The sequence below is a fragment of the Myripristis murdjan genome, chromosome 13 (assembly GCF_902150065.1).
Source record: "Myripristis murdjan chromosome 13, fMyrMur1.1, whole genome shotgun sequence".
In the NCBI taxonomy this organism is placed as follows: Eukaryota; Metazoa; Chordata; class Actinopteri; order Holocentriformes; family Holocentridae; genus Myripristis; species Myripristis murdjan.
This window is the reverse complement of record NC_043992.1, coordinates 7,213,025-7,357,203: the sequence shown is the minus strand read 5'-3', so window position 1 is coordinate 7,357,203 and position 144,179 is coordinate 7,213,025. Positions and strand designations below refer to the sequence as shown.

At 41.6% G+C, this 144,179-nt stretch overlaps 7 protein-coding genes across 10 annotated transcripts; 4 read left to right on the top strand and 3 right to left on the bottom strand.

The window, feature by feature from the left end:
* Positions 1-5,194: 5,194 nt before the first annotated feature.
* clip3 (CAP-GLY domain containing linker protein 3) lies at positions 5,195-35,984 on the bottom strand. Its single transcript, XM_030067365.1, has 14 exons — positions 35,887-35,984; positions 26,167-26,570; positions 24,007-24,146; positions 20,712-20,805; positions 19,426-19,587; positions 18,804-18,922; positions 15,711-15,947; positions 14,695-14,830; positions 13,953-14,120; positions 12,770-12,898; positions 12,524-12,647; positions 12,342-12,409; positions 11,691-11,763; positions 5,195-10,577 (listed from the first exon to the last, which is right to left on the bottom strand). Exons 2-14 carry the CDS (start codon positions 26,546-26,548, stop codon positions 10,523-10,525), a joined length of 1,887 nt encoding a protein of 628 aa, XP_029923225.1. The 5' UTR covers positions 26,549-26,570; positions 35,887-35,984; the 3' UTR covers positions 5,195-10,522.
* A 2,251-nt stretch (positions 35,985-38,235) lies between these two features.
* On the top strand, positions 38,236-40,109 carry LOC115370375 (E3 ubiquitin-protein ligase TRIM39-like). The gene has a single exon (XM_030067366.1). The coding sequence runs from the start codon at positions 38,236-38,238 to the stop codon at positions 39,997-39,999; it is 1,764 nt and encodes a 587-aa protein (XP_029923226.1). The 3' UTR covers positions 40,000-40,109.
* Positions 40,110-41,538: 1,429 nt separating this feature from the next.
* On the top strand, positions 41,539-50,319 carry LOC115370383 (ras-related protein Rab-1B-like). The gene is made up of 9 exons (XM_030067384.1): positions 41,539-41,661; positions 42,510-42,602; positions 43,502-43,606; positions 44,626-44,727; positions 45,775-45,850; positions 45,974-46,066; positions 47,815-47,910; positions 48,317-48,448; positions 49,744-50,319. The coding sequence occupies exons 1-9, from the start codon at positions 41,624-41,626 to the stop codon at positions 49,921-49,923; spliced, it is 915 nt and encodes a 304-aa protein (XP_029923244.1). The 5' UTR covers positions 41,539-41,623; the 3' UTR covers positions 49,924-50,319.
* Positions 50,320-51,680: 1,361 nt separating this feature from the next.
* LOC115370381 (ras-related protein Rab-1B-like) lies at positions 51,681-74,825 on the bottom strand. 3 transcript variants are annotated; one of them, XM_030067379.1, is made up of 11 exons: positions 74,744-74,825; positions 69,761-69,859; positions 66,915-67,019; positions 66,335-66,430; positions 63,602-63,706; positions 62,324-62,419; positions 59,980-60,049; positions 59,455-59,547; positions 58,744-58,839; positions 54,834-54,965; positions 51,681-53,430 (listed from the first exon to the last, which is right to left on the bottom strand). In XM_030067379.1, the coding sequence occupies exons 1-11, from the start codon at positions 74,788-74,790 to the stop codon at positions 53,251-53,253; spliced, it is 1,119 nt and encodes a 372-aa protein (XP_029923239.1). In that variant the 5' UTR covers positions 74,791-74,825; the 3' UTR covers positions 51,681-53,250. The 3 variants fall into 3 exon arrangements, with proteins under 3 accessions (XP_029923239.1, XP_029923241.1, XP_029923240.1); XM_030067381.1 differs by lacking the exons at positions 63,602-63,706; positions 66,335-66,430; XM_030067380.1 differs by lacking the exons at positions 66,335-66,430; positions 66,915-67,019; positions 69,761-69,859 and adding an exon at positions 65,549-65,647.
* Positions 74,826-80,171: 5,346 nt separating this feature from the next.
* LOC115370475 (E3 ubiquitin-protein ligase TRIM39-like) lies at positions 80,172-98,118 on the bottom strand. The gene is made up of 2 exons (XM_030067503.1): positions 98,088-98,118; positions 80,172-81,943 (listed from the first exon to the last, which is right to left on the bottom strand). Exon 2 carries the CDS (start codon positions 81,939-81,941, stop codon positions 80,172-80,174), a length of 1,770 nt encoding a protein of 589 aa, XP_029923363.1. The 5' UTR covers positions 81,942-81,943; positions 98,088-98,118.
* On the top strand, positions 84,704-94,961 carry LOC115370376 (uncharacterized). Of its 2 annotated transcripts, XM_030067367.1 has the most exons (6): positions 84,704-84,787; positions 86,778-86,813; positions 91,848-92,883; positions 93,174-93,329; positions 93,414-93,506; positions 93,639-94,961. In XM_030067367.1, the coding sequence occupies exons 3-6, from the start codon at positions 91,855-91,857 to the stop codon at positions 93,960-93,962; spliced, it is 1,602 nt and encodes a 533-aa protein (XP_029923227.1). In that variant the 5' UTR covers positions 84,704-84,787; positions 86,778-86,813; positions 91,848-91,854; the 3' UTR covers positions 93,963-94,961. The 2 variants fall into 2 exon arrangements, with proteins under 2 accessions (XP_029923227.1, XP_029923228.1); XM_030067368.1 differs by lacking the exons at positions 84,704-84,787; positions 86,778-86,813 and adding an exon at positions 90,419-90,735.
* A 2,333-nt stretch (positions 98,119-100,451) lies between the features above and the next one.
* Positions 100,452-142,899, top strand: timm50 (translocase of inner mitochondrial membrane 50 homolog (S. cerevisiae)). Its single transcript, XM_030067377.1, has 11 exons — positions 100,452-100,727; positions 103,330-103,486; positions 106,009-106,040; positions 114,498-114,519; positions 130,651-130,709; positions 131,557-131,676; positions 133,467-133,571; positions 136,987-137,085; positions 141,116-141,272; positions 141,545-141,651; positions 141,843-142,899. The coding sequence occupies exons 1-11, from the start codon at positions 100,509-100,511 to the stop codon at positions 141,939-141,941; spliced, it is 1,176 nt and encodes a 391-aa protein (XP_029923237.1). The 5' UTR covers positions 100,452-100,508; the 3' UTR covers positions 141,942-142,899.
* Positions 142,900-144,179: the final 1,280 nt, after the last annotated feature.

Genomic DNA, 144,179 nt, shown 5'->3' with positions numbered 1-144,179 from the left:
AAATACCATTTCTATTTTAAACCTGAAATATCTCAGATTCAAAATGTCCCTCCATGGCTTTTATTACAAAGTGGTGCAAGATTTTCTTTCTTTAGCTATTATTTCTATAACTAGGCCTACTATTCTCTTAAAACTACTGCTCCTCCCACTGTAAAATAAATAAATCTCAAACTTTTTAATTTTTTAAAATAACATTTTACTTGATAAAAATATACATGTAAACAATTTAAATGTAGCCTACTGCATGGTTCCTTATGTAGGCTATACAACAGAGTGTTAGTACTTTATAATAACTGATGTACAAGTATAGGCTACAAGTACATAAGTTAAACTATACGGCAGATCAGCGCACCAGGATCAAAAAAATAACACCTAAGTCAAGAAAGTTGGAAACAAGTTGATTAGTTGAGCTGGGGGAGGGGGTAAAATTTACGAGGGAAAAAAACAGAGATTGATAAGAGAAAAAACTACAATTCTGAGATTGTAAAGTCACAAATTTATCAGAAAGAAACGGTGCAAACTAGTTATTCTTCTCCCGTGGGATCCAGTCAGAAGGAAATCCTTCTGGTTTGAGCCCAGAATCACAATCTTCTCCTCAGCATTTGGACTCTGAAGAGATGTTGCTGTGACATGGGCCGATTCAGAAGAAAAAAATCTTGTGATTCTGGGCTAAAATCAGCATGATCTCCTTGTTCCTAAATCCACTGAACATGAATCACATGTCAAAATGGCTGCTGTGAAAAAAAAAAAAAAAAAGCCTACAGAGGAGCTCACCTGCTGCCAATCAGCGGAGCTCACCCAAGAGGCCGAGCGCCCCTGTGTGTTCCTGCTCTGACCTCTGCACATAGACATTCTTACTGTACACACATACAGAACAAATATCATAAAATATATTCATTATCATTATTCATTTAAAAAAGGGTTGTAGTGTCCCCACTTATTTGTACTTGTAAACGTCTGTTTCCCATGCCGATGAAGCCCCTTTGAATTGAATTGAACTGCACTGAGATCCAGGCACAAGGAAGATTACAGCACACAGAAAATGCTCAAAGCTCAGGCTCCCACAGAGAAGTGACGGGGCAGAAACCAAAGGGAGAAAATAAATAAAAGCTCAATAAATCATGTAAAATGCCCATAAATCCCCCAAAGCGATTTTGCACACATTTATTTGCAAAAAAAAAAAAAAAAGGATTAACCGAGTTCAGTACGGAGTATTAAATCCTTATTTTTGTAAAAACAAGCGAAAAAATCTGCCTGTCAGGTGTGATAATTTGACTTCCGTCCATGTTTCTTTTTCAGAATTTTTCTGAAACCAAGAGACATTTTATACGAAACTATGCTTGATCTGCCTTATCTCATGATATTGATGTTTTTTTCTGTAAGGAAAATAAATAAAACGTGAAAGTGTAGTGGAAGCAAATATGTCATGCCGTCGGTAGACTTGTATGGCTTTTAAGAAGAGCAAGAAGAATGAGGAAAAAAATAATAACCCCAAATAGCCCATATAATTATTATTATTATTATTATTATTATTACTATTATGATTTATTTATTTTTTTTTGTTCATGTTTTCCTGTTCTATTTTATGTTGGCTATTTTAATTCATGGCTTCTGTACTTGCAGATCTAATTTCAGTGTTAATCTAAATGTTCAAGTATTTCCCCTGGAATGTGTGTGTTTAGAAAAATCTCTAAACGACCTGATCTGTCACAGGGATTCACGTTAAGTTTAAAAGAATAATTAGGCTAAGACCTAAAAAGCGACGGACTGGACAAAACCCTCCAACACAGAGCTACAAACACTGAGCCACTCACTTCAGTCATCCGGCTCCATCAGATGTTCAGTTTCAGGTCAAATCAAAGCGGCTATCATGTGTGTCTGAAGTGTGTGGGACACTGATGGACTCCATTTGGACAGAAAGAAATGCTAATTAACATTAAAGAGCTGCCAATGTGAGATCTTCACCTCGTCTTATTTTTGATGTGAAGATGCTGCCTGAGTATAAGACTGCACACCTGGAGAGTTTCAGAGGTCAGACACACACACACTCAGTGCAGAGTTTGCACACTTTTCTCTACTTTATTCATTTTTGGAAACTTGTCTATTTCCTGACATGGAGGGCACAAGGGTGTCAGACTTCAGCATTGACCGCATCCTGGGCCCTGAGCTCGGACACTCCTGCCACAAGGCTCCGGGTCCCCTCCTGGATGTTGTTGGATGTTTACCGGACGGTTATTTCCAGCGGATCCCCAGACTCAGCCCGGAGGCCGCTCACCTGAGGCCCGCAGCGCCGTTTCCCGTGCCGGGCTACCTTCCGTACCAGCGGGTGGACTTTGGAAACGGACTCCTGCCGTGCGGCGCCGGATTTCCGCAGGCAGACTTCACTTTCAGCGCACACTGCGGAGTTTACAGGCGCTTCGGCCAGGACGCAGGTAAGAGAAGAAAAAAGGCCTCACGGTTTCAGAGGAGATTTATTTGTAAATAGCCAACCTGTGAAACACGTCTAACCATTTAAGTCGTGTAAAACAGAGAGAGTGTTTCAATTAAACTTTCAATTAAACGACTATCCAAATTTTTTATTTATATATTTATTTAGTCAGTTAGTTAGTTAGTCAGTTAATTAGTTGGTTAGTTATTTTTGGTATGTTTTGAACCATTCAGGGTTATGTGCATCTCAACCTTACAGTTAACTTGGACCTGAAGGGCAATTCTGTAGAAAGCAGCGACCAAGATGTGTTTCGTGTTAATTTTACAGAGTCTCGTCGGTTTAAATGCATATTTTTAAAAAACCTCTTTGACGCCATTTAGAATGAACTTTTAAACTAGGCTGATCGTGCTTGAGGTGTCATTTTCAGACTTCCAGACGACAGAAAGGTCTTATTTGACCTCATCAAAACCATTAAACAGTTTCAGTTTAAACAATAAGAATATGAATGTAACTTAGCAGTGTACAGTGTAATCCGTTACCATTTCACTCAGCTTCTGTTTCTTGTTCCCTCAGTTCCTCAGCCCATGGTCGGTTACCATGGCTACCAGCAAGCCGAGGTATGTGCGCAGGCGCAGCAGCGTCAGAGGGCCCGGATGAGGACCGTGTTCACCGACAGCCAGGTCAAGCAGCTCGAGGCTCTGTTTGAGCTGACCGACTACCCCGCGGTGGAGGCGCGCGCCGAGGTGGCGAGGAGCACCGGGCTCAGCGAGGAAACCGTCAGGGTGAGCGCGCAAAACCTCTCCAAACCTAAATTTTTACGCATGTAAAATTACGCACCCAGGATGCTTAAGTTTTTCTCCTCTAAGAGGCATATTCTCTTGTCTTTTCTGGAGGGAGAAAATTTTGAAATATTACATCATATATACATGACACAAGGACAAAAATGCTCCCCAAATTGCACTTTTACGCATGACTCACATATACTGTAGAAACGTTTGGTTACTTTTTGCTCCTAAAAACAAATGCCAACGTGCCTTTTTTCCTAATAACGCGTGCGTAAAACCTCTCCAAATGGCCCTTCTCTGTGCCCACAGCATCACTTTGTGCTTTAAACGCATCGAGGCTGTAGCACCACTTCTGGCGACACTTCTGTTCACGTCTGTTCACTATCAGAATGGTGCATAATTTATTGTAGTTTTAAATTTACTGGGTAAACCATCAAGAATCAGACTCAGAAATCTTTTCTTGTAGTTGAACAACTGAAGCAAAAATGTCTTGCAGGTCATTTAGTTTCTTATTCACTCTGAAAATAATCTTTTTGGTTAAACAGGCAGCACAACTGGTCCACATTCACTGAGAAAACCAGTAAATCGGAATCTGCAATTGAAAAAAAAAAACTGTATATTACATTGGTATAATATTATATATTTTAAATCTCACAAGTTTATCAACTGTTGACGCTAAACTCAATTTCCTCTTTCGCTAGTCTCCTAATACTTTTCATGTCTTTTTTTATTGCATTTACTGTAACTGTCCCTGATCAAAGGATATGAAATGACACCGCTCTCCTCTCCGCTGTTTTTCCAGGTTTGGTTCAAGAACCGCAGGGCCAGGAGGAAGCGACAGGGCAGCGGGTCAAAGGTCAAATCCCCCTCCCCTCTCTCCAAGAAGGAAAGCAGCAGCGGATCAAACCTGCTCACCTGCATCCTCTGAGCTCAGGGGACTGTCCCACTTCAGGGTCCACTGCTTAGGTCAGAGGTCAGCTGATGGACAGGAGCTGGAGAGGGTCAGCATCTTGCTTGAGGACACTTCAACAGGATCTGAACCTAGTTTGATTAGCTGGACATGTCCAGCTGAATTCTGGGTCGATTTACCTGCTGCTAATGAGATTTTTTTTCTTTAATTTATGTTTAATTGTTTAATTTATTGACAACCAGTGTACTTTCAGTAGTTCTTGTACAGATGCTGAGTGGAGAAATAAATGCACGTTCATCATGATGAGTTTCTGTTGTGTTATTGCTGATAAGCTAAGAGACATGGAAACAGTAAACTCGGTAAACTCTACTACAAAATTACTTCACTATCTTATATGTGAAATTTACACGGTAGAAACCAGAACACATTAGTGTGATAAAATAACCTAAACAATTTAAATGTACTGATTGTGAATGCTTATTTATGTTGGCAATGTAGTTTTTAGTGCTTTAATAAGCACATGAGTTTGCCTGAAACACGATCCCAGAATACTGCGGTGAACTTTGCAGCACAAAATCTCCATCCTGACAAGTTTGTGTCTAAATTTTGCTTTTCTTCAAGCAAAGTTAAAAAAAAAAAAATCTGCCACTGGGATGAGATAATCCCACTTGTTTCCAGTGCAGTTTCACTTGTTTCAGGATTTTGTTTTTCTGGGAACAGGTATAAATCTGTTGAAACACGGCAGAATACGGCAGATCAGCTGCACTAGGATCAAGACAATGACACTTGATTCAAGAAAATCCTGCAGACATGTTGGTTATCGTAAATAAGTGGGATTATTTCATCCTGCTGGCAGATTTTTGACCTTGATTGAGTGAAAAAGAGACTTGATTTCTGCAGCAGCTGAATACTGAATACACTTCATTTACATCAGTAGTTTTAGTTCAACACAGCTCAGCGCACTGGTCAAAGTGTATTCTCCCTTCACACGGTTTTCAGAGGAAGTGACTCAGCACCACTTCACGCTTTATCTCAGGAATATAAAAAGTAAATGACAATAGACAGTGGAGGTAAAAAACAACATCAAATTCTTTATTATATTCATAGAGTTGTCACTGTTATTATTAGAAGCATTTCCATGCTGATGAGAAGATACATTGTCGTTGAATTAAAAACAAATCAGAAAATACTGAGAGAGAAAGATCCAGAGAGAGAGAGAGAGAGCATGCAGTGAGTGTGTGTGATGATGAAGTCCAACACTTGTTCTCCCTGTTTCCCCCTGTACGTCCATCAGCTTCACACACTTCATGTTCGACACGCATGGACTAGAACCGAGCACACGGTAATAACACGGTAGTACGCACTACAAAAACCCGAAAACAAAAAGTACACTTAGTGAAGTTACCAAAATATAGGCTATATTTTTAAGACTTGAGAGAGAGTTAATGTTAAAACGACTAGTGTGTAAACTGGTGCTGAGTTAGTTTTCTATGAGCTCGCAATATTATATTCTCAGACGTGTACACTGTTTGATGATAAATGCTTTCAGATGAAAAACAATTTAAAGGAGAATCTGGAAGCACTGCAACAAATTTCCATCTTAAAATTTACTCTCATATTCAGAGTTAAAATCTTGTTTTTCTTAAAACAAGGTCCCACTGGCAGGTTTTTCACCTTTCTCAGGTAAAACAAGTTCTCAACCCTGAATCTGAGATTAAATGACTCGTCACGATGGGACATTTTTGCAGCAATGGAGGAGAGGGGGAGTTTATGAAGCGTCTTGTTCATCGTGAGATGAGCAGGTGACTCACTAGTGACACTTAGCGGCCAAACCGGAGATTGCTCCACACTACACAGAATACTATGCTCAAATCAACATAGGCTCCACTGGGACATTTTGACTGTACTGTACGTTTACTGTACAAACACATACTTCCACCATCACTGTGGTCCACGAGCTTCAAATTGATTAAAAAAGACCGAGCGTGGCTCTGAGCAGATATACCAGCTTTGTGGTGCTTTTAGCAATGAGCAGCGTGCTAAAACAACGCCTTTGTATAGCTACATGTTTCCTGTGCCAGTTATCATGGACGGACATACAGCACAATGTGTTTCTTTTGTTCGCCAGGCTCTTCAGGTCGAGTGAGGAGGGAGCAGCAGGGTGAATACAGCTAGCTACTGATGCTAAGCATTAAATCAACACACACACACTGTTGAGTTGAACTGGCTGAGCGATCTGGACATTGAGGATGTGTCTCAAACCGCATCCTGGTTCGGGAGGTAGTGGATGGAACTGAAATGGCTGGTTAGGCTGCCAACGCAATGAGCATCAGGAGGAACACTGATGAGTTGAGCTATATTCATCACCAGGAGTCGCCAGGCTCTGAAACTTTGGCAACTTGTGTGTCAACAACACGGGACGCCCCGGTACGCCAAATAATTAACTTCTTGGTCCACTGTTGGTTGTGCCTTCTCTGTGTCCTGGCAGTTTCCCTATTTACTCCCTAGATTTTAACCCGGAAACCACTTGGCAGCCAGTAGCTTTCTCACGTCTCCAAAATAAACCATCACAACTGGTTTCTGAACTGATTTCATGTGAGGCATAAGCCTTGTAGTCGCTGAATCATGTTTCATTTCATGCCCACACCGCTCAAACTAGACGTGTTGTTCAAACGTTTTGAGAGGCGGTCGGCCCCCTACGATCTGCACATTTTGGGAACCCGTCCATTTCACGCCAATGCGCAGAACGCCGATACCCACGCTGCCTCTGGATTCATTTGTCATTACTTTCCCACTGAGCGTTTGCTACCGTTTCTCTGGCACAATTAAAGTTACAAAGTGTTGCCAGTGGTGCTGCTAAATTTATAAAAATCGTTAGCTTGGAAACTGATGAACTTGTGAATGTGGCGGTGAAGGATGAAGAGCGGCTGATCCAAATATAAAAAGAGCTGTGGGTAAAAACAGCAAATGTTTTAGATTTAACCATCTATGATGGGTAAGTAATGGTGCCTGCCACAGATAGTTGATAATTTATTTTTGTCATTAGGAGAGTAAGAAAACTCCCACACTCTGTAAGACGACACGTTCCTGTGTTTGTTATTTACTTTCCATTGAACTGCAATGAATTTGGCGTCGGACCACCCAACAAAATGTTGGCTTCTCTGGACTGTCCACCCTGCCTTCTGATTTAGAGTGCGGGTTGAGACACATTTCAGCGTCACTGTACTTTCTACATAAGCTCTGTGTGTGTGTGTGTGTGTGTGTGTGTGCGTGTGTGTGTGTGTGAGTGATTGTGGTATGAAACAGAACAGTACCCAGAGCGGTGTGTTGGCTAAAACAGTGCAGGAGCAGCCACAGAGCTGAGGCTGCAGAGTCTCGACCTGGAGATGAGGCAGAAATGCTAATCGCCGACAAAAGTTCGATTCGCTAGTCCTTCACTTCGCCAGACCTCGTTTTGCATCCAGAGACACGAAGACTAGGGCTGGGAGGTGAATTTTAGCATCGAGCGGCCACAGTGGATTCAAAAATTTCACAGGCTCTGATGTCTGATGAGTCTGATGATTGGTTTGTTGTTGGGGCATCTGCACCTCGTCGGCAGGAGGCTCCGGCAGCTCAGAGCGAGTGGGCTCGTCTCTCTGTATCGGTGTGCTGACAGCGTGGAGAGTCGACGTTAACACAGGAACCACTTCCACACAGAGATAGGTACACTGTTTACATATTGCTGTTTTCTATTACGCACGTACTCAAGAGAGATCTGAACATTAAGCACACACGTAAGATAAGATTAATTCAGTTTTTGTTCATTTTTTTCTTTTTTTTTTCTATTTCTTTTTTTTTTGTTTGCTTTTGTTTTTGTTTGTCGTGGATGCTCACATTCACAAAATGTACCAAAGTCTTACTTATCTAATGAGGAGGAGAGAGGGACAGAGGAAGAGAGGAGGTACAGGGAAGGCAGAGGAGAGAGGGAAATCGTTATAAATAGCATGTACAGTAATGTAACAATAAAGCTGGTCTGAATTTTCGATTTCAACGCCAACAAATAATAAGAAGAAGGAGGGCCGTGTTTGGCTGTGTGATTATCTTTAACACATACCTCTAAAGTACTCATTTCCATGTTGATTTAAAGCTGACGGCGGGCGTAAAAGAAGCTTCTCTTCTGACGTAAGCGTGACGATGACAACACAAGGCATCATGCTACAAAACATAATATCACTTAACAATCTGATTTTACGTTGCATTGTAGTAAGAGGTCGTTTTGGGGCTGTTAGCAGTTTTGGTTAACGTTGCATTATACGACTGGAGGCCACAAGGATCTCAAAATTTACCTTCCTAAATATTCTTTTAGGAATACACTGGTTTATACTTAAAGATCTATAGACACTAATGTCTTGTTAGTTTCTGCAATAAAGACTAAATCTAACGAAGAATATGATCAGGTTTAGGTGCTTCCTATGTATTCACATATTATGGAACAACTTTAATTAGTGTAATTCATTACCATCTGCAATAAAGATTCCAGATGTGCAGCTGCATCAAATTAGACTTATTCTACAGAAAAGCTGGCATGAATATTGTCGACCATAGAGCAATGTTTTTTTTTTTTTTTTTTTTTTTTTTTGTAAAGTGAGAGGAGATATTTCATGGAGACCAAGAACCATTCTGTCATCTCACATCACAATGGTGAAATCAAGCCTATTACATAAAGTTGTCAGGCAAAAGTAGAATAAAAAATATAGCTACTGTAACAAGAATAATAAAATGTAAAGAGTTTAACCCTGTTTTCTGTTTGATATCTGAGAGTAGAGCATGCAGGTTAAATGTTCCCCACACTGTATTATCACTGAGGAAGTTATTTCTTCAAGTTGCTCACACACAAAAAAGACTTTTCAGGATCAGACTACATCGCTGCTGCACACGTTATATGATGCTCTCGTTAAAATGTGTCAGCTGAAAGTCTAAAACAGGTAAAATGTAAATGTACACAACAGAGAGCAGGTGTTACACCAGGTTCTTGGTCTCAGAGGCAAAATGAAGACGAAGCAGCCACATGTGAGTGAAGCGCCACTATCTAGTAACTATGAATGCTTGGTTTTATCCCCATGGAAAGCCAGAGGGGTGGAGTTTACCACATCAGAGCGACAGAGCCCTTTCAGGTGACGTCACACTTCACCTGCCGGCCATGTTGGAGGTCTTCATCTCTGTGAGCAGCTGGTTGTGTTTCTAAACGTCTCAACAGAGGTGAACACACCTGGTTAACATCTGAACGGATCGCAACAAGCTGCCTCAGATAGCTCCACCTTTCGCATTTACACTTCAGACTACAAGACATGAGAAACCCCTACACAGTCTGTCCTGCATTTTACATCTGTTCATCGTTGTGGTGTGCACGCTACACGACCGAGCGCAGGCGAGGTGCACTGGTTACGGGGATCTGAAACGTGAGAAGTGATGACCGTTGTTGCTGTTGGACCCGAGCAACGATGGGCAACCTTCCCTTTCCATGTCGTGTGCACGACTTTGTGCTGAAAAAACAAAGACAAAAATCTGGAAAGCCAGAATATGGTGGAGCGAATGGCTGGGAAGACGCAGAAAAGCAGGGACAGCCTATTTTGTAGAGAGAATGCCAGGTAAATAAAGTCCTTTACCTTTGCGTCAGCCTCCTCTCACACTCTGATTGGCTGATGCTCAGTGCCTTTCCAGGGGCCCGACGTCGACCGCTCTGTCTCACAGCTTCAGACGACCCCCAGCCTGGAGCCTCGGTGACGGACACGAGCAGAGATTTGTCTCTGATGTGTTCCCTTGTCTAAAAAGTTTGTATCAAATCATGGCTAAAATCTTGTAGTCTGAGCCTGGCATAAACAGCCAATCACAGAAAAGTCTGCCATTAAACTGTGAATTCATTCCTTTGGGATGTTATACCTGCCTGGCTCTCTCTGTGGTAAACCTCACCCAAATGACAGCAAAGTACGACTTAACACATCAATATCTAGTAGCAGCAAAAATAAAACGTGTAGCAGCAAAAATTAAACGTTTTTTTTTTTTTTCTGGACAAATATCAAGCAGGGACGAAGAGATGAGAGGATGACGCATATTGCAGGAGGATATTTAGGGGAATTGCTTTAGCAGGGGTGGAGTCCCAGATTTTGGATTACAATTATACTAGTCTGATTCTCAGTTTCATTAAAGGAATGCAGGACGTTTAGTTCAGATACAAGGCACTATATATAAATTTTGCTATAGAACGATAAAATAACAGGAAGTTGGGCTGTGAGAGGGGGGAGGCAACAGCAAGACAGAGAGAGAGACGGGGCAAAACTCAAAGATGAAGATAAAGAGGAGTGGAGAGACCGATCTGGGGGAAGAGCGGAGTGGAGGAGGAAGAGGAGGACGGAGGCGTGGTTAGGACTGCATCTCCGCACGCAGCATCCACGGAAACCAGCAGCAGAACAGCAACCTGGAGAGGAGGAAGAGGAGATAACTAGAATTAGCACCTCGCGGCTCTCTGTCTCCACGAACCTGGCAAGCTGCAGTTTACAGCCATGTCTGTCCCGACTCGTATTTGTATACATCTTCACTTAGTGACAGAGCAGTACAGAGGACTGATGGAGGCCTTCATCACATGGTGCAACGATAATCACCTGAAGCTCAATATCAGCAAAACCAATGAGGAACAGGAGGTCCTCTGTCCTGGCTGTCATCCAGGGAGAGGAAGTGAAATGAAATGCTGAAGTTATGGGGTGAAATAATAGCCTGAAATGTGTTTTTTTTTTGTTGTTGTTTTTTTTCCGGAAAATTATGAGGTGACTCTGACCTTCGACCTTTTGGGTATAGCATGTTATCACCTCATCATTTTATCCTATTAGACATTTGTGTGAAACTTTGTCGTAATTAGCATATGAATCGTTGAGTAATGTCCAGAAATGTGTTTGTGAGGTCCAAAATGTCATCAGTCCATCCTTGAGTCCAAGTGGACATTTGTGCCAAAGCTGAAGAAATTGCCCCTAGATATTCCTGAGATATCGCACGCACACGAATGGGACGGACGGACAGGCAACTCAGAAACACTAAGCCTCCGGACGGCAGACATCCCAGTGAGACTGACCCACAGAGGAGCCATGGGACAGGGAAGGAGACTCACCGTGGTCCCCTCTCAGAAGACTGGACTCTCGTTAGCGTGTTAGAGGCGTGAGGTGTGGATCGGACTATTATATGTCGCAAATATTCTCCCAAACATCAGAAAAAGTTGGTGGATTTATTGTGAGTTGCTGTTGAGGGATAAAGTTTCCAAGGTGGTCTGAACACCAGAGGAAGATTTGAACAGGGGTAGCTCTGCAATCCTGCTTACCTTGTCAGTGGGACTGACTCAGTGAGTAAACACACCTACATTAAAATATGCTTTAGAGCTAAATTCAAACTAAATAATCTTTCATTTTCAATGCATCTTTAACGCAGTCCCCCTGGAGAAACTTCTTATTGTAAGCCACAAAAAATGAGTTTTCCATCTATCAAACTATCATTTACATATGACTTTACACCTGTGTGTGTGTGTGTGTGTGTGTGTGTGTACCTGGATATGGAGCTCTCGGACGTCAGGTCTTTAGGAGAACGCATGGTGTTGAAGTTGCGCTTCGGCTGTGACACTGCAGAGTGCAAACACACAAGCAGATGTTAGACAAGAGAGAGCATCAGTGGTGCCGAGGAAAATGAATACATAAATGAATAAATAGATAAAGGTCATCATAACACAAACCACCGCCACATGTCTTTAGGAATACGTTAATATGTTATCCTGATACAGCAATTATTACATCCTTACATGAATTCATGAAGTTATGAATGGGTATAAATGAAGACATTGTCCATTTTAATTAATTAGACGCAAGTAAATAAACGTCTTAGCCAATGCCTTGACCAAAATAGAGATGAGTGGTTAAATAATTAGTTTGAACAGGAAATTAATTGATTATATTTTTGATAGTAAATGAATTGTTGAAGTCATTTATCGAGTAAAAACACCAACCACTGCATCACTCCAGCTTCACTGAGATGCTTTTCTCTGCTCATGCCATTATAAAATCAATAATCTGATCACTTTTTCACTTTAAATAATCAAAAAATTAACATACAGAGAAAATAATCAATAGACACACACACACACACACACACACACACACACACACACACACACACAGAGCAGTGTGTGCTGTCAGGTACTTACTGGTGACCTGGTGGACCTTCTTCACCATGGAGCCGTCGTTCTGCGAGCCGTCCTTAGGTCCTCCGATTCTGACGAAGCAACAACAATAACAAGGAAGTCAGGTTACTGGACATAAATAAATCTTTTTTATTTATTTATTTATTTTAATCTGTGGCTCTGAGTTGCCCTGAGCGCCTCCTGACCTCTGCACGCGGGAGGGCGGAGCAAACACTCCATATTTGGGCAGGCAGGTGAAGTAGCGCACTCCAAACACCGAGCCGTCGTGTTTCCCTGTCGGCTGCTCCAGCTCGATGCCGAACCAATAACCTGCAGAGACACACACTGTGTTAAAGGGATGGTTCACTAAAATAACATTTCACGTTTCTGCAAACCAAGGATACGTTCAAATGTCACGTCTTCAAGGGTCACAGGAATCATAAACCTCAGACCTGGAGCGAAGTCTGTCTTGCCGTAGAAGCGAACGGTGCCTTGCTTTTGTCCGGCCACCAGAACCTGATCGCCGACCTCCACCTTCACGTCCGGGTCCAGGCTTGCGGCCGACGCCTTCTTCCTCTGGGCTGGAAAAAACAAAACAAAACAGGAAACAGTCACAAACACGACTGCAGCTCCGTTCCCGCCACAGCTCTGCAGGCCTCAGGGGTCATGGCGTCATCTGCCTCTGATTTGCTGGCATTTTCAAAACTTTGAGATCAATTAACTATTAATGACTGTAAATATGTGATTAATGATTGTAAATGTGGGTACGTGGGTGTATTTATAAGGTAGAAATATATATTGTACACAACATGATATCATACATTTATAGAAAAGAGTAATTACTTAGTATGGCTATGATATGGTTATGTATGATATTGTCAATTACTTTTTATTTAAACAAAATTAAGGCTGTGTCAATAACAGGAAGCCGATCAATGATCAGTCATTAACTGATGGAGAAGGGGTGGGGTGGAGTTTATTGATGAGATGGTCATTGTTGGAAATTATTTCATTTTCTTACTCTTGTTTTTTTCCCATGTTTCCCAAAAATGAATGAATGAATGAATAAAAAAGATTGTCTGTGGTAGAAGAGAATGGGAATTGCGAGCTGCAAGGTGATTTCAATTTCAGTGGCAATATCAGAGCATGTTAACATGGAGTAATAACTAAATCTCATGTGATTTCATCAAACAATTGCCCTTGCAAAACAAAACAAAATAATAAAAAAAAAAAAAAATCTGCCACTGGGATGAGATAATCCCACTTGTTTCCAATGCACTTTAACGTGTTTGAGTATTTTTTTTCTGGAAACAAGTATAAATCTGTTGAAACAAGAAGTTGATCAGCGTTGGAAATAAGTGGGATTATCACACCCCAGCAGCAGTTTTTTTTTTTTTTTATTTTGTTTGAAGAAAAACGTTCCGCTTCAGAAATGTAGTTTGAACTCTGAGCTCTTGTCTTTTTCAAATGACAGGGAAAATATCAAATGGAGCATTATTCTCTTTTGTAAAAAACAAACTCTGACTTAGCACTTTGACTGCTACTTAAAAAATGTCAGCAACATGACTTGCCAGGGCTCTTTCCACCACCCTGCCCTGCTCTGCCACCAGAGGGCAGCACAGATAAAGCACTTACCTCGCTCCTTCTCCTTCTCCTTCTCCTTCTCCTTCTCCTTCTTCTCCTTGCGGGTCTTGCCGGCGAGGCGGGAGGCCAGGTCCATGCGGGGGGTCCGGGGGGTGGAGGTGACCGAGGAGGGCGTCTGCTCCACCGCCTTGGAGATCTTCGACACCGGCGCAAAAATACCTGCAGGGCAGAAGAAGATCCAGGTATGAACCTCCAGGCTTAATTAAAATTAGACAACGAGGAGGTGAGGAGCAGTGGAGCTGAACGAGCAGAGCGAGGCACCACCAGGGTCAGGGGTTCAATTCCTCACAGTATACAGGAGTGGAGGAAAAATTGTATTTTATGAAAATACATACCATCATAAGACAAAAAAAAAAAAAAAAAAAATCAAACAGATGTAGACAGAAAAAATTAAGTCAGAGGATTCATTATACCAATGTAGAACCAACAACAGGGTTGGCTCTGTATTAATGGGATGAAAGAAAATATATTCATGTGTGTGTATAAATTTGTGTGTGTGTGTGTGTGTGTGTGTGTGTGTGTGGATACATCTATCTATCTATGTATCTATGAGTATCTATGTCTATGTATATCGTGTGTTGGAGCTCTGACTGCTCTATCTCCTGCTGGCCAGTTTCTTACACAGGAACTAGTAACTCCAGGCCTAAGGTATGTACAGAGCAGGAAAAAGTGCTGTAGTGCAGGGAGAGCAGAGGGACCCGAGGTTCAAAGGCACCTCGGCAGCAGCTGTTACCTAGTTTAGGAGGGCAGATGAAGTAGCGGACACCGCCGACGCTGCCGTCGTTCTTCCCCTCTGGCTCGTCGAGTTCCACGCCGACCCACTGACCGCTGGCAAACTCTGTGGTGCCACAGAACCGCAGTGTGCCAGGCTGAGAGAGAGAGGGAGAGAGAGAGAGGGAGGGAGAGAGAGGGAGGGAGAGAGAGAGTAAGAGAGAGAGAGAGCATGTACAGCATGAACATGATGTGAATTGTGATATTAACTACATTTTATTTTACTGGAGTAATCATAAATGAGACACCTCGCCAATCAATATTTTGCAAGCTCTTCATCAAAATTAGATTATTTGCACTTTTTGACAGCAAACATTGACATGTCATGACATTCCACGTGTTAAAGGAGGGAAATAATTGGAGTGGAGGCTAAACGTGATGTAGAAAAACCAGCAGCAACATTAACAAAGGCTATGATCACAGATAAAACTTGGAAAAAAGTTTAATGTCTGAAAGTAAAATATAAAGTGGTACACAAACAAGCAGTGCTAAATATAGTATGGCTGAATATGCATGTTGAGTGGTTTTGTGTTATTTATGACTACATAAATGCCTTGGGATTTAAATAAATAAGGGATTTGAGACACCTGGGGAATGCCACCTGGTGAGCCGGGGGAGCGGAACAGTTTATCGACCGCCAATTAGAGTCTAGGAAGTGCACCGCTGGATTATAGATTAACTGTTTTGTTATTTTGAAAGTAATCTGGAGAATATTTCCGGTAAGATCTTTTGTTAATAGATTTATCTTTGTTGACGTCAGATCGGCGCTTGATGATTCTTTACATTGTGTGTAGTCAACCCCGCTCACTAAATCAATAAATAACCCTGCTTAATAAATTCATCAGATGAAACTATGTTATATGCTATTTGAACTATATTATTCAAAGTGGAGTGAAAACCCTGTTCATTTTCACCATAACCGATAAACAAAAGGATCTGGAAGGACCTGTGCCCTGACCACGGGTCTCTGTGCGGTACCTTCATGTCGTCCAGCACCACACGCTCCCCCAGCTTCAGGCCCAGCGACGACAGCATCAGGTTCCCCGGGATGTTGTCGTAGTTGGGCAGCGTGGCTCTGGGCAGGTTGCAGCTCAGGGGCACGGCGTCCAGCAGCAGCTGCTTCAGCTCTTTAGCCACCATGGCGGCCTCGGCCTTATCCAGACTCATGTCCATGGGGTCGGGCACAACCTCAGCCGGAACCTGGCCCTTATCGTTCTGCAGAGAGAGAGGGAGGAAGAGACGGGCATGATTTGATTTTTAGTCAAGTCAGCGGATCGTGATGTCAAGTGCTGATGAGCTACGATAAAGTGATTCTCACACATCACACCAACCTCGGCTTCACTGCGCTGACTTCACGTCTCTTTTAGAATCCATTTTAAAGTGCTTTTAATCACGTACAAGGCTCTGAATGATAGTGCATGAATATATAACTGAGCTGGTAACACCTTAAAGTCTGAACAGGCCCCTCAGGTCGGCCGGTCTGGGTCTTCCATCAGTCCAGGAGTCCTGGTTAAAAAACAAAAGGTGGTCGAGCTGTTGCAGTAGCAGCTCTGAACAGCCTCAGGTCAGCTCACTCTGCTGCTGCTTTTAAATCTCCTCTTAAATGCCACTTCTGCAAAATGGCTTTTCCTAACAACTGATAGTCTTTACTTCCCTGGTTCATGAGCCACTGGTTTTGCTTAGCTTTTCTTGCCTCTTGCAATTAACATCATGCATATATGCATATGTTTCTCTCTTGCAACTGTTCTTTAATTATGCTATTGTCTTGAAATTTCCCACCTTATCAAGCACTTTGTACTAATTACTGGAAAAGTGCTCTGTAAACAAAATTTATTATTACTGTTGTTTTTACTAAACCCATGCTACTTCTCATTACCAGTGTTTTCCTCTCATCCTTTTGCCATCTTTCACTAAATAATCTTATTTTCTTACATGTTTCTACCTAGTCCTCATTGTCTGCAGTCTTTGTGGCTTCAGTGGGCCTTTTTCAAGCCAGATCTGTGTAACTGCAGGTTTTATTTAACCTGCCACCTAAAAAAACATTTACCACCACTGCAGAAATGATACTGCAGGCTTGATTCTTGACTCTTGATTCTTGCTTAAAAATATGTCTTAGATAAGGACAAAGTATTGATGCAGGGTCAGCTTGACGATATAAAAACTATGACACTGACATTTGATTACTACCTGAATACAAACACCTGGTAAATATCATTTGGCTACCTGACATTTTTCCGATTTTACGGGTTGACAAGTACGAGGATGAGCACCGTAAATGTCTGAGTCGAGCTGGCTCACACAACAGGAAGAGGAGAGAAAGTCTGGAGTAACAAGAGCAAAATAAGATGCCAGGGAAACCAGAGCCTCCAGGTTACAAACACAGTGCAGGAGCAACCAAGCGAAAAAGACCCTGTCAGACCCAGTTTAACAAATAAATAAATAAATAAATAAATAAATAAAGGTTTTGAAAAGAGTTAAAACAAACTCAGCTGATCGGGGCTTTCAGTTCAGCATGAACACCCAATCCAGGACGGATAGAAGCTGTTTCTGCTCTTTTACCTCTGATTTATTCAAAAACAAAGTCTTATCACCTCGACTCTCCTCAAACCTCATCTTGATCTGTTTCCTTTACCCAACACTTCTCTCCCTCAGGATCTTTTTAGTTTGAGGCGATACTGTCAGGTTGATGCTGTTTTTATGCTGAAGCTTTTCCCTGCGCTGTGCTCAGTGCAGGTCAGTGCGGGTAAGAGCGTCAGCTCAACGCCTAAAGCAAAGGAAATGTTCTTCATTAAGATGCAAAGAGAGAAAAGGAAGAGAAGAGAGAGAGAGGAGAGATGTTGCTTCAGGCTTTCATATGACCACCCCTGCTGGTCCACTTTTCTCCCTGAAGGGAGGGTGGATGGAGCGAAAGACAAGGGGAACAAGAGAAATGGTGTGACAGTTATTCTTTTTTAGTATTTTTCTTGAAGCAAGTGTGAAATGATGTGAAATGCACTGACCTACTTTTTTTTAACAAACAAAAAACCCAAGAAGCCATGCTGCCCTGCTTTTACATCTACTCTTTTTCTTTTGAAAAAAGAAAAAAATATATATATACATACACAGATGACTCTGCTTGTCTACCAACAGACATTTTATTTGAAATATTTTAAATAGCTCTCTGAACAAAAATCCCTTTATTTATTTATAATAAAAATATTTTAAAAATTGCTACTTTGGCTGGTGAAGATGCATTTTGTTTTTTTGTTGGAAAGTGCAGATTCCTCTGTTAAAACATGCAATTAATGGAAAAAATACAACATTTAAAATCAGAGTAAACAAGCCTACATGAACAAGAGCTGGTGAAGCTGTCAGTCTGGAGCTTTAAATAAAGATAAAGGACAATGCAGAGCAAAGTGAAGTGGGAGGTCTTGATGTGTGTGTGTGTGAGAGAGATAAGAAACACTGAAGAAAATTTAAGGTGAAGAAAAAAAGATGTAGACGGGATGAACCGTGACTAAACTGTGATTACACTACGTGTCACATTAAGTCATTTTATCTCAGGACATATAGGCCACAATTTAGTCTCACTTTGAAGCGATATTTAGCCCCCTTGCCGACAACCTAGCATGGCACCAGCGGATTCTGTTGCTTGTCTAGTTTCACAGGATATCTGTGTCTTTCCTGTGGCTTCACGACTGAGCCTCTGAAAGACAGCGTGTGATGATGGCCAAACAGAGCAAGAGAGTTTATCTCACTGACAAAATGAAAAAAGTTTTAAGTTGCATGTCTCAGAAAATTTTGTTGACATAACTTTTGCGGTTTACGCTCCAGCACCAGTTTTACCGATGGAAGAATAAAAACTGAAAAAAACAAAACAAAACAAAACAAATAATGCAAATCCAATACGGTTCCCCAGCACTACTCCTCCTTTCATTTGGGGTCCAAGCCCAAAAATGTAAAGAAAACAAAAGAAAAGACAAGAAAAAAGGACATAAAAGAAAACAAAAAAGTAAAGAAACCAAAACCAAAAGACAGCAAAAGAAAAGAGAAGCCAGTAAAAGCTAGCAGCAGCAGAGGTGGGTGTGTTACCCGGACGGTGGGGTTGGCTCCGTGCTCCAGCAGACATTTGACTGATCCCAGGCAGAGGTTGGAGGCGGCGATGTGCAGAGCTGTGCCGTGGTGGAAGTCACTGCAGGTCGAGTTCAGCACTGCAACGCCACACAACAAGACAAGACGGAGACGTACCGTGAGTCATGAGGAAAACACTTTCTATCTTCAAAATACTGTAGTTGTTGTTCCATCTGTGGACACCCATGCTGAAAATGAACACACTCATTTGACCAGCAGGCACATTGAATAAAAGAGACCAACAAACAAGCAAACCTTTCCTCAGGACCTCTACCTGTGTGATAACCTCCTTTTCAACAGCATCCTCAAAAACCACTAAAGCATACCCAAAGAATAATGTTGATTAGCTCAGTAAATCAGGCCGTGGTTTATTTTCCTGATGAAGTCTTTATGGTGTCAATGGGGTCAATAAGCAGAGCCGTGTGGGGGGACTATAACACTGGAGGTCAGTGAAGAGGTTAATTAATCTGACACTGGATCAATACAGAGGCTAATGTTCAAACATATGGCTGCAAGCTATAGCTGTGATCTGTGTGTGTGTGTGTGTGTGTGTGTGTGTGTGTGTGTGTGTGTGTGTGTGCACCTCTGGGTTTTGCAGCTTTCAGCAGGACTCGGATCAGTTCAGGGACATCAAAGTATGCGGCGTAGTGCAGAGCGTTCATGTTGGTCCAGCGGCTCCGCAGACTCACATCGGCTCCCAGAGAGATGAGCTGTGTGGTGAGACGCAGCGCCGCCGCAGGGTCACCTGAACGCAGCACGCACCGCAACAACACAACAGTTAGACGGTCAAACAACTTAACAACTGACTAACTAATCAACTAACTGACTCACTAACTAACCAGATAACTGACTAAAGAGACTGAGTAACCACTTAACTAACTCGCTTGAATGACTGACCAACTAAGTGACAGACAACCAACTGACAACTAACATATTAACTGACTGATAGACTAACGAGGTGACTGACAAAGTGACTGAGTAAAGAACTACCAAACAACTGACTAATGACTAATGAGCTAACTGACCAACTAACTAACTGACTAACTAACTAACTGACTGACTAACTGAATAACTGACTGACTGACTAACTGATGAAGTGACTAACAGACTAATTAACTGACGGATTGACTGACTGATGCACAAGCTAACTTACCAATTGACTGACTGACTGACTGACTGACTGACTAACAAACTCTCTGACTAACCAACTATCTATCTGATCTAACAATCAATGACTTATTGAATTAACTGACTGACTGACTGACTGATGAAGTGACTGACTAAACAACTGACTAACTAACTGATTTACTGAATACTGACTAACTGATGAGGTACCAAACTGACTAACTAATTCACTGACTGACTAAGTGACAAACTGACTAACTGATGAAGTGACTAACAGACTAACTGACTGACGGATTGACTGACTAACTTACCAACTGACTGACTGACTGACTAACAAACTCTCTGACTAACCTATCTAACTATCTATCTGATCTAACAATCAATGACTTATTGAATTAACTGACTGACTGACTGACTGAATAGCTGTTCACCTATTGAAACCTAATTAAATTATCTCATCAAATCATTCCTAAAAAATTAACCTGGTTTAGTTTATTTCACAAACTTTAAGGTTCATGTATCTCAGCGTTGCAGCTGTGGTCAAGTAAAGTGAATGTCAGCCTAACTAACTAAATGTCTAATTACCTGAAAAAGAAACAAACTCGACCAGACGAGGTTATTGAACAAACTTAACCTCCATGTGCTGTTATGAGTCACCTGACTCGAACCCTGACTGGCTGGCTGACTTGCTTAACTAGTCCTGTCTAACTAAGCAGGTCAGTCACGATTATTTAACTAACTCACCGACTCCGTGTGCTCCGGCTTTGCAGCTGTAGTGAAGCAGCGTCATGTCGGTCAAACCATCTCGGTCGTTCACATGGCAACCACGCTTCAGGATCTGGAGGAGAGGGTTGGGGGGGGAGACACAATTAAAATAAACAGTAACATCTGAGCGCTCAAACCTTGAGAGTTCAAAACCACCAAAACCTTAAGGATTCGCTAGTTCCTCATTAGATTTTCACAGGTTTAAAATCCTCATTATCAACCTGTTTGGCACCAAAAGATGCTCACCTTCTTACGACTGGACCTGAGACGAGACATGAGATATTCTAGTGAATTTTTATCTTTCACTGGAGGATAAAACAACACCAGCAGTTAGCCTTTTAGCTACTGACAAATTTCCTAGACAACGCCAGTTCTAATCAATTCTATTTCTGTGGTCGACACACACAGTTGTCTTGCTGCTGAGTCATGACAGAGCCACACTTATTTCTTCTCCCTTTCTCTCTCCGTCACATTCTCTTTCTCTCTCAGTCGCTTTTCATAAGCAGGCAGCCATTTTAACTGGATCATTATCATGCTGCTTTTGTGTGTGTGTGTGTGTGTGTGTGTGTGTGTGTGTGTGTGTGTGGACTAACTGAACTCATTGTAATTCTCGCTCTGCTTCACTGTGTGGATTGATTCCAGCAGATACAGTTAATTATGATTTATGATTATGATTGTGCAAGTAAAAATAACGTGAGTGCCTGTGTAGCCTCTGTGTTTAATCCCAGCTCGGGTTGCAGGTCTTACAGTTGCGGGTCCAGGCAGGTCTGGATTTGACATGGAGATAACTGCAGGTTTGTAAAATCAGATCGATGCAGGACTTCAGCATGGAGTCACAATTTCTGTGTCACCGAATCAACTCCTGAGCCACGTGACTGTCAAGCAAACTGTATTTGAGCGCTCCAATCAGAATTTACTGACCTCAGCCAGCTGTCGGCTTTTAAATTAAAATTAAAATCAAGACAGTTGGCCCAGGGGCTGCTTCTGTCAGCATTTCTGGAAAAAACGAAGGAACACTTGTCTCCAGAAACTTAATTGAGATGTATGCATTTTTTCTTCTACAGATAAATCCACATGAGGCTGATTTGTTGGAGCAACATATCAGAAGTAATGTCTGATCTCAGCTGCATGTTGAACTTGACTAGACCGTCATTCAGTGGATCTTTTGAAAAAAGGATTTTTTTTAACGTCTCCTGGGTGATTTGATGTTGTAGGCCTGAGGTGTTTGAGTCAATAAAGGTTTTGGTGCAAAACTGTCTTCTGTGTCATGCATGAGACTCAGACTCGACACTGCTGACTCGGACTCAACTTGAACACTTGAACACCGAGGATTCCTGACTCAGCTTGGACTCCAGGTCTCGTGACTCAACCACAACACTGTATATATGTCACCATGAAGGTCTTTGAGACGTTCATGGTGACATTTCTCCAGCCAGTGTGCTTTGAGCTGTCGGGTTACATCCAGACGAGCAGCTCTGATCTCTGTTCCAGTTCAGCTGCAGAGCCTCGGCGGCCTGTTGTTAAGCCTACAGCCCCACTACGGAAAGTAAAATACCACTGACCAAACCCTCCCTAACTGTACTTTAGCACCTGGCCTCAGAGTAATTAAGTTACTCAGCAAAGGTAAGATTGTTTTGGGAACCATGAATGACTTTTCTCCAAACTGGCTGTGGTGTCCATTTTCTCATTTGGTTTACAAATCACAGTTTTAACACTTTGGTTGTCTTTACTTTTCTAAATTGAGGTGAAATTATTATTAGTCGTAGTAGTTCAAGTAATACTAATACAAATGGTAATGATGATTTTAAAAATGTACACTTTCACCATTCAACCTTGCCTCCAAAATAACTCATGCTGCTTAATAGGATTTCATTGTCTGGTGTGTGTGTGTGTGTGTGTGTGTGTGTGTGTGTGTGTGTGTGTGTATGTGTATGTCTCCCTGGACAGCTGAATCTGGGTCACCGTAAAAAGAACAATTGAGTCGGGGTTTGGGCACCATGCCAGTACACACACACACACACACACACACACACACACGCGCCCAACACAGCTGACCAATAGAAAAGGCCGACACAGATCACAAGCAGACAGAGGAGACTGGAACAGACAGACAGTCATGTAACACAGCTGAACTGGGTGAACTGGTTCAGCCCAGCCTGCAGAACTGGCCAGACTGGATCGACACCTGCGGGATCATACATGTGTAGTGTAGCGCTGCTCTATCAGGCTGCAGCAGGAAGCTTTATTAAAGGGACATTCTGTCACATTAACATCAGGGTCTGATTACAATTCAGCCTGATTCTGACAGTTTTGTTGCTGTTGCCAGCGTGGCGTTGGAAGGGCGGGTCAGACAAGGGTGGATCTAACTGGACATTTCTTTTATTCATTTAATCTTATATTAAGCAATGTGAGCTGTTCTTGTAGGTGTCTTTCCACCACAGTTTACAGCCAGCCTGTTATCATTTCCGGGTTTGAACTTTATAAATTTCTGTATTTTAGCCCAACGATAAGCCCCTCCTTCATCTTCATTCAAAGCTCAGAAACAAAGCAAACTAAGTAAATCAGACATGAGCCTTGAGATTAACGTCCAACACAAAAACACATTTTTTTCTTTTTATTTCTGCAAGCGATTCGCTGGGGGGAGTGGGGGCTTTATGTGCTTACAAATGCAATTCGTGCTCCTGACACCCTCTGGTGGTCAGAATTGCTCGCTGCAGCTTTAAAATTGAATCTGCAGTACACATATTAACCACATGGAGGAGCTCATATCACTATGAGGCAAACTGCATCTTTAAATGAAACGTGATCAGAAATTGACTCCACTGTCTCAGCTGTGGTGGAGGCACATTAAACCAATTTAATTTTGATCGCTTCTGTAATTGCTAGCTACAGAAAAACTCTGCCGTCAGTTTGTTCATTTGCTGGCCGTCCTCCACCATCAGTCGGGGTGATGAAAACATGTTATGAAGTATTAACCATGATCTGACACAGAGAGCATCAGGAACAAACATCCTGGCTTCCTGATCCTGGATCCCATTGGCTGTTCTAGTGTGTTATGTCACCACAGTCAGCCAAGCTCTCACAACGACGCCTCAGCTCGCAGAGAAGAAGCGAGAAGGAACACTTAGCATTGCTAGCGATACCACCAGAAACCAAAAACCTTCAGCCAAGTCACGAGCTAGAGAACGGTGGCAGTCAGCGCACAGTCATCTGCTTTTTTTGCCGTGTAGAGGTGTTATGGGTTTTTTTTTTTCTGTGTGTGTATGTGCGTCACCTCGTTGCCAATGAGGTCGATCCGGTGCTGGACCTGTGGAACCCACTGACGCACGATGGCGAACAGCTCGGGGATGGTGGTCCGGGGATCCATCAGGATCTCCAGACAGGCCGGGTCGTTCGGGTCAAAGAAGGTGAAGGCTGCAGAGAGAGAGGGCTGAGTTTTAGAGGCACTCGCCGCAGCACGGTCACATCAAAAGAATTATCCTTCACTAATTTCTGATTTGAAGTGCTACCTCTGAATATGTCCTATAGCCCGCAGAATGATAGTCTGTGCTAAAGGACAGCTGGGGAGGGAACCCTACCTTGTTGTGATGTGGTAAAACATGATGAATACCACAAAGTTCTCAAGAGAATATAACTCAGAAATGCCTCAGAACTTCAGGACAATTCATTAACTACATCATAACCCCCATAATCTAACAGTATTTTGCTGCATTGTTTGTGTTTTTGTGAATTGACACCAAACATCAGATTCAAGACAGACTATGAAAAGTGCTGCATTGATTCTGTGGATTATCAGTGTTGGTATGAACTGTAACTCTGCCTATAAAACTATTTTCCACAGCGCAATGTTTCACATGCTGGAATATTTATTTACCAGTGAGGGATTCATAAGCTCAGAGAGAAACAGTGATTTAACGCTGATTCACTTCAAATTAAAGCAGCTTCCAAGGTTTTTTTTTTCTTTAGTTTGCTGACTCAGTTTTAGTCTTATAGTCAGTCTGCCTCAAGCTGGAGAGCAGAACACTTTGTATTCACTGCTGGGCACACACACACACACACACACACACACACACACACACACACACACACACACAGAGTGTATAATGGAGTTGGCCTGCCCAGTTTGCCCAATGAATACCAATGAGACTGTCGTCAATAGCAGAGAACAGAGCACTTTGGAAAACCATTGAATAATTCCAGCAGTTTCTGTACTCTTTTACTTGTGTATGTGTGTGTGTGTGTGTGTGTGTGTGTGTGTATATGTATGTATGTATGTATGTATGTATGTATGTCTGTGCTACGGGGGCCTATATATTATGTATGAGCTGTAAGTCCGGTCTCAAGCAGGGCTCAATGCAGGATAGAGCTCCCACTAAGAAATAATGATTATTAAGGTGGTATTGCTGTCATTGCCCCTCATTAAACCACCATAAATAAGTATAAGAATGTCTAGTTGAGGTGGGTGAAGTTATTTAAGGTAGCACAGCTTATGAACATTCATGCCACATGAATCCACCATGACTCTTCCACTTGCGTTTTCCTTAAGGTGGTATGGTTGTATATATTTAAGGACATATAATACAAATTTAAGGCAGTACAGTGTGCCTTCATCTGAGCAGATGAATGACTAAAAACCATTTAAGGTGGTATAATGTTTACAGCAGTACATATTTAAGGTGGTATAACCTCATTTGTCTTTCAGCTCCAGTGGCCAGGCAGATGTATTGAGATTCTACTGAATAAAGTGTATTTAAGGTAGTATAACCTATTACAGTCTTTGGGCAGTGGAGTCTGGTTTGAGAAATGGACTTAGTCTGTTGTTGAGTAATAATACTTATTTAAGGTGGAATGAGCTACTATAGGGCTGTACCATAAACCTTACAGTGTAACATTTAAGGTGGTAAGGCAGACACTATATATTTAATACTATTTATACTTTACTACTTATAGAATAGTATACATTTAAGGTGGTATGAAATACTGTAGTTTTTGTGCAGTGGAGTCTGGGTGCAGGGATGCACCCTTTTTATTTAAGGTGGTATGCTAGTATATTTTAGGATGGTATGATATTCTACTTTATAAGTAAGCCGATATTTCAGTTTATATTTAAGGTAGTATAACAATATGTATTTTAATACGCATTATAGCATATAGTCAAGGCTGTATGGCAGTATAAATATAGATCTTTAAGGTGGTATGACAGTATTTAAGATGGTATGACTACATATTTAAGCTGGTGTATCAGCATATATTTGAGGTAGTGTATATGTATTAAAAGAAGTATTACAGTATATATAATTAAGGTGGTGTGTGCATATATTTAAGGTGGTATGGCAGCATAGCTATTTAAGGGGGTACGACTGAATGAATTTAAGGTAAGTGCATATATATTTACAGAGGTAATATAGTAAATATTTAAGGTGGTATGACATACAGTAGTCTTTTGGCAGTGGGGCCTGGGCGGAGGGGTGCACCATGGGTCTGCGGCGCGGCTCGTGAACTGGACTCTGGTACTCGGACACCGACTGCGGCTCCGGCTCGACCTCGACCTCCCGCTCGGGGTCCGCCGCCTCCTCTTCCTCCTCCTCCCTCCCCTCCTCCTCCTCCCGCTCCTCCTCCTCGTCCTCCACCTCCGTTCTCTCCTCCCCCTCCCTCTCCTCCTCTAGCTCATACTCCTCTTCTTCCTCCTCCTCGTCCTCTTCCTCCTCCTCCTCTGTCAGCGCCTCCTCCTCCTCCCGCTGCACCCGGCCCTCCTCCTGCTCCTCCCGCTCGTGCCTCTCTTTCTCCTGCGCCTCCACGTTCTCCTCTTTAGTCATGGTGAAGGAAGCTGCTGCCGGCCTGCGGAGAGAGAGAGTTTGCTTTATAAATGAAGATCAATACTTTGATTGATTTATAGAAAAATAATTTCCATAAATAAATCCTCATTTAAACCAGTGCTAAAACACACACAATGCACAAATTTTGTTTGTGTTTCATTTGACTAATTTCATCTGTTTTCCACTTACATTGATTGTTTCTTATTGTATTTTTATTTATGTAATTGTTTACTCTAACACACACGTTTTGTTGCAATCCTGTGATGCCGTGATGAGTAATTTAATCAGATAAATAGCCTATGTACATTGTTTTAATCCCAGGGGAGCTCCTTCTTAAAAGCACATAGCTACTGATACTTATTAGCTACTGATAATAACTACTTTGCTTTATTCCCTAATTTTTGTTAGGCTACATGCAAAAGATTTTTTTAAAACATAAATCTGGTTATTTAAGCAGGTTAGTTGCACCGTGATTTAATGTTTCTTTTCAGGAGAGCACTCACCATAAAGGCAGCATTATGACAAAATTGCCATAAGCACAATGTTCAATTGAAATCACACAAATGCAAACATAAAAACTCCCTGTGTGAGCGCTCAAAAGGACAAAGTGAAGGCTGAACAGGTCGCGATGATTCAACTCTGACATGATTTATGAAGAGGGACAAGAGACAAGCATGGCTGTCACTTTCTCTGCTGCACTGATGGTGTCTTCCGTCGACTTTCCTATAGTACTGAGGTTAAAGATGCTAATTCTCACCTTGTCCATCATTTGACAGGCGTGACTGGAATAAATCTGCCCTCCACTCTGACTTCCTCCCTGCGTTTGCTCCATCATGTCTGTCTCACGCTTTCTATCCCTCCCTGTGATGAAACGTCAGGGCAGCAGAAACCTGCCTTCATTTAGATCACCTGTGGCAAGCAGGTGATTTGATCTATTTCATTAAAACCGTCCCTGCAGAGCTGCTCAGTTCCCCTGCTGATCAATATGTGCCATCATCACACAATCACCATTCAGGAGTGGATAATAAACAAAATCTGCTGGTCGAGTAGAAAAATCAAGTTTTGAGTCAGTCAGTGGTTAGGAAACACTTAAATACACATGCACTTTTGTCGACTACTCCAGCTTAGTTGCCTGGTTAAGGTTCAGTTTGTTCAGACACACAGCCCCTGTTTAGCAGCTGACTTCACACTCCCAGGTGTCACATTTTACATTTGGGAAACCTGTTTGGGTAAAACAGTGAGTGTGACCGATGAGGTTTTAGGATTTACCAGCTGTTGTGGTGCTGAGAAGGAAAAAAAAGTTGCTTCCAAAGCCTGTAGGATTGATGCGCACATTTATACATAATGCACACTTTTTTCATTTCTAATCCACATTTCTTTTTTCCTTTTTTTTTAATTTCTCATAATTTCACTTATGCTTACAATATCTTGTCTTGAAAATTTGTGCAAGTGCAACTGACCCAACTTCTCAGTCCAGGAGGCTACAGTCACTTCAAATGGATCAGTTCTGTGTGAGGGAGGCAGTAACGGTTCTCAACTTGGAGTCTGGGGGCCTCCAGGGGTCCTTGAAGGGGTTGTCAGCGGTCGGGGAAAAATGGAGGATATTTTAATTTCATTATTTCATTGACTAGAAGTTAGCCCAATGTAACTAAACCTTATCAGATCGGGATCCCTGAGACAACATCTGATCAAAGACAGATCCATGGCCTGATCATTTTGAGGTTCTTGACAACAGAAAGGTTGAGAGCCACTGCAGAAGAGGAAACAGAAATGGAGAACTTTCCGTTGCCTGCTGTGGTTTGGAAGCAGCCCGACCTCGCAGCCGCTCTGCAGCAGATCTGAGAGCAGCGTGTTGGTTTCACGATGCTTTGAACTGAGTGAGGCTCATCAGAGTCACTTCAGCTTGACCGGATCAGTCGAAGCTGTCAGACTCGTAACAGGCTGGGACTGCAGATCTGCTCAGACTGTCCAGATTTTAGCGAGCTAGCCTGCGGTGTTAATTTCATCAGACGAGACTAGACGAAATATATTCGTCAACGATGGGTTTTTTCATGATGAAAACGAGAGAAAGACGAAACAAAATCAATTCTCTTAAATACTTACTGTGATGAAATTAACATGCATTTTTTGTTGACGAAAAAAGACGAGACGAAATCTACTTCATTAAATAAAATCTTAATAAAATGTCTCTTTCCTTTTTCGTCATAGACTTTTAAATTACAATCCAAAAAGTGCATTCATTGGATGCGCGTTAGTTTTTCTCCTCCTGCGCTGCTGTGTGCTCATGCCGGGGTGTGTGTGTGTGTGTGTGTGTGTGTGTGTGTATGACTGAGGAGCACACACCCACCGGCGCTGTCTGAAGCGTAGCACGGCGAGAACAAAGTTAAAACCTGCTGCCACTCAATACACAGTCATTTCACGTGTTAACCTATGTTTCAATAAATGCATACTTGCCAACTCTCCCGATTCACGCGGGAGACTCCCGATTTTTAACCCTATCTCCTGCAATGCTCCCAGTCAGTAATTTCTCCTGCTAATATCCCGGTTTTACAGTGAAGGACACAAGTCAGATTGTGGCGGGTATTTGTCGCAGTATCATTCCTGCCTGAAACACACTGAACAATAGAAGATAAACTTATTATTCCTGATTTGAGATGTCGTAGCTGCATCTGGAGCAATATGCATAGCCGATATTTTTTTTCTATTTTATTAGAATATGTCAGGCTAATAATAGGTAATAATCACATAAACCTTAGAGATGAGTGAAAAAAGACTAAAATGAATCTATTGGTTAGACTAGATTTTTTAATTAACATTCGTGTCAATCTGCATTCAAAGACTAAAAAAAGACTATTGACTAAAACTAGACTAAAATACTTTGGAATTTAGTCGACTAAAACTAGACTAAAATACTTTGGATTTCCTTCAACTAAAACTAGACTAAAATGCTAAGACTGTTCGTCGACTAAAATGTGACTTAACAAAAAAGAAAGCAAGTTGACTAAATATGACTAAAACTAATAAGGGCGTTTGACACAAGACTAAGACTACTAAGATACAGTGACGTCCAGTTTGACAAAATGCTCTGCCTGCAGTGAACTGGCTGCTATGGGGTCAAACATCATCACACATGAATCAAATGTGGTTCATTGAATCCACAAGAGTCTCAGCTTTCCAGTCAAAGCCAATTGATGCAGCTCCAAGACTGTTCAGGCCCCAGTCTGCACACACACACCATTTTACAACAGGCCACAAGAACACGTGGACTACAGGGGTTTGTGGCCCAAACTGCATGGGATTAGCAGAAGGTGGACGTGTCTGCAAAGGAGAGAGATGTGGCTGCCCAGAGAACCCATTTTCATTCACAGATCTGGAGGTCAGAGGTCAAGGGACCCTGCTGGAAATGACAGTTCTTCCCTCCACAAAATTCAGCCTAAATTTGGAGCTATATTTAGCCTACAAGCTGACAATCTAGAATTACGTGCTTGGTACCAGCAGATTCCTTGGGTCATATAGATTCATATAATTCCTATATCTTTACTTTAAAAATTATATTAAAAAAAGAACCACAATACTCAGGTGAATCAGTCCCCCCCCCCACACCTGCTATCAGATATCAGCGGGGCCTGGACTGGCAGCTCATGTCCAAGCTCATGAGCCAGGTGCCAGGTGTTACCATGGTAACCAGACGGAGCGACCTGCAGCGTGTGCTGAAACCGGCTGGCCGAGCTCAGGTCAGCAGTCTGCGGACATCAGCCAATCAGAGAAGCCTCAGCTCTTGTTGTTTAATTCCCTTATTTCTTCCTCTCCACTGCAGGAAGTGCTATAAACAACGCTGTGTGTGTGTGTGTGTGTGTGTGTGTGTATGAGAGAGAAAGAAAGAGAGAGAGAGAGAGAGAGAGAGAGAGAGAGAGAGCAGCAGGCCACCTGACTGACTGTACGGGCTAAAAGTGCTAACGCCAACCTTCCCTCATCATTAGCTGTCGACAGGGTTGACTGGATTAAATCCATATTCCACTTTAGCAAATGGATGAGACGCTGAAATCCATCCGCCGCTCCCTCCGGCAGCCATCGACCCACCCATCCATCATCCATCCATCATCCACCCATCCCTTCTTAGTGGGAGTTGAACCCCTCACTCTGCCAGTGTTAGTGCCATGGATTTCCCAGTGAACAAGCAGCTTGATAATGATCTTTAAAGCCGCATCTGGTGAACACAGCAGCCTGCGTGTCTGCTACAACCTGACGTGAGTGAACATGAGGATGACTGGCCTGCTGGTTTGTCAGCTGCAGGCCAGGCGTTTTCAAACTTCGTTCATGATCTGGACCAACAAGTTAACAAACCCCCATTTGAAGTGATTTTGCTTTATGGACCCTCATATGGAAAGATATTTTGGTTTGTGCTAAGTACTAAATTGCTCCGATGTTGCGCATGAAAAGACTGACAAAACAGATTCAAAGTGGTCAGATTAGGGTGAAATGTTAAAATAATCACTCGCACAGTTTCTTGTATTGTAACAGCATCTCACGCATTTACGTTTGAAGCAAATTCCCTTGATTTCTTTCAGAAATCAGAAAAAATGAACATTAAGGAAAATGTTTAACCAAAAAAATTACAAGAACATTGCCGAAAATGCAGCCAAAAAAAGAGAAAAATTTGCAAAACAACAATAATAATAATATTAAAGTAATAATAATAATGATGATGATGCTGGAATATTTTAAAAAGTGATGGTGGATTGCCTTCAGATTTCTTGTGTTTGAAAGCTTGAAGCCTCTGAAGCAAATTCACTTGCTTTCTTTCAAAAAAATGAGGGAAAAAATGGAACAATTAGGAAAATTTCACCAAAAAAAATCATCCCAAAAGTAGAGGGAAAAAATCTCAAAATTTGCAGAAAATAATTGAAAAAAAAATGATGGTGAAATCTTTTAAAAAGTGAATCTGACATCAGATTTCTTGCAGTTAAACGCTTATGAGCAGCACCTCATGTTGCTGGGGCCCACAGGCCTGTTCATGCTGCAGGTGAACCAGATTCGTTCCTCAAATCAGATCAACAAGACAGACTGTCCACACTGTTTATTGGCAAATGATCAGATCAAATCTGTGTCCAGACATGACCAACATATCAGCACGGGTTGCCAACATAGTTGTCAGTTTCTACTCGCTGGTTTATCAACATGGAGGCATGAGAAATGAAGTCAAGTCACACTCTGTCAAGTCCCGGTGCAGAACATCTCCGCTGTAGTCGACAAATTCAGCGATGGAGGAGGCTGATATTAATTAACGTATCCATGGTAACAGCAGCACGATCATGCACTCCCCTACCTCAGGATCTGACGTCGTCGTTGTGTGTGGCATTGCCAGTGACGGAACAGACACTTTGAAATCCTATTTGAGCGTCCAGACTGACACACATCTGTAGAAATCTGATGGGAATTGCATTTCAAACCTTCTCCAAATCTGGATCTGATTTGCAAAAATTGCATTCCATGTGGTTTTTTGGTGTCCAGACTTTCTCAAATCAGTCTGGATAAGATCTGGATAGGACAAAGGCAGATTTGGGCTGGCAGTCTGGATGAGGCCCTGGAGGCCTGTCAAGGAGCCGTGGATCCCCTGTGACCTTCACAGGAGGACAGACTCTGATGATGTGGTCGGCGCTGTGGGGCTGAGCAGAGCTGGCACGACCTGCCTGGCATGCTAAACATTCGCCTGGTCTCATTTCCCCAGCTGAGTCCAGCGTCATCGAGTACACAGAGCAACTCGGACCTTTGGCATTTCACCACAACACTCGTCACAAACCAGAGTCTGGCCTGCTGGGTTCACGCGGTTTGGAGGAGAGGCGGGTAGGCATGCGATTGGACCAACCACCTGTCTGTCATTAGCTAAGCTGAGTGTCCGTCGTAACACAGAGTTTCTGCGTTTCCAGGTTTTTCACCATCTGCCTTTTTCATTTTGCAGGTGATGATTCTCAAGTCTGTATTTAGTGAAATGCTTCATTTAAACAGTTTCATTAACACTCAGCATTTTCATTTAACAGACTGCATAACTGCACACTACCTGTTTATTTAACTAATTCACTGTGAAATAATTTATATCTGTACGACTTAAGAATTTAACTGTGCAATATCCCTGCGTATAGATGGTGTGTATGTAGGTATACTTATTGTGTATATGCTCAGTTTCTTCTTTCTGTATTTATTGTTGTAATATTTGTAGATTTAATGCACATATTTATACATAATGCACATACTTTTTCAACTATGATTAATGTACAAGTAGTATTAATGCACATATTTAGACATAATGCACAGACTTTTTCTATTTTTACAAATGTATAAGGCAAATATTTTTCTAATTATTATTTCTTTTTCTATTTCGTATTATTTAATTCTTCTCTTGAGCCAACTGACCCATTTTCGCCATCAATTATGTATTTCTGATTCAGATTAAGTGGCTGCATGATGGCAAAATCCTCCGCTGCACAGGAGGTGAATGTGTTTTACATTTTATGGTTGGTCCAAAGACATGCAGGTCACGTTTGCCCCCAGGTGTGTGTCTGAGCGTCAGGATAGGCTGCAGCACCCCGAAACCCTTGTTAGGATGAACGGCTTGCAAAATGAAAGGATGGTTGGTTTGAAATAAACAGAAGAAGAACTGGGTGGTGAGCATAAGCAGGGATTTGATTGACAGGTGAAGTGCAGAGCAGGAACACAGAAGTGGCAAAGATGGAGACCCGATGAGAACAAATGAAGAACCTCAAGATTACTTTAATGTCAGATAGCATCTCTTTCCCTCCCTCCCTCTCTCTCTCTCTCTCTCTCTGTCTCTCTACCTTCACATTTTTCTCCTCTTGTTATTCGTGGTTTATGTAATCTCATCTGGTTCATTCCAACCGTGCAGGACAGAAATCACATCCAAACAGGAAGTTCAAACGCTCCACTGATGTGACGATAAAGGTTACGCAATACGACCATATGAGTCACCATGGGTTCATGAGGACCCAGGGCACCCAGACACACACACACACAAACACACACACACGTGCACAGAAGCATGAACACACACTGAGCAGGTGTGTTTATCATGCAAACACACTCACATTTTAAAACAACTTTACTGTCAAAGGCCAAATTCTCTTTCACGTTCTATTTTATTCTGTTCTGTTCTATTCTATTCTATTCTATTCTATTCTATTCATTGTGTGCATGTGTAACAGTATCAGGAATATTGTTGACATTTAACATGACCACAAGAAACTGCAGGCTGCAGGTTTCAGAACTACAACGAAGGATGAGGAGACAAATCATCGCTTTTCTCGCAGCTCTGCTCTGCTAAATCTGCTAAATACTTTTAAAACAAGCAATTCATCACTCCAGAAGTACACACACACACAAACACACACACATGCACGCACGCACACACACACACACACACACACACACACACCCCATCAACCCTGACAATAATATTCCCTAACAACTTATACATGAATGTGCAGAGGACTGTTACATAATGGTAGAACTCACTGAAAAAAATGTGAGCGTGGCTTTGAAAATGACTAACAGAAACAAAAATAACAAATTTAAAGTGTTTTCAAAATGTTCGTGGGCAGGCAGGAGTCTGCAAGCTGGTGTGTTTAGAGTTTAGAGATATTACAGGGAACACCTTTGGTGGATCATCAACAAATAATTAAATTTCATTTAATTGTGGTTTATGTGATCTCTCTCTACATATGTATATATCTATGTTTACGTATACTGATTATACTTACAGATAGATACTGAATCTATCTGTATGTATATCTAATCTATATCTATATACAAATCTATATCTATCTATATTTATGTGTTTACACACACACACACACACACACACACACACAAGTACATATAGATGCATATATGCTAAATCCACATGTTATATACAAAAATATAGTAAACCTACATATATATATATATACATATATATACACACATACACATACATACATACACACATATATATGTATGTATGTTATGTATGTTATGTTAACATTATGGAGCATCAACTACACTCTTTTTGTTTCTCTAGTAATGTTATAGAGATTACAGGGATACCACAGCGGATTATACACACTACAAACTGCTTAGAATGGTTGAATGTCAAAACTGTCCAGTCCCAACAGGAATATTACAACGATGACACGCAGGTGATTAATAAAATATATACCTTATGATCTCTGGGAATTCCCCATTGAGCACCACAGAGGTATTATAAGAGGTATTAAAGTCTATAATGGAATATGATAGTGATATAACGGGGGCAATTAAATAATCATTAATGTTTTGTTTTTATCTAATAAAGCCAATATTTTTCCAATAGGAACATAAAATGCGTCTTTATGCTTGACAGTGAGTTTATAGTAATCTGCAGTGCATTATGGTGCTGTGGTATTGTTATAATATGCTTGTAATATTAAATTAAAAGCATGATATGCTCGCGTTTTTGGAGTGGAGTACCACAGACATGGATCCCTCCAGAGATAGGCTACGTCTCGTGGTAGCCTATAGCAGATTAATATCCCTATTCGTACAATAAAGAGATTATAATCTCAATGTTGGGTGCCACAGCTGCACGACGCCTTTATAGGAATATTAGCAGGATATCACAGGTGTGGTTTGTGGTTATGGTGATAATAGCAGTGGTGTATAAATAACAGATCACGAGTATCAGCAGGTTATCGGAGGAGGAGGAGGAGGAGGAGGAGGCCTGCGAGGCAGCAGCATCCTCCATCCTCCATCTTACCCAAACAAAAACAGTCCTAGCCACAGAAGACGCTGAGAATAAAACCTCATAAGGGAACTGCAATCACAAGGAAAGCAGCATTAAAACACGCATCGTTGTTATTGCACTGTCGAAGCTTTTTGTCGCGGTTTTCGGCCGAAACGTCGCCGCCGCGCCTGGTTTGTGCCAATGTGCGTAGTAGGAAAAACGCCCCGTTGACAAACAATGAGAGAGATGCGCGGACATCAGCGAGGCGAAAAACGCGTTATAGTGGAAATACTGAATCCCTATCATCATAAACGGAGACGGGAAATGAGTTAATGGAAGTGCCGCTTGTGTCATGTTTGAATTAATGCAAGAAAACGAGATTTGCGTGAGGTTTTGATGGAACAGCGCCCCTCTCCTCCCTCAGCATCTCCATCTTAGCAGCAGGAGGAGGCAGGAGAACAACACGACTTCAAAAATAATAATAATAAATCACATCAGTAATAAACAGATGGATGCAGCAACATAAACCGTGACACGTCGGAGTCCAAAGTGAAGAATATAAGATAATCATCATTATTATTATTACCTGAAAACAAGCCTGTGTTCGGACGGGACGGAGCCGCTCTGGTCTGGTCACGGAGCTGTGGGACAGACGGCAGCGCGGAGACTGAGGACGAAGCTCTCTCTCCCCCGCTGAGTGTCTACCTTGCTCGACCACTCTCTCTCTCTCTCTCTCTCTCCACACTCCCACCCCCCTCTCTTTCTCTGTCAGTCACAGATCTGTAGCCATCAGCAGGCAAATAAAACCCTCTGGAAAGCTCCTGGCGACATCATTTTCCAATTTTGTATGATGCATAAAATGATAAGAAATACAACCCCAAAAAGTTCTTAATACTTGCACAATACTCCTGAATCTGTTTTTATGGTCCAGTTAAAAATATTGCACAGCGGTAAAACTGAAAAATAAATAGGCTACATAAATAAAGGCAGATGCAGTTTCAAAGAGGGGGGAGCCCACCACGAGGAACGCCATTCAATTCTCAAAAGAATAGAACTTGTAAATTGAATATATACGCCACTTCAGTAGGTCCACCTGTTCAGCTATTCGTTAACACAAATAGGCTACCTAATTAACCAATCACATGGCAGCAGCTCAGCGCATTTAGGCCTGTAGACACGGTCAAGAAGCTCTGCTGAGGTTCAAACCGAGCATGTATCTGAACTGCTGATCTGCTGGGATAACCCAATCGCGGCAGGGGTGCAACATATAGGCAAAAATAGCATTTAAGGCAGTTAAAAAAATGATCAGAATTCAGGATTGTAAATCAGTGAAAGAGGATTTCATTTCATGATTCATTCTCATTTCACCCCCACCTCACGCCACCCATTCTGTTTTTTTTTTTTTTTTTTTTTTTTTCAGTTCATGAATTACCTTGAAAATGACTGAACAGCGCCATCGAGATGTGATATGCCATTTTTAAGGCGGACCAGTATTTTCCAGTTGCAAACTGCAAATCAGATGCCAGTTTCAGTCTCTTCCTGCATGCCTCCTCTGTCTGAGTCATGCTGGGGAGAGGCTGAAGGGGGAGGGCATGTCCTCTTACAGGAAATCAAACTAACTTAGGACTTCGGTTTGTTGCCTGGTTTTTCTGCAGAGAGAGAGAGAGAGAGAGAGAGAGAGAGAGAGAGCAGTATACCGATCAGGTGAACTTAAACTTCTTTGCATGCTCTGAGATTTTTAAATTCCATTTCAGTGCTCTTTGTCACCGTTTGCAAGTTAGAGTACCACTTTTGTGAATGTGAATTGGTCTTGTGTGTGAACGCTTGTCCTGGGTTATAGCACAACATTAAACCCTTTGTATCCTCAACTGCAGTTTTCAAATGTTAAAAAATTGGTGGGGAACCAACGACATGGCATACTAGGAAAACTACACCACTGTCTCTTGCTTCTGATTTTTTTTTTTCTTTTTACATCGGTCTGCAAAACACTTCTACAGTGGCTTCCTCAAGCAGGTATACACAAACACTTGGGAGGAGAATTAAGGGAATCATCTTAAATTTGAAGGATGCTTCAAAGTGCAGAGAATTCATCAGTCAGTAAGAAAAGTGTGTCAGTTACGGGGCAAAATACACGTCCATGTATATATGTCTGCATTCTTACGCATTCTGCCCTTTAAGTAGACCACATATCAATGTGCAATATCAGTCATGTGACTTAAGTTTCAAAACACCAGTTGAACTTGTTCTGAAACAGGAGGTGATGTCACGTGTCCAAACAGTTTGATGATCTGGTTCAAACTTAAGCAGCAGTGAGGAAAATTGATTGGGGAGATTCAGATGTGGCCGAGGTGTTACTCATTCAGCTAAGCTCTTACGCTGAAGATTTCACTGCAAGGTTTTAGATGCTGGCTGTACATTTGTATTATAAACTGCGTTATGACTCAGAAGAACTCCTCAAACTTGTGAATTTTGTTTATTATAGGCAAAATAAAACCAAACAAAAATTTAAAAACACTCATAAAAATTCCAAAGTCCTGTGGAGATAATGTTTACTATTTGATTGTCATACTCCATTGGTGTTATGTACCAAAATGACTCACTCCCCCCTAAAAAAAAAAAAAAAAATCCGTCCAACAAAATAACATGAATCATGTCATCTTTATTTTTTGATGATCTGTAAATGGAAATGTAAACTATAAATTAAGTAAGGCAGTGTATCTACACACCTTGTAACAAGGATGTGTACTAATTAGAAAAGAAAAAACAGCTATGTAAAGTGCTGGGTATGCCAGTGTTTGTATGGAATTTTTCTTCTTTGCACAATGTAATAATACAAGAACATCTAAATTGTGTGCATTCTGTTATTCTGGCATGCAAAATGAGAGTCAGTTTACATTTCTTCGTGACTACATGACTCCTGTCCTCTCCTGCAGACATGGCCTCAGCCGGCTCCTCCCTGTCCAACAGTGAGTTTACCTGCTCCATCTGTCTGGACTTCTTCAGAGAACCTGTCTCCACTCCCTGTGGACACAACTTCTGCCAGTCCTGCATCACAAACTGCTGGGATAGCAGGGACATCAGCCAGTGTCCGCTGTGCATGACCGAATTCCACAGGAGACCCGAGCTTCAAGTCAACACAGGATTCCGAGAGGTGGTGGAGCATTTCAAGAGGATGAGAGCCCAGGGAAGTGATGACAGTTTGGCCAAAGCAGATGAGGTGGCCTGTGATGTCTGTGAGGAGACGAAGTGCAAGGCCGTGAAGTCCTGCCTCGTCTGTCTGGTTTCTCTCTGCCAAATTCATCTGGAGCCACATCAGAGAGTGTCGGCATTAAAAAGGCACAAACTGATCAGTCCGGTGGGAAACCTGGAGGATTGGATGTGCAAGGAACATGACAAAGTGGTGGAGTTTTTCTGCAGGAGAGACCAAAAGTTCGTTTGCACCTCATGCATGAAAGATGTCCATGCAACACATGAAACTGTCGCTCTGGAGGAGGAATGTGCATTGAGGAAGGATCGGTTGCACATGATGGACACCGAAATGAAACGGAAGTTGAACGTGAAATGCTTAAAGGTTCAGCAGGTCAAAAACTCCAAAGTGCAAGGTCAGGGAGACACAGAGAAAGCGAAAGTGGACATCACTAAGGCCTTCTCTGCTTTGGTGGCCTCCGTCGAGAGCTACAAGACCATGCTGGTCGAACTGCTGGAGGAGAAGCAGAGAGCGGCAGAGCAGCAGGCTGACGACGTCATCAAACATCTCAACTTGCAGATCGCCGAGCTCCAGAAGAGGAGCGCCGAGCTGGAGGAAGTTTCAAAAACTGAGGATCCCCTCCAGCTCCTCCAGAGCCCTCCACCTGTCTTCCCTCTGTTACACACCGAAGGCTGGCCCCCCCTCAGGCACCACAGCCTCCAGCATGTGGAGACAGTGAGGAGCACTGTGGCAAAGCTGGAGGAGGCGTTCAGGCTGGAGATGGACAGGGTCATCTGTGACATCAGCCAGGCTGATGATGGGAAGGAAACAGCCAAGAACGCTGATAGCAGTGAGATGGAGGGTCTGTTTGATGACGAGCTGGAGAAGATTCAACATCAATACGCTGTCGATGTAACTCTGGACCCCGATACGGCACACCCCTGCCTTATCTTGTCACAGGACGGGAAACAAGTGAGGGATGGTGGCGCAAAGAGGAATCTCCCCGACAACCTGAAGAGGTTTGACTTTTTCCACTTCGTCCTCGGAAAGGAGGGGCTTTCCTCCGGCAGGTTCTACTATGAAGTTAAGGTTACGGGGCAAGTGGGCTGGGAAATCGGCCTGGTGAGAGAATCCATCTGCAGGAAAGGCGACAATGTCTCACTCAGACCCGAAAATGGCTGCTGGACAATTGGACTGTACTGGGGATGCTACCAGGCAAACACAAACCCGCCCATCGCCCTCACCCTGGAGCACGAGCCGCAGATGGTTGGTGTGTTTGTGGATTATGAAGAAAGGAAGGTTTCATTTTATGACGTGGAGACCAGAGCGGTGATCTACTCCTTCACCCACTGTGTCTTCTCTTTGAATGCACCGTATCTGAGAAGTTTTTTGTGGCCGTACTCCAGCACAACCACAAAGTGTATCATATACCCGTTTTTCCGACCCGGAAGCGAGGGGAGTTACGCTTCTCTGCAGATCACTCCTGTCAGCCGCACAGCACCGGCACAGTGACCCTGATGCTCAGTTTACGCCAAACTCCACAGGTCAATGGTTTTTTGTTTTTTGAAAATGCAACTTTTTCTTGATGGCACCGCGTTGTTGGCAGCGGGACGTTGACCTCACACAGGTGCCACTTTGGTCATGCAGTTACTTTCAACTTTGGATTCATTTGTGGCTTTTAGGAGGAGCTCAACCTCCTCCTCTGTCCAAATAAAGCACTGAACCTTGTTTTTATCGTTCCACTTCCTTTTCCCTACAGTTTTGGACTCCGTTGAGACGTTTTGAAGCGGATTTGGTCTTCCATTTGTGTTAACTCCGGGATATCAACAAACCGCTGCAGTCATTGCTCAGCTCATGAAAACAGCTGAGTCTTTGCATTCCTGTCTGGACAGATCTTAAAAAAGTCTGTGTCTGTGTGGACATGTCTTAGAAGTAAACCACACCTCAGGAATCTCTGGGGTAAATGTCCTTTTAAGAATTGTCCATTTCACTGGATTTTGGCCCAAAATAATTTAAAATGTTCCCTTTTCCACCATCTTGGAAAGGCAACCTTATTTCTAGGTTCATTACCTGTAGTGATGTAGGGCCACATATCGCCACTGATTTGCCAAATCAACTCCATTCAGCGTTGATTTATTTTTGGATATTTCAGTTATCCAAAATTTCTCAGTTCTACCTGTGTAGAACTGAGAAATGTTGGCCTTATTTCGCAGCAGATTGCTATCAACAAAGTAATGTTGATTTACAGAGGTGTAAAGTGTGTATTTTTTCTTAATATGACGATGTGTTTGGTGTGTGTGTTGATATAGTACGTAGATGAACTCATGAAACTGAATCTCTTGCAAATATAAACTGTTGTAAACTGAACCTGTTTTATACTGTAAGGCAGAAACTTTTTCAGCCAAGTTCTTCCTGTCCAGTGCAAAAAAAAAAAAAAAAAAAAAAAACATATACAAAAATCATCTGTTCAGGAGTTCAAACCAGCTCCAGTCTCTTGTTTCTGTTCCTGCTTCTTCTTCTCCTCCTCCTTGTTTCCAGCTGTATCGCTGCTACGCTTCAACCACTGATCCACTTTCTGGATTTGTTTTGTCTCGTCTTCCCGGTCAGAGTGAACAAACGTCCTCGCTCCAGAGTTAGGGTTAGGCAACACATTTAAACCACAAACACACACATCTGACACCTTTCGGAAAGCCAGAGGGAAAACTGAATATAAAATGTGCTTCATCAAACTAAAACTAATTATTTTAGGAATTATGACTGAGTGATATTTTTTAAATTAAAATTTAGCCCCATAACATAGCCCCATTTGAGAACCACTGGTATAAGAAATCTATCTTCGGTATCTATATGTCTGTCTGTCTGTCTGTCTGTCTGTCTGTCTGTCTGTCTCTCTGTGTATCTAAAATATAGGCTACTCTCATGCATATCAAATGATGTAATGATGATAACGATAATTTTTTCTTGCAGAATTAAAAAACGGCAGGGAAGAAAACGTTTTAGGCTGCATTTTGTTCTTTACCAGCAAAAGTGACTTGAATGCGGCGCAGCTGACTGGTTGAGTTGTGAGAAGTCGGGGCTGAGCAGGGAGCCGAGAAGGCAACAGCGCTAGAGTCTGAAAGCAGGAAGAAGCGGCAGAATGGACGGAGCCGAGCCGGAGCCCCCTGCTGAGGACAGGTACCCTACAACAACAACAACAACAACAACAACAACAACAACAACAACAACAACAACAACAACAACCGGCCTGCCGAAGTCGCGGTTTGTTGTGTTTGCTGGCAAATATTTATCTCAGCTTTGCAAACGGGCTACAGGCACAACAAGAAGTCAGATAAGTTTTTTTTGTAAAGCATGGCATGTAAACGAAAGGAAGCACTGCACAACGCCAGATAAAACTTTAGACAAAATAAATAAATAAAACAAGACAAATTAAGACACGTTAAGATATTGAAATGAAAGCGGATTGCATAATAACATCCAAGAGTGAAGACACTGGACCAAAATGAACAAACAAATTTAGCCATAAAAACTGAGTTTAAAAACAAAATCAGTAGCCTACTAAAATCGAATTCGATCAGGGCATTGGAGCAGAATTATTAAAAGCGAATAGGCCTACAGATATAAAATGGGAAGTGAATCTAAGCCAGAAAAGCCAGCGAGAAAAGATCCGGGTTTAACTGGGACTTAAAAACTGGAAGTGACTTTGCTGACCTGATATTATTTTCGTAAATTTGAGACTATAATCTCAGAATTTTAAAGATTTGATTTCTCTTAAATGTACAAGTTTATTTGTTTACTTATTTCTGAAGAGTGGCGAATAGTGACAACTTCACCTTCCCCCACCCAACTTCGAAAACTAATCGTGTCTGTCAGCAGGAAAAAAAAAAAAATAAAATAACCCACTTGAGCCTCAGGACAGGGCCGTGAAGCAGCCGCTGAGTGTCCCAGTCAAACAGCAGCGACCAAGAAGCGCCGAATGTCGGACTCTCTCGTGCTCACCTGAACACACCATGTCTGCTTTTCAGGATGAGGAGCAGCGAGCCTGAACCCCCAGACAGTGTGTCGGTGAGAGGTGACAGCTCAGTAGCGCCCCCTGGTGGGTTCAAAGAGGACGACAGGTGAGCAGGACGAACACAGAATAGAATAGAATAGAGCTGGTGATGTAAAGCTTTTTGGATTTTGGATGTGTTAAATTATCCTGATCTCAGACTCCTCTTTTTTTGTATTCTCACAGTCTGTATAACCTGTATGTTGTTTTATTTATTTTTGTTTAATCTCATCTCATGAGTCTCTCTTTTTCTTTCTTTCTTTTTTTTTTTTTCATTATTTCCACTTTGTTTATGTGATCGCCTCCCATTGGTTGTTGCAGCCATAGAAACTGAATGGGTTTGTTCAGTTTTTTTAAAAAATTTCCTTCTTCACTGTTACATTTTCTCATATTTGGAGTGCCTGTCTCTTGTTTCATAAAAAAAAGAATAAATATTAGCTTGAATTTTTTTCCCAGTTGAAGCTCAGAAAAAAACAGACCTGAATTTTCTCAGTTACCGAATGCTAACGCATTTGTCAAATACACATTGATCTGTGAATCAGTCCTGGAGTTCTTAGAAAAAGTTCACGGCTTCATTCATTCATTCATTCATCCATTAATTCATTTTCAAAACGTTTATTGTCCTTATTAGGTTTGTGGTTGAGGTTTTCTATACAAATGATTTCAGAATAACAGAGAGGAGGCAAAAGTAATTGACACAAAGCTGCAGACACACACATACACACACACACACACACACATGCACGCACAATCAGAGAAGCTTGTTCAACCATGCTCATTCATCTTGGAGCGGTAAGGCTGCTGAGACAAAAACTCCTTGCTATGGTGAGGCATGATGGGGAACGAGTGATGGGGAACGAGTGTGATGGGAAATGAGTGTGATGGGGAACGAGTGATGAGGAATGAGTGTGATGGGGAACGAGTGTGATGGAGAACGAGTGTGAGTAAACGTGTGTTTCTGTGTTCCAGGCTCAAAGCGGAGAGACGAGACTCGGCGTCCTCCGGCTTCCTGTCCATGAAAACAGATCGCTCCATGGAGCCTCCTCTGGGATTCACAAGGGACACGATTCACACGTGAGCCAGCAATCAATCAATCAATCAATCAGTCAGTCAGACTTTATTTATATAGCACAACACTCATACAAATACATGTAACTCAAAGTGCCGCACACAGTGAAACAATAAAACAATACAACAACACCCCAGCGCCTCCAACAAAACACAAAGACAGTAAAAACAGGAAAGAGCAGCCGCAGGACAAAGCCCAATAAGATACAGATAAAACTCAAAGTAGCAAAATAAAAGTCATAGTAAAATGAGTAAGATATGAAAAGCAGAAAATAAACACATAAAAAATAAATCAAAATTCCAAACAGTCCTGAAAAGTAAATTAGCGGTTAAGAGTTCAAGATAAAATAATAAAGTAGTGAAAAAGATGACATGTACAGAAGTGAGTGTATAAATATATGTAGCAATAAATAACTAAAATTTAAGTAAAAACCAGGCTAATAAGAAGAATAAGATTTTATTTGGCATTTGCATTTATATACTGATTGTATTTTTAATTTCTTGGTACCCATGAGTTATAAAAAAATGCTCAAAGGCACAAAAACCTGCAGGTTCTCCACAATCTGAGACAGACGTACACTTTTACAAACTCTGATCTCTTTGATATGATTGGCTAAACCCTGTCACCAAGACAGATCTCTATCGTGTTGAAAAAAAATGAAGGGATGAGGGAAGTTGTCCCATGTAGGCTCTATAAAATAATACTTTTCGAATTCTTATAGATAGGATGTGTTGCACCAACATGATTCAAATCAAATTAGGTGATACCAAATGTGACATAACTTTACCCAACTCAAAGATACTATAATAATCTGTGTAGTATTCAGTTATACATGTTTACCAATTTCATTCAAACACAACGCAAGTAAACTGAGCATGTGGAACTGACTGAAGCTGATAGTATAATCTAATTATAATGTAATTCATATGTGATTACAAACAAGTAGGACTGGGTGATATGGACATATTCCAGTATTATAATCATTACAAACATTTTTCCAAAGGATTTGTGTGTTTCCTTGCAGGCTGCAAACAGAGACGAGCGAGTCGGCGTCTGACTGTCTGTCAGTGGAAACAGAGAAACCCAAGAAAGAGCTTGCTGACTTGCCGTGGGGCTGTCCTAAGAGGTTTGACATACAAACACTTTGTCTGATCGACCAACACTCTGACCCTGTTTCCACCTGGTGTTAACCTCGGTCCTGCGTGATCCGATCAGCAGCTGGCAGCTCTCAGTTCAGGTGTGAACAGCAGCAGTGTGTCCTCAATGTGTCTTGAGATCTGATCACTCAGGATGCTTTCGGAAGCCTGGGACACTTTTGTCCACATGGCATCAGAGGTGTAATACAGACATGTGTCCCAGGATGGGTTGAAGCCCCGCCCACTCACCTGCCGTCCCCTGTCTACAGCTCTGGTCCAGCCCAACACCCCGACACCGGCCACACCGTCACTTTTCCAGCAGAAAGCCTCTCCTGTGTGACTCTGGCCAGCAGCTGAACTGTCAGCTGATGGATCAAATCAAAGTGAAGTGCAGCTCGGCTATAAAGCAGCTGCTTCATGAAGAAAAACACAAACTGTTTACCTACAGGGGGCGCTACAGGGGAGCAGGAGGAGCTCAGCTGCCCTTAATAAGACAGGAGCTCCCTTAAAGACATGATGTGAGAAATTTTGGGAGGTCTCTGAAATATGAATTAACAACATGCAGGTGGTTTTTCCTCCTTATAAATTCAGAGGCGGCCTTTTCTTAAATTTCGTGCCTCAGTGGAATTGAACACATTTTTTCTAACCCTAGATGCGACAGAGAATATTCCAGTTTTACTTATTCACCTCAGCGGAGAACCCGACCCTCTCAGAGCCGCTGGGATAATTCAATAATCTGAGGTGAACGTGATTGGGTCGAGCTGCAACAGATGTGAGATGCGTCGTCAGTGATTGAAATTAAAAAGAGGCTGGAGTGAGCGAGAATGTCTGCTTTTGTTAAATAACTGCTGCCAGTTAAATGTAATTTTATTTTTATTTTTCATGTGGAAGGAGGACTAGCAAAGTAGGAATTTCATTTTACCATCTCTCTCTCTCTCTCTCGCTCTAAACAATGAACACAATATTATTTTATTTTTTATTTTATTAGAATAAAATATTAAAGGTTAATGATTTGAGCCTGTTTTCTGCTTTCTCAGCCAGAGTAACGTCATCAAGCTCCTTCTGGCTGGAGACTCCTTTGTTGGGAAGACCTGCCTGCTCGTGCGATTTGTGGTGCGTTTGGGACATTGCCATTGTGTAGTTTTGTTGCCCATCGTGTGATCGTAGTGTTACACTCCAAACAATCGTAGTGTTAAACTCCAACATTACATTTCTGTGGTGTGTTTTCTTCCACAGGGTGGCAGATTTATAACACCTAACGCCACTATAGGACTCAGTATTACTAAAAAATCAGTTGTGCTGAAAGGGAAGAAAGTCGTTCTAGAGATGGTAAGTATAAACATATTTTGACTGGATGAAGGGGCAGGAAATAACATTTGGCAGTAACAGATAAAAAATACTACCACTGGCATAACCAGAAAATTTTTGTCCAAACCCGACCACCAGATTTCACTTGTCAAAATCAAAATTTACTTTGGGCTTTATCAATGAAATCCATTCAAAATGAAGCTTAGATGTCACACTCATGAATTTTTCATCAGCCAATATATATTGTGCTATTTTATTGTATTTCCATATCTGTAGTGTATTGTGTGTTTTATGATAATGAACACTATATTTTAGTTACACCGTACATGTAAAAGCCCAGTCAGGGACAGGAGCTGAACATTAGCAGCAACTACAAACTCTGTGTGCAGCACACCAGCTTCGCGCTCTATTGGAACTGCGTTAAACTGCATCTTCCCGATCAAATAAAATACTTGACTTCTATTTAACTCTGCCTCCCGTTCGTTGTTTCGGCTTAGTTTCAGTTGTTTTCTTAGCAGCATGAAATGATTTTTTTTTTACAGTAAATATCAATATCCAGTAAACATTAAAACAAGTGAGAAAAATGTCAAACCTGGAACCAGAGGCTATAAATCTATTGATATACTAGAAATTTCTTTCCTGTTTATATCTGACCCGACAGAACAGTTTTTATTTTTTATTTTGTTTTTAATTTTTGTTTTCAATTGAGTTTAGCTTCACTTAGTTTCCAGAGTGGGTTTGCAGGTTTCAGTTTAGTTTTTATTGTTTCAGAATATTTAGTTTTAGTTTAGTTTTTTTTTTTTTTTTTTGCCAACACTTAGTGAAGGCAGTTGACTCCCAGTCATGTCAACCCCCACTTGGGTTTAGGAGCTCTGTTCCATCGCCTGGATGAGGCCTTTCCTGCCCTTCCTCAGTTGCCTGACGGTATGCCAGAACTTCTTTGAGGCCCTGAACTTCTCCCACCCATGAGTTTTTGCTTCCATGACCACTGTCACCGCAGCCGTTGTGAGCCGAGTTTCCATGCCAGCCAAACCCAGAGGGCCTCCTTCAACCTGACAGCCTCTTTCTCTCTGGTGGTGTCCACCACCCGCTCCTTGGATTGCACCACCACAGGCATTGATGACCATCTGACCACAGCTCAAAGCTGCCACTTCAACAATGGAGGTTTTGAACAGGGTCCATTTCAACTGCATGTCCCCAACTTCCCTCAGGATCAGAGAGAATCCCCTCTGGAGGTGTGAGTTGAAGACCTTCCAGACAGAGTTCTCCACCAGACGTTCCCAGTGCTCACTACAGACTTGGGTTTACCAGGTCTGTCTGGAAGCCTCCCCTGCCATCTGATCCAACTCACCACCAGGTGGCGATTGATGCCCAGAGCATCGGGCTGATGAAACAACTACAAAGTCAATCAGTGCTAATTTCAGTTATTATTTGTGATTATTGTTGTTTTTGCATGGAGCCCAGGAAGATTGGCAACCACTTTCTGGAAGCTAATGGGAATCCAGATAAAGATTAATGAATTATAAATAATCCATATCCCGTTGCGGCATTTTCAAGTGTGGGGGACAACAAACATGTCAGTTATTTTATTACATTCTGGATGTTAAGATATGTTAAGATAAGTAAAGTTGTAGCGTGTTGTATGCTGCATGGCAGACTCAGTTCACAGTTTCCATTGGTTATGTGTGCTTATGTTATCTCTCCTCCTGTGTGTGTGTGTGTGTGTGTGTGTGTGTGTGTGTGTGTGTGTGTGTGTTCTCTCTCTTTAGTGTGACATTTCTGGTAATAAAGGCTACACGAGTCTCAACTGCAGCTTGTATAGAGTAGCGCACGGAATCATCCTAGTCTATGACGTGACTAAACAGGTTTGTATCAGGGCTGCATACAGTAAGCCATACAAATAAACATAATTAACACAGACATTATTTAATATATGAATTCAGCCATACCTTATTTGACATTGTTTGTTTGTATCCCACTTTATATTTTACTTATACATACATTAAGCTCCTTTTTTCAATGACCGTAACTCAAGAACAGTTTGTGTGAGGTTAAAAACAAGGGAAGAAAATAATTTGGAGCAGCTTCTAGTTTGCTGCCAGTTCCCAGCAGTGCAACATTAGGGCTAGAGTGTGAGTTTGCTTAGCAGTATGCAAATGCATTATGTCATAGTTGATTGGAATGGTTGATTCATTGAACATTTTTTGTTATCAGTTGACCAGAAAAATAATAACGAAAAAATAATTATTATTCTTTCTTCTCGTCCTCCAGAGCTCCTTTGACAATTTAAAAACCTGGCTGAGGGACATCGAGACTCGCTCTGATAACGACGTCCTCAAAGTGCTGGTGGCAAACAAAACTGATCTGACCAGAGACAGAGAGGTGGACAATGCTGCTGCTCAGGTCAGACACGTACAGACCTGAGACAGGACTGACAGGAACTTTCAATCTCACAAATTTTAAGATTAAATTTGATTGAAAAAGCTGGAATTGATAACTGATTTGACCTGCACGTGTGATTTGAAAGAAGAATAAAAAAATCACACCATGATTCTTTACAGTAGGTTTCCAGTAGGATGCCATAGAACCAGAGTATAATGGGATATTGTCTGAAGACATTGGCGGGTGGTGAGAGAGATTAACTGCCTTAGTTTTATTTTCACTGAGGTAGAGAAATTTTTGCGAGAGCCATGTTTTAACATTGGCCAAACAACTGGATAAGGAATTGATTGATGAGTCATGCTAGGTGTCAGCGGTAGATACATCTGAGTATTGTCAGCATAAATGTGGCCATGTTATGTTTTTTAAATATACACCCCAGACGCAGCATATATAATGAAAACTGTATTGGCCCCAATATTGATCCTTGTGGTACACCACTGGTCAGAGGGGCTGATTGAGAGAAGTAATCTCCATTGCTGACAGAAAGGGACATATCCATCAGATATGATTTAAACCAATTTAGAGCGCTGCCACGGATACCAACACTTTGGTCAAGATGGGAAAACCAAATTTCATTGTCCACTGTGTCAAACACTCTTAAAAGGGCAGATTCAGTTCTGTGTTGTGATTTAAAACCAGACTGAAAAACCTCGCTGTTGCCGCTCTGACACAGGAAAGCCTGCAGCTGCTGAAGAACCTTTTTTTTTTCTTTTTTCTTCTATTTTTTTCTTTCTTCTTCTTTTTCTTTTAACCTTTTTTCAGGATGATTGAATTTGAGCAGAGAACAATAATTTATTGGTTTTGAATCACACAACCAGTATGAAGGGATAGGACTTGAAAAGCTTCTGGCTTCTTCCTACCCCTTTTGAACATGAACTATATTATTCAATTGACAATCAATCAATTTAGCTTTTAATTGCTCATATTGTTTACATATCACACTTCTGTTTATCTTTCCCTGTCTTTTCTAACATGTTCAATAAAGTGTAATAATAATAATAATAATAATAATAATAATAAAAACTTTCTCCATTACCTTAGACAAAAAGGCAGAGTATAGATTGGTTGAAAGTTTGATGGATCTGCGGGATCTGAATTAGCTTTTCAAATGCCACTATTTGAGCCCATTGGAGGCTTTTAGGCAATTCTCCCTCACATTTCCTCGCTAGTTTAATTTTGTAAGTTTGTTTTATATGTGTGAATAAAGAAACCAAACCAATGCATGGAGGCCTACATGAAATATTATCTCTCTACAGGAGCTGGCCTCTAAACATGAGATGCCCTTCATAGAGACAAGTGCTTACACAGGGGACGCCGTGGACAAGGCTTTTCTCATCCTGGCACGAGCCGTCATGAAACACAGAGGCCTCGACCAGCTCCCCCCAGAACCAGCTCCGGAAAACAGGAAAACAGGAAAAAAATGCCTGCTTTCATAAATAACATAAAATAAAATAACAGGCTTGGGTGTTTGGTATAATTTTGTTGGCTATATAAAATAATACATCCACTATTCAGTTTGTGGTCCATTACAGAAAATGTTCACATAAAAACCAGTTCACTTAAGTAGGGCGATTCTTTTTTTGTGTGTGTGTATGTGTGATTTTTTTTCAACAATTTATTTACTTATTTTTTTTAGATTACTGAATCAAGCTAAGGCATCTATTAACGCCAAGCATGTCATGTTAGGTTGTTGGACTAAATATTGCTCCAAATGTAGGCTGTTTTTTAAGTTTTGGCGAGGGAAACACTGGCATGTCTGTTTCCAGCGGGGTTCCGTGACATCTGACCTCCACATGTGTGAATGAAAATGGGTTCTCTGGGCAGCCACGGCTCTCCCCTTTGCAGACATGCCCACCTTCTGCTAATCCCATGCAGTTTGGGCCACAAACCCCTGCAGTCCACATGTGTTCTTGTGGCCTGTTGTAAAATGGTGTGTTTGTGCAGACTGGGGCCTAAACAGTCTTGGAGTTGCATCAGTTGGCTTTGACTGGAAAGCTGAGACTCTTGTGGATTCAATGAGCCACATTTGATTCATGTGTGATGATGTTCGCCCCCATAGCAGCCATTTCACTGCAGGCAGAGCATTTTGTCAAACTGGATGTCACTGTATAAAATGACCTCTAGTGACCTCTAGGAGAATCACAGCCTCATGAAACTTGTCTCAGTACATATCAAATCAGCACCCAGGTATCATGATAGTATCAGATCAGGAGATAAACATTGTCCCAGGCCTAGAAAATATTCACGGGATTTACAAGAAATGCCACAAACACAATGCCTTCCAGAGCCCTACTAGTTCCACTTCATTTTAAAATATGGATAAGTTAAGTTAAGTTGCTTCTTATATCGACTGTGGCTTGTTAAATGCTAGTGTGGAAAAGAAGGCTTCACCATTCAGCCACGGCTACCTAGCAGTTTGTCTGAACATTTATCAACGACAAGAGGGCACAATACTCTGTAGATGGCAGACAGAGGTTGCAGATGGAGAGCCCTGTTTGTGCTAAGCCCCGCCCACTGCCACGCCCTCTTGAAGTTGTTTGGCCCAGTGTGAGGGACCAAGCAAGCAGGCACAAGGAATCACAAGTTTATGTTAGAAAAGGGGGAATTTATTAACCCAAGATGCAAAAAAGTCGATAATAATGATCCAATAATACAAAACAAAGATACTTAACAAAGGTTCTGGGCCCAAATGGCATCATAAAATGATAACTAACAAATCATACTATGCAATGAAGACAAATGTAACATCAAGGCAGCAACTTAAAATCAAAACGGAGCAAAGGAGCGTCCCTCCACGTTGCTGTAGCCACAGTTGGTGCCTCAGGTTTACTCCAATCAGATGATTTAAGGCCACTGCACACACTGGCTCCTCTGCACACACCACAAACTAATGTAACTCAAAAGAGAACAGAGAATAACTAAACAGAACAAAAGCTTTAATATATTGACATCTACAAAGTAACTAAAATGTGTATGCTATAAAATAGATTCAATGCAGTGTTAAATACTAAAAAAAAGGTGTGATATGTGAACAAAATACTATGTATAGACTTGGCTTGTATCTTGTGAATGTACCACTAACATGAAGTTGATGCTTTTTGTCAGCATCACAAATTCTTTTTTCAATGGATATCATGTGGATGTCGTGTTTTGTCTTTTCTTTTTCCAGTTAAGGGAGTTGAGTCTTGAGTGACTAATTTGCTTGTAATAACTGACACCCCTCAAACGCAGCTGTGGCTTGTTATGAAATTATGGACTGTACCTCAGCACTGTGTCACTTGGGAGCTGGTATGTCTTAGGAAACATTCTTGTAACCGAAACGTAGACTAACTCCCTGAAATAAATTAATGCAGAATCAATGAAAAAGTGTGTGCTGGAACTGGCTACTTTTTTTACTTGGAGATGGATCCAACATCTGAAATAAGGACTGAACAAAATATAACTGTCTAGATATTAAGACACGCAATATTATTTCTCAAAAGGCAACTATATGGACGATACCAAACTGAGGGTTGGCCTAAAACACTGATTGGTCTGTTCTGGTCAATAAAACACATTAGGGTTAAAGTTAGCTACATGTGAAGTAGCTACATTTTCTACATACATTTGGTAGTATTTTGCTGTTTTTTGTTTTTGAAGAATGCTTCATTTTCACTGTTGCTCTACATAAAATTTCAAATAATTAGGAGAACGAGACAAAAATCTCTCACAGGATTGTCTGACTTAAAAAATAAAGTTTAAAAGATGGAAAACAAATGCATACAATCAAAACATTAAAAAACTGTGCACAAAACAGAACAGTATTTTGCCTTGTGTACACAATATAAACTCACTGGCCACTTCATCAGGTACACCTGTTTAACTACTCGGTAACACAAATGTCTACTCAGCCAACCACATGGCAGCAGCTCAGTTCATTTAGGCCTGTAGACATAGTCAAGAGGATCTGCTGAAGTTCAAACTAAGCATCCGAACGGGGAAGAGAGGGGATTTAAGTGACTCTGAATGTGGCATGGTTGTTGGTCTGAGTGTTTCAGAAGCTGCTGATCTGCTGGGATTTTCACACAACCATCTCTGGGGTTTACAGAGAACGGTCCAGAAAAGAGAAAATATCCAGTGAGCGGCAGTTCTCCATGACAAAACACCTTGTTGATACCAGAGGTCCCAGGAGAACGGCCAGACTGGTTGGAGCTGATAGAACGGCAACAGGAACTCAAAGAACCTCTTGTTCCAGCCGAGGTCTGCAGGAGAACATCTCTGAGGGCATGTCGACGGATATTCTCATTTATCCAGGTCATCGTTCTCTTTGGGCAAAATTGAATCGTAGGCAACTGGACTTGTATTTGTCTTAGGAAGACGTTTCACATCTTATCCAAGGGGTTTCCAAATGTTTATTTAAGTTCAGCAATTTTGTCTCATTTGTCATTATTATCTAACTGCTGTATTTGTATATGATGCAAAAGAAAGAAAAAAAAAACATAATAATAACATTAACATTGGTGGCCCTAATACAGCATCGTACATATGAATACTAGAGTTCATAATTGAAAAAAAAAAAAAAAAAAAAACATTGCATAGACTTTTATTAACATTTTCACACACACTCAGAGTGGCAGCTGCCCAGTACAACCAGTTGATGGTTTAACTGCGTCACCTGAGCACCATCACGTTGAGAGAGGAAAGAGCTTTAATCCCTCGTTATCCCCACCAGGTCACAAGCTTTGATCATTTCTTAGAAAATCTAAGAAAAGGCAAGATTTGTTTCATGAAACCAGGCATTTTGCTGTTTGCTTTCCACGGGCTTCAGCTGGTTCAGTGTGAAGCTGGTCGAGGCCTCTGTGTTTCATGATTGCTTGTGTTACGGTGAGAAAAGCCTCGTCCACCCCGTCACCCGTCAAAGCACTCGTCTCTATGAAAGGCATGTCATGTCCAGAGGCTAGCTTCTGTAGAGAGAGAGAGAGAGAGAGAGAGAGAGAGAGAGAGAGAGAGAGAGAGAGAGAGAGAGACAGAGAGATTGTGTGTTGCTGGAAACCGATCAAGAATTTATTTGCTTATCTTCTTTCTCTAGGATCATGTCCTTTTTCCTTAGCACGGGCCCACTAAAGAGACACCAGAGGCAGATCTACCAGGGTGGCCTGAGCTGACAGCTGCCACCCTAAAAGCAGGCCTTGCCACCCCAGTTTGGACAATCTCATTAAAAAAGAAAAAAAATGTAAATGTTGTCACTGGTCGAAAAAAGACTGAAAATCCACTGTCCAAGCGCAAGCGAATGTGGGATAAGACGACACAGCGGCAGGTCCTGTTCTTCTCATTTTTCTGTCTTGATTTCAGCAGCGACAGAAAGAGAACCACAGATCCAACCAGAATAAGATCAGTTTGACTTTTACATAGAAATTAGAAGAATCAGAGCTGAGTCCAGCTGGAGGCTCTGGATCCAAACAGTTTGTGGTGTTTATTCATTAGCAAAAGTGATGAGTTCTATTTCCATGCCACCGTTTCGCTGCTCCATGAATATTTCTCTAGATCCATTCCTGAGAAAAACATCATTTTAATACAACATACTATCACTTCTACCTTCCATCTCTCCCTGTCTTAAGTTACTCTGTATCCCAGTTGTACCATTCAGGGTTAGGGTTAGTAAAACTGAGTACCATTTAGGGCCAAATGACAGGAGATTGATGCCACTTGGGTTAAAGTGGCACTAATTCCTGCTGCCACATCACTGATTGGCTGTGGCCAGAAGTGCCTGAAAATGTCCACCCCTAGAGGTCAGTGCTGCAATAGTTTTCTGGCGTTTGTGATTTCGTGTTGGGTTACACTTTAAAAGGCCAGTCCACATTAAGTGAGCCTGGTCACATTAGTCTAGCCCACCGCCTCTAACTTCATGGCGAACCTTTGATAATTAACACACGTTGCAGTGCTTCATTCACAGCTAACGTTATATTGCCAACTTCATACTCACGGTCTGTCACACACACACACACACACACACACACACACATACACACACACTAACGCTCCAGTTAAGTTGGTTAAAATAACCTTAATATTGGCACAGGAATGACCAATCATTAATCATCACTTCAGTCGCTGACCTCAAAATGTTGATTTTTGCCACAAGATGAAAAGTTTGCATCCCTGGCATATATAAGTCCATAAACTGTGCAAAACACAGCAAGCCACCAAGACCACACCGACTCTCTGAACTCTGGATTGTAATGTGCCACCTGACTCGTCCAAGAATTTCAGAGTGCCGCCCCTCCCACATCGCACAGTGCAAGTCTGATGTCACATGACCAGGTGAAGTGTGTTTGCAGTTTATCAGAATACCAACTGGTCATCTGACCTGAGCAGCAGTGTTGTCCACCTCTCTGTTTACGGTCTGGTCAGTTTTGTTTGCCACCAGCACTTTGAAGATGTCGTTATCACAGCGAGTCTCAATGTCCCACAGCCAGGTTTTTAAATTGTCAAAGGAGCTCTGGAAGAGGAGAACAAACTATAATTATTATTCTTATTTTTTCTGCAACCAGAGGCCTGTATCACAAAGCCGCAAAGAGAAGGCAGAATGCTTGGCAACGAATTGTCGACTGCATAAATGTGCAAGTTACACATCAGTGGCTCAAGTCCACATCTGACGCTGAAACCTATGAACTCACTGCACTGCACAGATGTGCTGTGTGTATGACAGGTATAGTTGAATTCCTCCAGGTGTGACCCCTCAGGGGTTAAAAGAACATGGGAGCAAGTAAAAATTAAACACAAGAGCATCATTGCATTTGGTACGTTTATACAGGCTGACGCCATGGTTCAATCACGTCAGCACATCAGCTTGATAGCCTGAATAAAATCATATTCTGAGCTGTGTTAGAACTTAGCAGGAACAAAAGGTAACTATAAATGCTGACTCGCCCTCTTGAATGAAGGGTAAAAATGATCCTTTTTCACATTTGCATCAGCGAGTTGTCAATCAGGCCCATTCTCTCACCCAGGAATAATTTGCCCCCCAAAATATTTAGAGCTAATTAATTGTGCCATTTTAAACGTCCCTAAAATGTTGTGAAACGCCTCTAAAAATACTTGTAATTATCAAATTTCCTTTAATGATCTCTCATTTCTGTTTTCCTCTCATACAGAGTGTCAGCTCTGTATAGCAGGCAGCTGTTAGCCAGGCTGAAGTGCTGCTTCACATTACATTACATTACATCCTTTCTCTCATACAGAGAGCCGTCGCCAAAATCTAACGGATTTGATCAGTCAAGGAAAATCCTTTCACGTCGTAATGCTCTCTTCACTATTTGAGTTCCTTGCTCAATGGGATTCTCAATGATCGGGCAGGTCATGTTTTCGCAAACAGCTGATTGGCCAGGGGGCGGTGCTTCATGTAGGATCCAATCCTTTCCTGAAAGTTAGCCTGCCCCGGAGCAGGCTAGCGTTCAGGATAGGATTAGGACAGGTTTCCTACCCCGATCAGAGGTGAACCAGCTTTGTGATACAGGAAATCCCGAGTGGAGCCTGAAGTTATCTCACTGAAGCCTGAATCCTGCTTCGTGATACAGGCCTCTGCTAAGCCACTGATAACCCAGCCTTCTTCAACAAAAAGACATACTGTGTTGATTTCAGTGTTGTATGTTTCCCACACACACCAATATGCCATATTGTAAAAAGACAATGGGCTCTAGTTTTCCGGCACAGCGCAGGGTGGCGCAGTGAGGCGTACCCCCCACAGAGCTAGTTTTGAGCAGCACAACCCAAGGCAGGCTCAGTTTGGTAGTTTGGCAGACCGAGGTGCGCTGAGATGGGAGTGGCGTTGCAGCAGGTGACTGGTGCGCAGTGCGGACACGTCACCAAAACCTCACAGGCAGGTTTCCAGAATGTCAGGCACAATAAATACCCACAAAACCACTATTCAATGCTACTATCTCAATCAGCACATAAATGTATCTCCATATCGACTGTCCCGTCACATCTGACGTCAGATCAAAGGAGAATGGCACCGTTTGGCAGCGTAATGGAAACCCAACCTGATCACCTGTCAGTCAAACAATGTGTCCAGTACGGTGATGTCTTTTTTCCAGTCATGGTGTCTGGCGCTGCTCATGTTAACTACCCAGTTCTTCTTCCATATATATAAATATTCCACACAAATCGACAATGTAAAATGCATCGGTTCCTTGCCAGACACTGGGCGTTTAGAACAGCGAATGTAAAAGCTTTCATGAACCGGATTTTGTTTTAATCTCTAGTGTGTTGTTACATCAGTAAGTGATGAGTCGAAAGTTCCAAAACAAACATGTATTTATATGAATATGGCAAGGATTATCCTTTGAGGTAAAAACATTCATGAAAATGGGGGCTTCACAGTTAAATTTATATTTGCTCGTAAAAATCAATAACTTTAACAGACGGTGACAGAGCTGGAAAAAAAAGAGATGCGAGGCAGCTAGGTAATGGAAAGACGGGGGGATGAGGAAGACGAATGTAAGGATAGATGCATGGATGGATGGATGGATGGATGGGTGGTTAGATGGATGGATGGATGGATGGGTGGATAGATGGATGGCAGGTAGCTCCAGCAACATTCCAGCAGCCAAGACTGGCCTCATTGTCCTGAGTGTGTGTTGTGGCTGCTCTCCTCCTCCATGTCAATTGTGTAAACGTTCATTACGCCTTAACGCAGTGCATTTTAAAGGCAAGGACAGGGGCTCATTTGATTGGTTAAATGTGAATCGGCTGTGTCAAACCCACTCCACACCTTCTCTCCTCCCTTGCGCCGGTAGGAGGAACGGCAGAGTACTTGTGCCACCGAGCATGGCGTGCCAAACTTGCAAAATCCACCTGGCCACACCCAGTTGGCGAAGTGCAGGTGCGCTGTGCCCCCGCCTCGCCCGGTCTGCGAAACTAGAGCCTGATTTTTCCAGCTTGCTGTTTTATTGATTGATTCATTTTTATTGTATCACAATACAACGAAATTTTGTTTGGAGAAATCCACTCCAACAATAATAAATAAATAAAGTGCCATAAATATAAATATAAAAAGCAAAAACAGTAACAAAAAAAAAACAAAAAAACATAGCAGTTATTGCACTGCAGTTAGTCCAGTGTTGTGCTGAGACATGATAACTATGTGTGTGTGCTTGTATGCATGTGCATTTGCGTATGTTAAGATTTCTGCAGTGCGTCCACGACTTTGGGGAAAAAGCTGTTGCGGAGTCTATTTGTGCGTGTGCTGGGGGTTCTTAGTCTGCCCGAGGGGAGGGTGGTGAAAAGTGAATGTCCAGGGCGTGAGGTGTCCTGTAAGATGTTTTTGGCCCGTGTGAGAAGGAGGCTAGAGTGGATATCGCTTAGGTTTGGTAGGGGAGAGCCGATGATCCTCTCAGCTGTTTTAACCACTCGCTGCAAGTCTTTCTTTTCTGCTGCTGTGCAGCTAGAGTGCCTCACAGTACAGCAGTAAGTAAAGGTGATCTCGATTGTGCAGCGGTAGAAGCGTGTCAGCTGTTCCTTAGGGAGCCCGTTACGTCTGAGGGTCCTCAGAAAGAATAACCTTTGCTGGGCTTTCTTGATGGTGTGGGCAGTGTTCAGACTCCAGGTCAGGTCCTCAGATATGTGCATTCCCAGGAACTTGAAGCTGGAAACCCTCTCCACCTCTTCTCCACTGACGCACAGTCCATTGTACTGTGTTTTTTTTGTTGCACCTGAAGTCGATTACCTCTTTTGTTTTCTTTGTGTTAAGGTTGAGGTTGTTGTGCTCACACCAGTGGGACAGAGCCTGGACCTCTTCCCTGTAGGCTGTGTCGTTACTGTTTGAGATGAGTTTGAGATGGTCGTGTCATCTGCTAATTTGATTATAGTGTTGGAGTTATGGAGGGGGGTGCACCAGGTGTAAGATTGGGCCAAAGTGTTACAGGGACAGGCCTTCTCTATCGCTGCACCAAAACTATGCAACTGTCACCGTCCCACCAACTGATTCTCCCCCAAAACTGGGATTTTCAAGTGTCGCCTTAAAACACACGTCTACTGGCCTTTAACTGAGCCTAACTCAACCAGCACTGTAGACCTGTGTTGTCATTATGGGCCCTGTTTGATCATGTGCCTTTACTAGAATTTTTATTATTATTTTCTGATTACTGTTGTTGGCACTATTATAATTATTATTACTGTTATCGCTGAAATGCACTTTGAACTTTTATTTTTTCTTCATTCAAGTTTCAGAGGCGCTGTTGCCCAAATCCTGTTAAGTTGTGACTCTTCACACAAACCTTGTTAGTCACATCATAGATGATGATGAAGCCATGCGATAATCTGTAGTATGAGGTGTTGAGAGTGCGGAACCTCTCTTGGCCAGCAACATCAATCTAGGGGAGAGAACACACACACACACACACACACACACACACACAGAGACAACACAAGGGAACATTTAACATTGGATTTTAGCAAGTAAAAGAGAAAACACATTCAGTGGCACAGAGATTGGATTACAGTCAACTAAGTGCACACTGATGTTTAAGAGGGGCTCTTACATCCAAAATTAGAACTTGGGCGTCTGTTTTACACAAAATAAAAACAAAAAGCCACACACAAAAGTTTTTTTTAAAATTTGCTTTGCTGTTTTAGATTTACATGTCATGCTACACAAAATGATCCACATAGGAAACACACCACTGTATCTTTGGGCAAAATTGAATCATAGGCAACTCCGCACTAGTCAGACTAGTGCGGACTAGAAAGACCGATGCGCATGAACTGATGAAGCCCCTTGGATAATAGGCGAAACGTCTTCCTAAGACAAATACAAGTCCAGTTGCCTACGATTCAATTTTGCCCAAAGAGAACGATGACCTGGATAAATGAGAATATCCACAGACACACCACTGGATGTACAGAGGTGGTAATGAAAGAAACTAATTTTCTGTCAGCAAGTGCCAAATGCTTTCGCCTTCACACAATGAAAAGGAGTTCATACTCACAATCATCAGTTTGACTCTCTTCCCATAAAGCTCAACAGTTTTGTGACATCTATCACGTTCTGTGTTGGGCATAAATGATTCAAATGTGCCACTCTGTGGAAGAAAACACAGTTAAATAATCCAGGCAGCAAAAACAAAGGACAACGAGGAGGAAGAAAAAATGTGTGCAAGTGAGAATACTGTGTACAGACATAGAAAGCAAAAAATATATATATATATATTGTGTTAACATGTAAAATTCGTAATATTAATATTCCGAGGAAAAACAAAACAAATCAAAATTTCCAAGATAAAATTTGTAAATTTATGAAAAGAAAACCTGGATATTGTTTGAGATTAAAGTGGTCAGAGTGATGTTCATGGATACTGTGGTCTATGGAGCATTCAGGACACTTCTGGAGACTCAGAGAATCTATGAAACTGTCCGTCACCAAACCAACACGCTGCATGTTGGGTTTTCCTTGGATTTGTCATCTGTCTACATGTGTACACAAACAACAACATGAAAACAATAGTCACACCTACCAAAAATCGATGCATCAGGCAGGTCTTCCCAACAGCTGCATCTCCGGCCAGAAGCACCCTGAAACAGTGACTACAGCAAAGAAAGTGGGAGACACATTAGAATGATGTTTTTGTTTGTTTGTTTGTTTTGTAAGGTCTCCATCTTTGTTAGGGTTAGGGTTAGGGTTAGGCTTATGCAGCACCTTTCATACAAATATGCAGCCCAAGGTGCTTCACTTTGCAAGAATATAGGAACTCAAAAATAAAATTAAATATATATATATATACAGTACAGGCCAAAAGTTTGGACACACCTTCTCATTCAATGCGTTTTCTTTATTTTCATGACTATTTACATTGTAGATTCTCACTGAAGGCATCAAAACTACGAATGAACACATGTGGAGTTATGTACTTAACAAAAAAAGGTGAAATAACTGAAAACATGTTTTATATTCTAGTTTCTTCAAAATAGCCACCCTTTGCTCTGATTACTGCTTTGCACACTCTTGGCATTCTCTCGATGAGCTTCAAGAGGTAGTCACCTGAAATGGTTTTCACTTCACAGGTGTGCCTTATCAGGGTTAATTAGTGGAATTTCTTGCTTTATCAATGGGGTTGGGACCATCAGTTGTGTTGTGCAGAAGTCAGGTTACTACACAGCCGACAGCCCTATTGGACAACTGTTAAAATTCATATTATGGCAAGAACCAATCAGCTAACTAAAGAAAAACGAGTGGCCATCATTACTTGAAGAAATGAAGGTCAGTCAGTCCGGAAAATTGCAAAAACTTTAAATGTGTCCCCAAGTGGAGTCGCAAAAACCATCAAGCGCTACAACGAAACTGGCACACATGAGGACCGACCCAGGAAAGGAAGACCAAGAGTCACCTCTGCTTCTGAGGACAAGTTCATCCGAGTCACCAGCCTCAGAAATCGCAAGTTAACAGCAGCTCAGATCAGAGACCAGATAAATGCCACACAGAGTTCTAGCAACAGACCCATCTCTAGAACAACTGTTAAGAGGAGACTGTGCCAATCAGGCCTTCATGGTCAAATAGCTGCTAGGAAACCACTGCTAAGGAGAGGCAACAAGCAGAAGAGATTTGTTTGGGCCAAGAAACACAAGGAATGGACATTAGACCAGTGGAAATCTGTGCTTTGGTCTGATGAGTCCAAATTTGAGATCTTTGGTTCCAACCGCCGTGTCTTCCTGAACCCAATCGAGATGGTTTGGGGTGAGCTGGACCGCAGAGTGAAGGCAAAGGGGCCAACAAGTGCTAAACACCTCTGGGAACTCCTTCAAGACTGTTGGAAAACCATTTCAGGTGACTACCTCTTGAAGCTCATCGAGAGAATGCCAAAAGTGTGCAAAGCAGTAATCAGAGCAAAGGGTGGCAATTTTGAAGAAACTAGAATATAAAACATGTTTTCAGTTATTTCACCTTTTTTTGTTAAGTACAGAACTCCACATGTGTTCATTCATAGTTTTGATTCCTTCAGTTAGAATCTACAATGTAAACAGTCATGACAATAAAGAAAACGCATTGAATGAGAAGGTGTGTCCAAACTTTTGGCCTGTACTATATATATATATATATATATATATATTAAAAAAGACAAACAATAACAACTGAAACTTGAAAACTAATGCTATAACACTACTCCAAAATAAAAGCCAGATTGAAAAGTTAGGTCTTTAGTTTCCCCCAGAGGCAGTTTGTTCCACAGGTTAGCCTCACCGGTACTGTTACGGGACACATAAGAAGGTTTAAAAGAGAAGCTGCGGAGGACCTCGGTGATCTGGCTGGACATAAAATGAAAGAAGATCACCTGTCAAAAAGTATACAGCTCGTAACGGGTTTTTTAATGTCATGATATAAGTGTTTTCCTTTTTTTTTTTTTTTTTTTTTTTTTTTTTTTTTTTTTTAAAGCTGCATTACCCGTTCCATCTCAGGCCCACATCACTGACTGTTTATCAAAATCTCTTGTATCTAAATTTCTTATGAAAGCACCGACTGTGATCCCTTCAAAATCCATATTGAAGTATTTGGTCAAAAACATTGTGATTCTTGATATTGTTCAATATCAAGATTGGGGTCCAAGCACTTGGGCGTATATTGCCAAATATGAATCTGAGCAGTGATTTAATTTCATTAGATAAAATTGGAAAATTAATCTGCGGTGGTCGGCTGCAGCAGGGAGAAAACTGACTAAATTACCGATATGAAGGCCATCTCCCTGCTAAAAGTGAAACTGCCGAGCCGCCCCACATCACGACCTAACCGGTGAACAAACCAGGGCTGCACTATCACTGGTGGGTCCCAGTGCTGAGGAAGCACACTTAACAGTTTGGGTGTCAAACCTATAAGAAGAGTCTGTGCTGAGCTCAGGTTTCTGATGCTCCTTGGTTTTATGTGCCGGACAGTCCGCGGCCGACTCGCTCGCCTCCGCCTGCAGCCTGCATGGAAACAGACAGATATTTCGAGTTTGTTCATTTCTGCTCCAGTCGTATCCATGTCTTTTTAAACCATTTTCTTGACCTGATATCAATCCCACATCCTGCTGATGAACCGGCCAACATACTGTCTTTCAGAGGCTATAAGCTCGGGAATCCATTGATGTCAAGTCTCTCATGGTTGATCCAAAGTTTCGTCAGGGGAAAAACTGGCAAGATAATTTTAAAATGGATCCCTTGACCTCTGACCTCAAGATATCTGAAAAAAAATGGGTTCTCTGGGCAGCCACAGCTCTCCCCTTTGCAGACATGCCCACCTTCTGCTAATCCCATGCAGTTTGGGCCACAAAGCCTGCAGTCCACATGTGTTCTTGTGGCCTGTTGTAAAATGGGGTGTTTGTGCAGACTGGGGCCTAAACAGTCTTGGAGCTGCATCAGTTGGCTTTGACTGGAAAGCTGAGACTCTTGTGGATTCAATGAGCCACATTTGATTCATGTGTGATGATGTTTGCCCCCATAGCAGCCATTTCACTGCAGGCAGAGCATTTTGTCAAACTGGACGTCGCTGTATAAAATGACCTCTAGTGACCTCTAGAAGAATCACAGCCACATCAAACTTTACAGACACAAACTAGAGAGCGAGGCCCTTCAGAGGAGCTCTGCTTTTCCAGGTAAACTGAGAATAAGGGCCAGTTTCTGACACATTTCCAGGACAGAATGCCCCTCATCAAAAGCTCCTAATGTCACACGTTTTTGACACCAAATCACAGCGTGACTTTTTCTGTGGTGTTCGTCAAGGTCTTGGTGTCCTAATGTGGGGGTTTTGGAGGGATTTTTGACCATTTTTATTCATTCTTGACTAATCAGAAATTGCTAAATTTTGCATTAAATCTGTGTGACAAATTCTATCAACCCCCAAAATTTTTGCAACAACATATGACACATAATCAACCAAACCATAATGTTTATTACAAATTCATTACAATAATAACTTGACAGACAGAGCTGAGCTGCATCTCAAATCAATCTTTCAGATGATGTTTACAACTTCTTTTTGGAATCTACTGTTGATCTTTTATTTCCCCCTGAACATCAACCCTCCCCCATGACAAGTGCTTTGAATGAAATGTATTATCATATTCAGCATAACAATTACTGTTATTATAATTATTTTTCCTGACTCACGTTTTAGTCGTGTCCCTTGTGAATCCCAGAGGAGGCTCCATGGAGTGATCTGTTTTCATGGACAGGATGCCAGAAGACGCTGAGTCTCGTCTCCCCTCTTTGAGCCTGGAACACACCCAGCAGGGAAGGGAAGCAGAAACACACACTTTTATTCACACTCGTTCACAATCATGCTTCAGACAAATGAGTAAAGCACAGCCAAACATGCAGAAAAGTGAACTCAAAGTTTACAGAAAAATACAATCATCATACAATCTGCAAACTGCAATCCAGATTATTCCCATGAGATGTGCATTAATGAACAGATGAACTGCAGTAATGTGTATTCACCACCAGGTAGCACGAATCCACCAACAGGCAAACCAAACTCCTGTTTACAGTTTTTTTCAATTGCTTACACACAAAACCTTTATATATCACACTATTTCTAAACTCTTTCACTCAAACCTCACAACTTCACCTCGAATCAGCAAAACCATAAACTAATTCTCAGCCTTGACACAGTTTTCAATTTAGCTATTCACTTTTTGCAAATCAATACACACAATTCTCTAGCTAACACACAAAAATCTATCAGAAAGTAACTTGATTTCCCATTTCAAACACAACCAATCAAAATGCCACACTTATTCATCAGTGCCTCAGACTCTGTCCTCACGTGTAAACAATAATTGCTTTACTGAACACAAACCAATCACTCCTTGACATAGGCCTATAAAACTATCTGTCTTGAACAATGGATAACAATGCAGAGAGAGCCAGGGGAGTCAGAGAAAGATGCAGAGGACGAGGAGTCCAGGTTCGTGGAAGACACTTTGGAATAGTGATGGGTCGTTTGCGAACGGACCGGCTCCTGATTGGGAGCTGTGTTTTTTTTTTCTTTTTTCCAGGAGCTGATTTTTTTTTTCTGCGAAAACCGCACGTGATTGGTCAAGATGTGGGGTACCGTCTGTCTCTGCTGAGCGCTTCACCCCGAACCGGCAGTTACACACACACACACACATACACACACACACATACACACACACATACACACACACACACACATACACACACACACACACACACACACATACACACACGCACTCACACTCTCCTCCATATGTGATGGTTGGTGTACTTTGCTTTGATGCTGTACAATGCTGCATCCACAACAGCAACTGACTTATTCAGAAAATTAAATATTTTTGGTTCCATTATTGCTTGTGTTGATTTCTTTTTGCATGCTACTATATTTTCACTCTTATATGGCAAGAAAATCCATAGAAACAAAAGAGCTTTAGATTTAGAGCGACAGTGTGTAAATGATATACACAAGTATGTGATACAATGGGAAATGTGTTTGTGATGTGAGACAAATGCTTGCTTTTGAGATGTGTTTACAATATTTTGAATACTGTGTTTCATTTTGCAGTAGATAAGGCGCATTTTGCATTTTGCGTTAGCAGTAGTTGGATTTGTGTGTAAAGTTTTGAGAAAAAGACACAGAGCTTTGAAAATGTGTGTAAGCAATTGAAAAAAACTGCAATCAGCATATAGTGACAAATCACACTGTTGCACCATGGCAATATGGAACAGCCAATAGGATTCTACTGATATAATTAAGTGATCAAACAATTCATTTTCTAAAATGTTTCAGTCAGTGCAAGTTAACATTTTTTTGTATTTATTTATTTATTTATTTATTTTTATAATTCATTCCTTCATAAAAAATCTCCATACATGTACAGAACAACATACATTTGGGGCTGCATCAAGGTGTGTGTTAGTCCATTCTATGTGAGGTGGTTGCCATCTTCTCAGCAGCAGCCCAGCCGGCTAACATGGTACATTTTTGCATGTAAGTCAATGGTGAGGCTGACAAGTCATCGAGGGGCTTTTTCACAAACATGTTGAATCTGAAAGACGGTTCATCATCTTATCGATTCTACTGTTCAGGCTGCTCACCTGTCCTCCTGTTTGAATCCAATGGGAGGCTCCATTGACCCGTCAGTTCCCACTGACAGACAGTCAGAGGGTTCAGGCTCACTGCTCTTCATCTTCAACCTGCAAAACAACCAGGATGCACATGAGCTTTTCATTTTACAAACTTTTAAGCAGATGTTGTATGTACTGGTGAGTTTAGCTATCACCCAAACTTGTTGTAAATAATATGAATCAGGTTCGCTGACACAGCTAAGGGTTTGTGAATCCTGTCCATGCTGCAAAGTTTGTTTCTGCAACATCTCCTGAAGTTGTACATAGGGATGTTGGGTTTTTTTGCCGACATCAGATATGCCGATATTTTCCAACTCTTTTGGCCGATTCCAATATATGAAAGGCTGCATTACCGTAAAGGAATTTTCTGAACTTCTCAGGCTGTTGTACCCACTCCATCTCAAGCTCACATCACTAACGCTTGTTGTGATCCCTTTGAATTTGGTCAAAAACATTGTGATTCTTGATATTGTTCAATATCAAGATTGGGGTCCAAGCACTTGGGCGGATATTGCCAAATATGAATTTGAGCAGTGATTTGATTTCATTAGATAAAACTGGAAAATTAACCTGCAGTGGTGGGCTGCAGCAGGGAGAAAACTGACTAAATTACCGATATGAAGGCCATCTCCCTGCTAAAAGTGAAACTGCGCAGCTGCCCCACATCACGACCTAACCGGTGAACAAACCAGGCTTGCACTCTCACTGGTGGGTCCCAGTGCTGAGGAAGCACACTTAACAGTTTGGGTGTCAAACCTCTGAGAAGAGTCTGTGCTGAGCTCAGGTTTCTGATGCTCCTTTGTTTTATCTGCCGGACAGTCCGACGCCAACTCGCTCATCTCCGCCTGCAGCCTGCATGGAGACAGACAGATATTCAGAGTTTGTTCATTTCTGCTCCAGTCGTTTCCACTGAGAGTGAAGTATTTTTAAACCATTTTCTTGACCTGATATCAATCCCACATCCTGCTGACGGGCCGGCCAACATTCTGTCTTTCAGAGGCTCTCATTTCATCTCATCCTCTACCGCTTATCCGAAGTCGGGTCGCGAAGGAAGCAGTTTCAGCAGGGGACCCCAAACTTCCCTTTCCCTAGCAACATCAACCAGTTCTGACTGGGGGATACCAAGGTGCTCCCAGGCCAGTGTGGAGATATACTCTCTCCACCTGGTCCTAGGCCTGCCCCGTCGCCTCCTCCCAGCTGGACGTGCCAGGAAAACCTCCATTGGGAGGCGCCCTTTTTGGAATCTACTGTTGATCTTTTATTTCCCCCTGAACATCAACCCTTATCATATTCAGCATCACAATTACTGTTATTATAATTATTTTTCCTGACTCACGTGTTAGTCGTGTCCCTTGTGAATCCCAGAGGAGGCTCCATGGAGTGATCTGTTTTCATGGACAGGATGCCAGAGGACGCTGAGTCTCGTCTCCCCTCTTTGAGCCTGGAACACACCCAGCAGGGAAGGGAAGCAGAAACACACACTTTTATTCACACTCGTTCACAATCACACTTCAGACAAATGAGTACAGCACAGCCAAACATGCAGAAAAGTGAACTCAAAGTTTACAGAAAAATACAATCATCATACAATCTGCAAACTGTAATCCAGGTTATTCCCATGAGACGTGCATTACAGTTTTTTTCATTCGCTTTTTCCAGTATAATGAAACTGGGATCCACTTTGTCGTCATCTTCACCTCCAAACCACAGCAGAAGTTTTCTTTTGCAAATGTGTTCATACCTTTTCATTGGATTCACAAATTTTTCACGCTCTTTTGCACAACACTTCTCACATGTGTCATTTACATGGCCCTGACTCCATTGACTTCACTGTGGTAGTCAAAAGCAAAACGTCTGCTCACAGCTGATAGAAATGAGCTGCATCACTGTGAAATCACTAGTGCACCCGCATCACTGCCCTTTTCACAAATCACCATTCACCAATCAATCAGTATGCACCTACAAAAAAGGGCCTATAAATTGTATTTTGTTTTTTGTTTTTTTCTCAACTCCTTTGAGTTTTTCTGTGTAATACTGTATGTGAATTATAGTATTTCAGTTTTTGCCATCAATACAGTACAATTTCACTTCAAAGTCTTTCTGAGTTTGGATGCAATTCTTTACTGTAAGTTCACATTTGAATGTGCAGCACAGGAGAACCTTGTTCAAACTGAGAGCTGTATTTTGTATTCTGTTGTCAGCTGTGTTACAGTACAGTAGAGCTGACTGAAGGAATCTACTCATTTGGGCAGAAGTTGAGTTGTTTGAGGGAAATATTGGCTTTTGCTACTTGCTTTACAATATGTAACTATGTAAATTGTCAAAAATATGACTGCAATACACACAGGAAAAAAGTAAAGTGGAACCTGCTCAGACTAAAAAGGGTATATTGCATTTTGGTGTTGAGTATGAAGTGAGTGAGTGGCTGGATTAACTCGCTTGACTGCAAGTTGTATTGGGTGGTGACAAAATGTGCTTTTGCTGCATGTTTGAAATGTTTTGTCATGGTAAGAGCCTTTTGCAAACAAAATGTGTTATTTTGGGAGGTGCGCCTCTCATTAGGCCTATGTATTACAGTTTTTTTCAATCGCTTTCAATCGCTTTACCTCCTTTGTCAACTCATAAATGCTGGTATCAAAACAGTTAATCCATAGGCCTAATGAGAGGTGCACTTCCCAAAATAACACATTTTGTTTGCAAAAGGCTCTTACCATGACAAAACATTTCAAACATGCAGCAACTCGCAGTCAAGCGACATAATCCAGCCACTCACTCACTTCATACTCAACACCAAAATGCAACACACCCTTTTTAGTCTGAGCAGGTTCAACCTTACTTTTTTCCTGTGTGTATTGCAGTCATATTTTTGACAATTTACATAGTTACATATTGTAAAGCAAGTAGCAAAATCCAATATTTCCCTCAAACAACTCAACTTCTGCCCAAATGAGTAGATTCCTTCAATCAGCTCTACTGTGCTGTAACACAGCTGACAACAGAATAGAAAATACAGCTGTCAGTTTGAACAAGGTTCTCCTGTGAGCTACACATTCAAATGTGAACTTACAGTAAAGAACTGTAAGTTCCAAACTCAGAAAGACTTTGAAGTGAAATTGTACTGTATTGATGGGGAAAACTGAAATACGGTAAGTCACATACAGTATTACACAGAAAAACTCAAAGGAGTTGAGAAAATAAAACACAGAATACAATTTATAGGCCCCTTTTTTGTAGGTGCATACTGATTGTTTGGTGAATGGTGATTTGTGGAAAGGGTAGTGATGCAGGTGCACTAGTGATTTCACAGTGATGCAGCTCATTTCTATCAGCTGTGAGCAGATGTTTTGCTTTTGACTACCACAGTGAAGTCAATGGAGTCAGGGCCATGTAAATGACACATGTGAGAAGTGTTGTGCAAAAGAGCCTGAAAAATGTGTGAATCCAATGAAAAGGTATGAACACATTGGCAAAAGAAAACTTCTGCTGTGGTTTGGAGGTGAAGATGACGACAAAGTGGATCCCAGTTTCATTATACTGGAAAAAGCGAATGAAAAAAACTGTAACTGTTTTGATACCAGCGTTTCTGAGTTGACAGAGGAGGTAAAGCGATTGAAAAAAACTGTAATGAACAGATGAACTGCAGTAATGTGTATTCACCACCAGGTAGCATGAATCCCCCAACAGGCAAACCAAACTCCTGTTTAATCAGCATATAGTGACAAATGCTGACAAATGCATATAGTGTTTTGTTTTTTTTGTTTTTTTTGTTTTTTTAACTATACTTGGACAATAAAATGACTCACACTGTTGCACCATGGCAATATGAACAGCCATTATGATTCTATTGATATAATGAAGTCATCAAACAATTCATTTGCCAGTTTCTAAAATGTTTCAGTCAGTGCAAGTTAACATTTTTTGTAATTTTTTTTTTTTATTATTATTATAATTCATTCCTTCATAAAAAATCTCCATACATGTACACAACAACATACATTTGGGGCTGCATCAAGGTGTGTGTCAGTCCATTCTGTGTGAGGTGGTTGCCATCTTCTCAGCAGCAGTCCAGCTGGCTAATATGGTACATTTTTGCATGTAAGTCAATCGAGGGGCTTTTTCACAAACATGTTGAATCTGAAAGACGTTCATCATCTTATGGATTTTACTGTTCAGGCTGCTCACCTGTCCTCCTGTTTGAATCCAATGGGAGGCTCCATTGACCCGTCAGTTCCCACAGACAGACAGTCAGAGGGTTCAGGCTCACTGCTCTTGATCTTCAACCTGCAAAACAACCAGGACGCACATGAGCTTTTCATTTTACAAACTTTTAAGCAGATGTTGTATGTACTGGTGAGTTTAGCTATCACCCAAACTTGTTGTAAATAATATGAATCAGGTTCGCTGACACAGCTAAGGGTTTGTGAATCCCGTCCATGCTGCAAAGTTTGTTTCTCCAACATCTTCTGTAGTTCTATGTAAGGATGTTGGATTTTTTTGCCGACATCAGATATGCCGATATTTTCCAACTCTTTTGGCCGATTCAAATACCGTTAAAAGACGACCCTGATTTTAAGACGACCCCTCTTTTTCAAGACCCTTTTTTGGAAAAATACTTTTTATATGGACATTCTGCCAGGAGCGGACTTACCATTAGGCAAAACTAGGCGGTTGCCTAGGGCCCCAAGTTCCTGAGGGCCCCATAAAACTCCTCATACACTTATGGTTAATACAGTTATTACTTATTTGCGCACATTAATTATGTTTTTGATAAAAATACTTTTGCTAAAATGCCAGCAGAATGCTTATCGTATTATGTGTGTCTCAGGGCCCCTGTTTTGTGTGTTGTCCTCTCATCTCAGAGGGCCCCATGCCTGCCTTTGCCTTGGGCCCCAAATTTCTTAAATCCGCCACTGCATTCTGCAACACCAGCCCATGCTAGCTCTGAACTCAGTGCGGGGTATGTTGAGCTCTGTGGCAGCTTCAGGTGCTTTCTGCTGCATCACAGCCCTCGTAACGGGCAGTCCTTCACTACGTTTCTCATTCACAAAATCGCACACCCTCCTGTCAGTCTCGTTGAATCGACCAGTTTGTGGACCACGAAAAGCCCTTCTCTGGCTGTGGGCATTTTTTAGCTCTTCTTTCTGAGACCGCCACCGTCTCACATTGCACTCATGGCCAGGGTTAAGGAGTTAGGATGTTTATTTACCTCGACAGTTTCGGAGGTAACTTTAGAAAGCGTCCAACTGACAGCCGGAGCGGCATGTCAGCTGGCTGCTACATTCAAGCGGGTGGCGGCGCACACCGGCCGGCCCACCTGATACCGGCTGGTGCCTCGGTCAGCACCGCACACCCCCGGTCAGGTCTGCCGGATCTGACAGGTGCGCGGCGCACACAGACTGCCATATATACCTTTCATCATAAATCAACTTTTGTTTATACGCGGTTGCAGCAGCACCATGGACAGCGACACAGACAACATGGTTGATTATTGATTGCGCGACGCGGCCATTCGCTGGTAATCGCGCCGCGCATTAACCGATTTTGCGGAGGCAGGAGGAAAGTTGCATGATTTACGTTGTATCCACGTTCGCCCGCTGCGTGCGTGACCGTGCATGTGCTCGTGCATGAACGCCCGTACCGTGCTGGAGCACACCCCTTCCAACCGTGCCAGAGCGGTGGAAGTGTGCTGTATTCAAGCACGGAACATATGCAAGTACAATACATGTGTATTTGCTTAGACCCCCAATATAAGACGAGGGCGTTTTTTCAGGGCATTTTCAATGGAAAAAATATCGTCTTATATTCAGATCAATACGGTATATGCACTTTTTTTTTTAGTGGAATTAACATTTTAATATGCTTGCCTTTATTGTGAAGGTCCGCTGTCCACATTCACTGGGAAAAATAAGAAAACTACATCACCTTAGATTATTTAAAACATGCCATATTTTTATGTGTGTGTGTGTGTGTATATATATATATACATATCTATATATATAGCCTAGATATGTATATATATATATATATAGAGAGAGAGAGAGAGAGAGATATGTATATATATGTATGTATATATGTGTGTGTGTGTGTGTGTGTGTATATATATATATATATATATATATATATATATATAAAGATAGATAGATAGATAGATACACACACATACACACACACACACATCGGTGTGGAAAACTAGCTTACCACTGCTCAAGAGAGACTAAAATGCCTGTATGTCTGTGTATGTTCTCATTCGTCCAGGTCGTAGGCATCTCAAGGAATTAGGTCAGGTCAGCTGGACTAGAAGGACTAGAAGACTTTGGGCCCTATCTTTGTGCCACCCGCTACCCGCTGCCACTACCCGCTACCCGCAAATTGCGGATTTAGGAACTTCCGCTATCCCTAAACGGTATCTTGCGCCCACGCTACCCGCTATCCATTATGCCGACTCCGTCATTTGCGCCTGGAGGTGTGTCCGTGGGCGTGTTTCATGCGCTGTCCCTAAAGTTGCTATCTTGCGCACACACTTTAGGGAAAGCGGATAGCGGGTGGTCAGGACCACCCGCTATCCGCTATCCCTAAAGTTTGGGCTGTTACAAGAGCGCGCCCAGGCGGCTTCAATGCGCGCCCCGACGGAGCCTCGCCACGCACACGGTCGGACTGATACCGGGACGCCGCCGGAATGGACTGAGTATATTACTCATATAGACTGTTTAGAGGAAAGACTGTTTTAATTGGACACTTACGCCAGCACGTTTTATTGTTTTATCATAAGCCAGCAGCTGTGCTATATTTTTATTTTTAATATTTTATTTGCCCAATCCACCTTGTCAATAAATTAGTTTACATATAGTTCCACCTCTGCCTCTTGTGTCTGTGGTGTGGCCTGGGGATTTTACTCAATCAGTACAACCTTGTGACACGTCCACTTGGACACATGTGGCTCCACCTCCCGAATTAACTCGCCTATAATATAATATATAATATGTATATTAGGGCTGCGCGATTATGGCCAAAATGATAATCACGCTTATTTTGATCAATATTGTGATCACGATTATTCATCATGTTAGGGAAAGCATCTGTATTTTTACTGCACTACTTTTAAACAAACAATATATGAACAGTTTTCAATGCAAAATGAAACTTTAAATAAGACTAAATGCTTAATAATAATGAAAAAAATAATAAAATTATTTGACTAGTGTGATCGTTCCGTGCTTGAATACAGCACACCTGCCCCACTCTGGCACGGTTGGAGGGGGTGTGCTCCAGTACGATACGGGCGTTCATGCACGAGCACATGCACGGTCACGCACGCACCGCGCGAACATGGATACAACGTAAATCATGCAACTTTCCTCCTGCCTCCGCAAAATCGTTTAATGCGCGCAGTGCCGCGTTGTGCAATCAATAATCAACCATGTTGTCTGTCTCGCCGTCCGTTGTGCTGCTGCAACCGTGTATAAACAAAAGTTGATTTATGATGAAAGGTATATATGGCAGTCTGTGTGCGCCGCGCAGGTGTCAGATCCGGCAGACCTGACCAGGTGGCGCGGTGCCGGCCGCAGCACCAGCCAGCATCAGGTGGGCTGGCCGCAGCACCGCGCTGTGTGCGCGTCCACCCGGTTGAATGTAGCAGCCAGCTGACATGCCACCCCGGCTGTCAGTTGGACGCTTTCTGAAGGAGGCAGTTACCTCCGAAACTGTCAAGGTAAATAAACATCCCTTAACCTATGTCTGATTAAAATAAACAAAAACGTCTTTTAGTTAAAGGAAGATATGATGAATGTATTTGAACTATATTGATTTATGGTGACGTCGGAACATGCCTGTTTATTTCAACGTGATGATGTGTATACCAGGGGCAATCGCACTTGGGCACGTTTGGGCTTTAGGTAATGTGAGTGCAGGCCAGCCAGGGACTGGAGAGGGGGGCATTTTTGCTTTAGTACAATACGCAGCAAATGGCCCTATGTGAGCAGGCCCTGAGTAGCCTTTCTGACGGAGAACTTGTTGCAGGAACTGCCGTAGCCTACCTTCTTCTCCCGATATGACTCGCTCTGATCAGTCCACCGAGTAACTTGAGGCTGCTGCTGCAAGGTGCGCTCGCTTGTTATTTAAGCAGCTTAATGAAGCCCTAACCATGCGTTCGCCGGTTGGCTGACTTCTGGCTGAGAAAGTGCTTGATTAGATATGCAGCAGAGCCCGCATTTTAAATGTAAATATCGCCGACGATCAGGCTCATTTAATCGTGGCAGCCAAAATCGTGATCACGATTAAAATTCGATTAATTGTGCAGCCCTAATGTATATATAAAAAGCCAACTTGCTTTAGCCTCAGTAGAACCCCTGAACAAATCTACCTACCTGGGAGACTCTAAAGAGACTTTGGACTGAAGTCTGACACCGTCTCATGTCTAAAGACAACGTGCGTTCAGCCGCTGAGGTTTCAGCCACAGACTACACGATTTCTTATTTTAGTTTATAAACTTATTTTCATATGTGCAAATTTCTAGTGTCATGTGTATTTTCACCACACCAAACACACCCAGCTAGCTTTTCTCAAAGATCCCAATCCACAATAACTCAATTTCACTGGGAAAATACAAAAGTGTCCCAGGACTCTGAATGCGTCCTGAGCGATCAGATCTCAAGACACAAAGTTCACAAAGTCCAGAGAGACTCGCAGGGACAAATATTATAGGAATATTATGAATGATGTGTATGTATGTATGTGTGTGTGTGTGTGTGTGTGTGTGTGTGTGTGTGTGTGTGTGTGTGTGTGTGAGAGAGAGAGAGAGAGAGAGAGAGAGAGACTGATGATATGCGTCACTGTGCATTCGTCTCGTCATTATTATTATTATTATTATTATTATTATTATTATTATTATTTTCTTGTCCAAAAACACTTTTTAACTTCATTTGTGAAGACAATAAAACAGCACATTGTTGCTCCTATAAAAATGATCTGTTTTCTCACCAAAGCTTTTATCAGTAGCCTAATTCAGTTAAGATGGGAAAAAAGTGTCTTCTTCCTGCTGGTGAGTTCGGCAGACATGAGGCCCGGGGTGAACAGGTGAGCTGCAGGTTCATGCCGAATCTTCCAGAAGGTAAACAACAACAGCAGCAGCAGCAGGAACAAACATGGCAGAGTAAAGAAGCTCCGTACCTGTCCTCAACACTGGTCCCCGTCCCAGCCTCGGCTCCTTCCTCCATTTTACTTGTTTTTTTTTAACCTTTGCTTTCTCTTCCCCTTCTCCCCCTTCCTGACGGGAGGGAGTTGCCTTCACTGTCCCCTCGTAAACTCCAACACTCCACTTCTCCAGTCAACTCTGACCCGGTCCAATCTGCATGATGTAGAGTTTGTTTTTTCTCCAAAATAAGAGCCCTGGTTCAGGACGACAGGGTTTTCACTGGTACTGCAACATTTTATTTACTGGAGTAACTTTGTTTGTTAATATTTACTACACTGTAATAAATTACCAGCATTTCACAATAATTAACAGTATTATTTTACAGTAACTTGTTGTAATTAAGTTCCCTTGTAATATCCCAATGAATACCTGTAAAAACTACAGTATCCTTGAATATTATAGCATTTAACTATTACTATGTTACTATGTTATTTTACAGTAAAATCCTGCAATCAAAACACCCCTGTTATATCACAACAAGGTCTGTAATATCACAGCAACACAGTAAAAAAAAAAAATGCAAGGATTTCACAGCATTCAACAGTATTATTACAGTGAAAGTTTGTATTCAAATATTCCCCGGTAAGTCACATGACATAACCAAACTCAGCACTGAACCTCAAGAGGCCATTTCCCTCTTGTCTTCTGGGCTGAATGGAGAAGGTGAGCTGCATGTATAACGTCTGTTTGCAGTACACCCAGGGGCGGATCTAGACAAATATTCATGGGGTGGCAAGAGGGTGGCATGGAGACTTTAAGGGGTGGCAGAAATATATATGCTGATTTAATACCAAACGATCACATATATCAGTATTTGCTTGGAAAACCCCCAAATGAGGATATTTTAACTCAAAAACATTCTATTATTGTGGTACATGAGTAAAGCATTGAATATAAAACCAAAAGGTGGCATTAGAAATATTTATTTATTTATTTATTTATTTATTTATCAACCCCTTAAATAGTGGGATTGTCATCTTTTGCTGCATTTACTCGCACTCGGACATTTGAGTCTCGTAACAGCGAGTTTCCAAACAGCCACAATTAAAAAATAAATAAATAAATTGTCTGAAATTGGGGTGGCAACTAGGGTGGCAAGGCATTTTTCTACGGTGGCAGCTGCCACCCCCTAGAACCTCCTATGAGTACACACATGGTATTTTAACTAATATTAGCACTATTAGCTAACTAGCTAACGTTAGCTAGCTGTAGCATTTGCCCGTGTGGTCTGATGTTAGTGTTTGCTATTTACCACAGCTGATCTTATTATTTACATTTGAATACCTAAATATTGTACATTATGCTTTTACTGAACTGTTGAGTGTGCATATGATAAGATTATGAAGGATGATGACTCAACTTGATAAATGCTGCCTGCAATACATAAGTAAATTTAAAACTGAAACTATCTTTGCTTATTAACAGGTACTTCTTGGGCATCAATCCTGAAAGAGGCTCAAAGACCAGGAAGCAGACAACAATGAACTTCATTTGAGCACCTTTTGAGGAAACTAATTGACTTTGAGTGGGCATCATAGTTTTTTTTTTCTGTTTTTTTTTTTTTTTTTTTTTTGCTGCATTAGTTGTCAGGCTCAGTTTTGAGTAGTTCTTTTTGTACTTTTTTTTTGAAGACAACTTTGCACTACAAGATTTTTGTACAACGCTGTTGCGTGTGGATTATAGAATGTTTGAGACTGAGAGGAGCGCCTGACCCCTTCACGACATCCCTTCATCGCTCTCTCCCTTCCCCTCTTACCTTGCCATGTAGGCCTCATTCCCATCCTCTTACTGTTATTGGGACACAGCTGGGTAGTTGAATGGCAAGTCTCTGCACAGTTTCTCTGCATTTTAAGATGGCTTTGAAAAGTCTGACTAGGACTAGGAAGTTGAATTTCCTGAATTCTTGAATTTCTTGGCATTTATGTTGAATAACCTTTTATTTGTAAATAAATATGCCATTGGGCTTACATTGACTTTACCTCAGAGTTGTGTGTTGGTGTGTTAATTGTACAATGATTGTAAATTCACAGTAAATGGAAACTTAATCTGTATTACTTTCACAGTAAATTACTGGCCAATTTTTGCAAGATTTCCACAGTATACATAGTAAATTCACAGTAAATTACTGTCAACTTGTGCATTACTTTCACAGTACACACTGTAAAAGTACAGGGCCTTGTTGTAATGATGTACAGCAAAAGGTTGTAATTCCCCAGTAATGTACTGTAATATCACAGTAATTGCTTTGTCATTGAAGTTGTGAAGTTACAGTACACAGTTGTGCTTTTACAACAATGCATCGTAATATCACAGATGTGAAATTACAGTAAATTGCTGTGAGTACATTTCACAGTATATTGCTGTAATCCTTACTGTGAAAGTCATGCAAAACTTATCCAATAATTTATTGTGAATTCACAGTGAAAAATTTTGCAGTGTAATACAGACAAACATTGGCAAAAAAAAAAATCCCTTTAACAATTATTCTTTGGTCATTCTTTGTTTGTTTGCTTGTTTATTCTTTGTTTTTTTATTTGGATCCCCAATAGCTTCCAGACAGTAATCTTCATGGGACTCCACGCAACAATAAAAACAAGCAACAATTAAAATCAGCAACAAAAAACAGGCTGAATATAAGGATCAGAAAATAAGCAAAATTACTATATATATATATATATATAAATGTGTGTGTGTGTGTGTGTGTGTGTGTGTGTACAGTATGTACATCTATGTACATCTCTCTTTGTAAATTTACATACAGGCTGTAGAAATGATAATAATCACACATATAATTTGGCAACATTTTATTTTATTTTTTGGTTGCCATGGTTATAGTAACAATGAGTAGATGATGATGCATTTTTTCTTATTCATCTATTTTTGCTTCTTGCCAAATTTCACATATACAAATTTACAAAACAAAACAAAACAGTAGAAAACAAAACAAAAATCTTTGTATTCATTAAGGAACTGGAACAATATACATGTCAAGGATTTCTTCCTCACTAAACAAAAAAGCTATTAAAACAATGAATGTGTGCAATATTTTCAAAGGCTTTAAGTGAATTTATTTATTGTAATGTGCCAATGTTTTTTTTTTTTTTTTTTTTTTTTATTACTTAGCTTTTTTTGTTAGGTTTGCTTCATTTTTGTATTTCTCTCTTTTGCACTGTTTTATGTTCTATTGTTTTAATCCTTCATCTGTTTGTATGCAAGGTTGCTATCGTCTATGTTCATGTCTTGAAATAAAAATTATAAAATATTTATATATATATATATATATATATATATATATATATATGCCATGTATTCACGATTTTTATGTGTCACTTCATATTGCTTTTAACACTGTTTTTTTTTTTTTTTTTTTAACAACAATAATAGTGGAATTTAAAAGTTTATAAACTTACTCTCATATGTGCAGCTTTTTAGTGTCATATGTATTTTCACTACACCAAACACACACAACTACCTTTTCTCAAGGATCCCACTCTACAATAACTAATTTTCACTGAAAAAAAAAAAAAAAAAAGCCTCTGATGCCATGGGAACAAAAGTGTCCCAGCACTGAATGCGTCCTGAGCGATCAGATCTCAAGACACGAGCGATCTCAAGATCTCAAGACGCGAGCGATCAGATCTCAAGCACGTTAGCGTTAGCTTGGTAGTGTTGGCCGTGTTGCTAGGGACGACATTATGTCCCTAAAAATGCTGGCTATTTTGTCACTTTCTGTTGACACCACATTGTGCCGTGAGTTTATCCAATCAGCACCAAGTAAACCCCAAGCCCCACCCAGGAGTTTTTCGGGGCCATTCAGGGTACCTACCCTGAGGCAGGGACTTGTTTAGACCCTGTAAAAGTTCCGGAACTCTGTCCTTTGGGGGTGGTTCCTGCAGTGGAGACATGCAACAACGGCCCCGGCCCCGCAAAATTACCCCAAGTTCCTGCGGTAGAAACAAGCCTTTTGTGCAAAATTTGGTGAGTTTTCGCACATGGGAATGTTGCACAGGCTGAGGCTTGAACTCGCAATCTTTGACGCCAAGGACTGGCCTCTGTCTCACTGAGCTAAAATTTCACATCTAACTTCATAAACTGACTGAGCCAATCACTGGCCTGCAGGACAGCAGCCATCCATGCATGGAAAGGCAGATTTTAAACAGCTGTCAAAAATTCAGTTATTAAGACAAAAATCTGAAAATACACATATTGCATCTAGACAGCATGGAGATGTTGATCATTTGTTTTTAACAATGATTGATTTGCTCCATAAGTGAAAAACTGATGTTTAAAAATGCCATTCTTGCATTGAATCCAATTATTCACATGAGAGCAAAATTCAAAATGCTGTCAAAAATTGAGTTTTTGAGATTCAATTCTGAAATTTGCCACACATCATCTACCATAACTCCAAACTTTTGTCAGTTTTTTTTTCATCATTTCAACATTGAAGATTTATTTACCAAGAATTTGCAAGTGTATGTTTACAGTACCATTTACATTCAAACATTTTGATGCACTGTAGGCTCAGTTTTTGATAAATCAAAAATATGTGTGGATGGTTTGTGTAAGACAGTCTGAAGATACTCTAGCAAGTTTGGTGACATTTGAGCAAAAATTGTGGGAGGAGATAGGTTTAATAAGTTTTACAGTTTTTGAAAAAAACAGAGTGATGTATTTCATAATTTGCAATAGGTTTAAGTGCACACAAGTTTCTTCAGTATTGGGGCTACATTTTGGTGACAGTTGCAAAGCTGTAGCACATATGGTTGATTTGTAATGAATTTTCAAAGTTTTTAAAATTAGAGGCTTGCTGTAGCACCACCATCAAGACTATTGGCTTGTGTTTGCATCTGAGGTAATCTGGCATGGGACTGGACGTTGGTGCAAAATTTGGTGATTTTTTGCACATGGAAAGCAGGACTTCCTTGGAAGAAAGAAAGAAAGAAAGAAAGAAAGAAAAAAAGAAAGAAAGAAAGGAAAAGAAAGAAGAAGAAGAACATGCAGGAATACAAGACTCTAAATAGAGTAAAAAATTAACAGTCACTCACACCACATAACATTATTTAAACTAAACATACAGGTTAAGTAACTCTGGAGAGTGTAAATATAATTTTAAGTAGTGTTGATAAGTTGCTCTTCCACAATAACATGATCCCCAGAGAGCATACAACTCCAAAAGGAGGAGCAAAAGACTGGCAAGGTCTGGGAATAAGAAGGGAGAGGAAAGAAGAGGGGAGAGAAAAGGGAGGTAACGTGGATAAAAGGCTGCGATTCTTGTCCGTGTCAACCTTGTCATGTCTAATGTTTCAAAGTCTGTCTTAGTCTCCTTTTCCATCGTCAAGCTGGAATTCTGAGTAAAACCAGACTCCTCAACCTAGAGTTTCCTGAGATGCAGTTTTACTTTTACTTTTTCACATCCGCTTCTTTGCCTCGTCTTGTGCAGCTGACAGGAGTGATCTGCAGATCCTTAGTTCCCGGTCGGAAAAACGGGTAGATCCTGCTCTTTATGGGGCTTACGGGTAAAGGCTGCAAAGGACTTCTCTCAAGTGGAATTTTTTTGGTGAAGCTGCAGCTGGTAAAGGAATAGATCACCGCTCTGTTCTCCACGTCATAAAAGGAGACCTCCCCTCCTTCATAATCCACAAACACACCAACTTTCCTCAGCATCTGCATCAAGGTGAGGGTGACGGGCGGGTTAGTGTTTGCCTGGTAGCATCCCCAGTACAGTCCAATTGTCCAGCAGCCATTTTTGGGGCTGAGTGAGACATTGACGCCTTTCCTGCAGATGGATTCTCTCACCAGGCCGATTTCCCAGCCCACTTGCCCCGTAACCTTAACTTCATAGTAGATCCTGCCGGAGGAAAGCCCCTCCTTTCCGAGGACGAAGTGGAAAAAGTCAAACCTTTTCAGGTTGTCGGGGAGATTCCTCTTTGCTCCTCCATCCCTCACTTGTTTCCCATCCTGTGACACAATAAGGCAGGGGTGTGCTGTTTCAGGGTCCAGAGTTACATCAACGGCGTATTTGCGCTGAATGTTTTCCAACAATGGTTTTTCCATCTTACGGCTACAGGTTTTCCGCCGTTTTGCAGCCATCTCCTCCCAATCATCACCCTGGCTGACGTCATTAATTACCCTGTCCATCTCCAGCCTAAACATTTTCACCAGCTTTGCCACAGCACTCTTTACCGTCTCCACATGCTGGAGGCTGTGGTGCCTGATGGGGGGCCAGCCTTCGGTGTGTGATGGAGGGAAGACGGGTGAAGGGCTCTGGAGGAGCTGGAGGGGATCCTCAGTTTTAAAAAGCTCCTCCAGCTCGGTGCTCCTCTTCTGGAGCTCGGCAATCTCCAGATGGAGATGTTTGATGGCGTCGTCTGCCTGCCGCTCTGCCGCTCTCTGCTTCTCCTCCAGCAGCTCAACCAGCTTGGTCTTGTAGCTCTCGAGGGAGGACGTCAGAGAATAGAAGGCCCTTCCAATGTCTGCTTTCACCCTCTGTGTGTCCTTCTGACCTTGCTCTCGTGCATCTTTAATCTCCTGGACCTTTAAGCGTTTCCTGCACAGCCTCTGATCCATTTGTATTTTCATTGTCCCTTGCCAAGCCTTCCTCTCTGCACACTCCTCCTCCAGATGGACAGTTTCATGTGTTGCGTGGTTATCGCTTAAGCACGTGGTACACACATATGTCTGGTCTCTCCTGCAGAAAAACTCCACCATGTTGTTGTGCTCCTTGCATGTGTGGTCCTCCAGGTTTCTCATCGGCTTGATCAGCTTGTGCCTCTTCAAGTCCAAGTCTTTCTGATGTGCCACCAGATGAGTTTGGCAGAGGGAAACCAGACAGATGAGGCAGGACTTCACGGCCTTGAATTTGATCCCAATGCAGGCATCACAGGCCACCTCATCTTCTTTGGCCAAACTGTCCTCACTTCCCTGGGCTCTCATCCTCTTGAAATGCTCCACCACCTCTCTGAATCCTGTGTTGACTTGAAGCTCAGGTCTCCTGTGGAATTTGGTCATGCACAGCGGACACTGGCTGATGTCCCTGCTGTTCCAGCAGTTTGTGATGCAGGACTGGCAGAAGTTGTGTCCACAGGGAGTGGAGACAGGTTCTCTGAAGAAGTCCAGACAGATGGAGCAGGTAAACTCACTGTTGGACAGGGAGGAGCCGGCTGAGGCCATGTCTGCAGGAGAGGACAGGAGTCACACAGTCACAATGAAATGAAAAAAACATTTCACATTTTTAAAAGTTAACATGCCAGAATGTACAGCTAATAAATAAAAACAACAGTAACAATATTGCTATTGTGATCATCATTGTCATTATTATTATTGTTATATTGTTGCTGTTAGTACTGTAATATTATTAGTGGTAGTAATACTCTTGATGTCAATATTAGTATTATTTTATTTTATTTTATTTTATTTTTTGTTTGAAATTTTAAAGACAAAAATATGTCAAGTCATCTGAACTTTCATATCCTGGTTGATACAGCAGACCGATGACAGAGGAGCATGACATCATCACACATGTGCATATCAGCAGCCACCAGCAGACCCACACAACTACAACATCCACAGTTTTAAAGCCCGACAGGCATCGGCAAAGGTGAGAGCACGCCATCTGCTGGTTGCAGAGGAAAACACCTCTTCTTCCTTTCCCACAGAAGTTATTAGTGGTTAACGATTATTTAAAAAAAAAAAAAAAAAAAAAAACACAGAGAGTGGTGTTTTTTTTCCTCTCACTTCCCCTCTCTATCCTTCATCACGAACACACAGAGGCTGTTATATGATGAAGTTCTTTGGTTTTGGTGGTGGCACTGCAAGGACGGCTCGACCTGCAGAATACGCTGCATGCAGAACGGCACCAAAACTGACCAATCCCCTATGAGAATGTCACATGTGAAATATGCCTTTTCAACATAATTCAGCATAATTTTCACATGTGAAAACAACACATTTCACCTGAAATCACATTCAAAATAAACCACATGTGGTTTTGGAACACATGCGTTTCTCATGTTGCTTTTTCACATGTGGAACAACAACATGTGGTTTCAGACAACATTTGGAAAAAACTACATGAAAATCACATGTGAAATAATTGAATCACATGTGATTGTAGATCACGTGTTCCAAAACCATGTGGTTCATTTCACATGTCATTTTTTCGTAAGGGGTTATTCTGAGCTCAGCTGCAGCTCAGCCCTTCACTCCACACCAGGCTCATGTTTAAAATAAATAAAAAGCAAACAGCAAAATATTCAAAACTCTGAAACAGTGAAAACAACAAGCATCATTCACTGATGGTACATAGCTGAGCCCTATTAATGCACTATAGGAAGTCTGTCAAACTAAAGGTTTTATTTTTATGTTTTAATTTTTAACCATACTCAAAGACAGCTGTGTATCTGCATGTAATGTTGCTAAAAGGATGCAAGCAGTTAGGTGGAAACACGCTTTCTATATGACAGTGGAATTACTCTTTAATAGAGGCTTTATCCATTTAGCTCTCTGTTGCTATGATGAATGGGGCAGACCAGGTTAGGCTCAATGCTATTAAAGAAGCACTCAACGTTGCTAGAACTATGATGTTTTTGGTTTGATTTGTTTTGCTTTGTCTGTCTTTTGGAGTCGTTTTGCTCCCTGTGCAATTGAACACACTGAAATATCCTATTTGTAAAATATAATGAAATTTTGAGAATGATCTCTGGGGATGGGTTGTGTTGGGTTGGGTTAAAAAGCAAAAACTTGAAAAGTTGTGTGAAAGTGCAGGTATTTTTTCTGTCTTTGATAATCATGGATACTTACGTTATAACTGTAATAATTGTTGTGGCCCAACCTTAGTTAGATTTTTATTATTTTGTTGTTGAGCAGATGTCCCTGCTATTGAATGTATAGAGGCTGCTTTCTAATGTACACCTGCTTTCTATGTTGAATTTAAAAAAAAACAAAAAAAAACTAAAGGTTTTATTCTGGCCAGTGCAGCTCACCCCTATCCTGCAGCAACTCCACTGGCTCCCGGTTAAATTCAGAATAGACTACAAAATCCTTCTGTATACCTTCAAGGCCATCCACAACCTCGCCCCTCCCTATCAGACCTCCTCCACATTGCCTCATCCTCCCGTTCCCTCAGATCCTCCTCCTCCATCCACCTCACTATGCCCTCCGCGCCTTCAGCCACTCTGCTCCCAAACTCTGGAACTCACTCCCTCCAGACATCTGCAACATCGACTCTTTCCCTCTGTTCAAATCTAGACTCAAAACTCATCTGTTTAAAACTGCATACTCTCTGTAAATGCACTGTTTTCCATTGTATTTTAGTTAGTCTTTTACCTGTGTTTTTATTGCTTGTTTCATCTTTTGTAAAGTGTCCTTGAGTGTTTTTGAAAGGCGCTTATAAATAAAATGTATTATTATTATTAAAGGCTTTTTTAATTTCACTGATTCTTGGGAATTTGGATAAATCATGTCCCACTAAGAAAAATGCTATTTTTGTTGGAAATTTACAACATTTTAATAAATAAAAATAATCAAGGGCATAATTGGGGGGTCCTTTGCACATTTGTAAGGTTCTTTTATAGGTTTATTTTTAATTAATTTAATGATTATATGTTGGCCCACACTGAAAAAAATAAATCTGAGTGAAAGTAAATTTTACTTAACTGAATTTGTGATATTAACACTAAAAATTCAAGTTTGTGTCTTTACACAATTATATCTACTTGTGAATCACTTTGTGTTTGTTAGACACACGAGAAAAATATATTTTTTTGTTCAACAATAATTATGTATGTAATGCAAGCCAATCTTCTTAATTTCACAGTCAGTACAAAAATAAACCTTGTTATTTTTACTCTTTTCCAGTCAGTATTTCAAAACACCAAACACTACAATACCCATGAGTTATTTGCGCCCCTTGTGGTGCATTGTGGGAGCATTGTGAAGAACCCAGTTTAAACTAGTTTGGACTGAGCGCCATCGAACTTGACCAGAAATTTAACGTGAGGACCGAAAAATTCAATAAGGTAAGAATAAAGGGGTTTGTTCTTCTTTTTTGCTTATTGTCGACAAAAGATTTAACCGGATGCTTTTCGTGTTATCTTAAGATACCGTACTTTGTTTAGAGCCAGGCAAAGGAGCTAAGTTACACGACTTGCTAACACGGTGTTGTGGTGTGTCCTGCGCAGTTTTAATCAGAGACGGTCACCTTGCTTAAGTTTATTATTGAAACGGTCGTGACTGGTGACCGGACCGTCCTCACTAATGTAACTGTGGATACAACGTAAATCATGCCGTCCTCCTGCTTCCGCAAAATAGTTTAATGCGCGCAGCGCGATTAACTGCGAGTCGCGGCATTGCACAATCAATAATCAACTAATAATAATCAACCAGATCCAGTACACCTGACCGGATGGAGTGGAAAAATTTACAATAGAAAACAAGCGTGAGAGCGTGAGATTGAGGCTGAATGCGGCCAATGCGTGAGAGTTGGCAACCCTGACACACACACAAGCTAACATTGTAGGATAATCAAAGGCCGTTTCCCGACGTTTGCCCCAATCAAAATAGAACGTGAGTCGCTACCGACACAGTGAACGGGAGCACACAGACAGCTGACACTCTGTGTATCACCGTGAATACAGACGCCTGAAAACGCCTGCTGCTTCCCTTCACTGAAAACACGGAGTTATAAAGACCCACGGTAGGCAAAAAATCAAAAGATGCATTTTTGTTTTGTTGTCCATGCAGCTGTCCCTCTCCCGCTACCCGGGACTGGGGAATACAGCACGTTAAAATATTAGTAGATTAATCTTTCCCTGGTAAACCTTGTGCCCCACCGTAAAACTAGAGCGTTTCAATATGTAAAGAAAAAGTTCGACCGGCCAAGAGGCCTGTTGCTCTTTAGGAAATACAAATTATATGATCATAATTAGAGAAAGAACAAGGTAATAAGTATTTGCAGCTGCAAATAGACCTACCGTTCAAAGCAGAGAGAAGCAAAGGTAAAAGACATCAGCAACAGAATAATAATGAATTGGTCTGTAATTGTAGGCTAATAATCTGTTGTGTAATTTAATTGGTAGCTGAAATTGGCTAATTAAATTGCAAATGCAAGACTACAATATTAACAAGAGGCACTAAAGTTACCATTAACCTTACAGGTGAGCAGTGTTAATTTCATCAGAGGAGACTAGACGAAATACATTTGTCAATGATGGTTTTTTGAATGATTTTTTTCATGACGAAAACGAGACGAAATCAGTACCCTTAAACACTGACTGTGACGAAATTAACATGCATTTTTGTTGACGAAAAAAGACAAGACCAAATCATTAAATGAAAACTTAATAAAATGTCTTTACTTTTTCGTCACAGACTTTTAAATTACAATCCAAAAATTGCATTCATTGGATGCCCATTTGTTTTTCTCCTGTGCTGCTGTGTGTTTGTGTGTGTTTGTGTGTGTGTGTGTGTGTGTGTGTGTGTGTGTGTGCGAGAGAGAGTGACTGAGGAGCACACACCCACAGGTGCTGTCTGAAGCACAGCGCAGCTAGAACAAAGTTAAAACAGCAGCGCACTGACATAGATTGTGTAACAAAGTGAAGAGTTGCCACTCTGCTGTATTTTCACTGGCTAACAGCAGCACACTGGCTTAGCTTGTCTATTCAGAGAAGAGGTATCACTTCGGCTTATTTTTCAATCTATGTTATCGCATGCACGCTACTGCTCGTTCATTGGTAGCTGAATTGTTAGGTCTGTTTGATAAACTAGTTAATTTTTTAAAATAATAATAATAATATAGCATATTGTTAAATTAAAAAAAAAAAAAAAGCCAACATGATGCGGGTCAAAGACAAAAAAAAAAAAGACTATTGACTAAAACTAGACTAAAATACTTTGCCAAGAATGAAATGTTTAAGTCAGGTTGTGAATGATATTTAAACAAAAACATCTGCTACTGTGTTGGATTCTTTTATTGGCAAGTTATTCACTGTGACATTTTATCTCTATCAGGTGGTTCTCGGATCAAGAAAGCTGCACTGATTGAAGGTATGTTAAAACACTTGGTTAATTGTAGTGGAGAAAGCGGGGCAACAAATTCATTAAATTAGTTTATGAGCCACAAGACAAGGCATAATTTCAGATGTCCAAGGTTTTGTTATCCTAGGTTTACTCTATGAATCCATGATGAATACATTCTAATCTACTCCTATTACCTGTGGCAAATTATCAGTGTGTTTACCTCTTGAGGTTGTCCAAATAGATTTTATAACTTTCCCTGTTAAAGGCTGCCAAATTTAAGCTCTCTTTATTTTCTCGGTTCTTCAGTTTCATATGCTCCATCAAATCAAAAACACTTATGTTTTTGATTATTGTTTTACATAGAGAACTGATTAAATGACAAAAATATCCCATTGTAATGTATGTTGTGTTTTATGCTTCAGTTTAATCAATATAGATATGGTTAATAAGTGTGCACAGTGGGACATATGTGTGAGTTAAACAGCTATCTGTATATTTTGCTTAACTTAGATCTTATTCTGTTGTACTCAGATCTTATTCTGTTGTACTTAGATCTTATTCTTTATTTTTATTTTTTTTATTTACTTAATCTGTAATCTGTGGATACTGCTGAAAAAATGCGAATTTCCTGCGGGATGAATAAAGTATCTATCTATCTATCTATCTATCTATAGGCCTAACAGTAGACTGAGTTAGTGTGTATTGGATGATGGAACATATACCCTCCTCTCGCATCATGCTTGTGTCACGCTTTTGGAAGAGTCCTTGTAAAAATTGGTTGTGTTGTGGGTATGTGTGATACAAAGATTCCATACAGATTTTTGTAAAAATCATACAAGGATTTACACACTCTACAGACATAGTCTACAGTTTTAAGATTAGTTCCTGATTAAAGTATAAATTAATCACCATCAGTGGTGAAACAATAACTGAAGTTCACAATTGAAACAAGACACATTCTGGTATTGTAGCATTACCATTTTTGTAGGCAATTCCAGTTTTGAAGAAGCAGGGCAATTAGCATGTTGACAGGAGAAATTTCCTGTGGGTCACGCCTTTACCTATTGTGCAATTGACTAATGTAAATGATCTACAAGATAAATGAGCACGTTTTTTTTCTCGCTTTTCTCCCCCACTATTGAGGTCAGACGAACAATCAGAGGAGGTTTAACGCTGTTAAACAGAAGCCGAGCTCCTGACCGCAACCTGGATTCACACAGACGGAATAAATCTATCAGCTAACCTCCACTGGAGAAACCACAAAATTTGCTTCTCCTGGACACACATGACATGGATTTGCAAGATCTGTGCCTTTGTTGCCCCTGAAGCAAATGAACTTTTGAGGCACTACAGGTTAAGGCACGACCACAGCGAATTTCTTCCCTGTTTACATGCTGATTGCCCCTGCTCCTTCAAAACCTGGAATGCACTTAAATCCCATTTGTCAAGGAAACACTCAACTAACAAATCAGCAGTAGAAGTAGTTAGTTTCAGTTGTGAACTTTGCAGTTCTTGTTTCTCTGGTGAAAAGGATTATTTTCAACATCTTGGAGTTCATCTAAGGAAAAATGAAACTGTGCACTGTGTCTTCAGAGAGTGTGATTTTTCCACAAATGTTTATGGAACGTTTGCATCACACAGATCCCGACAACATGAAGTGCATTCTTTAAGCGATTTCCGGGCCCAAATTCTACATGAGTCTGTAAATCAGTCAAATATTACAGATGATGTTGCTGTGGCACATTGTTCTAAGGCATACGAGTGTTCAGAAGAATATGAGTGCTCAGGCGAGTATGAACCTGAAGAATTGAAAGAAGAAGAAATTGAACAGAAATTAGGCCACCTTTTATTAAAATTAGAGAGCATTTATAATGTGCCAGGCAAGTGCATTACTGAGGTAGTTGCAGAGCTCCAGTTTATATCCACAGCAGTGTCAGGTTCTCACATAAAAAAGACTGTAAACTCATGTTTAAGGAAGCATGACTGTGTTCTTGATGACCACGTCGTGTCAGATTTAGTCAAACAGTTGAGTGAGTCAGATCCCATTAGCACAGCATTGAGAGCTGAAGGCCCTCTTTCCACATCTTATAAAAGACGAGAGTTTTTTAAAAAGACATTTAACGTGATTGAGCCTGTGGAATACTTTCTGGACAAGAGGGAAGGTCGGACCTTACAGTATGTTCCCATACTGCCATTATTGTCACAGATATTAAGCCTGAAAGACATACAGGACAAAGCTTTCAACTCTTCATACACTACTCAGGAGGGACAGTATAGAACATTTCATGATGGAACTCATTTCAAAGAAAATGCACTTTTGTCCAGTGAAGATATAACTCTCCCTCTCCTTCTGTACATTGATGATTTTGAGATTTGCAACCCGCTGGGAACGTCCCGAAAAAAACATAAGATCACCGCAGTTTACTGGGTATTGGCAAATGTCCCACCACAGTTTCGGTCTACACTGAAGTCAATTTATTTAGCTGTGCTTAGCAAGGCTGTGGATGTAAAGTCATATGGTTACAAAGCAGTGCTAGAGCCACTCTTAAAAGACCTTGTTCATTTGGAAGAGGAAGGAGTTTTTCTTCCTGTCTTTGGAAAGAAAATCAAAGGCACAGTAGTTAGTGTAATAGCAGACAATTTAGGTGCACATTCAATTGGTGGTTTTTTGGAAAGTTTCTCTGGGTCTTATGTCTGTAGGTTTTGTTTGGGAGGGCTTTCTGAGTTTCAGGAAAAAGAAGTAAGAACTGGATCCTTCCGTGCCAGAACAAAGCAGGAACATTCTCTTCATGTGCAGGGGGCTTTAGAAAGCCCTTCTCACAAACACTGCTTTGGCGTGAAAAGGCAGTGTGTCTTAACTAATGAACTGAAATATTTTCATGTCTTGTCTGGGTATCCACCAGACTTGCTTCATGATCTCTTCGAGGGAATAGTACCCCTGGAGTTGGCTTTGTGCCTTGATGTTTTCATAAAGAAAAAATACTTCACTTTGTCTCAACTTAATGACCTAATCAGAGCATTCCCCTTCAAGTGGACCGACAAAGCTGACAGCCCGCAACCTGTCCCACTGAACTTCACCACCAGAAAAAGTGTAGGTGGAAACGCTCATGAAAATTGGAGCTTATTGCGTCTGCTTCCTTTCATCATTGGATTCAAAGTGCCACAGAGTGAACCAGCATGGCATCTTCTAATGGATCTTAAAGACATTGTTGAACTGGTGGTTTCTCCATTTCACACAGATGACACAATTAGATACCTTGACACCAAGATTTCAGAACACAGGCATAGATATAAGCAGGTTTTCCCACAGGCGACATTTCTCCCAAAGCACCATTTCCTTGAACATTATCCACAACTAATCAAGGCTTTTGGACCAGTTGTAGCTCTGTGGACAATGCGCTTTGAGGCGAAACATACATTTTTCAAGCGAGCTGTTCGACATACAAGCTGTTTTCGCAATATTTTACTGTCTCTTGCTGTTAAGCATCAATTAATGCTTGCTTACCACCTGCATGGCACAGACATTCTGAAACCTGCCCTAAGTGTCTCAAATCTCTCCAGAGTTCATGTTGATGTCCTAAAGGAAAACCTACAGGAAGCAGTACAAAGAAAATTTCCTGGAGAGACATACATTCAGGTGGCCAATACAGTGACCTGCTATGGCACCAGTTACTCAGTGGGAATGATCTTGCCCTACGGATCCACAGGAGGGCTTCCAGACTTTGTTGAACTGAGTCTAATCTTTATTGTGCACGGCTTACCTGTATTTGCTGTGAAGTGTCTAGGGTCATGGTACATTGAGCATCTTCGGGCTTTTGAGTTGGAATCCACAAGACAAGTGACAGTCGTCCAGCAAGAAGAATTAACAGACTCAAACCCTCTTGCAGCATATATTGTTGAGGGAAAGCGATATGTCACTTTGAAGCGTCACATTCCCATGCAGGATTAGGTACTTAAATACTGTAAATGTTAATATGTTTTTAATTCTTCCTTTTTCTTCTGTTCATTGCTATAACTTTGCAATTCAGGTGATTTTAAAATTTCCCAGAATTTGAAAAAATGCAAAAAAAACTACTCCCAAATGTCACCTAGTTCCCTCCCTGAAAAGTGACCTGTTTGTGATTTGTGTTTTTTTTTAAGTGATTTGAAGTTTGAGTCCCTGCTTCAGTCTGACACACAAAATTAACAACAACAAACACCTCTATGTCTGAAGGGTGGCTGTTGTACTTTTGTTAGTATTATGAACTTAGTACTTCAGAAAAAGGTTTTTCATTGTTACTGATATTAACCACTTCTGTGTTATTAATAAGATAACAGATAAAGCATATTTTAGAATAGAATCACTACAATATTTAGCCTTTTTGATAAGGCTGCTTAGAAAATTAAAACAGTTGCAACTAAATTTACAAATTCACTTGCTCCTGTGATGTTATTGAAAACATAAAGCCTCTAAGCATCGCAACTTTTACCACAACTTTTGAAAAACCTTCCACAAAAATCAGGAACTTAAGTGCCTTTTGTTTTGAAAGTACACAGACAGTACTTCCGGGAAATCATCAGCAGACTGAATAAAACATCTAATAGAATGGTTAAAATGTTCAGTGTATTAGCACCCCTTAAACAGGCATATGTCCTTATGATGTTTTGGAAGAGAAATAACACTTTGAAACATCAGTTTAAGTGTTGACCCGTCTTTCAGATGGATGTAAGAAAGCAGCAGAGGAACTAGTAGCATTCTTGCCTACGTTTGCAGGTTGAGCAGGTGGGGATTGCGTTGGGGTGGTGGGCTGCCACTCCATTTTTATTATTTTTTTAATCAGTTTGGGTTTTAGTTTTTTTTCTAAAACAGTTGTCAGGGTTGTGGAAAAGCAGCAGGAAACACTGAGTAAAGTTGCAATGACTGATTAGTTATCAGCTTTTATATTACTCTGCAACAGTTTAGCTTTGGGTCAGTGCTTAATTCGTTAGGCTTGTTTCAAACTAAAATCATAAAATTGATAATTTTTCACATTGTAATAAGATGTACCAGTAATCTCATTTCCCTTTTTTTTCTTTCTACAGACTCAATATGTCTGCCAGACTTCGGGTCATATTTCAGGAACAAATACGCAAGCTTAACTTGCCTTCTGGAATCCCCCAGACCGTGGAGGAGTTGAAGAATATTGTACGAGAGACATTTGAAATTGAGCAAGATTTCAGTTTGCAGTTCCAGGACCAAGAGTTTGATGGACAGTTTTTCACTCTCTTTGAAAGTAAGGAAATAAAGGACAAAGACACCATCAAAGTGGTTCTTTTGGAAAAAGAGGTCATCTTAACATTTGAAGATTGTCTGCAGTCTCCAAGGCTCCGAGAGAGCTTTGGAAGCAGTTCTCTTGATTCATCAGAAGATGCTGGTCCCTGTTCTGCTGCATCCAGTGATGTCACAATTCTGAGTTCTTCAAGAAGCACCTCCTCCCTTCGTTCTGAGTTTTGGCCTGCTCAATTTGAGATACCTACCTTCTCCCTTGACACTGAGCTTATTCTACGAGCTGCCAATGAAGCTTATAATAAGGATGGAACTCTACTCAGCAATCCTGCTGTTAAATCCAACATTTTGGACAAACTAGCAGAGTCCATCTTTGTCTATACTGCCTATCCTTCTCGAGCGCAAAGGGAGCAGGTTGCAGAGGCCCTGGTCAAGAAGCACCCATGCCTGAGAGACCCAGTGTCCTTTAATGGTTTATATGCTTGGCACAACAGCTTGAAGTACAAGCTCGGCAATTACAGAGCAAAGGTTAAAAATCTTGGACTGCCAGAGCTAAATGTAAACTGTCTCAAGAGAAAGTCAGCTACTGATAAGACTCCAGCAAAGAACTTAAAAAAGGCAAAGAAATCTGAGGTTAACTACCTCCCACCCCACCCTCTAGGGGAAACTGATGAGACCCTTGAAAAAGAAAGAGTAGAACTTCTCTATGAGTACAAGAAGAGAGATAATGACAGAACCATCAGTGAGAAGATGGCAAAAACATTCTCTCTCCGTCGAAATGACATCATCCTGAGTAAACCACCTGTGATTGACTTTAAAGCCCGATGGCCTGCCCTCTTTGAGCCTTCTCAGGTATGAATATCTAAATAATTTTGTCTCAAAGTATTTTTGTAAACCATTTGGAGGCAAGTGGCTTAGTTGGAGGTAGCTGCATAGGATTTGCATATATGCATGTATCCATACATGCAAATACTTCACTTGCTGAAACCAAATGGCTAAGAAAACTAGTCTGACCCCATTAAATGTTGCCATTACTGTTGTTTTAGGGTTAATTTTTCCACCTGTCTTGCCCTGTTTTTTCTGGAGTTCTTTCTGTATCTAATGATATTTTTTTCTATCTCCCTCTTGGTCTCTCTTCCAAGATTGAGGAGGAGTTCCGAAGAATCACACTGAAGCCATTACAGTCCACATTCCTGGGGAAGTTGGACCAGCACTCAACTAAACTGCTCAGCCTGTACAGGAAGAAGGGAGGCGCTGTTGGGAAGAAACTGAATTCAACTCTTGACATGTTAAATGAGGCAAGTACTTAAAACTATTTAGATGTTAGTTATATGTTGTGGCTTTTCTGATGTTTATACATAACATTATCTCATTTTTTGTAGGACAACAGCATTGAGTCCCGAAGAGAAGCTGTCATAAGAGGCCTTATTCTCTATCTTGGAGAAAAGATGGAGGATTTAATCAGTGACTACAAGGTAAATGGATATATCCCTGCCATTGTTCTGGTTTAAACAACAGCCTGTATGAGACAAGTCAGTGCCTTCTAGGATACCTGATGGTGGTTGTGATGAAGATGTAGCTTGGATTCTCTGTGGTGTATTTCACAGATTTATGATGATGACGATGCTGCAGCTGTCCAGGAGGCCCTTCCTACATTTGTCCTCAACATCTTTGTGGTCAGCAAAGCTGGGAACGAAAGCCAAAAGCAAGCTGGAATAGCCATTGAGGGAGCTGAGGTACTTTTTGGTATCCCCGATGTGGCACATGCTTGTGCGTACCTCATGGGCCTCATCTATGCCCTGGAACTACAGTACCCTAAGAAACTGAAATACACCTTTGAGGTCTTTCAGAAGATTTTCCTGGAGCAGGAAGATGGGAATAAAAAAGTCTCCTCAAAGGTACATGATCTCAAGATCAGTCTTCTTGCCTGAAAGACGCACAGAGGTCATAGACGGTAGAGGGTTTGTGGGAGCTCCCTGTAAAGCTTGGCACCTTTTGGCACTTTTTGGTTTTATACTACAGTTTCTCAGGTTATACTATATACTAAGACTGGTGTTTACTTAACGTTGTGGAGTCATTTTTTTTTTTTTTTTTTTGCACTTTAAATGGCTCCAGTCAGCTAAACCAAAAAAATTTTTATTCTGCTTTATGAGACTTTCTAAATGAGACTTTCTAAACAGTAAGACATTCCAGCAACAGGGCTGGGCGGGCTGTACTTCCACTTGTATGGTCACGATATTGTCTCGACTTTGGTAAGATCAACCAGCAAAGTCTAGGAAAGTGGAAAAATATGCCATGTTGTTGGAGCTGAAATGGCTAAAACATCCACTTTGGAGGTTTGTTGGTTTTTGTCTTTGCATTATACTGTTAAGATAATCCTCAGTAAAATATTGGATTTTTATTGAGGACAAAAGCACAAAATGAGTAAACAACAGGTGCAGCTGAAGAATTTATCAAGCGGTGACAGGAGGAATAAAGTGCTCTGATTGGCTCATTCCATTCTTACATGTGAGAGCAGCTTTTTAATTCCCAGACACTTTTGACTGAGGAGAAATCAACCAAAAGGCCTCTCTCTGCAAAAAAAGGACTTCAGATTCATGATGTTTTCCACACCCAATAATGACAACAAAAATATTTCAGTGAAAAATTACATATTTTAGTTTACCTTCCCTTTTAAGGCATGTTTTGTACATGTCTAAGTTTCAGCTGTATTTTCTATAGAGCTAGTATGTAAATACCTGCTTCTAGCATCAGTCCTGCACCTGTGAGATCTGACCGAACCTTGAAGCTAAACCAAATTTCTTTTATTCTGCTTTTTCATATATATATATGGTCCTTGTGAGCCTGTTTGTGTTTTAGTTTGTAAATACATTTAGGCAATGGACTTTTCACAATTGAAAAAAAAAAAAAAATTGTTTGGAAAAGATTTTGTCATATTTTTTCCATTGTGCTATTTTGAATGGGGAAAAAAAGAGCTGACAAAGTTCGAATATTGGCTGGGCTATGCCTTTAAGATTTTTTTTGCTCTCAGTTAAATTGATAAAATTTAAGTTTTTAATTGGTAGCACATAATTCATGACTAGCCCGATTTTTTTCAAATTTTTCTTCTAAATGTTTTACAGTCTCTGCTGTTTGTTTAGCAGTGTAGACAAAATATATATTTCATATTTTCTAATGTGTTTGAAAAAAATCAGTTGTAGCCTGAAAACCAATAGAATCTGCCGAGCTCATGTTTTATTGTCAGATTCACCTGGTCCCTCCTCTGTTCAGGCAGACAACAATTCTGAAAAGATTAATGAATGTCGAGACAGGAATGCAGGCTTTTCAACTGAGTGCAGTTTTATAATGTACCATTTAGATGTGCATCTTTTTCTTTCTGTACTCTGTTAATAAAGCAAGATGTGGTACAAAATAAAGTGAAAAATGTTTTTTTCTTCCATTTTATTATGCTGCAGTATCCACAACCCCAGGAAACACCAAGGTAATGGCTTTGTGCTTGTCAACAGGCATTGCTATTGGCACAGGAATTAACACTTAAATAGTAAATGTTATGTTAAAAATAAAAATAATGTTTGAAAAATAACTATATCCCACTTCATGTAATAGGGAAAGTACTTGATATGAAAAATTAAGCTTGATCTACATAATAAAAATCAGTTGACCTTACTTGCAGAATTTATTTCAAATATATAAAAAAAACTAGTACATGCAACAAATAGTTATGCTTGATGTACATTATAAAAATTAAGCCAATTGTACATGGAAGTTTCATTAATTATGTTTAAAAAATGAAGTATGTTAAACAAAAAATAGTTTTGTTTGATCCACATAAGATCAAGCTTGTTTTACTTGAAAATTTCATTTCTTACATTGAAAAAATACAGCAGTTTATACAAAGACTAGTTTTGTTGAATCCACAAAATAATATTAAGTTTATATTACATGAATTTTATTTTTCATGTACAAAAATAAATGAGTAGTTTATACAAAGAATATCCTGGCTTGATCTACATAAATAATTTATGCAAAAAGTTGCCTCAATTTTTTTAAGTAGATGTAGTAGGATATTTTTATCAGTGCATGGCCTACAAAACCAGTTGTCCTCGGACAGGAGATAATCATTTCAACTTGATTAAAACAACAAAAAGTAATAATTTCATTGAATAATATATTTACCACATGAAAGAGTACATCATAATATGTATTAAAAACTACAAACAATGGGTTTTGAACAATATTTACTATTATTTTGTGGTTGCTCAAAATGTGTCCCAGATATTCGTCACCACCGTCAGATATTTATTTAAAAAATAATAATAAAAAAAACCACAAGGTCAATTACATTCCTGAGGAGCCCTTTTCAAACCTTCAGCTCTACTGCATGCTTCAAGACCGCTCAGGCTCCTGGAAGTTTTCTATTTTCTCTTAAATCTCTTCATTTTTTTGGACACGGCTACTGTCACAACCATAAATTGTCAACACCGTCACTTCTGTATAAAAAATATTAAATTAGATTATGGAATAAATGTATACTTTTTAAGAAGAGGTCTGATGTAGGTAGCAACAGGGTGAAAGCAAGCTGGCTAATGTGAACAACTCATGCTTATCATGTGAAAGAGCAGGTTTTTGTCACCACCGTCAGACGTCACCACCGTCAGGTTTTCTGTGTGACGGTGATGACTGAAGTCTGAAAAATGCTTATAACAGTGCTCAGGATTGTTATTTTTTGTACCAAATAATTAAATAAAGTTGTTAAGCAAGAAGCCATTGACTTGAGTGGTATAAATTTTGGAAATGTATGTTTTAATGAGGCGACTGTCACCACCGTCAGATTAGTGTCACCACCGTCAGAGGCAGTTATATTTGTTTTAAATGAATATGCTTACAATATGTTTCTTTGTTGCTGTTGAGTTATTAAAGTGATAGTCTCTTTAATACAAAAATATGTTTTTCAAATTTAAAAAAAACATTACGGTGATGGTTTTGACAAAAACAAAGTAGCCTAATAACTGGAAAAACGCCTGTTTTATGAAAAAAATGCAAAATGGGGAGGTTGCACCGGTACATTGCTGAACAGCCAAGACCTTGGCCTATAATGATATACCTTCAGATTTTGTAATTTAACTCACTTTTTTTTCCAAAATTAAAACCTGTTTTAACCAAATTCCCAAGAATCAGTGATTTACACGGTGTGTCATCATGTGCCTTTTCTGCAGTATCTGTAGGGCCTGTATGGCTTGAGTTCTCTGCATTTCTGCATCATCAGATCTGCAGCCACTGAATGTGTCTGAACGTGATGCTGACATGACGGGACATCAAACGCACCACTCACTCGCTCGCTCGCTCACTCACTCACTCACTCACTCACTCACTCACAAGGATCAACACTCAGTCACGACACACTCAGTGTTTATGTCAAACTCTCTGCAGAGAGCAGGAAACCTGACAATAGCCTCCAAAACCACATCCTGACTGCAGAGTGTTTGCTCTCCTCTGAATTTTCAAATTGGAACAATTGGCGGGAGTAACATGGCAACGAAGCCCAGCCCCCACACCAACCCACACCAACACACACACACACACCCACACACACCCTCCTACATACTGCCCTGGAGATAAACGAAGGTCTGCACACAAGCAACCAAAACTTGATAAAAATATATCAATGCACAGGAATAGTCAAGGCACTCTTTTGTTTGTTTGTTTGCTTGTTTTTGTTTTTTTGCCAGGGACAGATTAAAGTCACCCCATACCCACAAGTATAAATTTGTTAAGATGCAAAATATTATCTTTTGGTATTTATTATGTGTGTTGTGGTGATAACAGTGTGTAAAATGTTACTCCAGGTACGAAAACGCATGTCATTTCCACTTTAGCTGACCGTTACAATGTAATCAGAGTCAGATCAAATGTAAAACGGCTGTGAGCCATAATCCAGGACAAGCAGAGTCACACACTTCACAGGCTAGAAGAATCACACACTAAACTCACAAATGATGACAAATGGCATTAAAAAAATGTCAGAGCATGTAACAAACTGCAGCGCCAAACTTTACCTGTTCAGATGAGACTGTTATCTCTCTTTTGTAAAACCACGAAATGGAGCAGAGAGTGGAAAGTCTGAAATCCTGCTCTTAGTTTCAGTTTGCCCTCAGCTGACACGCCTCCCCTGAGGAAAACAGTCACCACACCCACCACAGAAAAAAAACCCCAGAAACTAAAGGTTTTCCCTGCCTCACAGTTATGACTTTTTATTTCTATGTTACAATTCTGCCTTTTTTTTCTACACCCAACTGTAATTAGACAGACGTCCTAACACCATTTAACATGAGCTTAGATGATGTAATGCATCCTTCCCTCCTTCTTTTCCCTCCTTGTTTGCTTCCTTCAGGTCCTACTCTTCCTCCCTTCTCTCTCCAAAGTGATTCCATATGCATGTCTTTATTAAGGTAATATAAGATAAGACAAAGCAAGACAAGATAAACTTTGCTGTCCTGGAGGGAAACAACACACCTATAAACATCAGGTATTTCAGATCCACTGTGTAAATCAGACAGCCTCAGAGCTGCTGGAAGGTTGATTTTTTCACTTTGACGGAAATCACCTGGTTGAGTTTTTGGCTGGAATGAGACCCTGCAGCCTCCTGGCCCTCCATGGCACATGGTTCGACACCGCTGGTATAGAACATCATTGTGTCCATCTGGTTACGTCAGAAAAAGGGGATTTTGTCCAAAAACGTTGGAGTATTCTTTTAAGTCGCTTCAGAAAAATATTGTCCATATTGTTTCTCCGCTGGCTGCAGCTTCACTGAAGCTCCTTCACACTGATACTGAGGGAAATATTCAAAGATGTTGTTGTTTTATGGCTGCCTGGAATTCTGCAGGACATGTTTGCGATCTTTGGAAACCTTTGGGATGTACAACAAAGAATAAAGAAACCTGTTTGTTTCGCTGTCTGTCTGCTAGCAAGAAAAACTAGTGCAGTGATCTGGATGAAATTTTATGGAGGCACTGGAAATGAGCGAAGGAGAAGATGATTAACTTTTTGCACACAAAACATCCAAATTCACACGCTGCGGAGAGATGCAGTGACGTGGGGCAAGGTTGTTCTCTTGCGCTGCAAAGTGAATGTGCTTTCAGATTTGCACCAGGACCTCACATTTTTGTGTGAGCTGCTGCCAAAGAATGCATTTTTAACACAAGTAAATAAAAATAACAAGTACAAAATAGATGTAGAAGGGTGTATTAACACTAAATGCTTTCATAACTGAGCTGAGTTTGACCTTTATGTGACCTTTAACTGTCATTTGACCTTTTTTCTTGCCACAAATCCAATCTTACTTCTTTTATATTCTGTCACAAAATGAAATCCATGGCACAGAATAAACCTCCTTCACTCTACTGGATATGACAGTCATTTCCATCATAGTGATTTAGCCTCTCCTTCATAACGGGAGGGAGACTCCACACTCCATGTGAAAACAACGGGATTTGATATAAAACAAAATACAAGAAAATAAAAATGGGATTTATTTTGCCATTTATTGTTCATTAAGTAACTATATTATTGCGTGAAAAAAATATCTAATGAGGTGAAAAAGTAATTTTCCCACCATGGGTGATGAGTTTTGCGCTAAATGTCACTACTGGCCAGACTTACTGAAAAAAAAAAGAAAAGAAAAGAAAAGAAACCTGGTGTACATTTCAGCTTCTTATATTTTCTCTACCATCCTGTATTTATTCCAAGTCGCTGGTGTTGCTTCTGTGAGAAAAAAACACCTTTGTTTTTATTTATAGGAACTGCAACATCAATAAGTCAATACTCTGTACACACTGTCAGTCGCTTTTTTTTCAGTGAAGGTGATGCAGTCAGCTCACTGGAGCAGAGACCCAACAGAAACAGGTAGTGAAGAGGAAATTATAAAATATTAAAAAGAGATTGAAATAGAAATTTTCTTGCCCAGTTGAAATTCTGCTGTGTTGCTTGTTTGACAGTCTGAACATTATATTATCTAACTTTTACCAGTCGTTAGACATTATTTCATTTAAAAGAAAATCTGTATTCCCACAAAAAGTCAAATTGAAATTGAATATACGTGGATGAAAAGTAAACTAAACTCATAAACAATTATTTAGAGCCAAAACTAGAAATGGCATTTTTCTTTAATAGCTAAAATAGTTTTATTTTATAGAGAAAAGGTGGGAAAACGGGCTGAGGGATACAGGTGACGTCATTAACCAGACTTTGGGCAGTTGCCATCACTCACCATGGCAGTTTAGCGTCGGAATCGAAGGTCAGCGTAATCTTGAATCTGATTGGCTCAGACGCCCCGAGGCCCGCCCATCTCCCCTGCGCATGGATTCTCGCCGCTCCGAATGGACCTCGCGCCTGCCACTCAAAGCGGCGCCGGCCAATCACGCGCATTTGTCCTTTTCACTCGCATCACGTAACGTTCGCCGGCAGTGTCCTTATTCAAGATGTCGGCTGCGTCTATGTTCCCCATGTGTGTGCGAGCGAGCCGGGGCCTCTTGAGGCTCAGGGGCGGGAGCCCGGCGGTCTCATGCCCGGCTGTTGTGGACATCGTCCGGACACTCTCCACGGACAAGCCGGCGGCCGGGGATGGTGGTGCTACGGGCGGACTGGCTCAGGCTATCCTCCAGGAGAGGCTCCAGCAGCAGCAGCAACACAGGAGTCAGGTGAGTCGGCTAAGTTTGCCAGTGCTGGGTGCGCTCGGTTCGCAAGACAGAGCGACACGGTTGCTGGGGCGAGTTAACGTACACCGCTCATATGTGGAAACCCCGCTCACCCGGGCTGCCAGTAGGTAATAAATCAGTGACATCTCCACTTCAGGGTAGGTTAGTTTTCTGAAAACTAGCTTAAAATATCACCGTAACAAGCCAGTTTCGTGGGCCGACACCAGGTAGTGCTGTTAGAGTTTTATTTGTTTTATGAGAACACGTCATATTTTTTTTTGGAGTGGTTTGTTTGGCGCCAATGTCAGGTTCAGAAAATGTGTGTCTTAATGAATGAACCTGAGCGGCGGCTAACAGATTAGCAGGCTAACGTGGCTAACATGCACGTCAGCTAAGACTGACAGGTGGACTCGGCGTGCCTGGCTCAGTGTATCCCCCCCACCCCCCACCCGGAAAAAAAGAACCACCAAATTCCTCTCAGTTAGTGATGTCGGTGTCATTTCTGACGGATCCCTGTCATTAACTGAATTGTCATGCTACAGCTAGCTAATTAAGGCAGGGCTTAGCTAGCTGGCTATCAGTTTGGTAATGCTGACCTGTCGCACCTTGCTGGCTGCGCGCACACACACACACACACACGGACTGACTGAGTTTTGTCTGGCAAAGCTCTTGTCTGTCTGTCTGTCTGTCTCTCTCAGTGTGTAGAGGCTGTTGTAAGCCAAAACCAGCCAAGGTTTGTGGTTGAAGGTCAGAGCCCCTCCTCCGCCCCCCGCCCCGTCCAACCCTTCACAGTGTGTGCCAGAGGCCTGACCCGTTGCTGGGAGGAAGCTTTGTACACACACTCCACCTGCTTTACTGACATTATTCATTCATTCATGCCAGTTTATTGTCACCATCTCATTTCTCTGTAACCCAGATGTTCATTTTATCTAGTTCTGTTAAGATAGCTTTGATTTTACGTTGAACTCTTGTGATCAATATTCTGTGTTCATGTCTAAAGGCTGGGCAGCATGGACAAATTGTGGCCCACTACACCTTTGACTGAATACCTCGATATTGATTTTGTGACAGTATTGTAGGGCTAATGGTGCTTTCATAAGATGTATACTACAGCTGGGATGTTATGTTTATCTCATGATTTGAAACTATCATGATACTTGCATGCTGATTTGATATGTATTGCGATTATGATTTATTGTAATTTTGTGTTTTTTGAATAATTGTCTATTTGGGGGTTGGTGCCCTGCGGCTCCTCAGCCCTTCCACAGCGGTTCCCTGTTGCTTTGATAACAAATAAATGGAAATAAATACATTATTTTTATTTAATTTTTGTTGCACAATGGATTTTTTTTTTTTTTTATCTTGTAGTTTGAGGTGATGATCACTCTTTGCAGCTGTATACTTGATTTATTTAATACAAGTGTGCTACATTTCATTTTATTCATTTTCCACAAATACAGGGAGGACTAACACAGGCCTGCATCATTCTATGTTTAACTGATTTCACAGTATACCAAACACATGCCAGTGTATTTTTTTCTCTTCATAAGAGTTTGGTAAAAACAGCAATAAAATCTCAACAGCTTTCTCTGTTCAATCTGAAATTTCATAAATGCAGCAAACTATAGTTCTTGTGAATGTAGCATAATTATATTTAATACTTTATAAGCTGTGTTATCAAATATGCTTTGTTTTATTCAGTGGAAGAGGGGTAACATGGCTCTTTTGATAGTAAAGGTTGCCGACCTCTGCTCTAGTCTGTGGCTGTAAGGTTTGATGAGGCTGTGATTATTCTAGAGTTCACTATAGGTCATTTTATACAGGGATGTCAAAAAAATGCTCTGCCTGCAGTGAAATGGCTGCTATGGGGGCGAACATCATCACACATGAATCGAATGTGGCTCATTGAATCCACAAGAGTCTCAGCTTTCCAGTCAAAGCCAACTGATGCAGCTCCAAGACTGTTTAGGCCCCTGTCTGCACAAACACCCCATTTTACAAGAGGCCACAAGAACACATGTGGACTGCAGGGTTTGTGGCCCAAACTGCATGGGATTAGCAGAAGGTGGGCATGTCTGCAAAGGGGAGAGCCGTGGCTGCCCAGAGAACCCATTTTCATTCAGAGATCTGGAGGTCAGAGGTCAAGGGACCCCGCTGGAAATGCTAGTTTTCCCCTGCCAAAATGTTGCCCAATTAAACAACAATATTTGGTCCCTGTCTTTCCTTTAAATCGATTCAGCAATAAAAAAAAAAAAAATCATTTTCAGATATCATGAAAAATAAGAATCGTGACATGTAAGTGGGTCAGTTTTTGTTCCACCCCTAATTTTTCACACATTCAACCTCTTTGATTTACATTTTCTTGCAGGTTGCATGACATTTTATATTATTTTATTTGTCAGTGCACTGTAAGTTTTAGGGCGTTTAAATGCCATGGGAAAAAACTTCCAGTCTGCTGTCCAGTCCAGCGTGCAGACCGCATATTTGTTCCTGGTAGCTCCACACAGGGATTTGTCATTCATGGTGGGACAACATGTTCGCTGCTGCCTTGTCCTTATCGATGTTAACAAGGATAAAAACTGAAGTGTGTGTGTGGTTTTTCCAGGGCCAGCCCCCTCCTGAGGGAGGGGAGGGGGAGAAGGAAGGCGAGCAGACAGAGGACAAGAAGCAGAAGGAGAACACCGCCTATGCCAAGAAGATGGTGCTGAGGCTGGCCGGCATCATGGGACTGGGCGGTGCGGTGGGAATCGTCTACATTTTCGGTGAGTGCATGATGCTGTTCATTCTGTGGCCTGCAGAGACCTTGAGACTCTGGCAGGGTTTGCGATGGCCTTGAAAATCCTTGAAAGATTGTGGATTTGAGGAAACAACAAAAAGGTGGCTTAAAAGTGTTTTGAGCATAAACTGGCAGCCTTGTAGATACTTCACAGCTGTTATAATCTGGAAAAACTGTTTTCATCGCTAACCTGCTGAAATTCACCACTCTTCCCTTTCATGTGGGTGTTAAGAACAGAGAGTGGCTGCTAACACACACCATCTGAGTGCTGGTTCATATTTTAGGCAACACTATGGATGCACATTTGGGATTTTTTTTAAATATTTGAGATTTTTGTGATATTTTCTACAGACCACTCTGGTTACATTTTTGCATTTTGTTGCTGTTTTCTTCGTGACGTAAGGAATGGTTTGGAGTACTTGGAGCCTACTCCTATTTTCTACACGCAGCAAAAATGATTGATCAGTAGATTTAATTTTCCCATTAATCCGCAGTGTTGGATGCACATTTTGTCGCATTTGGGGGCAGATAATAATGCAAATTAATATGACTCCCTGTAGCTTTTTGCTTTCTACATTGATTAAAACCATCAGATCTGAAAAAACAGAATTGGGAAACTTTAAGCTGCAGTATGAACAGAGCATATATCAAATGTCATGGGTTTCCCACAAAGACTTGAAATAATCACAAATCAAAATTGTTTGGGAGGAAAAAAAACTTGATGATAAGCTTTTGTCCCTCTTCCCGTCGAATTAAACTCAAAATGACACACAACATCTGCAGTGAGTTTGGGCTGGCATTTTGCTTGTAGATTTTTCTGAATTTCAAAGAACTCTCTGCAATCCTAAAGCATCCCAAAACAGTGCCAGGTTTTGCTTTCCATGCATCTCTGCAAGCCACCACCCCCCTTCCTATCAGGGAGCAGACACGTCGTAAACGCCCCGGTGTGGTTGGATAGCACACACACACACGCGCGCACACACACACACACGGCTTCCTGTTTGGAAGCACCGCCCACATTGGTGAAGCAGGGATCTGTCAACAGAGATGGGCTCTCTGGCTTCAGGAAAGACAGACGGAGGAAGAGAGCCTGATATTAACAGCGTCTGTTCAGAGAGCGCCCGCTGGAGTGGTAAAAGATGAAGTTGGACCGAAGCAACCATCAGCCAGGCTTCTTGAGTCTGCCTTTAAGTGAAGACGACATTAAAAAGGCTTTGTAGCAAGGCTCTTGACCAGCAGAAAGTGTCAGCAAGTCAGAATGCAAAGGAGCTGTCAGCTATTTGGCAGCAACCTGTCAGACAGCCGCTTAAAAAAAAAAATTGACCAAAGGAAATTACAGATACACCCAACAAGGATGGACTGGATCAACTTTCTCAACTGCTGGATTCAGAAGTCAAAGATGCTTTTCCCCCTTTATTTCATGTTTTTCTGTTTGTCTTGTCCGTTTTTTTTTTTTTGCTTTCTTGATTCTGTTTTTTTCTTGTCACATCCCTGTGAAGTGAACCGGCGGTCGGTAAAACCCACTAAAGTTGCCAACGGAGTGAAGTGAAGCAGCCACACCCAAAAACTTAATTTCCATCAGGAATATCTGCAACAGGCCGTCAGAGGAGCGGAGGATGGAGTGAAAGAAACAGAAGACAGAGCGGAGATGTATTTCTATTTTTTTGATGGCTTTAGGAGACGTTTCAGAGGCTTTTTGTTTTGTTTTTTTGGACAAGCTTTCTGTTCCTTTTCATCAGACGTTTACTTTTTTCACCCAATTTTCATTTTTCTCAATTTTTTCACCATTGTCATCTCAGTTGGAATATTTGGATGTGTATTCACAATACATCTGGCTAATATGGATTATTCTTAATTTTTGGGATATACTCATGTTTTTGCAGCAAGTTTTGAACCCTGGTTTCTGGTGGATTTTGGAGCTGTTTCCTGTTCTGGAAAAATGTGTTTACTTGTGCAGCTTTTTGTTTGGCTGGCAGTTTTATGTCAGTGCTGGACGGGCCTCCATCACTTTGGGAGGCAAGCAGAATTTTATTTGCACCTGATGAAGTGTTGGAAAAGCCAGGTTTCGCGGTGCAGTGCATGCCAAGTACTGATGACATTGTGAGTCAGTTTGAGAAGTTTATCTCACTTCTCTCCCCCTCTATTGAGGCCGTCAGGCACTCGCTCTCTATCCTGTGATAACACAGCAGAAATTCCTCTCAAATCCAGTCTGGCAAGTGTGCAAATAAGTTTGGAAGTTGCACAAATGCCTGGAAAAGTATGGCCAAAAATATCACACCGTTCCAGTGTAGATGGGACTGCACATTTTGATCTTCTTGCATTTGTTGCTGTGAAGAAAAATCCCCATCTTTTCAGTGATGTGACAGAATTAGTAGAAACAAGCTCAAATAATATAATTATGGTCTAGAAAAAGTTTGAACATTTTTAATAATGTTGATTGACGCTGCACAAGGACTGTCTGCAGATCAGCAGTAACAGTTATGTTTCCTCTTTTGTTCTTCCTTTCAGGTAGCAATTCAGTGGATGAACAAGGAAACAAGGTATGTTTGGGTATTTCTCTCTTTCTCTCTCTCTCTCTCTCTCTCACACACACACCATTTCTGTAGGTGTAATTCTGCACACATCTAACACACAAAAACGGTTATCCATTGGCGTTGCTACCTTTCAGTGTGTGTGTCTTTAAGGTGATAACTGGGTAACTGCTTGAGGCACTGAAGACACATTTAGCAGTCTATTCAGGTCACAATAGACACCAGAATAGCCTCTATTCAGTAGAGCCGAGCTGAAACTTACATGGTGATTTGCAGCGGCGTACTTCCAGCAGCCTGGTGTGTGACTACGGGAATGCATCACACTTCAAACAGCACACTTTTCACAGATGCTTTTGTGTGTAGTTGTGTGTAAGTCACTTGGATGGTAAAAGTCCTTTTCCTGTTGGTGTTGCTGTGTCGGCGACTTGTAAAGAACACACTTCACAGCAATGTGTGAAAGCAAGAAGCATTTCAAAGGGCACACTCCTGCCTTTTTTTTGTTTTTTACATGCCCACAGACAGCTCGGTGACACGTTGTTAGCGCCTTCATTACAAAGAGCAGACTTCTCAAGTAGCTGTAACTTTTGGATTTTAGCAGTTTTCAAAGGTGTGTGTGTGTGTGTGTGTGTGTGTGTGTGTGTGTGTGTGTGCATGTGAAAGGCCTCGGGGCTTCAAAGGGCACACTTATCTCACCTTCAGCATCTCCACTCGTTGGCGCTCTGTGTCATTCGTGGGCACACTTCCCAGGTAGTTGAGACTTCCGGTTTCATTCCAGCTGTTTAAAGCTGTGAGTTCGGGAATGTCCTCATCTTCAAAGAGCCCAGTTGTCCAGTTATCCCATCCTGACATCCTCACAGTGTCCCCTTCCCCTTTGGTGAAATGTCCCTGCTGTCAAGTGTTGCAGTAAGGGAAATTTCAGGTCTGAACAGGGCATTAGTCCACCTGGTTTATTTAAATAAAAAAAGGTGAATGTTGAAACACATTGATGGTTTTTCTCTTTTGCTGTGGTATCACAGTAGAATTGCATTTGTTGATATTAAAATCATCACTGAAACGTCCCTTATTGCCTGGCCTGTGCATGCTGGATCCTAAACTTCAGCCTAGATCACGACAGTCCTTGGTCAGTCCACAATGTTCTGTTTTCATTTCCACATTACAACGCCAGACCAACTTTTTTCAAATTCATGCACTTTGGAGAACATTTTCAAAAGCATGTTTTTTGCGGGTGGAGGACGCCGGCTTGGTGTGGGCGTAGCCTCAGACAGGATCTGTTGCTGGAGGTGTCAGTCTGGGAAGACAAGCTACTTCAAAGGGCACACTTCTCTCACACTCCATCCTTTTGTTGGTACCAAGGAACCAAACGTGTCGTCTGGCTGCTAAGTGGCCTTTGTCCTGGCTTGGTAGCTGTCAGTGTGGGAAAGCAGCGCTGTCCAAAGACAACAGGTATTTTTCTTTTTCCTTGTGTTGAGCATGACATACTGTATATGATTGAGAAGCATTTTGGCAAACAACAATCAGAGACAAAACAATCAGTTCACTGATTCATAGTCTTTTTCCCCTTGCCCAAATTGAGTTTGAGTTTGCAGCGTTATTTATCCACTCTGCCAACCTCCCACCAGGACATACTTGATGGATTCTTTCAATCGTCTGGTTTTATATGATACCAGTATCTTCACTCTAGCTTTAAATTTGAGCCTGCTACTAATGTTTTAATCTCTGCACACTTTGGAAATGCATCTCCATCCTCCAACAATTGAAATTTATTAGGAATTCGAACATAATTGGAACCATCAATGGGAAATTAGTCTAAGATGCAAAGGGTTATGAGTATAAAGAGACAGCCAGCGGGTCCTCATCCTTTGAAAGTCTGGACTGAAGCTCATATTCACATGTTTAGCTTGCCAGAGTGGGCCATTAAACGCCCTTGTTGGTTTGTAATTGTGCACTATCAACTTAAACGAAGCAAATACAGAAATCCGGCTAAAGTGACCTCGTCCACTGCGATTCAGACCGAAGGAAGCAGACGCTGAAGGTGTGGGTGTGGGAAAGCTCTTAGTGTTGCCGACTTCCTCCACGTTGGAGTTAACTGCTTCCTTCAAAGGGCACACTTATCTCACTTTCCTCGGACATCCTTACAATCGCCCCGTTCCCCACCGACGGGGCACACTTCTCAGGTGATTGTGATATCTGTCTTGTGCCAGTCGTCGGAGTCTCGAGCTTCAAAGGCACACTTATATCGCTTTCTGCTGGCGACAGTCATCTTTGGTCTTCAAAGAGCACATTTGTTAAGCAGGACTGTGGCGTGTGCCTGTGCTGTCGGATGAGGTGTTTGTCTGGGAACATGGTTTACTTCAAAGTACAAACTTGGATGGGACTGTGTGTGGGCTTCCTCTTGGCTAATAAAATTTCTGTGCCTCCTATCTGTTGTCTTAATTCAGTGACTTTTTTTGGATACTGAAACAAAATAGGTATAAGCGCTGGGTGATATATTGATATTTCAGTGTTGTGATATGAGGCAAGATACTGTCTGGGATTTAAATCATAATGTAGTGATGATGTTATAAGTAATTTCCTGGTTTTAAAGGCTGCATTACAGTAAACAGCTAAAGGGGCATCATATCTATCCACATTACAAATGATCATTTGTCAAAAATCACTTATGAGTATACATCTTGTGAAAGCGTCAACAATCATCCCTACAATATCATCACAGTATTGATATGATGGTTTTCTGTCAAAGGTATTGTGACACTTGATTTTGTCCTCATCGCCCTGCCCTAATAGGTATTATCAGATTCGATTATACTTTATTGTCAGAAGAAGTGAAGGCTCTCTTGCATCCCAAGCCACACTGTTCACAGTTAAACATGTTAACATAGTGTGCCATTGCAAATTAAACAGAACTTGGTTGCTGGTCATATAATTCTGCGTATTGTTGCACCTGGATCATCAGCTTGTCATTGTCCGAATCCACTGTTTTCCGTCTTTGTGATGTGCTATGCAGCATCCGACTGTGTAGGTTCTATTGCCGGGGACGACAGAAAGTTAAAATATTTTGTAACGTTGGACGGCAGCACTGTCTACTGTTGCTGTTGCCGGAGTAATTCGTCAAATAAAAGATGAGATGTAGTTTTAGCGGTCAGAGTCAGCGTTCTCTTAGTGTGTGCAGCTTGAAAGTCCCATGTTTATGTTTGAAGCTTGCACCTAATGCGTTTGTCCTGGGCAACTTATGAAAATCTCAAGCTGTAGAGTAAAGTAAATGGAGTGCCATAGATTTTTGCAGTGTGTTTAGAAAATGCTGCCCTTCTGCCTTTCTGATGTGAGCGTCCGGGAAACAGGACGAGTCCTCACCTCGGCCCTCTATTGTAAAGTCCGTTTGGGCTTCCCTTCCCGTTGTCACGCATTATAAAACCCCGGCCAGTATCCTGTCTGGCCAACAGGCAGACTACTAAAACACTTCACAGGGGAGGCACACTTCTTTCTCCTACTTAGCCCTCTGTCGTGGCCCCTTCAAAGGGCACACTTCGCAGGTAGTGCCAGCTGTCAGAGCTGAACCTCCAGGAAGGACTCTTCAAAGGGCACACTTCTGTCGCTTCCATGTCTACTTCTTAGTCCCACTTCAAAGGGCACACTTCTTTCAGGACGCTGTGAGCGCTACAGAGGGCACACTTATCTCACCTCTGTTGTGCTGTTGTCTTCAAACATGGACACCACAATCGAGATATCAGTGCTACTTTCAGACTGAATTCAAACGTTACAAACATTTGATGTTTTGACCAAAGATGCTTTTTATACTGAGATTTTATTTCAGTGCCACATCCAGAGCAGTGCTGAACGATATGTCGGTATCATATCGTCATCTAGATATGGACCTGCAACATATTATCTCTAAAAAAAAAAAAAAACAATTTGTGAAGTAACCACATTTTCTGCATCCAGCTGGAGTTATTTTGCTGTTTTTTAAAGAATGCTTGATTTTCACTGTTGCTACACTTAAAATTCCAAATAAGTGTGAACCCATAGTCATATCTTATATCGCATCACTATCAAGATATTTGGCATAAATATTGAGGTATGAAATTTTGTCCATATCATAGGGCAAGAGGGAGAACAGAAATTGAAATTATTTGATTGGTTTGATTTGATGATATTTTAATTTATATTGTGGTTATCGTCAGTACCAGCATATCGCGACACCCCTCGCTCAAGGCAAAGAAAACAAACTGTTTACAGGGTCGGAGAGAACGACCTCTGAGCTGAACCCGAGCTGACCCAGCCTCGCCGATAAACTGGTGTCAGGAGCCAAAAGTGAACAGAAGAAACTCAGTAAAGCATCTCAGGGATTATTTATGAGACACGATTGCAGCATAAATATTTATGAGGTTGTTTCAGTTAATGATGCTCATATTGAATTTGTGGTGCTTTTCCACACTTATTTCCATATTTATTTGTACTTTTTTTTTTTTTTTTAATCAAGCACAGTGGTTGTTATGTGATGCTTCTTGATGAATTGTCTTGTTTGTGATGGTTTTTATAGTGGTGTCACATGTTCAGATATTAATGTGGATGTCAAAGTTGTGGCATTGTGGCAGTGTTATCGTACCTTGGTTCATGTTGCAGGCCTGTGGGACGGGAACACCGATATCAACAGCTGTTTAATGATTTAGCTATAATGTTGTCGTGGACGGCATGAGCTAAAACAAACCCACTTTATTTGTAAATAATTAAGTAGAAGCTCTTGCATTAATGTTCATGTGCGGGTCATGGAGTTTCCTCTGGTAAATCCTGTTTCATGATGGAGCTTTGTATGTTTCAAGTCTAAAAGTAGTTATTCACCAAATGGAATGTAATCCTGTTTTCATATAATGTTCACTTTGCCCGCAGAATAAAACAGAATAATCAACTTGTGTGAGAGGTAGGCCTAAAGCATCTGGACCCTAATACGTCTATTTTATTTTCTATAATTTGGTCACCCTGCTCCGTTTATTCAGCCAAACCCTTTTCAGAAATTTGAACATCTAGCAAGCCATAATGAGTAGACTGTTTGTGAGCTACTTTGCACTTTTTTGGAAGCAAGCATCACCATCTTACTTAAGTCTCATTATTTAATTTGAGTTTAAACCACTAAACTTGGATTTACTAAACCACCGTTGGTTTTTAATTGTGCAACAGAGCTCTGCTTCATTTTAAATCTGGATTTACTCACTGGAATCCTGGTCTTGATAATGTGAAAGGTGTCTGAACGCAGCCTCCTAATCTTAGATTAAATGAATCGTTGTTGGTGTAATCGAGTCGTACCGGTTAAAAGAAACTGGTTTCCATCTTTGCTCACGGTCGCTAGCCTCTGATTAACAAAGTGCCGCTGGTTTTGGAAAACCTCCCACAGGAGCTCATATTGTTGCATGGTCCTGTGTAAGGTGTGTGTGGGAACCCGTTCCTCCCCTGTTCTCCCAGGCTGACGCCCCCCCAGTCGTACCGAGGTGTCAGTAGGTTTTTATATGGCCTTTTTCACACCTAGCAGCTCACCGGGCAGCACAAGAGACACTAACAGCTGAGAACCGTCACTGATGTCAATTCACCTCTGGGTGTTAGCATCTGGTGTCCCTCTAATGACTTATTTTCACTGCTCTGTTAAGTTCCATGAGAAGAGGCAGTCACTTTGCTCTCGCAGGAGCTGATGTTGTCATTCATCCGTCTCTCTCTCTCTCCACCATCTTACCTGCTGTAGACTGACTTTTACACTGAAAGACAGATGCTTGTAAAACAGGGCATCTTATATAGTGACGTCATCCTGTACTAGAAAAAATTCAAACCTTCACAAATCTTTAATCATCCTCTTTCATCCACCTTATCCCCTTCAAAATAAAAGTGTGTTTCTCTCCCAAACTGATATCCTGTTGGGTTAGGGTTAGCGATTGATCTGTCGTGTTGGTTTGATCCTTCTCATGTCCCAAAGAAACTTCCTGTTTAAACGGAAACTACATAAAATCAAGAAAGTAAGAGTGCATTTCTTGGGGGCTTTAGGAGTTTGAAGCGGAGGTTACTAATCCAGCTGACGTGTTAACAGAACTAAGGCTGTAGATCACGTGGGATGTGCCTTTGAACGCAGCTGCTGTGTTCAGTGGTTTTCTGCAGTATGGTTTGGCTGCTTCCCCAGGCGCGTCAAGTTGTCTTTACTTGAGCTGCGTCACGCTGTGTTGGAGCCAGAGTCGTTTTCCCGGTGAGTAGATGTTAAATTTAAGTACATCCTCTCTGCAGAAAGTGCTGTTAATCGTCTTCTTCAATCACAGGCAGAGCGATCTCAAGCCTTCACTCGTCCGGTTTTATTTTCAACAGCACTGTCCCTGTGAGCTGCAGAGGTTGCAAGAAACATCAATTCACCTTGCACTCTAGATAAACATTTACAAATGATGTGCATCTCATGTTTGAGCAGGGTAAATGCTCATTATGTCTTGTCCTGGCAGCATAACTTGGTTTGTTCAGATCACCAAGTGTCTTGCAGCATGAATCCACCTGGTTGAAATCAATCAGCCAGCAGGTCATTAGTCTGCTTCCACATCCAGTTGCTTGTTAATTCGTCACTAAAATGACATTGAGATTTTACCCGTCATGTAGCTGGTGCTCTTTACCAGAGTGACTTATAGGCAGAACAGGTGGAATGAGCCAAGTCTGGTTAGGAATGGGGTCTCCTCTCTCTGTGGTCCTTCTCAAGATTTCTTGAGTTTTTTCCGTGTAACAGCTGCTGGGTTTTTTGGGGGAGTGTGTGTTTTTTTTTAAATTAATTAATTAATTAATTTATTCATTTATTTATTTATTTATTGCCCGCTATGAGAATTAAGTCACGGGGCATCCTGCTTGTTGAAAAGTTGCAGGCATGTAAAACCTTTTGAGATTGCAAACAGTGATCTTCGGCTTTAAATAAATTTGAATATCAATGAAACTTTAATATGCTTAAATTTTTTTCGTGAGCAAATAGCATTTAGGAGGACAGGGGTCATAATGCCCTGTCGGTGCGGCTGTTTGTCTTGTCAGATGGGCTCTTTTTTAATTGTTTTAGTGTTTAAATTATTTCACTGATCTGTGATTTGCACTGATCCAGTGTCTGTTTTTTAATGGAAATCTATGCTAGTGCAGCGTTACATGCTCTTAAGAGTGCCATAATTAATACATTAATGGCGAAATGCAGCCACAGTAAATACAGATGTAGTTATGTCTTATGGCCACTAGAGGGACTCCAACACTCATTCTTATAGGTGTCGTTTATGAGGCTGGTCAGTGTCCTGTCCCAACCTGAAGCCGTGCTCCCCAACAGTGGAGACCATTGGGAGGTCCTCAGCAAAATGAGACACAGTTTTAATTAAATTAGAAATGCTTATTTATTGGAGAATGCATGGAAACACATTTTCCTGGCGATCACAGTTTGCATTTGTGGTAATTAGCCAGCCACTGCCATCAGCCCCCTCATACCGGGGGTGGGGGAAAGAATTGATACAGCATAGTATTGTGATATTTTGTGTGGCAATATTGTATTGATACATGGGCGCCAAGTATCAATATTGTATCACCAAGAATCAATGCAATATTGAGGTTTTTGTGACAGAGTTGGTCGGTTTGTCTCATTTTGCTGCACTAAAAGTGACCAGAGTGAGATGAACAGACTGAAATCTTTAAAAAGGGTAATAAATTGCAGTATATTATAATTGTATCGTGATAATATCGTATCGTGATTCCCACCCCTCTCTTACTAGCAGAATATTCATCATATTCATCAACAACCAAGGCAATTTAAATGTGGAGAAGGGATCAATACCATGTCTGTTATCTGTGGGAAGTTTTTAACTTGAACTAATTTGGATGAAACATTTTGATCAGGTTCCACAAAATTGGGTGTGGTTCTCTGTTTTATTTCTCCTCATTGTTTTCATCCTCCACCATTTTCCCCTCCTTTCCTTCTCCTTTCACCCTGTGTCCTCCTTTTCCTCCTTCATCTCTCCCTCCTTTTCCTTCCTCATGTTCTTCTCCTTCTCCTGCTCTTCCTCCTCCTCTTTTTTCCTCGTTTGTCTTTTCCTTCTCCTTCTAAATGCTGTTCTTTTTTTTACTCTGACGAGAGTATGTGAGACTGTGGGGGAAAAAACACCAAATATTTATTTATTTATTTATTTTAAACATGAACACACTGACTATTTGGCAGCTTTTGTCAGACTGAACCCAGAAAACATCAGTATGAACATCTGCCTTCAGAAACCCATTAGCGCCTGTGTACATAGCAGCTTTTTGCTGTCACCACAAACAGGACCAGAGCCTTGTGAAAGAGCGGGCGTTCCAACAGATTCATCGTGATGGGCTGCTGACTTGTTTACCACCAACACAACTCATTGATTTGATTGATGGCCCTGATTGACTGCCTCCCAGCTGCTCTGTTAAGACATGCTAATCGTTTTTTAATCTCTCTTTTCTCTCTAACAGATTCCAGACGAGTTCGACAACGGTGAGTGTTCACAATCAAATGCCACACATTTCACACCAGTGTTATCTGTTTGCTGCTCTCTGCAGAGTGCCCCTCTTTTTATTGTAAAATAATGTTTTTGAGTTGGCAGCATTCGTTACAGATTTGGTGCAAATTTACACATTTTTGACCACTCAAGGATTAATATGAACGGTCAAAAGTTCCTTCAGAATTCCACATTAGGACACCAAGACCTTGAGGAACACCACAGAAAAATTCATGCTGTGATTTGGTGTCAAAACTTTTGACATTTTGAGATTTCTGTAAGAATTGTATTTTTCAGCAATTGGACAAGGAGCATTTTGTTCTTAAAATGCCTTAGAATATCCCCCTTATTGTCAGTATACCTATAAAACTGGCCTCCTCTGAACGGCCTCGCTCTCTAGTTTGTGTCTGTAAAGTTTGATGAGGCTGTGATTCTCCTAGAGGTCACCAGAGGTCATTTTATGCAGTGACGTCCAGTTTGAAAAAATGCTCTGACTGCAGTGAAATGGCTGCTATGGGGGTGAACATCATCACACATGAATCAAATGTGGCTCATGTCTGCAAAGGGGAGAGCTGTGGCTGCCCAGAGAACCCATTTTCATTCAGACAGCTGGAGGTCAGAGGTCAAGGGACCCCACTGGAAATGGCCATTAGAGTTTGAAAGCAGCACGTAGCCACCATGCTGACATCCTGACTTGCTTGGTGTTGGTGGATTCCTCCGGTCGTCTGGTTTGATATGACACCAGTATCTTCACTCTGGCTTATAGCCTCTGAAAGACAATGTTTCAGTGATGGACGCTTGCGCCTTTGGTGGAATTGAAGAGGTTATCCCCTTAAACTGCTGGCTTTGCCTTAAATTTCCTCTTAGCTAGCTTTAAGTAGCTTCAAAGTATTGTAGAACAGTGTCACGTCCTTATTTTACATCTGCTTTGCAACCTTTAACTGAGTGATAAATTCAAACCCAAAACTAAGGGGGGCAACTGATCACAAATGTCACAGTTTGGGATTATATCACAGTTTTGAGTCACAGATTGGATCATCTGTTGGATCAGTAAAAGGACACATTTCTTACCTCAGGCTACTTGTGCTCGTTTTCAGTCCCTGTACTTATTTATTGCTGTGAATTTCTTTGTGTCTGTGTTGTCAAAGAAAGTAGTAAAACATATTAAACATGTGGGCACAATAGACAGGACCTGGACTGAACAGGGTTTTTGGAATAGGACCTGTGAAAGAGCAAAAAAGCCATAAATAACATATAATATCAACAATATGGGTAATAAAAGAAAAGATCTGATGCAAGTATTTTTCTCCAGGGTGTTGCAGACTAAAATCAGCCGGCAAAATGAAGAGAGTAATGATTTTACGAGCTTTCTCAACCATATTTCAGTTAGTGTCATCATATTCAGTCAGAGGAAAATGCAGCTTTTGCCGTTTACGCAGATTAAAAAGTATGAGGTTTGATGTAAGCTGATCAAACTGTGAGGGAGCTGACTCTGTTTTTCTCCCTTCACACTCACTTTGTTCCTTCATTGATTCTAACCATCTGTGTGTTCCCTCTTCTTATGAGCTTATTAAATCCTCCTGCTTTCACAAGATGGCATCTCTCTAGAGAAACTAAAGAGACGTTTAACCAGCCATTACTAAATTAGCTAATAACTTAAGGCCTTTGTAGCAAGAATGAAAAGAGATAGCTTTCTTTTAAAAAAGGTTTACTACGGAGATCCTGGAGGATCCTCCGTAACTTCTGAACACATCAGCCCTCACTTCAGTTTCAGGTCGTTTTATTGTTTCACTTCTGGTGAAAATTTGCTTTTTTACAAGAGCAAACCAACTTCACTAGAACAGAGAGGAGGGACGGACTGCAAAGCTTAGTACACTGAAGTTAGCTGAAGCACCACGGCTGCTTCTAAACCATCACAGACAAAACACGGAGGCAGTTTTACTCTCTTAATGAGGAAAGCCTCTGGAAAACCTGTGACAACGGACATTTATTGGCTTTATTCACTCTGCGGCTGAATGTCTCCCAATTCTAAATATTTTCCTGTCCCGTGTGATTCTGATTTGATGTTTTTTCTAGTCGGCATGAGCAACAAAAAGCTGCATGAAGGCCTAAGGCCATGTGGACCAAGTGGATATGTCAGACCCTGAGCTTGGGCTGTATGATACGACGATAGATTTCGTCTGACGGGAGAAAAATGTTGATTTTCCTCTTTCTTCTTCTATCGCTCTTGTCGAAAAAGACACTTTTGGGCAGTATTTCACATCACTCAGTCAGAGCTGCTAGTTGTCCTGAATGCACAATTGCACACATGGGCTCCAATAACAATCAATCAATCAATCAAGAGCTGTCCACTGAGGCAGATGCACCATAAGTGCAAACCAATGGGATATCAGTTTGGGACATTTTACTTTGAAGAGATGTTTAAACATCTGTGAAGGTTTTATTGGTTGAAATTTTAATTTACATCCACTAGTGCAGGATGATGTCACTCTTTAAGATGCTCTGTTTTACAGGAAGTGGAGGTCATGTGGAGTCGTTTTTAAAACAGACTTTAAAACAGCGATAGAAAGAAAGAAAGACGAGGCAGCTCAGTGAAATGTGGAACTGTAACACGTTGAAACCAAAAGCAGACGTGACGACCTCTGTCACTCATTTCTGTCCATATCGGTAAGGGATGGAAGTTACACTCAGAATTAAACTTTCAGAATCAAAGTCTTAGAGGGCGAGCAGAGCCTCAGACTGTTCTGGTGAGGGAATTTTTCTATTAAAAAATAACAAAGTTGATATCTTGATATGTAGTTTTTTCCTTCTGCTCCTGAAAGTATCAGCTTGTCGTGTGTGTGTGTGTGTGTGTGTTTGTTTGTATGTTTCCTGCCTGGGCCCAATCAGTCCTCCTGTCTTCTGTTGAACATGTGTGCTTTTATTGACACCCTGGCACTGCTGTGTGTGTATGTGTGTGTTTTTGAATGATTGATCGTTCCACAGAGAGATGCCACATTGCTCAACCATGCTGCCAACTGCTCCCATTGTAACTTTTGTGTGTGTGTGTGTGTGTGCGTGTGTGTGTGTGTGTGCGCGTGTGCGTGTGTGCGTGTGTGCGCGTGTGCGCGTGTGCGCGTGTGCGCGTGTGTGTGTGTGTGTGTGTGTGCGCGTGTGTGCGCGTGTGTGTGCGCGCGTGTGTGTGTGTGTGTGTGTGTGCCAGCCGTCCATATGCCCCTTTGCGATCATTGCTTCCCCTGCACTGAACAAAACACACACGTCTACAGGCTTTGCTCTGTCTGAACAGTAGAATAAGTAGCTGGGGGGGGCACATCTGCAATTTCTTATCTATCTGCTTCTGTGCGTGTGTGTGCGTGTGCATATGTGTGTTTGTTTGTGTGAGATAATTTACTGCGCCAAATTGACTTCAAAATACGGAACAAACTTCCACTAAAGGACGGTTGGCAACCCTAGATTGGCATGATAAAAATTTTATGGCAATAATTTAGAAATGCCATATTTTACGGTACTCTGCACGAGGGCTTCAGCTATTTTAGAAAGCGAGTATGCTACCGATTATCCCATTGATTTGCTTGTGTTCTATGAAAGAGCAATGTTAATTTTACAAAAGAAAAAAAACAAGTAGGCCAGTTTTCTTCTTTCTTGGTTCCTTTTTAGGAAAATTACAATTTTCATTGCATATTTTAATGATGCGAAAACGTTATCTTTCCAATAATAGATAAAGTGCCATATAACATTCATGTATTGTATTGGTTAGAATTAGTGTGATAGTAGAGAGGGAATTATGACCTGGTTTGTTTCCTTTTTTTATATTTCTGTGAAAGCACAGAAACAAAACTTGGAGGCAGGGAATTTGAATTGAGTATTTTTAGTCATCGAATTATTTGAGTTCCCAGAGGAATCGCTTCAGCCCTACAAGGCTTGTCACAATACCAGAAATTCAGTGGTCGATACCAGTACCAGTGAGTTTCCACCAGTCTCGATACCTGTTTTGATACCACAGTAAGAATAAATAAATAAATAAATCAAAGGAAAAGACAAAAGAAAAAATCCAATTTACTCCAGCATGCACTCCCCTATTAAAATCTCTTGAACTCTGAAGTATTTAAGCCTTCAGGTATTTTAAACAAACTATAGTTCAGCTGTGCTTAAATACCTTTTTAGATTGCAAAGAATTTCAATTGCAGTATCCAGCAGACGTGAGAAGACTATGGAAATAATAAATAGGCTTATACATAATTAGAAAAACATTACATGCCTGTCTTTGAGGTGCTTCACTTAGTTCAAAGTGTTTATTCCTTTCGTCTGGAAACTTCGATGATACCATTTGCATTTTGGGTTTTGCAAATGTATTATGAGCATCCGCCACAAACGCTAAATCCTTCCAGACACGACTCTTGCTGTGTTTCTTTTGGACGAGCCGAGGCACAGCTGCCATCTTCCACGTGTGTTTGCCTGCCTGCTGCTAGACATTTCTCATCAATGCATATTTGAGAAATCTTTATTTACACTGTGTTCCAAATTATTATGCTCATACTGTTTTTATTACTTTCCCTCAACAGTCGATACTATTAAGGATTTATTAAAATCCTTAAACAATTATATCATCATGTGGATGTTGTCACAAGCAAAAGTGCTAACAATGACAACATCTGTTTTTAATATTTTGAAAAGAACTCAAAATACATTGTTCCATATTATTATGCACAATGCAGTGTGAAGACATTCAACAGGTCAAAGAAATTTAATTTAATATGAGTTTGGTACTTGAACAGGTCATTTTTCAAAAAATAAATACAATTTAAAATTGTGTTTGTTGCCTCTATTGCCTCCCAGAGCTGCTGTTTTGAGGTGTATCGTCATTTTTAGGATGCTCCACAGGTTCTCAGTTGGGTTGAGGTCAGCGGATGATGGTGGCCACACCATGATTTTTTTTTCTCCCTTTATGCCCATAGCAACCAAGGAGTTAAGAGTGTTTTTGGCAGCATGGGATGATGCATTGTCCTGCATGAAACTAATTTTGTTTAGGGAAGGCACTTTTTATGCCATGGCAGGAAATGGCCAGTTAGGAACTCTACATATTTTGCAGAGAGCCTAAAGGGACCAACCATCTCACTCCCAAATGTTGCAGCATTAAGAGATCTGTCTGAGATTGATACCACTTATCTAAAAATACAGGAGAAAATGAACCATCAGAAACGTTGGCTGAAAAACTAAATCCTACTGATTCATCACTGGCATAATAATTTGGAAAACAGTGTATACTTCCCCCCATATGTTCCAGAAGAATATGTTATGGCCCGCTGAAGGCTAAATCTAAATGAATACCCCCGGTAGCTATGGTGCCATAGAAAAACGGGCACCATCATATTTTTGGACTTTTGGCATTGACTTGGGACCAAAGTACTGGTTCTTGTGACATCCCGAAGCCCTACTCTGCACAAAACGCCCAGATTTGGCAGATTTGGTTGTGGGTTGGACGTCCATCACAGTCTGTGGTAGGAGAACCACTGTACACAGGCTGTCTGACGTTCAGGCTCACTCAGCAGCCAGTCACAGTGAAGTACATCAGTTACTCCTCAGAAAGTACGGACAGGTGTGTTTGGGTTTTGGCGGTAATGTAGTGACATGTAACATGTTTGAATATTTGCAGGTCAGTTTCAATCAGAGCAAATCAGTGGCCACTGGCCTTAAAAAAAAAAAAAAGCATATGATGTTGAACGTTAGTGGGTGAATTTTACTGTGACAGGTGTGTGGCGTTTGACTTGTGTTCCTCAGACACACTTTCTTCTTTATGACTTTATTGATGGAATAAAATATCCTCTCCTCTGTGTGTGTGTGTGTGTGTGTGTGTGTGTGTGTGTGTGTGTGTGTGTGTGTGTATGTGTGAGACAGCTGTGAGGTGTGGATTTAGTGTCAGATAGATCCGGCGTGATGGGACCGCTGCTAAACGAGTTTTGATCGCCTGCTGATACTAATAATCGGTTCATCAATAACACCATCTCCCTGAGGGTTGCTCTGTCACATCCATCCCTCCTTGTGTCCGTAAATCTAATCTTCTGGCTAGAAAACACTCCCAGAGGTCCAGCAGACCCCTCCCTCCATCTCTCCCTGCCCTGTCTGTAACTTTATTGCCTCTTTCTTTTTTATCCGCCTCCTCGTCTCTCTGTCCATCTGTCTCTTTCTCTCTGTCTCATTTTCCAGCAGCATTGAGTTAAGCTCATATGGATTATTTATAATGCTGATACTGATATTTTAGGATTGGAAATGCCAGTAACTGACATTTCCAGCTGATATTGAAAGTCTTTAAATTTGATGATTTTCATTTGGGGAAAAAAAGAAAAGAAATTACATGTATTCAGTGTTTGCACTAGAAGATTAGGCAGAGTGGACGAGTGTAACTGTGTTCAGATCATGGGACATCCACAGTAATAATAACATGATGATGATATTGATGCGTCTTAGCTAGAGTCGGCTTAGGCAACTTGTGCAGTTTTAATCGTCCATCCATCCATTTTCTGCCGTTCATCCGGGACAGGGTAGCAGGCTTGTGCGCTGTAATTGCTCATATGTTTATACTCGGTCTGTGCGACAAAATTAAAGAGGAACGATGATGGAAAGGTTGCCAACATTGTAGTGATGACTGTCAGGCGATCACAAATTGTTTATCGATGATAAAACTGACCGACACCAATCCTGCGTAGCTGGGCAGGAGGCTAACCTTGTTTCAGATGATTTTACTGTTTATCTGAATTCTTTACATTTCCTGTAAACATTTTTAAACATGGTGAGGAAAGCGTTGCTAGGTTTGGGTTTGTGTTTAGAGGTGGACACTGAAGGCAAAACAGTAGAAACTTTTAACTGCATGTTCCAGACAATCTTCCAGTTTGGCACCGCCTCTTTGTGCTCTTTGTAGTAGCTATCTTTTTGTTGACAGGGCAGAATACCGTTTTTCTGATTTACCCAGACTGACGTAATTATGCTCTATACCATTTTCACCTCTGATGGAAAGTCTTCAGGATCTCCCATCAACCTGTTGGCAGTCAGGGCTGGGTGGGAAGGGCAAAATTAAAAATCACAATATTTTTGACCAAATACCTCTATCGATATTATGATGATATTGTGGGGATGACTATTGGTGCTTTTATCAATTATTTACACAGTGAAATTTTTGATAAATAAGCATTTTTGATAAAGGCCAGTGGGAAAAGGCAAATAGTAGACCTACAACAGTCAACATGTATGCCATATCTCGATATCACAACATCCAAAATCACAGATGATATCTAGTCTCATGCCACAATAGCGTTATGATATCGATATATATTGCCCAGCCCTAATTGGAAGTCACAGATTGATGGATTGATGTTAGAAAAAAAATTAAATTATAACCCAGTCTCAAATGGTTTGTTCTTGCTACCAGTCAAACTGAGGTGAATGCTGATAGTGAAATGTTTAACCTTTAATGCTAAATAATCCATTGTAGGTCGCTGCTTTTAGCTGTTTGGTTAGTCCTCAGTGCTAATTGTGAAATTGGATTGATCCAGTCAAATTGTGTGATTGCTGTTGAGCCTCGCCGACAGACAGACAGGCAGACAGAACATAACTCACTTTGTGTTATTCTTGTAATGTCAGCCTTTTGTCTCGCACTTTAACCTGCCCCTGAAATCCTCTGTCGTCTCTTCTCCTTTCATGAAAGTGAGGCAGGAACAGAGACAGACAGGGGCGGACTGCACCTCTGGGAGGGTTTTCTGTAGAGAAGACAGATTTACTGACAGGAGGAGGGATGGATGTGACACATCGGCCCCAGGGGGAGAGAGGCTTATTGATGAAGTGATTATTAGTATCAGTGGCCGATCAGAACTCGTTTAACAGGAATCCCATCATGCCGGATCGATCTGACGCTGAATCTGCACCTCACAGCTGTCACACACACACACACACACACACACACACACACACACACTCATACTCACACGCACTTTTGACAGTGAAGAAGGAGTAATCAAAAGTTTTGGGCAAAATATCCTTTTGCCGACTTCCCCACACTGAGACCAGATGTTGGACACCATTTTTACCTCTGTGCGTCCACTGGTTCAGTTCCTATGGGTAGCGTTTTGTGTTAGCTTAGCATAAAGACTGGGAGTCTATGGGAGTTGTTAGCCTGGCTCTGTCAAAGTGAAAAAATAAACCTTCCAGCAGCTCTGAAGCTGTCTGATTCACACAGTGGATCGTGTGGATTTGAAATACACATCTTGGAAGATCCACCACAAATTAACTTCTCCCAAAACTATCCTTGTTTCTTTTTGCTTTTAAAATTCCAACTCATTTATTTTTGTTAATTTAATAATTTCTTATTTATTTATTTATTCCAAGTCGTCAATTTATTATGGTTTATTATTTTGTGACTGAACATGATTTCTACATTTTTATCCAAACCTGCCTTGGCCTGTCAGATCCTGATGGGTGCTGACGGGCTCGGGTCAGCTTGAAAATGGTATCAAATGTGTTGTCGCAGTCTGGGTAAGTCAGAAAAAGGATATTTTGCACAAAAAGTTGGAGAACTCCTTTAAACAAAGGAACCACTTATCGTCCCTTTTTGTTCTAAACATCAAGCTGGAGGCTGAAATAGTGCAAGTGTCTCGCATCAGCTCTCTGAGGGCCAATCATCACCTTAGGGAGCTCTGGTGACCTTAGGGACCGGGGCCACAACATCCGTGATGAGTTTAGAGTCCAGGGGAAAGCTCAGAGTCCCTCAGGGAGAACACACACACACACACACACACACCTCCTCCTCTGTCCTCTCTCCTCCTCTCCTGCTGCTGCTCACAGGCTTCCTTCTTCTCCCTCCCTCCTTCTTTCTTTTCTCCTTCCATACCTTCATCGCTCCTCTCTCATCCTCTCCTTCATCCTCTCCTCCTCTTCATCCTCCTCTGTTAAATGGAGTACATGCACACCCGTGTTAGAAACAAACCTTTAACTTTCCAGAATGATCTGATATTGGCAGGTAGTCGTCAAAAGAACAGCAAAGGCTGATGCTCATAACTAGAACTTTGTATTTTATTTTATTTTAGTTATTCAAGGCTGTTTGTATACATATATGCAAAAGGGTATGGTTTCCTGTAGCTGAGGCATTTTCATTTTATTTTTCTGCCACTAGAGGACAGATGTTCTCATAAACCAACTCAGCTGAAGGAGGAAAATAAACCGACCTCAATGTGACAGTGAACACAGCATGTCAGAAACCAGCAGACACATTTGTGACATTTTATTTTTATATGCCAAAACAAAAGAAAATCACAGTATTAAGTGTAACTCCGCCATTTTAAAACACAAACTCACTCTGTCGAAAACAAAAACAAAAACAAAAAAAAAACTGGCAGATAGACAAGTACTCCCTAACTAACAGCTGTGTACTGCTGCTATTGTAACACTCTCTCTCTCTCTCTCTCTCTCTCTCTCTCTCTCTCTCTCTCTCTCTCTCTTTCCGGTAGCTCCCCAGAGGCCGGTCAATACCCCTGCTGTCACACACACACACACACACACAGAGAGAGAGAGAGATCACCCATACACACATTAAAGAGGCCACGCTGCTGTTTGTCACCCAGTGAGAAAAACACACTATGACAAGCTCTCTCTCTCTCTCTCTCCTTTCATCCTTTATTTTTCTTGCTCTCCCTTCTTCTCCTTTTCCTGTCCATCTCCTCCCTCCCTCCTTTCCACATTCTCCTTTCATCCCTTGTTATTCTCGCTCCATAACCTCCTTTACTCCCCTCTTTTCTCCCTCCTTGTCCCCCTCTTTTCTCCATCCATCCCTCCTTGTTTACTCCTCCATCCTCTCCTCTTGTATCACTCGTCCCTCCTCCTCCTCCTCTCACTCCTTTCTTTCCCGAGTCCCTTCAGGCTTCAGAGCAGCACATGGCTTGTATTCTTGCACATGTCATAGTCAGTGATCATGTTGAACTCTGTAATCCACCTATGGATTTTATTCTAATTAAGTTGTTTATATTAATCCTGAGACGTTAATCAAATCCCCCTTTTTATTTAAAAGTGTTTTTTAAAAATACTTTTTTTGCTTGTGAAAATTCAGTTAACTTTTCTTAGAAAGGACAAACTCTTGCAGTGGTTTTCATTTTCATTTATCTTTTACTTTTTAAAAATTTTGATTTGCCATTTTAAAATCATTTTTAATATTCTATTTCATTCATTTTTTCTTTTTTTCATTTTTTATTTTACTATTTACTATTTTTTATCAGTTTACTCAAATTTTATTAATTTTATTACTTTAAATGCAATTAAAAAAATGTGTTTTTAATATATTTTAGGCAAGAGTCTTTCCAACAACAAAACTGTATATCCATTGGAGTTTTGTGCGCCGAAGATGTATTTAGGTGTCAGAGGGTCAACTCCTTTGATATTCCTGTGAACAAGCTGCAGAACAGGGCAGGTTTAGTGGAGAGGCTCCTCCTGGCTCCTCCTCCTCCCAGTTTCCAGTCATGTTGCTGCCTGTTTTATCACAAATCTGACAAATGTTTTGCTTCAAGCTGTCCTTTCTGCAGCTCTACACTAGAGCAGAATCAAGAAGAACTGCATCATCAACCGGTTAGATGCATGTGTTGTAAACGGCTTTATAAACTCCAGTAGGAAGTGGTGGTACGATTAGTGTGTGCACATGACTAAAAACACTCCCAGCTACTACTCTACATGTTTTAATCCCAGGGTCGCTCATTGGTCCAGGTTCAGGCAATAAGAAACTGGTGGATTCTTATTCCGAGTGTTGTCTAAATCGGGTCTACACTGGAATATTTCAGTCCATGGAAACACACACCGCAGACTGTTGGACAGCCAGCGGCGGTGTTTGTTCAGTCCGATCAGCCTTAACAACGTCCCGGCAGATCAATTTTAGGTCGGGAGGGAAAAGTTATTTGGCCACCCAGAAAGAGGAAAAACACAAACAGAGCAGCTCACAGGCCGAGGCCTCCGACACAAAGCCTGACATTGACTATGAAAGGAAGACCGTTAAGAGAGCGAGAGGAGATGAAAGGAGAGAAACAAGAGAGGAGAAAAAGAGGAGAGGAGCAGGAGCAGCAGGAGGAGGAGGAGGTGGAGGCCCTCTGGTTGCCTCTGTGCACATATGATTGTGATGAAACACAGTGACAAACACTTGTAAAACAACAGGGGGGGAAACAGGCATCTGAATAAACCGGGGATCCAGAACCACTCAAACTGAAGGCGGACTTCACCCGGAAAAAAACATTCAGAGTCTCAAACTTCAGTCGTTTGTTGATGGATGACAAAAAACAGACCAGAATTTCCCTGGTTGGGATCAATAAAGTATATCTATCTATCTATATCTATCTATCTATCTAATTTGACACTATCGCTAGTATGAAAATGAATGTAAAACTGCGTGAGCATGCTTTGTAAAACCTTTTTTTAAATCGATATTGAAAGACAAAATACAGACAAATGACAAAAGAAAAGCCAACATGTGTTAGTCTGGTGTTGGAACACTTTCATAGGAGGGATGGAGCTCCATTCTTCCAGAAGATCCTGTTTACAGAGAGGGATATTATGGCACGTAAAGATATTATAACACATAGAGAGGGATGTCATAGCACACAGAGAGGGATATTGTAATAAATACAGAGGATATTTTAGTACACAGAGGAGGATATTATAATACAAAGAGGATATTACAGGACACACAGAGATATTATTGTCCATAGAGAGGGAATTTCTCGTAGAGCTGCAGGGCGTAAAGCCTCATTATAAAGACAAATACACATGTGAGAGTTGAGTGTCACTGTTCTGCAGTATGAAGTTATTCTGACTCATTGCCTGTTATCTGTTTGAAACCCTCAGGTGCCTCTGGGCAGGCTTTTATTTTTGAACAGTTTTATTCATCCTCCTAATAAAATTTGCTTCACATCTTTCTTTTTCTACATTTTTAAACCCCACCCCTAGATTTTTTAGGGAATTTTTTTTTTTTTTTTTTTTTTTTTTTTTTTTTTTTGCTAGTTCTCTTGAAATTTTTTACAAAGTTCCTGTTTTTTTTCCTTCCCTGCCACGTTTTGGGTCAGAAACGTTGGGAGGCCGAGGCTGCATTCAGACACCATTCACAAGCACCTAAACACAAGAAACCTGATCCAGCATCACTGATCTGACCTTGAAATATCATTTTAATAATTACAAATATAGTTTTCATGTAATAAAAAAAAAGAACTGATCTAAGTTTTCGCTAATTGTTCTAATATCCTGTTCCTGCGTGTTTTTGAAAGAAATCAAGAGAATTTGCTCAGGTTTCTAAGGGTCATCCAGTGATGAGGTATTTCTGTCCTGATGGGGGCGTGGCCTCTTCCAGGATGACCACGCCCCCATCCCCAGGGCAGCAAGGGCTCACTGAATGGTTTGAGGATGATGATGATGTAAATCATGATGCTGTGGCCTTCACACTCGCCACATCTCAACCCAGCTGAACACCTATGGGAGATTTTGGACTGTCCACCGTCATCGTCATCATCATCATCATCAAAACGCCAAGCGAGGGAAAATGTTTTGGCCGAGTGGCGCTCCGCCCCTCCAGGAGAGTTCCTCTAAAGCTCCTCAGCTCCACATTTACACACAGCATGTTGGTTTTATTTGTTTGTTTTTTTGATCTGTAGGTTGCTCGTTCAACAGTGGAAGTTTCCCCTTTGCGTAACTGTCGCTTGCAGTCATGTTTTGCTCGTAAAACCCAGCTGGCAGCTAAATTTGGAGGGTTTACCGGCCACTGCGGCCCGTGGGCGTCAGGTTAATACACCACCCACTTCCTGTCAGCCTCTGTTCACCCAGCCATCACCGCTTTCACCATCACCGCCTCCCGCCACGCCTCATTAACATAACAAAAGCCCCGCCGTAATCTATCCCACACACACATGCACGCATACTGACAGGCTGACATCATAGGCACACACAGGAATACACTGCATAACACACACACACACGCTAGATCCCTTTTTATGTGTTGGCGTGGGTCTCCTTCCCAGGGGAGAGGTTACCCAACAGCCCCGCGTACACTCCCACGCTGCCTGCAAGCGTGTGTGTGTTTGTGTGTGTTTGTGTGTGTGTGTGTTTGTGTGTGTGTGGCTGGTTAAACACCCCCTTCCCGAGCACAGTGCATGTTATCACCCCACTTTGTTTCATTCATTACTCCTGGTGACAGGGGAACACACACACACTCTCACACACACACACACACACACACACAGAGGCTATGGTAAGGTTCAGCTTGTTTTTGTCCCTTGTGATGAAATCGGGTTTCGATGGCCGTGATATCAAGAAGTCTCCGATTCCGCTGACTGGAGTTGAACAAACCTTTTGGGAATGATGCGTTTTGGTGCTTGTAAAATGTCTGTAAATCCTGAGTCTCTTTTCAAAACACATTTGTAGGCTGTCTCTCTGTTTATAGCCTTTTACAGATTGTTTTCCACATGCAGCATTTTAATGCTTTATAATTTCTTTATTCATTTTCAACTGTTCTACTTGTTCACTATCACTGCTGTTGTATCTCACATGTTGATGAATGGCTCCTCCACAGTAACCGGCCAGTTCTGACAGTGTGTTCAGACCAAACGCAAAACAATTTAATTTAAAATATATATTTAAAAGAATTATAAATAGTTGTCTTTTTTCACTTTTTGCTAGTTTTCTGGTAATATTTTTCTTTCTTTTTCTTTTTTTTTTTTAAAGTTTATGAGAAGATTTTTGTTATTTTCTGGCTAATTTTCAGGGCCGTTGGCTTTGCAATTGGTCTGATACCTTGAGTGTGATACTGAGGTCAGGGGACTGAGCACATACGTGAGTTGTTTTCTTGACAGTAAAATAAAGTCAACGATGCAAAAACACATCTTGAATCAAAGTGCTTTGATGTAAACAAACATTTTCCACACAGGAGTTTTTAATAACCTTGAAGTTGTGGTTTGAAGGTCAGAGCCTCAGATTTGGGCTGGTTTTGTGGCTACGTCTTTGTTTCTTCTCTGACGTTATATTAATGTAAAGAATATGTACATCCACTGTCCTTTAACCTTAGCATCAGCTGTCTTCTTTTCTCTCAAACTTCACCCCCATCTGAACACACACACACACACACACACACAGAAACAAACAAATATGAATGCGTCCGCCTATTCAGTGCGTCTTCACAACAAGACTGTGGCAGATGGCTTCTGCTTCCTGCTTCAGCACGCTGCTATGAACTCTGGGGGATTGAGTCCCCTGGGACCCCTGTGGTTGTGTGTGTGTGTGTGTGTGTGTGTGTAGAGAGAGAGAGAGAGAGAGAGAGGGATGAGCGATTGCAGGTTAGAGACAGAGGGTGTTGACACGTGTGTATCTTGCTATTGTGCTCCTCTCTGCAGTAATGAGCCCACGGCCCCATGGGAAACAGAGTCTTTATTATTATTAGTCATTAGCCTGCAGACAGCTGGAGACATTATTAGTGCGACCAGCGTGTGTGTGTGTGTGTGTCCTGTATCTGTCCTGCGTCAGCACAAGGATTATACCGGTATGTGTGCCTGTATTGACCTTTCTCTCAAACAGTTAATGTGAGTTGTCGTTGTCGTCCGCCTCTCGTGACGGAGGCTCAGCCTCCACAAAGTCTTCTCCTCTGCTGAACATCTTCCTGCAAAGGAAGTGATAGCTTTAACTCGCCCCACGGTGACGTGTGCACTGTACGATTGCACATGTTAAATATTCATTAAATTACCCAAGAGCTGCTAACCCGGACGGAGTTTCATCGGTCTAGAGCCGTGGTGTTGAACCGTATGCCATGAAGGGCCGAGAGGCTGCAGCTTTTCACTCCAACCAAAACCTCCACCAGGTGATTTCACCGATGAGTTCTTCCTGTCTGCCTGAAGGTGAGCTGATCAGTAAAATCACCTGGTGGAGTTTTTGGTTGGAGTGAAAACCCGCAGCCTCTCAGGCCTCCATGGCTCATGGTTCAGCACCCCTGCTCTAGAGAGTTTCATTGTCCCATGATGGTCTGAATGCTGTTTTCTTTGGGAAAGAATGAACTTCTGGGAAACACTGATCACTGTGATGATTTTGAGTATGGGTGCAGAATATCAGCTACCAGCAGCTTGGCTACAAAAGTATGTCAGCTTTCAGAAACCTGCACTGATTAAGATCTAAAATATGATAAATGGGTATGAGAAGCAGAAATTTACGTAACAACGATTGCCTTATTATTGCTGAAGACATGATACTTTGGGCTGAGCGATGTGACGATTTTCCTCAGCCATTTCTACCGCTGTTGTGGCACAAGCCGTGTTAGGTCTGCTAGTTTTCTTGAAACCGTTACTACACGCTGGCTCCAAAAAACAAACAAACAAACATGAAAGAACCTGCCACAGACCAAAACTCCCCACAAATCTTCAGTACAGGACAGGACTCAGCCCGACCGGGACAAGATGAGGAACTTGAGCCTAAAAAGACGGGGTATTTCTGTCGTTTGGACGTAAGAAATGTGACACCGGCCAGAAAACAGTACCCTTCAAAGTACAAGCAGTACAGTGACAGCCAAAATATGTGAGCTGTGTGGAAGGCAGGTTGTGGAAACAAAAGCAGATCTGAGTCATGTTCAGTGTCATTTCCAAATAAAAGGAGAAAAGAGACAATGCCTTTTCATTTGTACTAAGTTCACAAAATTATCCATATGGGGATGGGAGATTTTGTCTATACCACACAGCCCTGGACTTCCCACACATCCACAGATATATGCAACTGTCTGAGATTATTACGTATATGAACTGTGTGCTGTAGTTTTTGGTGGAGTTTCCCTTTATACACCATGACCTCATTTTTCTTCACTTCTGACAAATCCTCCTTGTTGCTGTTGTACTTTTAATATATCTTAAAACCCTCGTGGTGTTAAAGCAGCGGTCTTTTGACTGGGGATGGGGCGATACGTTTATCGCACAATACAGCTTTCTGCGATTTTGGCTTTACGATTTGATGCAACCACGATGCGATGTACTGACGGGTTACCCTTTGAAAAGTGAATCTACATAAACCTGCAGCCGTTGTGACGGTGTAGAAGCTGTGTTGTTTTTGTCTCCAGCTGACAGGAAGTTGTCGCTGTTGTGTTTCAGACGCTCCGGTCGTGCAGCAGGTCAGAAGAACCTTCAAGTACTTTAAGGACTACAGACAGGTGAGTGGACGGTAGGGCTGAATCGTATCAAAATACGCTCAAAGACTCGAGCACGACCACTTTATGAATCAGCTGACCATAACAACATCCTGAGACCGGCCGACAGCATCGCCTCAAACCCCAACCATGTTCTCTCTTCTGTTCATCCGTCAATCCTAAGCGCAATCCCAGATCAGATGTGTACACGTGCCGCGAATTTCTTTATCACCCTTTTAAATATGTGCTTTTATTTTGAAAGTCTCATTGCACGTCTGTGTCACCGTTTCCGCCCAGGCACACCGCCATCCTAAACGTTCAACTGGTGCCGGCACCACGCAGGTAAAGACGAGAAGGATACCTGCTCTCCTCTCGGGAATAAAACAGCAGCGTGGAAATGTTTTGGATTTCAGAGGAAAAGACAGATCACATGTTGTTTTCTGCAGAACGAGATGAAATGCAACCTGGCCGAGCACCTAAAGCAGAAACACGGCGTTAAATTGGCAGATTGTATTGATCGTCGACCCCTGAATTGCATCAAATTGAAATTGTACTGTGGCTGACTTTGTGGTATCGGCAAATATCGTATCATCGAGGAATCGATGTAACGCTGTATCGTGATGAAACTTAACAGAAATAAAGAATCAGTCAGAACAAATTAACAAATTTCCGACGTATCATCGTGATCTGTAGAAAACGGCGTCTCCTTCTCCAGTCGGCGGGTGTGTCTCCTCTCTTTTCCCCTGCTGGTCTCCATGTTGTTATCAAGGGCTGAAGGCAAATCAACCAATGAAACGCAGCGTCTCCGGTGCTTGGTGTGTCAGTCCAGTGTTGATGATGTCATGTGTGTGCGTCGCTCTCGTCCCCTCAGATGATCATCGAGCCGACGAGCCCGAAGCTGCTGCCCGACCCTCTGAAGGAGCCGTACTACCAGCCGCCCTACACCCTGGTGCTGGAGCTGACCGACGTGCTGCTGCACCCCGAGTGGTCGGTGCGTGACTCCTCATCACTCCTCCTCACACCTCCTTCTCTTCTCTGTCCCTCTCTTTCCTCCACCACACCCTCCTTTTCCCCCTCTTTTCCTCAGTCCAGTCCAGTGAGGTTTGATTGACAGTCACTCCGTCAGGCTGCCACTGCATCTTCACCTGTTTCTGTTTCCTACATAAAATTCGTTCGTTCTTTCTGTCTTTCTATCCTTCTTTGACTTTCTGTCTGTCTTTATCGATTTATTTATCTTCATTTGTTCTTTCATTCTTCATTCGGTCTTTTTCTCTGCCTTTCTTTGGCTCTGTCTATCTTTCTGTCTTTCTTTGTATCCTTTCTGTCTGACTTCCTCTTTATTTCTGTCTCTCTTTCATTGTCTCTTTTTTGTCTCTTTATCTCTGTCTCTTTCTCTTTCTTCGTCTTTTTTATCTCAATGTCTCTTCATTTCTTTCTTTATCTCTGTCTTTGTCATTTTATTTCTTTATTTAGTTTGTCTTTCACTCTTTCTTTTTATTTCTCTCTGTCCTTCCTCCTTCCTTCCTTCCGGGTAACTTCACTCCTTCTCCCCTTCACTTGTTTAATCAGTAAAAGTTGGTTTTCTCTTCCTGGCTGGAAGGAGGAAATAAAGAGGTGACAAAAAGGGAGGAGAAAAAAGAAAGAGAGAGAGAGATGAACTCATCCTTCAGTCTGGTTTCATTTACTTTTCATTTCCTCATTAAAACCTGGTGAGGACAGGAAGTCGTAAAAAAAAAAATCCAGGTAACAATAAAAGACGAGAGGAGGGTTAATGGGACAGGTGGAGTGTGTGTGTGTGTGTGTGTGTGTGTGTGTGTGTTGGTGTGTTGGTGTGTCTCACCACCTGTCGACCTGTGCTACCTGTGGAGTCCCCCCCCCCCCCCCCACTACAGCCCCCCCAGATTTACACTCTCCCTGTCTCTCTCTCTCTCTCTCTCTCATACACACACACACAGTTGAACCCACCACCTACCTGACAGGTGTGTGGTAGCTGTAACTCAATACTCACTGCCTCTTAAAACACACACTAATGCGTAGACTTGCCCCCTCGCTGCCCTCTCAACACACACATGCACACACACTTTTGTCTATTATTACCATTCCTCACAGTCACACATTCACACACACACATACACACACACACACACACATTCACTCCCTCTCTCCAGCTTTGTAAAGACAAACAGCAGGAACTTTAACCGTTACTGAAGCAGCTGTAATGTTTTATTGCAGCAGATCACATCAAACTGTCCTGAAGGAGTCTGAAAGGAAATCAAAGGCAATTTAAAATCTTTCAGGAGCTTTAAAAAAAAAAAAAAAAAAAAAAAAAATCTCGCAAAAGTAGAAAAAAACCTTTGATGTGCTCACACGGCAGCGTTAAGAGGCTCAGCGATAACACGCCAGTCGGGATAAACAACAAGAATTCATGAGAACAATATTGTCTCCGGGATCATTTTCCAAAACATCGCTAGGACACACCCTGATGAAGCCACTGATGTTCCGAAAGGCGTTGGGGCTTTTGTGTGTGTGTGTGTGTGTGTGTGTGTGTGTGTGTGTGTGTGTGTGTTTATGTTTCTGTAGAAATGCCAAAAGGTTTTAAAGGAAAAGCAGCGCGTACAATAGGGCTGTGAAAATACTGAAATTGTTCCCGTATGAAGACCTCTGGTTTTCATCATGCTCTTATACTGCTCAGCGGCAAATTGATCACCACATGTTTTGACTGTGTGTGTGTGTGTGTGTGTGTGTGTGTGTGTGTGCGCGCGCGTGTGTGTGTGTGTCCAGTTGTCGACAGGCTGGCGGTTTAAGAAGCGTCCCGGTATCGACTACCTGTTCCAGCAGCTCGCTCCGCTCTACGAGATCGTCATCTTCACTGCTGAGACCGGCATCGTGAGTACACACACACACACACACGCGCACACACACACACACACACACACACACACACACACACACACACACACACACACACACACACACAGAGAGTCCAGCCTGCAGGTGATTCAGCTGTATTTAGTGCTAAATAATCCCTTGCTGGTTTCTTTGTCCTGCTGCTGTGATGAAGCCTCAGATCAGATCAGTGTTGTGTGTTTACAGACAGACGCTGATCAGAGTGTCTTTATTTATTGTTTTATTCTATTCTTTATTTGATTTCGTTGATTTATAGAGAGGCACTGATCAGATTTTATTTATTTATTTATTTATTGTAGTGTATTTTATTTTATTTTATTTATTTATTTATTTATTTTTGAGAGGCACTGATCAGACTTTAATTAGCGGTGTTTTGTTTTCTTTTGTATTATTATAATTCGATTTGGTTTGATTTATGGAAAGGCCCTGATCAGATTTTATTTATTTTATTTTAGTGTCCTTTATTTATGATTTTTTAAAATTTATTTTATTAATAGAAGGGCACTGATCATGATTTATTTCATTTTTGTGTATTTCTTATTTATATGTTTATTTATTCATGTATTTATTTATGTAAGTAATTTTTTAAAATTTATGGACAGATCCTGATCCAGTTTTATTAATTTTTAATTTTATTACTACTTTTTTTTTTATTTCATTTGTAGAGAGGCATTGATAACATTTTATTTAATATTTGATTTTATGTAAAGAGAATCTCTGATCAGATTTAATATTTCATTGTAATTTATTTGATCTTATTTATGGAAAGGCACTGGTGAGATTTTATTGTTTTTTTATTTGATATAATTTATAGAGACAGTGATCAGTTTTTATTTCGTTTCATTTTATTTTATTTTATTGTATCCACGCCTCACTCTGTGTTGAACTGATTCCTCATATCAGATCAGTAGATTCTATCTGAGCTGATCGATCGGTGCTGATACTGTAGAAACTCCTTCAATCCTGCTCAGAGCACTGCTGCGTCTGCTGTGTGAAGTGTGTCGAGTGTTTACAGTCGTCCACACACACACACACACACACACACACACACACACACACACACACACACTCAGTGCTGACAGCAGCTTATCTGACAGTGAGTGTGACGCTGACTCACAGCGTTTGTCCTCGTTTGTTTACACATCGCAGTTTCTCTATAAATGTCACGTTGGTGTTTCTGTTCCCTGGGAGAATGGATTCCACAGAAACCCTCTGAAGAAAAAAAATCTTATTTTTTTCCCTCAAGTTTAATGAAATAAGATTTAAAAAAATCTGTTCTCACACAGCTAGTATAGTGGATATTTTCTTTGTTCTACTGAAAGTTTCAGCAAAACAGTATTCTGGAAATTAAACTCAAAGTTATCACCTTGAACACGAGCCTTCACCTTAAAAGTTTGATGATCGACTTGATTCTCAGTGTTGCTCCAGATACTCAGAAGTAAATGTTTATTTGAACAGGCTGAATAAAATAAAGATAAAAAAAAAAAATCCAAAAAAGGTGGAGATTTTGGATTTTTTGCCAACATGTTCCAGCACTATGGGCCAATAGCTGTTAGATGCACGTATATTTTTTTTCTTGCAGTCAAATTAACATTTTATTATGCCTGCTCTTATTGTGAAGGCCCACCGGCAGATGCAGACATAAAATAAAACGCTTTCCAAAATGCACACATTTACTGGACCCATAAGAAACTCAGCCTCTGTAAAACATGCCGTATTTATTTTATATAACATTTTTTCTTTCAAACACACCGTAAGATTCATCCTGCTGAAACAGGCGTTCAGGATGATTTTTAATTTTAATGTGCTGGTGTAATCGTCCATCACCAATATGAGGACAAAGTGTTGGTTCAGGGTCAGCACAGAGATTCAGCGTAAAATTTCCCAAATGAAAGAAATCAGGATTTGATATTTTTCCCAATTCCTCCTTTGTTACAGTAATTACAGCTGGCAATGCAGCAACTTGAATCAAGACGCTCTTAGTCCTTTTTTCATTTTAGTCAACATTGCTACTATATCACCAGCTCAAATGGTGTAATTGGGATATATTGTCCAGCAGTTTATCACACTGGCAGTTTTTACTATAGTTTATTGCTTTCAGAAGAGATTTCCTAATCGCTTTTCTTGGGAGTTGTGGCCAAGATGAGCAGCAATGCGTGACGTTTCTGACAACAAAAAAAAAGTCCAAGAGTCCAAACGAACATGCAGATTCCACGTTGTGACATTTCATTTTTTGTGTCAGTGCCGTCTGCATCACTTTCACTTTCGAGGGAGAGCCATCAGTTTCAGGCTCCTGCGGTTTTGAAGTGACAGTCATTCCTAAACTGCACATCAAATTTGCTCTCGTGTTTGATTTGATTTAGCCCGTCTGGCAGCGCCGACAGGCTCAGTGCAGAAATCGGTTTGGAGAGCCGCGTGGCCCCGTGAGCGGCTGAATCAGAGCCACGCGCCCACGCTGACAGACGAGAGCTGGGAGAGCGAAGCCGAGGCTGAGTCATCCGAGCCCCGCCGCTCTCCACCACTCTCTGAACCGCCTGAGACTTTCACATGTTGACTGTCTTCCAGCTGCCAGCGTTTTTCAAAAACAAAACGAAACCTTTGGATTGTTTCCCTCCGTGCTGCTCCGTGGATTTCTCTTCGCTCTGCCGTGTATTCGTAACAAGGGATGCACTTCATTTCTGCTACATTTCCAATACTTGCAGCTTTGGGTAGCGGTTGATGCTCAGTACCAATCCAACACCAGGACTCATTTTTTCTTAAGAGCAAAAATATGTCAAAATGGATTAAATATAAATGTATTTTATTGAAGTGTAGGTTAAGTGGCTTCACATGTAAACAGATGTAGGGTTGCAAGTTGCTACAGCCTTTAATCCTGAACAAATCAAGTTCACAGTGATGCAGCATCCACTAGAACACAATTTACAATTTTGTTGCTGATTTTCAAATATTTGCTTTTTTTTGTTTGTTTGTTTGGTTTTTTTTTTTTGACAGATTTTACCAGTTTGTTTTTTTCTCATGCATTTTTTGAAACAAATCAAGCAAATTTGCTCACGTTTCAAGGGCTGACTTGCTTCCAGTTTTAAGTTTTGTTTTTGTTCTTTTCCTCTCATCCTGTCTCCATAACGTTTCTCTCAGATGTTTCTACATTTTCATTAAATTCGTAACATTTGCTGTTTTTTTAGCAAATCCAGCCAGTGCAGGAGGTGAATCTCATTTTGATGTTTTTGTCATGTGCAGAAACATGTTTTGTATTCAGTCTCTTCAGCAGTCACTGATAATAAAGATGCTATTAATATTTTTCTTGCAGGCTGTGATTGTGTGGTAACAGTTGTTGTATTTTGTGTGTGTGTGTGTGTGTGTGTGTGTGTGTGTGTGTGTGTGTGTGTGTCTCCAGACGGCGTACCCTCTGATCGACAGCATTGACCCGCAGGGTTTCGTCATGTACCGTCTCTTCAGAGATGCGACGCGCTACATGGAGGGACACCACGTCAAGGTGTGTGTGTGTTCAGTGTGTGCTCTTGCTGTTGTGAGGCAGTGTGTGTGGCAATGTTGGCACATCGGGAAGTGTTATATTTTGTCTGAGGACTTAAATGTGTGATGGCGTATCAAGGCCATTGTGTAGGTGGAGGGGTAGGGGGGCGGGGGGGTAAATACTCTGAGGAAAAGAAAAACTCAAATTCCAATTTTATTTTTATTTTAGACTGATGCAACAATTAGTTTCCATCTAGCTGTGTTAAAGCTGAACAGAGGATTATTAAAGGTGCTTGATGAGCTGTGAGGGAGCAGCTCACAGGTGAGAGATTTGTGTTGTTCATCGTTTTGCCCCGGTGTATTTCAGGTGGTATATTTCTTACGATATGAGTTCACAGTGTGTTGGGATGAAACCTGAAGCTGGACAGTTTTTCAACGCTGGGATGTTTCAACTTAGTGTTCTCACACACACACACACACACACACGTATGCGCTGCAGCATTACCCCCTGTGTCTGCGCTCCATAGCTGCCTTCTGCTGCTACCATTGATTTGTCCTCCACAATAGACCCCCCCACCCCTCCTCCTCCCCCCCAAATCCCAAATCCATCTCTCCATCTCCCTCTCAGGCCTCATTAACCTTCTGCCTCCTTCTCTCTATCCGCTCCTTTTCCTGTCCCTCTTCCTTTCCTCCCTCTCCTCTCCTTTCCTTCCTCCTCACTCTGTCTCCTTCCTCCCCCCTCCCCCTCCTCCTCCTCCTCCTCCTCTGCCCCCTCCTTCAGGCTTCATTAACCTCATCTCATGCCTCCTTCCCTTTCTTCCTTCCCTCCTCCCTTTGTCTCCTTCCTCCTCCTCCTCCTCCTCCTCCTCCTCTCAGCTCTCCAACTGTCATCCTCCTCGTCTGTTGAGAAAAACAGTCTGTAGGTTTTAAGGAGTTGGTTAACCTACTTCCCAGAAAAAAAGACGCACTTACTTATTATCTCATCTCCATAATGCCAAGACAGACCTGCATCTACATATGAATGTCATTATGAATGCCACATATGCTAAGGGAGAGTTATTGATGCTCACTTAGCAGAGAGAGTTGTGGTTGTTACTACAGCAGGGGAGAAACACAACAAACACTCATTTTACACGCATCACACACTCGGCTCGTCCCGGGTTACGCTTCTTACATCGTCAGGAGTCGGCGTCATCATTTCACCGCTTCCTATTGAACAGAAACTTCATGCATTTTATGTAAAAAGGCTTTAGTGACCTTAAACAGTATATGTGGCTAAGAATTTTGATATTTCAAATTTAAATTATACACGTCCTGTAACGCTGGCATATGGTAGCTAGGATGTGGCTGAATGCTAACGTTAGCTTTTGTCTAACGGAAACTAATGGATGTGCAAAGATGCTGCTTCACCTTAAAATACGACTCAGTACCCCACCAGATTTAGACTAGCCATTGTTCTCTTAGTTTCTAGCGAAATAAATTAATTTCTCAATAATTTCTTAATAATAATTTCTTAGTGAAAGAATTGGCGTTCTTCTCTGAACTTGTGTTCTTGTGGACTCGTGAAACGTCATCAGTCACGACCCGAGTCCTGTTCCAATTCAAAGTTCCCATCTGACCAAGTTCGGTCCAAATTCCCGGATGTGTTCTTGCTCCGCCCCTTTTAGCGAGGATGCATCGGTTGGTGACTTGTGTGGACTTGGAGCAGCCAGGTATCCCAGCATGCATTTCACACCATTTCGCAACCCCAGAAGAGAAAACTCATAACTGTAAAACTGATAAATTAGCCCATGAAAACGAGAACGAGGTGGAGTTGTTGTAATTACTATAATATCAATAGCACCTCTCTGAGCTGGAGGTTGTAATTTACTTAAATTAAATTAGCTAAATTAAACGGGGGAGGCAGAGTGTTTATATCATTTTTCTTTTTTAGTATAAACACTACAGGATATCTGGTTATATTAAATATTGCCTAGTCAGTTGAGGTGGAGAAGTCATCAAGTTGCTTCTGTTCCAATCGCAGAACGACCATCGGTCCTCCAAGTCTGTACTCCTGAGTCGACCTCGACAAGTCCCAACTTCAAAAGTTCACAAGTCTGAACTTGGCAAACTTGGTATTGAGAAATGCCCAACGTCTCCCAGTGTTTTTAGCTGTGGCATGAATGATGGCTTCATGTGGAGGTCGGTCAGCTTCATGCAGATGACAGTTTTCTGGCTTTCGCTCGGCCTCTTCTGACTGTCGTTTTGCAGGCAGACTGGTTTCATGACGGTGCTGGGACTGCAGTGGAAACCAGGAGGTCTCTGGTACCACTTAGCTTCAGGTGGCCCACAGCAGCAGTGTGTGTGTGTGTGTGTGTGTGTGTGTGTGTGTGTGTGTGTGCGCTGACCTGCTGGTTTCACAGCAGCAGACGGAGTTTCCACAAGTTTTCCAACAGTGTCGGGACACAGATGGCTGCTGCCAATATCATCACCATCTCAGTTTGACGAGTCCCATTGTCTTGTTCCAGCTGCAAGTGTGTGTGTGTGTGTGTGTGTTCTGACTGCAGGGTGTTAACTGCCAACTTGGAAGACATATTTGAAGACATATTATGAGAAAAATGGAAAGAAAGCCTTCAACATTTGAGATAAATAAGAGGCTTTTAAAAGCGATCATCAGACCTCACGTTGATGTGTGTAGCTCAGCTGTCGGGACGCGGCCTGAGCCAGCAGCTCCTCACCGGACAGCACCACGCTTTAAAGACTGCTGTCTGATGATCACCGGCGCTTTGGCACACACTGAGTCCACGACTGCCAGCATGTTAGACCTGGAAAACTTTATGTTAATGAAATTCAAACACAACAAATACACAGCAGCAGCATCACATCTTTTATTAGAAATGTGTCTTTACTTCAGAAAAATATTAGAACAGATATTTATTCAGCTGAAAATGTTACTGGTTGTTCCTTTAAATACATATATTGAGGAATATTAAAGTTTACGAGTGTGTGTGTGTGTGTGTGTGTGTGTGTGTGTGTGTGTGTGTGTGTGTGTGTATGTGTGTGTGTGTGTGTGTGGCGCCACGCGGCTCGTGACCTGTTGCCTTGTTCAGGGTCAACATGGAATCTGATCACACACACACACACACACACACACACTGCAGGTTTTCAGGCTGTGATATGTTCACACTTGAGCTGCATGCATGTTAACACACAAGTCTGCGCACACACACACACACACACTCTGAAGGAAGACAGATGCTTATTATTTATTGGCTGAGTAGGATAGACGAATGTGTCCGCTGGGCTTTACACACACACACACACACACACACACACACACACACACACACATACCAAACCATACAAAAAATCAGGAGGGCCCCTCCTCCTGCTGTGGCCGGCGTGTGTGTGTGTGTTTCTGAGCGAGAGTGGGGGGTGGGGCACCAGATGAGCCCAGTGATAGGGGCAACGAGCAGCGTCCCTCTCCATCTGTCACACACACACACACACACGCACACACACAAGAGGCCAGCTGGGGATACCAGGGAAAGTGTGTGTGTGTGTGTGTGTGTGTTAATCTCAGTGAATGTTAAGGATCATTAAGAAATTAAGTTCCTCATTTGATTATGTCCTCTAACATGTCAGCATGTTTTCCACGTTCAGAGGCTGCAGAGCCGACAGGCCCCGATGTGTTTCACACAAACCCGCCTCATTTTGTTTTTCATAAAACACAAACTGTTGCTGTCGACCCTTCCTGCAGGAGCTTGGACGTTAATATTTTTTTACCTTTGTGTGTAGTTACATCTGCGGTCTTTTAACCATCAGGAACCTTTTTAACATGAATTAAAATCCACCGCAGGCAAACAGAAAACCTCTGTGGAAGGTGTTTTTTCAAATTTGTGTTTCCCTTCATGCTTTTTCTACTTGAAAACTTCAAACTGGTCAAAAGGCTCAATGGAAACACAGCAGCAAGGTGACCGAGGCCGACTGTAGGTTTGTCCTGAAGTCTGACAACTTCTGTTTCTTTGTGTGTGTGTGTGTGTGTGTGTGTGTGTGTGTGTGTGTGTGTGCAGGACGTGTCGTGTCTGAACCGGGACAGCAGTAAGGTGATCGTGGTGGACTGTAAGCGTGAGGCGTTCAGCCTGCAGCCGTTCAACGGCATGGCGCTGAAGAAATGGGACGGCAACTCAGAGGACCGCACGCTCTACGACCTCGCCAACTTCCTAAAGAGTGAGACTGCGTGTGTGTGTGTGTGTGTGTGTGTGTGTGTGGTGTGTGTGTGTTTGTGGTGTGTGAGAGAGAGTGAGAGATAGTGATTTTTCTCTTCTGGTTCAAAAAATTCAGACTTAACATGTACTTTCCCTGTATGTCACACTCATCTTCTCATTTCCTCTTTTTTTCTCCCCACTTCCCCTTCTCCTCTCTCTCTCTCTCTCTCTCTCTCTCCACTCCTCCTTCTATATGTCTTTTCCCCCTCTTCTCCTCTCCCGTTTTCCCATCAGCCATTGCCCTGAGTGGCGTGGAGGACGTGCGTTCGGTGCTGGAGAACTACGCCCTGGAGGACGACCCCATCGAGGCCTTCAAGCGCCGACAGGCTCAGCTGGCACAGGTGGGAGGAGAAATCCAACGCACCCGAAACACCCGAAGCACACGGAGTCACAAAGTCCTTCTTACTGACCGTCCTTTTACCTGTCTGTCTCTGCATCTTCCTGTCTGTCCCACCTGTCCATTTACATTACGTTCTCCTCTCTCTCTCTCTCTCTCTCTCTCTCTCTCTCTCTCTCTCTCTCTCTCTCTCAGGAGGAGGAGCAGCGTCTGGCTGAGCTCTCCCAGCAGAAGAAAACGAGTCTGTCTTTTGGCTCCATCACTTCTCGGTTCTGGCGCTCTAAGCAGCAGTGAGCCCCGCCCCCCTCTCACACATCCACCAATCGCAGCCCGGCCCTCCGCCCCCACCCCCTCTCTGGCCGACGGGTGGCGGGTTCGGCGTCGGGGGAGGGGGAAGGGGAGGGGCTAAGAGAGGAAAGAGGAGGAGATCTGCTTCAACGTGGCCTCTGCCGTCACAACCAACCAATCACGTCTCGGCGGGCGGGTCTGCGGCGCTGGAACGGAGCGAGGACATTGGCTCGGCTCCGCACCAGTCAGAGAGGCACTTCCTGGGTCTCGGTGGCGGGGGCGACGGCAGCCCCGCCCCGACTTTATCGCTCATTGGTCATCTTGATGTCACAGTGAACTGCTGATTGGTTAAAAAAAAAAAGAGAGAGGGAGAGAGAGAGACGGTGACATCAGCGTCAGACTGTGTCGTCGGTGCCGGAGGCTGATCTGAGACCAGCGCTGCTATCGCAACTCCTGCTCTGGTCTGAGCCTCGGCGCCGCAGCTGACCTGGGAGCAGCACTGCACCGTCCTCCTGCCATCATGTTGTTTTACTTCCTGTTTATGTGGGACTGTTGTGACGGGCTGGCAGACAGCATGTTGAAATAAATCAGAGTTTATGGAAAGAGACGATAAAGAACAGCAGCGTTCTTTAGGACTGTCTACATGTCGGACTCATGCGCTCGACCCGGCCAATGGCTCACCAGGACTCAAGAGACGGGCGAGCCAATGACAGGAGGAGGGAGAGGGAGCAGTGGGCGGGGCTTACACACAGCTCAAATAAAACAAACTGCTAGCCAGCTGCCGGACAGCGCTGCGTTCGCCTGGGTCTCTGTCGGAAAATCAAACCCAGTAGACAAACACTGCAAGATGGCCGTCCTGCGTCTCAGCAAGCTAATAAACGAAATTCATTTAAACAGATGTTTGTTATGATGGTTAGTGTGACCGACTACAAACCTGCAATAAAAGTGCATGTGTGTGTATGTATTTTCTCTCCTGTGACTGGCATAAAACTTGTTTTTTTCAACTGTTTTGAAAAGGTTAAAGGTTGTAGAGAAGGAAAGTGTGCACGGCGTCGCTGGTTAACCACAAATAAGACTCCAGTGGGAAAACACTGGACCTCAGACAGGATCGACCAGAACTGGAGGTTCAATTACAAAATAAAAGCAGAATCACTCCCTGATCAGCCTGTGTGACACGAGGAGAATCCAGACTCCTGACAAGTTTCTAAAATACCGGTAGAACATTTTAAGAGTTGTTGTCTTGTTCTTCATCCATTTCCACCAAATACATTCCCTTTGTGCTCAGCACAGGTCTCATCAGAGAGTGTGTAGCTGCTAAATTTCTCCACGTGTCTCGCGTGTGATAATTCTCCCTCTGAGAGCCTCTCCTGTCTCTTTAGAAGTAGATGATGTCACTAACAGTCGCCATGGTTACAGGGTGAAAAGAACAACATTTAATGCAAGATCGCATTAAAATACATAATCCAGGGGTCGATGGCAAACCACCAGAAAACGGTTTCAAAGTGATTTTAAAAACATGAATGGTGATTTGACGTGTGACCGCTCCTGCTCTGCTGTTCCATTCAGACTCTGTTGGTGTCAAACAGTTTCTGCTTCCAACATCGGTGTCACATGAAATCAGGACATGACACACAGAAAAATAATTGTTCTAAAATAGTCCTCATAGGTTCAGTGAAGAACCATCAACCACTAAAGAACCACCTTATTTGATTGGATGGGTCCTCATTTAAATGTGTGTGTATATACAGTACAGGCCAAAAGTTTGGACACACCTTCTCATTCAATGCGTTTTCTTTATTTTCATGACTATTTACATTGTAGATTCTAACTGAAGGAATCAAAACTATGAATGAACACATGTGGAGTTATGTACTTAACAAAAAAAGGTGAAATAACTGAAAACATGTTTTATATTCTAGTTTCTTCAAAATAGCCACCCTTTGCTCTGATTGCTGCTTTGCACACTCTTGGCATTCTCTCCATGAGCTTCAAGAGGTAGTCACCTGAAATGGTTTTCACTTCACAGGTGTGCCTTATCAGGGTTAATTAGTGGAATTTCTTGCTTTATCAATGGGGTTGGGACCATCAGTTGTGTTGTGCAGAAGTCAGGTTACTACACAGCCGACAGCCCTATTGGACAACTGTTAAAATTCATGTTATGGCAAGAACCAATCAGCTAACTAAAGAAAAACGAGTGGCCATCATTACTTTAAGAAATGAAGGTCAGTCAGTCCGGAAAATTGC

Coding starts and splice junctions, on each gene's coding strand:
- clip3 (XM_030067365.1), bottom strand. CDS start 26,548: ATGACTAAAGAGGAGAACGTGGAGGCGCAGGAGAAAGAGAGGCACGAG. Junction 14,121..14,694: donor CATCTGCCCTCCTAAACTAG/GTAACAGCTGCT, acceptor TCTGCCCTGCAG/GTATTTTTGCGCCGGTGTCG. Junction 12,410..12,523: donor CCGCCCTCCCGCGTGCAGAG/GTCAGGAGGCGC, acceptor TTGCTTCGTCAG/AATCGGAGGACCTAAGGACG.
- timm50 (XM_030067377.1), top strand. CDS start 100,509: ATGTCGGCTGCGTCTATGTTCCCCATGTGTGTGCGAGCGAGCCGGGGC. Junction 103,487..106,008: donor GGGAATCGTCTACATTTTCG/GTGAGTGCATGA, acceptor TCTTCCTTTCAG/GTAGCAATTCAGTGGATGAA. Junction 114,520..130,650: donor TCCAGACGAGTTCGACAACG/GTGAGTGTTCAC, acceptor GTTGTGTTTCAG/ACGCTCCGGTCGTGCAGCAG.
- LOC115370376 (XM_030067367.1), top strand. CDS start 91,855: ATGTCTGCCAGACTTCGGGTCATATTTCAGGAACAAATACGCAAGCTT. Junction 92,884..93,173: donor CCCTCTTTGAGCCTTCTCAG/GTATGAATATCT, acceptor CTCTCTTCCAAG/ATTGAGGAGGAGTTCCGAAG. Junction 93,507..93,638: donor ATTTAATCAGTGACTACAAG/GTAAATGGATAT, acceptor TGTATTTCACAG/ATTTATGATGATGACGATGC.
- LOC115370381 (XM_030067379.1), bottom strand. CDS start 74,790: ATGGAGGAAGGAGCCGAGGCTGGGACGGGGACCAGTGTTGAGGACAG. Junction 69,860..74,743: donor GGGACCAGTGTTGAGGACAG/GTACGGAGCTTC, acceptor GTTGTTTTGCAG/GTTGAAGATCAAGAGCAGTG. Junction 53,431..54,833: donor TGGACAACACTGCTGCTCAG/GTCAGATGACCA, acceptor CTCTCTCTACAG/AAGCTAGCCTCTGGACATGA.
- LOC115370475 (XM_030067503.1), bottom strand. CDS start 81,941: ATGGCCTCAGCCGGCTCCTCCCTGTCCAACAGTGAGTTTACCTGCTCC.
- LOC115370375 (XM_030067366.1), top strand. CDS start 38,236: ATGGCCTCAGCCGGCTCCTCCCTGTCCAACAGTGAGTTTACCTGCTCC.
- LOC115370383 (XM_030067384.1), top strand. CDS start 41,624: ATGGACGGAGCCGAGCCGGAGCCCCCTGCTGAGGACAG. Junction 44,728..45,774: donor CCGTGGGGCTGTCCTAAGAG/GTTTGACATACA, acceptor CTGCTTTCTCAG/CCAGAGTAACGTCATCAAGC. Junction 45,851..45,973: donor GCCTGCTCGTGCGATTTGTG/GTGCGTTTGGGA, acceptor TTTCTTCCACAG/GGTGGCAGATTTATAACACC.